Source organism: Ciconia boyciana, chromosome 13 (assembly GCF_034638445.1).
Source record: "Ciconia boyciana chromosome 13, ASM3463844v1, whole genome shotgun sequence".
NCBI classification, from domain to species: domain Eukaryota; kingdom Metazoa; phylum Chordata; class Aves; order Ciconiiformes; family Ciconiidae; genus Ciconia; species Ciconia boyciana.
The window spans coordinates 13,921,060-14,042,955 of NC_132946.1; the positions used below are offsets into that span (position 1 = coordinate 13,921,060).

At 40.5% G+C, this 121,896-nt stretch overlaps 2 protein-coding genes and 1 long non-coding RNA gene across 3 annotated transcripts; 2 read left to right on the plus strand and 1 right to left on the minus strand.

Moving 5' to 3' along the window:
- The first annotated feature begins 13,326 nt into the window (after positions 1-13,326).
- Positions 13,327-90,967, plus strand: USP7 (ubiquitin specific peptidase 7). Its single transcript, XM_072877731.1, has 31 exons — positions 13,327-14,054; positions 46,151-46,255; positions 52,153-52,351; positions 53,799-53,937; positions 54,654-54,742; positions 55,472-55,580; positions 61,656-61,786; positions 64,733-64,787; positions 65,327-65,407; positions 65,495-65,585; positions 66,397-66,479; positions 67,460-67,569; positions 68,411-68,567; positions 69,667-69,811; positions 70,411-70,541; positions 71,631-71,765; positions 71,961-72,062; positions 72,748-72,853; positions 73,243-73,335; positions 74,237-74,304; positions 75,588-75,688; positions 77,093-77,246; positions 78,562-78,629; positions 79,762-79,870; positions 79,965-80,042; positions 80,422-80,522; positions 81,139-81,238; positions 82,080-82,199; positions 83,528-83,599; positions 84,526-84,616; positions 87,437-90,967. Exons 1-31 carry the CDS (start codon positions 13,973-13,975, stop codon positions 87,541-87,543), a joined length of 3,312 nt encoding a protein of 1,103 aa, XP_072733832.1. The 5' UTR covers positions 13,327-13,972; the 3' UTR covers positions 87,544-90,967.
- Positions 90,968-92,981: 2,014 nt separating this feature from the next.
- LOC140659052 (uncharacterized) lies at positions 92,982-121,599 on the plus strand. The gene is made up of 3 exons (XR_012044971.1): positions 92,982-93,109; positions 94,035-94,111; positions 121,509-121,599. It is a non-coding gene; the product is annotated as an uncharacterized lncRNA (long non-coding RNA).
- LOC140658901 (lipopolysaccharide-induced tumor necrosis factor-alpha factor homolog) lies at positions 94,495-98,763 on the minus strand. The gene is made up of 4 exons (XM_072877945.1): positions 98,658-98,763; positions 96,372-96,437; positions 95,083-95,242; positions 94,495-94,603 (listed from the first exon to the last, which is right to left on the minus strand). Exons 1-4 carry the CDS (start codon positions 98,761-98,763, stop codon positions 94,495-94,497), a joined length of 441 nt encoding a protein of 146 aa, XP_072734046.1.
- Positions 121,600-121,896: the final 297 nt, after the last annotated feature.

Sequence of the window (121,896 nt, forward strand, 5' to 3'; positions counted from 1 at the left end):
GAGCATGTGTTTGCACGTCTCTGTGAAACGGCAGTTTCCTTGCAGTGCTTCAGACCACAGCGACTATCAGGCAGAAACCCATCAACCCGGTACACGCTGCCGTACTGCAAAGCGACGTGCACATCAAACGACTGCCTCCCTCTTCAGAGCTGCACCCTGTCAGAGGACGCAGGTACATGCCCCGGCCTCCGCGCTCTCAGGACCCCCATCTGTGCTGTGTCACCCCTCCCTGCCAGGACTTCCACCTACCCTTGGAATCTCCCTTCCCTTCAGGCAGTGGGTAAGCCTGGGCTTCCACTCCTGCCTCCTCCCACCACCGCACTCAGCTGTAGCTCCCTCCACTCAGCCACCGATTCCCAAAATCAGTGGCCATTCTTGCAACCCCTTAAAAGTCAACAGGGTCCCTCCCGCTGTGACTTCTCCATGTTTCCCTGCTGTCCTGCTGCTGTGTGTATAACTACTTCACCTTTCTGTCTCCTCCAGTGGGGCAGAAGAGGATTGAGGATGCCCCATGAATTTCTAGATAGCCAGTCCTCAAGCTTTTGCCTGGCAGGGTTCAAAAATGGCTTATCAGTATGTCCAAGCTCTCCACAGCCAGCAAAATCAGACCAACAATCCACCTGGCCTGTAGTACCTGTCACGTAGTCCAGCACCTCTCCATCACGGCCACTATCTGATGCTTAACCAAGGTCCAGCACGCTCGGGACTGTAGATTAAAACCAGCAGTCTGAGGTTACACTGCCTTTAGCCTTACTCCTCTCCAAGGCAGAGACGTCTGATCCTCTGGGGAATCAGGTCCTAGATTGCCGCTGTCGTCAGCCCAATATACTGAAGGAAAATAACTCCGGCCTGGGTTGGCCTTAATACAGAACTGCAGCAGTCCCAGGGCTAATTCACAAAAAGTTGTCCTTGCTTTTGAGGGCAGTGACACCCAGCAAGAGGATGGGAAAGGTGACTACCAGTAGTGACATCGTTAAGCATACTGACCTTTGCGACGTAGTATTTCTGGGACTGTGTGACATTGCTATAAATTATTGTTCAGGAGCATAGGAAATGAGGACACTGGACTGGAAAAAGTTTCCTACTTCCTTGAAACTAGTGCCTAGCTGTTGTATTGAGAGATGATCAGTAACATGTTGGAAGTATCCTTAAAAACCAACCTATTTAAACATAAAGTTACCCTCGCGCTTAAACAACACTCCCTCTACTACAAGGGATTTTCAGCTCTCAAATTACAGGATATAGAGAGGAAGAAATCAATTGCATTAGATTTGCAGGTCTGCAAATGTGTATGTGTAAAGTTATGCATAGGAATATCCTCACTGAAAACCTGTGCGTGAGCCTGAGGGTTTCACGACTCATCCTCTTCCAGTTGTAGCTGTGCTGGCTAAGGCAATTATTGTCTTCCTCAAGTCCTAAGTGTCTCTGTAACCAGTACTTCAGTCCATCCTACCTGCTAATGCAGGATTGCTTCCTACTATTTTAAACCCCTTAAGGGACAGGCTTCCACCTTTTTCCTTGAAAGATATGTCCATGATTTAGTAAGTAGCACTAATAAGACATTTTTCATATACTCAGCCTAAAATTTTTGAAAAATATTCTCTCTCCTCTCTTACCTTTACTCAAATTCCCAGAGTGAATAATGGCTCTTTTTTCTTTGTACCTGTGTAAGTCCAAAACATTTCATAGAATAATCCATTTCTGCATTGATGTATGTATGGTTTTGCCTAGTTGGTTTGTTCTCTAGTTTTGGTTAAGCTTTAATGCTGTGAATGCCTAATGAGATCTTATACTATACTAGCAACATCCCAAACAGTATTGATTGTGAAATATCAATTGCCTAAAAAAAGAAAGTTACAGACCTATGATTTTTGTTTGAAGAGAACATTCAGATTCTCATTTCAGTGAAGATTCTGAGTCCTACTTCTTGACTACTCAGAATGAGATAAACACAAGCCTTTACAACCCTGAGAGGTTTGGGTCCATGCAGCGGTGGCTTGGTACTAGTTCCAAGCACAAACTGGTGGTCTCCACGACTGGATCAGCTGCTCTGTGCAGCTCCCAGTTTGAGCAGGAGTTAATGCTTTACCAGAGAAATAAATCAGCCAAGGAGGGCAGAAAATAAAAGAGAATGGGAATGGGAAGAAAGTCTGACAGAACAATACAGAAGTTACAAAATCAGTATCTTATCAGAGACTCTCCAACAATAGGACAGAGGTGAACAGTCTCTTAAGAGAAGTCAATTCAAGTGCGTGGCTGGCCCTCTCCAGAGGTCTGTCTGTATTCTTACCCCTGGAGTGTCAGAAGGTGACAAAAAGGAGGCTTCAACAATGAGAAAAGCCATGTAAGGACGGAATTGGTAGGAGAAAGGGATGGGTATAAAAGAAAAGTCATATTTAAAACAAAAGATAAGGCAACTCAGCAATCTCCAGCATGGCATTGCTTACTCTGAAAGATGCATGCAAGACTACAGCAAAAGAAACTCAGAGCTAAGTAACGTTATCCTGCAACAGATGAAGGTTCTGCTGGGTTGAACAGCTTGATTCCTATAATATTGGAAACAATTTCCACAGCACAGGATGACTAAAATAGGATTTCTTGCTGTAGACCAAATCTAAATCATAGTGGTTTTGTAAATGCATGGAGAAAGTCCACATAGCTAGCTTGCAGTTGCCTTTGATGGAAATATCCCTGAGACAAACAGTGGAGGCTGCTTTGTTCAGATCAAATGCAGTTTGACATGATTTAAAACTTCATGCCAGATAGGTTATAAAACCAAAATATACTGGCGTAGCTTAGCTGTTAGACAAGGTATCAGTAACAGAGTTGCCTGTTGTGTTGATACCAAGTGAGACAATAAGTTAGATGGACCTTCCAAGGATATTAGTTTGCTCAAGTAGCACTTTACAACTGTTTATATCAAAAATATAGAACAGGCCTTCATTATAAGATACAAGGTGAAAATGGCAAAGTAGCTCAAGTCTTCCCTTCGCAGTGATTCTCAGATGAGTTGTCTGCAGCACTCTACCATGTTAAAATCTGAGAGAAGGTAAGTGACTGATGCATGAAACTCACTTGATGTCACCAAGAAAGTGTTTAAGAAACCAGACAATGAGTGGTTCCAAGGAAGTCAGCAGTGGCAGTCCCCATAAAGACCCTAGAACAGAGCTTTTTGCAGGAGGTTTAAAAAATACCCATTGCCATATGAACTTGTAACAAAGTCTTAAGAGCCCACCTTGGAGTAATTCAGTTTAGGTAAAACTTGTTGGCATTTTCACATCAAGGAGCCTGACTACTTGGATGTACCGCTTCCCATGTGTATTGGGGAAGGCCAGTGCTTTAAGCCTTGGGTTCTGACAGACCAAATCCCCAAAGGATCATCAAATAAAAGTGTCAGTCCTTCTTCACTTGCAGCTGTAGGTCTTCTCAGATTTGAAACCCAGCTGAACATCACTCAAAATCTTCTGCTTGTTCTGATCTGAGGCCAGAGGTAAAAGATTTGCCTGTGTTAGAAAGCTCCTGACAAGATCTTTAAATATTCCAACCTCTTGGCTTGGTCTGTGTTGAAAGATGGCTTTTGCTCCTTCAGCTTCTGCTGTGAAGGACTTCTGTGAGAGACTTCCTCGAAGCTACTCAGCAGCATGAAATCCTATTAATAAAGAAGAATCCCTCTCCCCTGCCGTGACAGAAGCATTCAGATGAGTCCACGAGCTAACCCTTGGCAGAAACCTTCAGTTTAATGGTGATAGTTTATTGGGCCTATGGATGGAAATATGAAAAAGCCATCCCGTTGAGCATGTAGAAGCACCAGATTAACACTTTTGTAGAAGATACTGTGTGTTAAGCTATTAAAGAAAAACTTCTTGAAAGTATCAAGGCACCTTGAGCATTGAGGCAAGACGTATAATGAGTACCAACAACAGCAGTCTGCCAAAACACTGAAGTAGCCTCCAGAGAAGCCAGGGAAATCAAGTGTCAAAGCAGGTTCCTACATGCATCATATCACTCCAGGCAACAGCCTTCAACATTGGCAAAGCAGCGATGATTCTGCAAGGACTTCCTTTGCCAGGTACAGTCAGGAAGAAATGATGGGGGTTATTAGATATACATATACATATGCTTGGTGGAAAGGGTAAGTGATGACCATAGGAATCCTGCTCTTTGCTTAATGCAGCAACTGCAGACATGAAGGATCAAACCAAAAAGTTATTGAAAATTATCTTATCCTAAGGATCCTAGACCAAGAAGTGAATTCTGACCAGAGGCTGTCTTTAAAAATGATCAATTCAAGGGTTTTCCATGCATAGCATATCTGAAAAATTAAACTGATAATTCTCTTTCCTCCCTATGTCCTGCTACTACTGAGCACACCATGCATCAGAAGTATTTCAGAGACAATATATCTAAAACTGCCCAAAAGATCTTTTTTCCCCCAGTTTTCTCAAACAAATTAAATGTTTTTTTCTTGCTAAAAAACAAGCTCAGCCAAAATGTACCCTGAGTGAAAGGCCATTTCCCTTCCACTACAGTGGACATAGGAGGGGTTGCCGGAAAGCAAGGCATGCTGAAATAATGGCAGCCTGCTTTAGGCTGTGATACTAGCACTAACTGAATATTCAATGTCATATTCAAATACCAAAATAGCTTGTATTAAATAAAATTAATATTCATTGCTAAATATTGAGAACAAATAAAGGTAGTCAGATGCCACATTTGGCTTTGACTTCACCGCTGTGGAAATGTTAATTCATGCTCTCATCTTGCCTCCCACACTCTATTGTCAGTTCTCCTTCTATGTTCTTTAAAAGTCCAGCTTCCTAAACTCTCCCAAATGTAAACCACTGCTGATAATAGGAAGAAGTGCAATTATGTGATTCCACCGGCCAACAACTCGACCAGTTTCAGTTCCATTTCAGGATCCCAGTTAAATTCATCCTTCCTATTTTTAAGTCTTCAAATGCACTTGCCCCAGGGAGCCTTCCAGATGTTTATCTCTGTGCTGCCAGCCCTGCTTTTTCTATTACTCTAATTGGTATCTTCCTCCTCTCTGCAACATAGCACAATTCTGGCATTGCCGTGGTGAGAAACTCCTCCTCCTCAGACCCCACATATAGGAGCAGTTTTCTAGCAATTAATTCTCAGTCTCTGCTCAAATATCTGTAGCAATCATTCCTGTTCACATATGCCTCTGCAAAGTATCTTAAAGAGGAGGAAAAAAAAAGGCATCTCATTTGTTTCTTACGGCTTTTATGAAGAAAGGCTGAAGATAGCATTTTTTATTCTGTCCTGGGTTTTTGGCTTGCTTGCACTTTGACTTCTCCAGCTTTGCTAGCTGGCAGATAGCATAGGAAAACCAGGAGGGTGACAATGACAATAGGGCTGACATCTGAACAATCAGAGGGCAGCGGTTTCTAATCCGACTTCTTCTTCTTCCCACTACTGAACTCAAATTCCTAATGATACTTAGGAGACAACTTACTCTGGGAAAAATTCAGCAGTCACATCTTTATCAAATGCCAAAGGGCTTTCACTTCAGCAGTTTTTTGCAGGATCAGTGAAGCTTCATAATTCTGATATTCCTTTCACACACACACACACAAAAAAAAAACCCCCACCAAACCAAAAAACTTGTGTTCATTTTACTGGGAATTTCTGACCTGAAATCAAAACTCAAGACACTGAAGGACACTGCATTGGTTCTTGGATTTGCCTGCCCAGAGCTCCCTGCTGGATCAGGGCTCTCATTTGAAAGTGATAGAAAGAGAGGCATGTCTTCTAGGACCTAGTTTTATTCACTTCAAAGCAAAAGGTGTATCTTCCCAAGCTTATCTTTAAAAAGTTTATTTCTTAGTTTCACTTCTTTTAATTTATTCCCTCTCTAGGATCTTTTCTCTGCCACTTAAATGGATTAATCCAGCCAATGCTGTAACCTTCGTTTGAAGGAAAAATGCCAACTGCAGATCTCAGTTGCCTTGTTTTATTTAGTCATTTTGTAACGAACGATTTTGGGAGGTTTGCTTGTTAAACAGTTTACAATAATAATCTCCAGTACTGGAATCTGATCCATCCGTGCAGACTCCACTGACTTCATTGGGTTTACCTGGGCTGATCAAATTGCAGGATCAGTTCCTACATTTGTACTGAACTCTGCCAGATTGTAAATAACACATTGAAAAGAAATCCAATCTGTCCCTTAATGTACGACAGATTATTCTAATATGGTAGATAAGACTCGATGTAGCTATACCATCACCTGTGCCTATGCTGCCCCTGCCCTGGTTGTTAAACTGTCAGGATAAAGTGAAGACCAGGGTGAAGAAGAATCAGTGGCAGAGAGGAGGTAATCATTCATGTGGACTCTTGAAAGAAGGAGAGGGTTTGTGGAGGCAGGTTTTTCTTCTAAGGAAGAAAGTAGAGGAAGGAGATAAGGAAATGGCAGTGCAGAGATGGCACTGTGGGTCTCAGGCTGATGCCTGGGCTGCCATCAGCTTCATGGTACACAAAAGCTAAACTCAGCATCCAGGTGGGGATTTGATGTGCGGCCAGGCAAAGGGAGGGGATCTCAGGAAGGAGAAACGGCTCAAATTTTGAAATATTCAGATTTTTCATGTTATATTCTATATTTATTTTCACTTGAACATAATTATTTGTTTGCTTAGCAGCACTAACACCTGGCAGACCTACTCAACATCAGAAGACATTTATTTAGCAGAGACAGTACCCGCCCATCTCTGTGACCCTTTCCTGTGACCAGACAAGCAGAGACCTACATTTGTGGATAGACACCTAACTCATCTAGTTAGCAAGATCCAACTTAAATGTGTGTTGCGGTCTTCTGGATCAGCCATCTGGTGCTTTGCAGAGGAGGTGCCACAGAGGAGGTCTGTGACAAAGCCAAGAACTGAAGTCCCATCTCCTAAGTCTCAGCCTGGTACCTTAACTGGAAAGTTCCTGTTCTTGTTGTCTTCAAGAACTCCCTGGGCAAAGGGCACAGAAATTCTTTGGTATCCTCCACAGTTGGATAGACAAGTGGCCAAATACCATTACAGGTGATACTTGCTTTTGATGTCAGAAGTCAAGAGACTTAAACAATAGAAAATTTGCAGTAGGGTGATCAATTGCTATGCCATGCCTGAAGAATTCACCTAATTTTCACCCCACTACTCTGTGCCACCTTTCCTTGGATGTGGGGTGGCCAGAACATAGAAACTATCATTTTTTCTAAAAAAGACTACATAACTCACTTCTTTAATATATACACAGCTCATGTTCTGGTGCTGACAGTGAGTTAGCTGCTGTATGACCTGTGCTGCACGACAAGTCACTTCATCTTTTGCTGCCCATTTGTAAATACGGTGATCTCAAACACCTCACCTCCCTTGCAGAGAGGGAGATGTCTAGATTATTCCAACACCACATTAGAAGCATTTTGAGAACGCTGCAGGTTGAGGCGCTTCGGCAGAACAATGTATGCCGCACGAGAGGCATCCGTTTTCTCACAGGCAATCCCTATCTTCCACTAATAATACATTTATTTTTAAAAGGGCTGTTGCAAGTATACCTAATTGCATAGATACTTTTCAGCTTCACCTTCCACCTTCTACTTGGAGTAAGACACCACCTTTACAACTACCCTTAGTTGATTAATTACAGTTGCAAAGAAAAAGATGGACCAGTAAAGCACCTTCCATTCCCTTTTTACTTTGGATGTACATCACTGTAACACTCGACTTCATAGTTTACTGCGTCCAACAAAATTTGATGAGAAAAAGGAATCATTGGACTCTTCAAAGATGGTAAACAGAGACCGAGTCACCACCTAGCAGCTTAGATGTAAACATACAACTTTTTAGCAAAACAGGCTTGGTTTTATTGTGAAAATTAAACTTCATCAATTTTTTTTTTAATAGCTATGACATTAGATGTCTTGACTCTCTGTGAAAGTCATATGAAAGATGTGGCTTTGGAAAACCTCTCAAAAATAGACTTTAAATCATGTAAAGTTTTGAACTATAGAATGCATTCAGTTGTAGTGGATTTACCACTTTTTATTATTGAGGAATAATGATTTATATCTCTCCTTAAAAGATAATGTTTGTTCAATTAAAGAGAAATCATCAAACCCAAGATCTCAGAATTGAAAACATCCCTGAAAATGTTGTAATTATGTATTTTACCCTAGTTTCCTGTGGAAACAGAGCTTAGGATAGTGCACTGTCTGCCTCTCTGTCACTCTCAACAAAAAATGATAAAGGGGTAGAAGACTGAACTAATCAATACCTGCAAACTTTGTGGAAATCACCGGCTAATTAAAGAACCATAGAATTATTTCAGTTGGGAGGGACTTTCAGAGGTCATTGGGTCCAGCCTCTGCTCAGAGAAAAACTGAGGTTATCTGGAACTATTTGTCACTTTGTGGAAAGAAAAGCCATGGAAGTCAAGGGTTATTGCAGGATTTTGAGGGTTAGAAAATGTGGAAAATACATTTATAGGACGTGAAACTCCATCCATCTCACTACTTGTGCAACAAGTTGCTATAGCTAAATACATACATTGCAGCCAAACAAATTACCTAGTTTTTCCATCTAATTTTATGCCTTTAACAACATTTGCTGCCTTTTGCCTGTTGCCTTCCTGTTTCATGTGCTGCAGGAGGCTCGTGATTATTTTCTTCCCCACGCTCAGCTTGAAGGTGTTCACAAGAGCAGCTGATCACCTGGTTCAACTGGAAGGTCTGTGATTTGCGATTGCATTAATCTAGAGCACCCGGGACATTGGATTTGATTCTTTGGCTCCCTAAATAAGGTGTCCTGGGACCCACCTTTCACTCTCTAGGTATAAAGCAAGCCAGGCAGCACTAGCAATGTGGCCAAGTATCAGAAGGACTGTGAACAAGGGAACATTTTAACTCCCTCTTATCACTGTAGTACCAAGCATCTCTGATCACGGATATGGGATGAAGAAGCAAAACAGTGAGAGACCAGAAGAGGCTGTCTGAGAGGGGAAGGCAGCCTCGTATAACTGTGGCTATGGTCCCACAAGTGCAAACTCAATGCCTTGAGGAAGCTCGGTGCTGGCACAGAGGCACGTTTGCATTAATGTATATTCATCTAGAAATGTAGAGTGAGTTGCAGAAGCAGCAACCCCAGTTTTGCTGGTTTACTGCATCTATATTAAGGGTGTGTGCTGGTGTAATTGCCCTTCTGTCATTACATGGCTATAAATTATCTTAATTATAGACACAGCCACCTGCACGCATTGTGGAGCACTGTAAGTGGTGCTGGAAGTTAAGTGTAGAGACTGGCCAGGAGAGGACATCTGTGCTGAAGCCAGGGCAGCAAAGGGAGTCAAGCGGGAAGCAAGATTTCCTGAAGCAGCTGAGGAGCAGGGAGGCAATAAGCAGACTGGCAGAAACACTCCTGGTCTAGCTAATTCTGCCACGGGCAGAGGATGGACTAAGTATCCTCCTCCTTTCCTTCAGCCTAGTTTTCTGTGGTTCCCTCCTAGAGTTTTCCCTGGGGTGGCCTTCAGCGCTGCTGAAGACGGGGGTATCCCAGCACAGAGGTCTCTGGGAGCAGCGGGGCAGCGGCAGGGCAGGGTGAGCCTCCCTGGCTCCGCCACGGTCAGGATCTCTCACCCGGAGCGCAGAAACACAGCAGAGACACGGGGCTCGCCCTGGTTCCTAAAGGCTCAGCCTGGCACGCAGGCAGATGAACACTGGCTTGCGAGTGTTTTAAAAATAAACAGCCTGAGTTGGATTTATTTTTAAATTTCAGGGAGGCTCGGGAGCCGATCAGCCTCACAAAACGAAGCCCATTTCTTCAATGGCATTTTAAAGATGATAGCACCTCTTTAACTTCATCTCTCATTTCGATGACTAATGTGGAGAGAATCCCGGGAGGCTGCAGCCGGTCCGACAGCCCTAGTGACCCCGAGAGCACACAGTAAGGGATCTCCTTTGCCTACTAATCTACCACCGCGACCTGGAGGATGAAATCCTTTGCTCAGGTGCAGCTTCACCAGATTCCCCAGTGCTTTGTGTGGGCACAAGGGCCAAGAGGGATGCATTAGTTGACAGGATAAGAGGCCTAAATTTAGACAAGATTCAGAAAGTGGGTGTAGGAAATGAAAGGAAGGAGTGGAAAAGGAAGGACAAGAATAAAAGTGATAGGAATGGAGACATAGACTGTATTCATCATGTTCCCGCTCGTGATCTTTATTTTTACTTTTTTAAAATATCAGTAACCCTTGTCGGGTTACTGATCTGTCCAACTCTTCTGCACAAGGAATTTGCCATCAGAACTACAGTCGACAGTAATCACTTGCAGAGGGAAGTGGCTGTCAAGGATGGGGTGTGCAGTGCAGAAATGGATTTATTAAGAAAATAGAAGGCTTTTATGAACAGCTGGATAAAAAAATGGTTGGGTATCAGTGCTGGAGTAGAGGCTGGGTGAAATGCCAGCAGCAATGGTATGGCCAGGTGGTTATACAAAAGGTGACGGTCCTTTCCTTCAAAGGACAGAGCTTTTGTGTCTTGTACCAGAGAAAGGTGAACGGCAGAAACTTTCAGGAGGGAGTGGCAATGGGCCAGAAATATGCTGCAGAAGTATTCTTCATGTAGTTGGGATAAAATGTTAGCATATGTTGAGATCTGGACTTCACCTTAGGCTTGGCAATTAATAAGATTTCTGTTTCCTGTCTAGAAACAATCAAATCACAGTGCTACAATCACTGGCTGATGATATAAAATGCCTACTATTTAATTATTTCAGAAATGCATTTGAGATTATTATATACACACTTAAAATTTATTCCCTCTTAAATATAAGTACCTGAATCAATTTTCAATAGATTTTTTTTACTCATAACTATTTTCACACAATATAAATGACACATTTTCACGTTTTTTCAAAACATTGTAAGATACTTCAGTTCGTGTTGTAGCTGGACTCTGAAAAGATGAAGTTCACTTAAGTTAGGAATACACAGAAAGGGGGGTGCTTGATTGCGATATGCCGACTTCACAAACTGGTGACATATTGTTCCTGTGTCCAGTTACCAACAGGAAAATTCCTGCCTCTCTCTTCCATGCTGCCCTTTCCACAGCAAAGGATTTGTACAGATGTATTTTGCATGACTTCTGCTCCTCTAAAACAGTAGGAGAATTCAACAGTTTTGGAAAAGTAGCTACCTTAAAATGAACTGAAGCTCAGAGAAGTTTTTGTATATAAAAGAATGTTTTTAACGCTTACGATAACATCAGCTTATGGTTAACCTTAGGGACTCGTTTGCAGTAGTGAAATTGTTTTCCTCAGTTGATCCTTACCCACAAACCCAGTGTCCGTGGCTGAAGAACCAGGTAATAACCCGTAGCCACCTTCTTGTTGTGACATACTGGTTCGTCCTGTATTGGGGATCACTTGTGGAGGGAGGATGGAGGGATGAGTTTAAACCCGTGTATGATTTAGGAGGTTGGAATGGAAGTCATTAGGAAAGAGCAATTGTTCTGGGAGGTAATTATAGGGAAAGACTGGCGGTGGGGAATTCAAAGTTTAGGACATTAAGAAACTAAATATATGTGCATCAATCTCTGTCTGAACCTCTGTCCTACTCCCCCCTTTTTGCTGCGATATTGTAAACCCAGGTTTAGCAGATTTGTCATGTTTTTGCCTGGGTCAATAGCAACAAACCTTTTCCAGGTTTGTAAATCATTTGTCTTTAAACAGCTTTTGAGAATTGAGAGGAACCACAGGGAAAGTCAGAATGTACTTTTTGGAAGGCAAACCATCAAATTGTTTTTAAAACCTGATCTTCCCACTAATATCCTCAGATTCCCTTCTTTTTCCTCTTTCTAGCCCTGGAGCTTTACTACTTAAGGCAGTACTTCAGACTTGGAAATTATTCTCCTCTCCCGCCCACCCCTGCGGACTCCCGTGTTGCTGAGAAGGGGCCAGCTGGAGCCCAGACAGGCTGGACTTGTCCCCCAGATTGGTTTTGATCTGCTCATTTTATAAACTAGAAAAATAAATAAAATAAATAAAATAAAACCTTTTAGTTCATTTATCCACTTGCAGTCAGACCAGCACTGTCTGCTCAGGTACATTTTCAGTCCCTTCAGGACGCCCGCTTTTGCACGTCCTGAGCCCTTCCCTTCGGAGATTACCCTGCCTGGGTTTCCCAGGACCGTGAAGTAAATGCTGTGCTGTTTAATGCAGCTCTCCACAGCCTTCCAACTACTCTTTCATCCCTAAGTGAAGTTGCTTCCTTCGTTGCTCTAACCCCAGACTGGACCGGCCAGGTGTTATTTATTGATCCGCACCCCTGCCTTCTCCTTCCATCAGAGGAAAACAGAGAGGTCTCTTCCCTGGGAGGGACTACGTCCTCCATACGAGGCTCATGAAAAACACTGGATCCAGGCGAGGAACACTCTTGTTTACAGCAGATTTCACTCCTTCCTCTTTCCACGCGTCACACAAACACGTCCTCCACCCGCCTGCCCATGCCCTGCAGGTGCGGCAGCCCAGGGACACGGGGCAGCGGGGTGCCCCGCGAGCAGGGCCCGCCTCAGACACGGCCAGCGCCAGTGCCCCCCGCCCGGCCGCGCCCCGGCTCCGAGGCCGGAGCACGGCGCTGGGAAGGGCCTGCCAGGCCCCGCGCCCGCCAAGAGCCCCGCACGCAGCCCCACGCGCGCGGGCCTGGACGCACGGGGGGGGGGGGAACGTGCCCGCAGCGGGCACGGGAGGCCCCGGGCCCAGGCTGAGCCCGGCGGGTCCCCCGCGCCTCCGCGGGGCCCGAGGCGCCGGGCCCGGCCCGCGGCCCCTCGGCAGGCCGCGGCCGGGCCCCGCTGCGGGGGGGCGCCGCCCTCGGCCGCGGGGGGGGGGCACGGGGGGCGTCGGGCGGCCCGGGCCGGCGCGGGGCTGCGTGGTGGGGCTGCCTGCGGGGGCGGGGGCGCGGCCGGCCCGGGCTCCCGCAAGGCCAGCGCAGGGCGCGGCCCCGGGCCTCCGTCGGCTGGAGCCGGAGCCGGAGCCTCCGCGCGGGCCAGCGGGCCTCCGCCGCAGCGGCCGGGAAGGGCCCGGCACTTCGGCCGGCGGGCAGCAGCGCCCGCGCGGGGTCCCTCGGCGGGGACCCTCGGCGGGGACCCTCGGCGGCGGCCCCGGCGCGCCCCGCTCTGCGCGCAGGTGGCGGCGGCCTGCGGGGAGGCCGCGACGGCGCCGGCGCCGGCGCCCGGGCCCGGCCTCTCCGGCCCCGCCCCTCCGGCCTCCTGTGGCGGCGGCGGCGGCGGCAGCGGCTGCTGTTCCCGGGGCGGCCGCGGCGCTGCCTCCCCCTCCCCGGCTCGCTGGGCTGCCCCTCATGCGGATGTGACATTTCACGGCGTTTACCGCAGCCGCCATTTTGAGACAGAGAGCGCTGGCGGCGGCGGAGCGGCACCAGCGCGCCGGGGCACAGGCAACGGGGGCGGCCCGCGGGCCGGGAGCAGCGAGCCGGGCGTCGGCCAGCGGCTGTGCCGGGGCGCTGGGGGGGGCGGGAGGGCAGAGGAGGGGCCCCGCGGCGCCTCCCCGACTTCGCAGCGCCGGGGACACCTCGCCGGGGGGGGGGGAAGCGCCGGGGACCGCCCCCGCCGGGCCCTGACTCCTGGTCTCCCGTCCCCCCCTCCCCTCCTCCCGGTCCCCTCCTCCGGCCCCCGGGGAAGCCGCCACCCCGGCCGGTCCCTCCTCCCCACCCCTTTCCCCGACCGGGTGCCGCCGCCGAGATTGGGCGAATAGCGAGCAAATACGTGCGCGTCTCGCTGCCTCCGCCGGCTGCCCGCTCCCTGCCCGCCGGAGCCCAGCCGCAGCCCCCCGAGGCGGGTGCCCAGTCCCGGCCGCTGCCCAGGCCCCGCCGCTCCTCCGCCCCTTCCCCTCCCGACACAGGCCTGCAGCCCCCAGCGGGAAAGGCCCAGGCCGCCGCCGCCGAGCCCCAGCCCCAGCCCGACATGAACCACCATCAGCAGCAGCAGCAGCACCAGAAGCCCGGGGAGCAGCAGCTGAGCGAGCCCGAGGACATGGAGATGGAAGGTAAAGCCGGGGCCGGGCAGGGCCCCGCGCCCTCAACTCTGAGGAGAGTTTCCCCCCTCGCCTCGCTGCCGGCTCCCGGGGCTCCCCCGGCGCCGCGTCCCCCTCGGGGAGCGCCCGTCCTCCCTCCGCGGTAAACACGCGCCCGGCCCTCTCCTCCGCTGCGAGCAGGGGCGGCCGCAGCTCGCCGTCCCGCGCCCGGCCGCGGCCAGCCCCGGCAGCCGCCGACCCCCCTCCCGGGGCGCGGGGAGCTCTGCCCGGCGGGGTTTCGGCGGGAGCCGGGGGACGCCGGGGAAAGTTGCGGCGGCGAGGAGCGGTGCGGGGCCGGGGGAGGCGGCCCGGGGGGGCTCTGCAGGAATTTGCATCGCGGGAGGGGGAGGGTGCGGGGGAAGCGCTGCTACAAAAGGAGACCCGCTCCCCCGGGGCGAGGCGTGCGGCCGTGAGCCCGGAGCTTCGGCCTGGCGGGGACCGAGAGCCTCTCGCCGGGGGTGGCCGTCGGGAGGTGAGCCGGGGCGGGGGGGGCGGCGGCGGCGGCGCAGCAGCCGCGCCCCGAGGGGGGCCCGTCCGGCCTTGTGGGGGGGGCACGGGCTCCGTCTCAAAGTAGTTGTGATTTCGGGGGAGGGTTTTGCCTTCCGCGGGGGAAGGGGACGCGGCCGTCCCGAGGGCTGCCCGGCCCCCGGGGCTGCCGGACGGTGAACGGTGGGGCAGCGGGGCCTAGCCGGGCCCGGCCCGCCGCCCGCGGCCCCCGCTCCCGCCGGCGGGGTGGGCGGTGGGCTTCAGCCCTGCCCTGCCCTGCCTGGGGCTGTGCGGGGCGGCGCGGCGGCTCGGCCCGGCCGCTCATTGTATGCAGGCAGCCACGCTGCTCGCCATTTTTAATTAACCCTTCTCTGAGGGTTATTTACAGAGACGGCGGCCGGCCGGGCCTAGCGCGGGGTCGGCGGGCTGCGCTGACCATGTGTAGCGCCTGCACAGCCCTCGGCCCGGATCCTGCACCGTCATGCAGTTGCGCTGGTTTCATAAAGGAGGCACTACATTTTCAGGCTTGTTCCCTGCTGCCGTCCGGTGTAGTCTCCAGCGGTGCCTTCGGCGTTTTTTTGCGTTGTGTTGTTATTTTTACACACCCTCCCCCCTTTGAACAGCATCTTTCGTCTGAATTCAGCGATGTAAAATTATTTTGGGCAAATGTGCGGCAGGATTTTGTTCCCTAAGGAGGGGCAGCCACAGTACGCTGCTCGTACCGATGGTATTTGACTTGGAGGTCAAAAACACCAACTGCCTAAATATCGTTTAGAATGCCTGGCTGAGAAGATGCCAATTCTGTTACCGCCGTTTTAATCAACAGTGACATAAATATTCGCCAACACAAGATATTCTGCGTGGAAGCATGGCAGTCGACTTAGGAAATGTACCTTTCTGCTAAATAAGAGCCATTGAAATCAGGAGGAGCAAAGGTGTTTTAGTGGAAGTTTGTCACACTGGCTGTGAGATTACATTTCAAGATGAGAAGGTCATTACATAAAGCCTTGCTTTCTTAAATATAAATCTCTTATTTCATAAAATAATAGCTAAAACGTATTTACTATTGGTGCGACTGTTGTTGGTTTTGTTTTAGAAAAATCTCCAAACTGGTGTTTATATACTGTGTGACAAATATGTAAAAGGAGGTGATTTAAAATATACCTCATGTTTGTTTATATGCATACAAATATTAGCATCTTGTGGGTTATGTTTTCCAGCAGATTGTTTGATAGCCTTTAGCAATCAGCTTTTTCTCAATATCCTTTTCAAGTCCTTTAGAATATTGACTGTATTTAATGTTTTTATTTTGATTTTTATGGGCTTGATGCTCTACCATGCTGGGCACACTGTGAAATGCTGAACATTTTAATGCGGTTTAAAAGTGTCCTGAACTTCTCTGGATTGCATCCCCTCTGTCAGTGGGGATACAGGAGTCCAAAATACATGCGGAAGTCCCTTTGATGGTTGTGGCAATCTTACACTGGTGGCCACCTCTATTGGAAGGGTGAGGAAAGAGTCTCTGCCTATATCAGCATAGTGACACTGAGAATACAGTGTTATCTCAGAAATCTATTTGAGATCTATTAGGCTGCACACAGCTGATTCCGGGTGATATTATGGACTTGCTGATTTGTCAGAGTTTACAGAACTGTCCATTTATGCAAAAACAAAACAAAACAAAGTTTAGCCTTTGGAGGTTTTTTGCAATACTTGATTTTTCTTGAGAAATGTGTTAAGTTTACAAGATTGCAGAGATCAGATTATTGCTAACTTATTAAAAGTTGGCGTCATGGGTATGTATTTATTTAGTGTATAAAACAGTGCTCATCATCTTAATGTATGGGTGTTTGTGCTTTCTTGAGAGAGATGCTTTCAAGCAGTGAGGAAAATACCTAATAACATGTAGCTAGCTTAATTTTAACATGCGCAGAACAGTGTCAGATGCCATTCTTCAGTGAGCGATCATGTTAGATTTAGGAGGTATGTGAAGAATGTGCAGTGGAAAATTGCACATCTTGATTTTTGAATTATGTGAAGGTTTGCTTATTCTGTGTACAGCTATACTAGATGAACAATTTTTGATGAGTGAAATAGCCATTTCAGGCGTAGTAATAAAAGCGTGGAATTAAACTCTTTAGGATTAAATCAGATGTGGTATTTTGAGTGTCTGCTCTCATGTCCCTGTTTTTCTCCCTTCTCTTTCCCTTATGACTAATTTCCTTGATGACCTTATGGACACTCTGTGTCAATGAAAGTAGAACTAGACAGGGCTTTCGGACTTCAGGAGGGAGGGAGACATTCCCTTTAGAAAGAAAAATTAATCTCTGCATCATGAAGGAAAGAAGCCATGAGAGCCTTGTTAAGGGGCAGGTACCTGCTCAGCGGGACCAGGTGTGATGCAGGCTCACCTACTTGCAATACTTAGCTAGAATGCTGTGGTGTTACAAATCACCTCTTTGTGTATTTAGTCTTCTGTTACCTGTGGATGTTGTCTGTAATCAGCTTTAGCCTTACTGAGGCTTGGCAGTAGTGATACGTGGACAGAGAAACTTTAAATTTATAAGAACTGTCAGAAGAGGTTGTGTCCCCTCGGCTGAAGGCAGCCACTTCCCTAGCTGAGGGTACAGTTGGACAAACACAGCGTTTGCTGCCGCTCGTTTTTATCTCGTGTGCCACGCCAGCATTTGGGCTAGTGCACCTCCCTGTGACTATGAAGTGCTCAAAATTAAAAACAAAAAATGGGGTTTTAAAATGTACTTTAGGTTTTTAATTTGGTTCACCCTGCAGCACCATTTAGTGTTGTATGAATGTGGTGAAGGTTTGGCATTGGGGCGGGAAGGAACAAGAAGGGCTGCTTGAGGTGGCACGGATCCTGGCAGTTATCTGGCCAAATTCTGTCACTAGTCATGGATTTTGTGTGCACCCCTCATCCATTGCTGCGTAAAAGCGTGTGATTCTGGCTGCCATGGCTGCCTTTGGGCCGAAACAGAGTGGGAATGTGCAGATGAGCTGTTGGTGCCTGAGTTTTAGGTAAATTAACAGTTTGGGGTGGTGATTAGTAAATTATCCTGTAGAAATTCTGAAGAGGTTATTTATATGCTAAATAGATTTAGTGGGGGGAAAAAAAAATAGTTTTTCTGTACTGGAAGTAGGGTATGTAGGTTGCTTTATCATGGAAAGAATTACAGCTGTTTAGTTGCTAGTGAGTTGCTTTATAAAGTGTAATTGAATCCAAGTCCCGATACTTTATATATGCTTCCTCTGTAACGTCTTTTCACAATTGTGTCTGAACTTCAAAGAACTTGACTTAATACAAATCTACAGTTAAGTATTTCATAAAGTTGTTTGATGGAAAGTCTCATTTGCAGCTTAATAACTGTAAGTTTCCCCTGTTGATAGTTTGAATCTGCTTTTTTATAGGTTCAGCCTCCGTCCATAGTTACGTATGTACATACGTGTGTTTCACGTTATGGAAGTTTCTTTTCCGAAGTAGCCAGCACAAGCTTATCAAGTCAGTGTCACAGTCCGTGAACACGCGGTGCCTGGTAGTTCAGGTTGCACGCATGTGTTCTCCTTGCGTCAGCTCTGCAGCCTCTCAGGCAATGCTGTCTTTTAAGTTTTTCCCTAGTTCGGGCAATTTAAAGTTGAGATTTGAATTCCAGGGGAAATGATGCAAGATCTTTACTAAGAACAAGGAAAAAAAATTGACATGTCTGTGTGTGTGCATGTATGTGAAAAGTTTAAAATTGCGCTTTCCTGCAGTTTCCATGCAATTGAAAGTTTGTCTTGCTTGCTGTTCATTCCTGTTTTGCTCGCTACTCGCAGAATTTGAGATTTCTGACCCACTGTGTGATAGTGGTCTCAAGTATGTAACTTATTTTTTTGCCTGTCTTCTGAATGCTTACTTCCCTCTCATATTTTGTCCTCATTAGTATTCTCAATTCCTGGCAATTTAATATCATTTGCATACATAACACAGGGTTCGTTTCTTTTTTTGTCTGCTTCCGTGCCTTTCTCTTGAAGGCCTGTATCCCTCTTTTTCCCTGAGCTCCTTCGCTGTCTTCTATATTGCTTCTAGCCAGTGTTGATAAAGTGAGGCTGTATGTTTGAGAGGAGAATATGCAGAGTAAATTCATCATACGACCGTGGATATCTGCTTGCTTATATGTTCTTCCTGCCCCTTCCCCTCTCCAGCCTTGACATTTTTCCATGAAATAGATGGTGCTCAAGTGAGGGGGAGATAAAAATGCTGATGCATCAGACAACAAGCAAAATTAAGTTAATTCTGAGGTTATACTTCGAGTGAAGAACCAGGCCCCTGGCCTCTTACTCCCAGTAATGGTAAAGTTTAGTACCTCTGGAAATAGCATGCTTGGCCTTGGGAAAAGATGTGCATTGCATCGTTCTCAGATAGCTGCTTCATGCCAACTGAGAAAGCGGCATTGGTGACTTTCGAAGAGTGCTAACTATGTCTAGAGTTTCTTCTGTGCGTTCTTCATGAACTGGGTGCTCAATAGGTCATCAGATTTAGTAAACTTTCTGTGAAGGAGAAGTGGAAATAGTGGAAAATGTGTGTAAAATTCAGAGGGAAGTATAGATAGCACGCTATTCAGGATGAACACTGTATATATATATATATATATATCAGACTTCCTTACTCCACTCCAGTTGTTCCATGCTATTGACTGAATTCAGAAGAGAAGTAAAATCTGCTCCCTATCATTAGTAGGTAGCTATACTAAGTAAAGTAGCAAGTTGTGTGTGTAAAAGTAATATAAGCCCAAACTTTAAAAAAGCAGATGGAGATAGTTGGTTGAGACTAACTGAATTGGTTTCACCGCTGCAGAATAATTTATCACAAGAAAATCTAAACAGTGCATCCAGCCTGTAGCAGTTAAACCAGTTTAGCCAGTACATCTTGCATGACATCATTTGATATTTGGGGTAAGGGTGAAAATGAACTGGTTTAGAGCTTGTGAAGCATCCAATTTTTCTTAAATGATAATGACTTTAAAATAGGGCATTGTTTGCTTTAGTTTGTGCTTTGAGGTGTCTCAGATCAGTTGCTTTCATTTAACTTTGTATCTTGTGGCTGTAAAACGTTGATTGTGAAGGACTAAAATATTGGGTGGCTTGCAATACAGGGCATTAGTAATCCATAGCAAGTGTGCTTTCTCCCCTCAAATGCATATGTATATTAATATATATAAAATCTGCTGTGTGCTAGTTTGACATTACTAGCAACAGGATTAACAGTTATTGTAAGTGTCTTGGCAAGCAGAATGGGGGCTGGCTGTCTTATTTGTCAAGTTATTAAATATGCAGTGTTGTTTTCTGAAGCTTTTTTTTATTGGTCACTTAAGAGAATGTATTTTGCTCTGATGGTTTTAGCATTTTAATTTGATACACTAGCAAAAAGAGTAAAAGTGCACCTAATCAGTGGCAACGGCTGTAGCATAATGTATCTGTGCATATTGTTGCAGGCTTAGACTTAACACATTTTAATATTTCTGCTAAACCATTTTTTTTTCAGCTTGGCTTACTGATTGTAGTAAAACAAGCTCTGTAGGTTTAGAAACACTGCATGGAGTTTGAATGACTTGCTAGCAAAATGAAGAATGGTCAGCTTGGAAATAATGTTTTCTTCTGACTTGTATTTGCCTAAGTTTCCCTAGAAGGCTGAGATTTTGTCAGCTAGAAATAATGAAGCTTCTGGAAATTAGTAGACGGATTTTGAAAATACTGAAACTGTACTGAATATTTGCAGTTTGGGGAAGACAGTGTTGGTCTTTTACCATAGTGCCTAGGAATCTTTGGGATTCTCTTCAGAATATAAAATGCATTTGAAGACTGTTTTATATTGGACTTAATATGCATCTAGAATAACACAGCTTGATTGTTCAGCATAACAGCGTGTGCATATTAAGCAAAATATCTTAAAAATATGAAGATTAAAACTAAATGGTAAATTTTGATAAAATTAAAATTCTGTGATGTAATCAGTATAGTATTTCTCAGTTTGTATTTTTAATTGCTGTTTGGTAGCTGTTTTAAACATTACCGAAATAAGTCATTCCTGACCCATTTAATAGTGAAGATCTAAACAAAACCGTCATGCTTTGTAGCATCAGACATCTTAGGAGAACAGGACGTTCAGTGTCTACAGACCTGGAGTTCTCCCTGACTGCAGGTGTAAAGCGAGCTCCGGAGCAATGCCACTCAGAGGAGATGTGCCAGGAGCATCCTATTTAAATTGGGGAGGAGAAGACACTAGTACCTCAGCTTATTCTGCATATATTCTGGTACGTGGAGATAGACAGTCTTCCAGGCGTCCTGAACATCTTGGGAGTTTTCCCCATTGAAACCAGCACCTCGACTTGCATTCCAAAGCAAGCCAGAGGAAGACAGTGTGGATAGTGAGCTGAAATGTCCTATGAGAAGAAAGTTCAAAATAGATTGTTGGGTTTTTTTAGTACTGCAGTGTTTTGCAGCCTAGGAGAGGTGATGAGTTTGTTGGTTTTTTTTTTAATACAGTCATACTTCTTTGATATGAAACATCATAAAAGTGCTGGAAAACAGCACTTGGAGCTTTATATTTTGTATGTTAAGGGATTGAATGCACTCTGGTAGAACCTGCTTTAAATGCAGAAATCTGTGAAAATTCTTAAGGTCATTTTTCATAATTTCCCTTTTCCTAGTGTAAATAAGAAAGGATGTGTAGGAGTGTCATTGGTGTTCACCGTAGCTCTAAGCTTGATCATCTGGTGATTTCACAAGGTGCAGCTATAAGGATGTTCTTAAAAAAAAAATAGGGCATCTCCAGCTCTGCATGTGTGTTCTTGCAAAGATCTAAGGAAAATTTTTTAGGGCTCTAAATGTGATGTTATAATAATACAACAATTGGATGAATTTCTGTTGAGCTGTGTTTAAAAAAAGTGAATGGTCATGTGTTTAAAAAACTGAATGGTCTGTCTCCACAACAGAGATTTTCCTTCCCATATGTTTTGGAGAGTTATTTTCTAACATCACTGATATTGTTCAGCAGAACTTTGATGGAGATTTTGATAAAAGTATGAGGGTGCAAATGCCTATTAAAACTTGGCGAAGGTTTTCAATTCCAAATCCATCTTAGTGGGTTAGTATTCTTACTGTTGAATAGATCAGGGATCAGTGGTGTAAATTTGTTTCATAAAATGGCTAATTCGTGAATTAAAAATATACAGACTTTAAATCTGTAGTAAATGTATTAGTAAATGAGTTGATATATATAAAGAGAAGGGAAGTTACCTTTTTAATAAGGTCAACTTAGATATGAAATTTTTGCTGTAAAAGTTGCTTCTGAGCCATGAAGGTACTGGATAAATTGTGGACTACACTTTCAAATCTAGGCCGTGCAGTGGTCTCTCTGCACTCTTAAGCATCTTGCGTGTGGTTGCCCATGCCCACAAGTCCCTTGGGACCCAGCAGTGGCTCGGGGATGCTCTGCAGGCTGGGGGAAACTCTGACCTCCAGCTGAGGAGGAAGCCGCCCTGCACGAGTACTGGGGCAGGCATGCCATCCCCTCTTCTTGCTCACCTCTGCAGTTAAGCCCTTATCTCTCGGTAGAGGATGAGGGCTTTTGGGTAGGCATTTTAAACTTGCACATATTCTGCAGTTCTCCCTCTGCACTGGACATGGTGGTGGCAGCGGTGGGTGGCTGTGGCTTGTAGTGATGTGAACATTGTGGTTTGCAGGTCTTAAGATCAGAAAGGTTGGCCACCCTGCTTCTGGGATCTGTATTTTCATGCATTGCTATTTTATCCATCAGCTGTGATAGCGACCATTACTGATCTGGTCCTACTAGGCTGCCCCAGTCCCTGTATGACTACAGGAGTGTCTGTGTTGAATTGCACTTATTTAGCACTGTACAGTTTTTGGACAGTAACCTGTTTTATTTTTTTGTCTTGATAGTCTCTGATTACTGGAAAAGAATGAAGAGATTAAAAAGTGTCTGGGGAGTCATCAGTTCCCCCCTTCCCCCCCCCCCTCCTCCCCATCTAAAAATGCATTTTGTTTTAGGTAGTCAAGGTGGAATTGGCAATCCTAGTACTGGGCCATGGTGGCTTCTGCATCATCTTTGTTTTTTTTCAAGAACAGACATCACTTCATTTGGAGGTGGGGAAGAACTTAAATTCTCCCTTCCTGCTTGTAAAGCCGGGCAGCTCTCCTCAGGCAGCCGACTCTTTGCTATTGCTGTTCAGTAGTTGTGAAATATGTTTGGGTTACATATCACCAGAATATTTCTGGTAACCATAATCAGGTATACATTTTTAGACACAATTTTGCCTTCACAGCATGCCTTAACTATTCCATTTAGATAAAAGGTTGGTTTGCTTCTGTTAACGGATGTTAGAGCTGACTAGACACTCAGATGCTGTTGCATGGGTTTACAGGCTTCAAGTCCTAAGACAATGTGAGACGTACTTTTTTTTTAAAAGGAAATCTGCTTAAGCAGAGGCTGCATGAACTCTCTTTTATTGTTCATTAAATCAAGCTGAGGATAGTGGGAGCAGCAAGGAACTGACCTCTTCTGAAGAATTTTTCACCTGGTTAAGTGTTAGTTGCTTAATAATATCAAGTGGTGAACCTAATTTCTGGAGAACAGTAGATACTATTAGAAGTTTGAACACAGAGAGAACTCAAACATGTCCATACATTGTATGAATTAAACAGTGGGTCACAAAACCTTCCTTGCTAGTAGCAATTACAGTAGCGATGTTTCACAATTTTCTTCTGCTTTCCTTTCCCTCTTCTCATTCTTCCTGTGTGGTTTTTATGTCCTGTTTCAGTCTGAGTGTTTCGGATACTTCTTGGACTTCAACCCTGCACCAAAAAACCAGTCCCCTTAAAAACTAGTATAACACTTTGCAATATTGCCATCGTGCCATGAACGTAGTAACCATAAGCATAAGTTTTGAGTTGTTGTCCATCCTCCCCCCCCCCCGCCAAGTGTCCTTACAGTTGAGGAATTAAAAATAAGCAGCAGTAAAATCAAAACAAAATATGCCAGAAATTGAAACTTACTAATAATTTTTTTAAAGTAGTTTATTCTAAAAGTTTAACCACAGGATTTGATAATAATTTTTTGTTTCTTCAAATGTATTGCTTCAGTTCCATATTGATTTTAAGACATTTTCTTGTTCTCAGCTTGTTCTCAGCAGATTTGTCTTGGTTTTTTAACCTGTTTTGTTCATTGGGCTCATGCTTTGCCTTACAACCTGTGCACTGAAGTGTATCATCCAAAGTAGGAGAGGGTTGGTGTGAGAGGGATAGGGTCCTTACTGGAAAGGATTCTTGGGGTTTCCCTCTGGAGGAGGGAAAGCTGTGCAGCTCCTTTGCTTACCAGTGGAGCTCTGCTGGGGAAACTCTCTTGATAATAGCACAAATTAAGGGGAAACATAATTAGAAAGTTCCACAAAAATGGATCTCGTTTCAGCTGTGTCAGTTGCCTGTTCATAAGCAGCCCCGTTCAGCCATGACTTTGTTCCGTCCCCTCTGCTTTGCAGTAGTGAAACTGGTGGGTTCTCCAGTCCCTGCAGCTGAACAAAGAGCTGAGCTGGCTCTGGCGAAGAGCAGGGTGTAGAGGTGTGAATGAGCCTGGGGACTGGGCACGTTGGCATTGCCACTGAAGAAATGTGTGTGGAACCACAGCATCTGTCTTCAGACTTTTAGACTTGGGATGAAAACACTTCAGCTTTATTGGTCAGTGACCTCTCTTGCTGGGTTAAGAGAACATTCTAACTAATTCTTTAAGACCTTTCAGCAGCCTTCAATATAATGAACTGAGAGGTGTTAACATTAATGCAGTGAGAGACGGTGCCTCGAGTGGTTCTCTTCAGTATGTTTATCTGTTGGTTGTCTTACAAATTATGTATGTGCCAGAAGCGTTTGTATAAATCCATATTGCAAACTAATAATGAAGATGAATTAAAATTTAGATACTTTGTGGCACCTTTGAAGAAAAAAACTGAAGTCAAATCCACGAAAAGTACTTGGTTGCTTGAAGTACAGCATAGTCAAGGTCTGAACATGAGCCATGGGAGCCTTCCTAACGCCTTATGTGTCCAAATGTGTAAACACGTGCTTTTGCTAGTAAAGTTATACTAGTAGCACTGAATTCAACACAGAGCACATCTTCAAGGACCATTTTATTCAAGATTATAGTTACCTAGCTTTTGCTTAAATTAGTACAGTGGAAGCCCACTCGCGGTTAGCAGGTGTGCATGCTAGACCTCTCCGAAGGCAGAGGCATCAAACATATCCCACATCCAAGGAGTTGTCTCAGCTGGTACGGTGTCACGTGGCTGTGCTGTGCAGCAGTCCAGCTGAGAATTGTGCCTGCAAGAAAGGGTAGTCTAACCCAAAATTGAGCACAAGCTGCAGGGAAGGTCCTGGATTTTGGTCTGGGCACTGGACTTCATAATATCAGATGACTTTTATATGCTACTGGGACCCAGGAAAAGAATTTGTGTCTAGTTCACTCTAACACTGCTACAGAGAAGTATCTTCTAGAGCAGGTTTTTTTGACCTCTGCATCTCCCTTTTGCCTCCTCACTTGCACTGACACAACTGTGTGGGAGCACATGGTAAATGAGATGAATGAAGAGATCTGAATTTAAAATAACTTCCTTAGTTTGGGTTTATTTTTAACCTAGCTCAGTTCACTGGTCTGCTTTATTGTTTGGCCCCACAAACAAGTGGCTCGGCTTGACTGAGGAGGCAGGAGGGAGAGAAAACTCTTAAGCCATTAATAACTTCTACAACATTTTTTTTTTTTTTTAAACTTTCCCAAGACCTTTTATTTGACACCTGGGCCTGTTTCCCCCAAGAAATGCATTAGGCGACAGGACTGTAGCAAAGTTCCAAGGGTGAGTATCAAATCTAAGCTTACAGAGCTCTTGGTGCAGACACATGGTTATACCATTATAAAAATTGAATGTTGTTCAGATGCAAACCACTTCTGGGCATGAAATTGTTCCCATTGCAGGTCTGCTTCTGAATGTCTTCACTTCTGTTACTTTTTTTTTTTTTGCACAAGGGTATTCATTGTAGCTAAAAATAGTCTCTTGCATTTTCCAACTTAAAGATACATCTGAAGGATCTTCAGCTTTCTCACCCATACTAAGTGGGTTACTATTTTCTGATTTAAGTACCTATTAAAATCTCAAACAGTTACCTCAAATCATAATCTAAATGTATTTGTGGGGGTTTTAACCTTGTGTCCAACTAGCTTTTCTTCTGATGTTTTCAGCACAGTGATAAAAATTTCCAGGTTGCATTCAGACCTGGAGTTGGTGCTTACTGCAGCTGTTCTATCGGCCAAGCTCTCTGGCCAGTGTAACAGTCCTAATTTAAACAGGATCCACTGGTCTCTGGAATGTGGTTGGATCATACGAGTTTTTAGCAGGTCTGTTAAAAGAAATTTCAGAGTTAACCTGCTTCCTAATCTGGAAAGTTTACAGGAGAAGATGCGTGAAATTTCAGTCATTTTAAATTCAACTTAAAAGTATACCTCTTGCGTATTAGCATCATGTTCACAGGTTAGTCTTAAGAATATAAAACTGGCTTAGTACCGACTGGCTTAATGCTAGACAGGGTCTGGTTATTGTAGCTGGAGCAAAATATTGGCAGAGATTAACTGGGCTAATTTTTGATCTCTCGTTTTTAATATACCTTGAAATGCACATTAACCACCTCAGATGCATGCTTTATTAAATCAAAGGATAGGAGTACAGTAAAAGTATTTGAAATTTTGGCAGGATACAACTTTGTAAACAGAGGTTTGTGTTTTCTGAAGTAAGAAATTTTAAGTGGAATTGTTGAGTAATTTATGGGTCATTTCTACCCTAAATATGGCAGCTGCATACTATGAAAAGCTAGTTAAACTCTTGGTGTTATAAATCTATTCTTGGTGGTAGTGTTGCACTTTTGTTTTCTACATCATGCTCAGAAATTTGGGGAGGGGTTGTTAATTTGGTAACTTGCTTCTCCAGCGGGGATGCATCGCACCCCCATGGCCATGTGGTGTGCCAGGCCAGTTAATCTGGCCACCAGCCTGTTACTGGCAGCACTCTTTCCTTGGGAGCGATCTCCTGTCTAGGTGACTTGTTGCGGGGATGGCAGAAGCCTACTTTATGCCCCTGTGTTTCCTAGGTGAGGGTGCACCAAAGGTAGAGGAACGGGTGCCTTGGGAGAACAAGCTTTGAAAATAGGTCACTACTTCAAAAATAATAATTTTGCCCTCCCTACTCGTCCTGTTCAGAAGAGCACCTGGAGAAGTGGGCAGCTGAGAAGCGTGCCTTGTTCTTGGTTGCAGCCTTGTCTGGATGCTCTTTGGACCTGAGCAGAGGAGAGGCTGGAGGGGAATCTGCTCCTTTTCCCTTGCTGCCACTGAGACAATGGTATGTTAACTGCCTGCCAGGCAAGGAGCGGCGCCAGTGCTCAGATGGATAACAGAATTTCTAGTGGCATATCTTAATTTCAGAAGTTCAGTTTATATTCAAAAGATAGCTGTATACTTGATTATATTGAGATGGGCATGAATTTTCTGGGAGCTGGGACGCTGTCCTCAACCTACCATATTTCTCTCCCGTGTAAATTCACTCACTGAGATCTGGAGCTGTAAGTCATCTGTCGTGGTTGAATGTATGCAGCTGCCTCCTGGATCTGCAGAGAAATTTGGTCTGTCCCTGTGATATTAATCAGCAGCAAAAGCTATTTTAAGATATTTTAATGGTAGTTCAGTACCTGGACATACCTGAATAATTTGGTTTATGGCCTACCCAGATTGTTTAACCACTTGCTGTGTTGTAAGATTTAGGAGAAAATACAAATTGCTGTAGCTATGCCACTTGTAGTGGTGGGAAATACTTTCCCCTTTCCACAGAGCCCTACTGGTTCTTTCAGATGTGTTTTTCAAGCAACAATAATCAAATATAAGGATTAGAGTTGTTGGAGCTGTATTGAAATGCATGTTACCATTGTAAAAAGTTTAAAAAGCACCCGTGCAGATAGCAGTACGCACCACTGGCAATAACAGCTCTTCTGTGTACATCGTGTACATGCCATGGTTTCCACTGATCCTCTCTGTACTTCTAAACAAAACTCAAAAATGCAATCTAGTCTTGAAAATCCTTAATGACCTAGAAGTCATGCTTTTTGTCTGCTGTTTTTCTTTTCTGTTTCTACCTTAAGAGAGAGCATCACAAGGGTTATGAACCTGCATAAGCAGAGATTCTGGTTTTGAGTGTTGAGAAACTGTATTGCTGGCACTTGGATTGCTGCTAGGTAGATCTTGGTCTGAGATCTGGCGAACTGAGTACGCTAGTATATGAATTAAAGTGTAGGGGTAGCTTCTTTGATCCCAGATAAAATATTCATGTAAACCAACTATTACAGTAATAGTATCAGTAATAATAAAATAATACTAAATACTGTAAATAATATCAATACTGTTGTTTCTGATTTTATCCCTCACTTGTAGAACAGAAGGTAAGAAAGCTATATCTTGTTTGATCCAGTCTTTTTCCTATTTGCATACTTATTCAAATTGATAACAGAAATCACATGGAAACTGTGCATGTCCAGCAGGCTTGTTTATGCTCAAAATGCTATATGTCTAAATAATATTTCATATTTGTACATTAAAAAAATTAAATGGGAAAATAAGGTATAAAACTATCCCTAGAACAGTAGTTGTAACATGCAATGAATGCAGCACAGGCAATGCTGTCATGTAACAGGAGTTTGTCACTTAATGCAGGTTCTTAACTTCATCTGTAGAGGGATGCCATAATTCTGCCAGAGTGCTTTGGACACCAGTGTCTTGAGTTCTAGTTTGCATGTGTGCAAATGGATGGGGGGGGAGGGTGTGCATTTGGTGGTGGATCTGGAATAACCTTTCCTTTTCCCCAGTAGCTGGAGCTCAACATTCAAGTGGATGTTCCCTGTACAGCTCAGCAGGGTGAGTTCAGAACCGCTGTGCCTGAGAAGGAAGGTTGCAGGGATTTGAAGTGTGCTCGGACTTCAAGAATGCTGGATTGTATTAAATTATAGGGAATAACCACTGTTGGCATTTAAATTCTTACATTTATAGCCTTTCTGTTTGCCTGTGAAATTCATGGAGTTGGTTGCTATAATAGCATTTGCAGAAAATAATGAAAAGAAAATATTTACCCGCCCCAAAACTTTAAAAACAAATTTGGCTGTGAACACAGCATCTATGATGTCAGAAGCAATAGTAAAAGCTAAAACCAGGTGCCTGTAAGATATATTGAAAGGTGTTTCTCTTTGTTCTGGGGTCATCTGTTCTGTGTCAACACTTTGCAGCAAATATTTTAATTTTCAGAGAAGAGAGGGTGGCATTTGCAGTGGTTTGTACAATAAAGGAGTGCTTTTTTTGTCTTGGATTGTGCAACCCAACAGTAGTGGGTGTGATGTTTCTCCTGTGCATGCAGGCTGGTCCTTGCGATGGACTTCCTCTCCTGCCATACAACTGCGCATGGGTTAGGTCCCAGGGCCTTGCCTTGAGAAGGGGAGTATGGGGAGATCCTGCAGCTTGACAGAAGTTCTTTAATAAAATCCCAGAGATCTCTAGCATCCCACAGATTATCATCTGGATGTTTAGTGAAGTCTCTTGTTTACCCAGACTGTCCAAGCCAAAGTGAGGCAGACATCTACTCACCCTATCCCTTGTCTGTCTCTCGTTTTGGTCTTGTGGGGTTTCTTTGATCTTAAAAAGTGTGCTGAAAATGCATCCATAGTAAAACATCCACAGGGACATTAAAATACCTGAATTTGGCCATATGAATTAGAGCAAATCAAAACATGTATATGTTTATTTCTTTATTTTAACATTTTCACTGTCAAAGGATGTAATGGGGGGAAAAAAGTATATCTGCTAGGTAAAAAATCTAGACAGTGTATTGTGTCTGATGGGGTTTGTGAACAAGCTTAAACAGGTGAAGACTCTCCTGTTACATGTGCGCAGATAAATTTCCTTTTGTGTAGCTTAGCTGTTAAAAGTATGCCAGTGTTGTGTTACCACCCTGATAAACACAACACATTGTCACTTACTTGTAGGCTCCTGGTTTTTGTAGGTGAAATAACTGAATATTGTATCAAAGGGTTGGTTTGGTTCTTATGCTGTGTCCCAGAGTGCAGCTTCTCCTCCTTGATAACCTCCAGCAAAATAACCATTCTCTTTTCAGTCCCAGTCTATTTTGTCTTTGTTTTTGTTGTCTTTTCTGTCTCTTCTTATTCTTTATTGCATGGCGTGTCTTCCTTTTTTTCTGAAAGAAAGTTTCCCCTTTCAGAAAGGGAAAGGTATTCCTGTATGGATAACAGTTGCAGTTAAATTATTACCATCTCTAGTAATTCTTAAATCCTGGTCTTATTCTGACTTTGACCAGTAACATCTGGAGCTCGTTTCAGGTTTGGGTCAGACCTGACTGTAATGGCATTTAAATTGGAGCTCTCTGCTTCAATTCTGTCTGTTCAAGGTATTAAAAAAACAGTGACTTTTAGATAAGAAACCTTCAAATAATGCACTCTAGTTGCAGATAATTTTTTTTTGTATGTACTTTTTATTTCTTAAGCAAGATCTCCTAAATTGTGTCCTCTCTGCTTCTGAAAGGAGAGACATCCTTATGGATTCTTAATTGATTTTTTTTTTTTTTGAAAAAGATCTGGAGCTGAGGAAGTGCCAGGAATTACATACTAGACTGTGGTGTACCTCTATGTTTGGATTTATTTCTCTCTTCTCCCCTGTGATCTGCTGCCATGCATTGTCCCATGCTCACTCCCCTCCACGGAAAATTGTTAGCAGTTTTAAAGTCATGGAAAAGTAGTCCTGGAAAAAGAGAGGAAATGAAATGAGGATCCAGTAGTGGGGAGGGCTGACAAAATCTGCTTTTGCATGCTCCAGGGGTATACTCAAAACCCTGAGAGCATTTGTGGGATAAAAGTTATAGCAGGAAATGTAAATGGACTAGCTAGAGCAAAAGAAGTGTGAGTAGTGAGGGTTTCTGTCCCAGCTGTGTGTGAGTTTTTAGTGGCTGATGATGACACAGGCCACAAATACTGCATTATTAGGGAGAAAAATAGAGTGTGGGGAAAAAACTTAAGGGACTTATGGTTTTCCTGAGACAAAGGAAGAATCATTCATTGTCAATAGAAGAAGGAATTTGAGATACAGCTTAATTTGGTGGTGATGTTTATACCAGCTTCTAGCCAGAGGCAAAGCAGGAAGGCAGTAATTAATTTTTGGAAGTCCTCAAAATTTGCTTCAGATGAGTGGTGCTAGCAATGGAGCAAAAATAGAAGTAGTTGGGAAGATTTGCCAGAAAGAATAGAGTATTGAGATTCGGCATGTATTTGTGGAATTAGGGTGTTTTGCAGAGCATAAGAAAGATGTAATTCACTGGGTGACATGCAGTAGTCAGCTGTTCTAAAACATTTTCAAGTCTGTTTTGTTGCCTTTATGCTCTAAGAATAGTTGACCAGAAAACTATTGAACTACTATCGGAGGATTTGGCTCATGAAACAACAAATAAAATGTAATATGTAATACATAAGAAAGTAAATACACAACAAACATGCGAGTGGTGAAGTACAACTTCCTCTTCAGAATGTATTTTTGCTCAAAAATGTGCTAGTTATAACTGCTGCCACATGTGAGGTGACTGGCTTTCCAAACAAAAAGGGTAAGAATTTTGACCAACTTGTTTTGTCTCCCTTTTCAAGGAAGAACTAATTTAGGAGGTTATTCGGGGTGGTGACACATCAGGGTATTAATGCGAGCGCTGAAATATGTGAGAGCGAGCGCCGAAATATGTGAGAGCCCCAGCATATAAAATAAACTCCATCCGAAGCATCGTCCCACCACCCTTCATCCACTTGGTTGCACTGCAAGACGAAATATAAATTACATGGGTGCAAGGTCTCATTTCTTGAATGTGTCTCTCAAATTTCTGTTTCTAAAATAGTTGTTTGTGTGATTTGCATAAACCACGTATTTTTGAAGTTTGCAGCTGCAAATGTTACTGTATGATGTACATGGTTCAAGAAGTCCTGTCTGTGATAAAGAATTGTTTTAAAAATGGTTGCTGCTTTACAGGTGTTCCAGTGTTTATCAGTAGATATTTTTTTGATTCTTGTTTGTATTCCAAGTAGCTTAATTTTGGAGACCTGAATTTAGCTGTTCTCAGCTAATGCAGGTATGGACGAGTACACTGGTTTCTTTGCCTCGCTGATTTCAGTGCAATTGTGTTAGGTTTTGAAAGAGAAAGCTAGCCTCAAAAGGTGCCTTTTTTTGTATGTATATTGTTTTCTCTAGAATACAAAGTATAACTTCTTTTCTGCTTGTGTTTGCTTAACTAATATGTGGACTTGGCTAGGTGGTCCCATGGCAGCCTTTTTGGCATGAGAACAACTGGTTGGCTATTTAACATTTGAATAGTTAAACAGGAAAAGCTTTTTTTATCACTTCTTAAAAGTTTTATTTTTTCATTTTAAAAAAAAAAAGTGACTTAAAATTGCTGACAAAAAAGTGATAAAATTGTCAGTGGAGTGCTTAACTGAGAATTATAAAATTCCTGTTCTGCATTCTTTTAAGAATTCCTTGGTAAATAATGGAAGCTAACACCCGAGATTCCATATGTTTTCTATATAAAACAGTTTTTCAGCTGTGTTATTTGTTTGAAGAAAGTTGTTCTTCAGTAGACAGTATTAAATAATTAACACAGTTTAGTGCTAATTTTGGTGTCTGCTAATGTTTGGATGTTTTTAGTACAGTAACTTACATCTTCAAAGCAGTAAAGAGAAGCTGATCTTCAGAACATTTTACAACAATAATCAGCTCTTTCTCAGAGCCTAAATAATTATTTCCCGGCATTAGTTCAATACTTGGGGGTAGAAAGGTTGCTGTCAGAATGGAAAGGGAAAATAAAGGTTAAATCATATTTAAAAGTGAATGCTGAGGAAAGCCTAAACTGCTTTGGGACCTAATGGTTCTGTTGTCAAGACTGAGGAAGACTCTTGGTTCAGTCCTCTGTTAAGGCTTATTAAATTATTTTAATGATTGCTAGTGTTTTTGCTACGAAGTAGAACGCAGAGTAGCCACCTGGCAGGTGATTCGGAAAATTAAGGCTGGCCAGAAATTTAATGGCAGTGGTTTCTTGGGAGTGTCCAGGCCCCAAAATCTTTGTGGAGACTCCGGTCAAAATGGGGACACTTCGGATGTAGGGTGGGGGATTTCTGTGCCAAATGGGGGTGGGATGGGGTAAACCAACCCACGGCTGCTGCTCCTCAGGGCACCAGCCCTGAGCCTCTCGCCTGTTCAAAGCCAGGGACATCACCAAGTCCCCTATCCCAGCTAGGCACTCCTTCCACGTACAGCCACTCTGCCTGTCCTCGTTGGCTCAGTGAGGTCTTTGTAGAACGTGGAACAGTGCTAACAGATGAGGTTGGAAAATTGAGCTCATTAAGTAACAACCTCAAAAACTCCTGGGAACTATGTCTTTCAGGAATTTGGGAAACTGGTGGAGAATAGAAAACTCTGAAATCTGTGTCTTAGAGAACAAAAAAGCAGTTTCTTGTCCAGCTCATTGTAAAGCATCCCATTTAAAAAAGGCATGGTTTTTGTTTTGCTCATTCCGCGGTTGTTAATTTTAGATGAGAGCATAATTACATCTTGTTAATTACAGTGAAAACAAATGGTAAAATTAATCCAAGGTGTATGGGGGGTTTTTTTGGTAGTAGGAATCTCTTAAAATCACAGTTTACTACTATGCTTGAAACGTATGTGTTAATAAACTTAAACATAGCAAAACCTGAATTTCAGTAGAAAATAATGATTTTGCCAGCAGTGCTCCTTATATCGCTGGGAGGAAACAGTAACTGTTCCTCTGTGACCAGGACGTGCACGTGTGCATGTGTATCGGTTCACATAAAGGACTTAACAAAAAAAAAACAACCCCAAACCTTGAATGGTTTAATTGTTGTTGTCGTTTTCCCCACAGTTAATCTAGACTTGTAAAAGCGACCCTGACGTGAGGTTGGGGTTTATCAGTACTGGGCAGACCCACGCGAGCGGGCTCAGCTCTGCACCTTGCTACTGCGGCTGCTCATCCGCAGCGCGGTTCCTTGTGCAGCGCACTCCAGCGAGGAGGAAGCCGGCCAAAGCTCCAGCACTGGGCTAGTGGGCAAAGCCATCGCCTGTGGGCGTAGGGCTGGGGGGGAGCCCGGGGCTGGTGCAGCTCCCTGCCCCACACCGCCTGCATGCTTCTCGGCAACGGGGATTGTTTTGCTTGAAGTGGAAGAGAAGTGTGACTTGGGTGTGCTCTTATTTTGAATGCAAAGTGTTAAACGCTTCTGTGCTAGGTATTTTTTTTCTACAGTAAAGTTTATAGGCAGTGCAAAACTGTTCTGAGTCAGGAATCTTGGACACGGACACACCCCCCCCCCCCCCCCCCCCTTCATTTTACCCCATTTTTACACAGTGTGAACTTCAGGCTGGTAACGGGTTTTTCGGTATGAATGTTCAAAAGCTTCTTACAGAAACCCTGCATATCTACATAAGATTAGCCACCCTGAATTGAACAAAAATTGTGTTTAACCTGGTGTCTTGAGGGCTGTCAGTAGCAGATGCTTACATTAAATGTTAGGGCAGGGGAGGTACAGCGAATTCCCTTCCCTGCTGGGCTCACCCCAAGGGTGTCTGCGCCTGGCCAGGCTGCCTCTCTGCCTTTTCACCTCTCCTGATGGAATCTTCTTCCATTCATTGCTTTGCCTTCAGATGTGAATGGGGAATAATGTATGCTTTGTGTAAGTTCACTGTGCTTCTGCATCTTGAACACTGAGTGCAGCCTGGTTAACAGCCTTGCTTTCCTCCTCCATCTTAAAAAGGTATAGGAGAAGTAAAGAAGTTACAACAAGGAAAATAAATATCATAAAAGGTATCAAATGGCTGCCGTAGCAGTAATGACTAAGTAGACTAGGAAGCCTCTGTCTGGCCCTAGTGTCATGGGTAACTGAGGAGAGAGATGCTAAAAGTCTGGAGAGCACAAGTAGCAGGAGAAGGTGAGACAGAAGCAATGTAAGACCTGGAGAACATCCAATGTAACTTCAGAGGGCAGGTTGAAAACAAAAAGAAAAAGAGTTATTTTGTATAACATAGTTAAACTGTGGCACTCCTTGCTGGGTGGTGTAAATACAAGTAATGTCTACTGGCTTGCAAAGTTGGGGTGCTGCTCATAGGGCATTTTGAAATGCAGAGACACTGTCAGGAAATCCCAGAGCCATGAGATGGGGGCCTGGGAGGGTGCCCTACAGCAGTGTCCCTCCCCGTTCCTGTTCCCTTCAGCCTGCCATGGCTTCCTTTGTTGGCCGGTGGCAAACCTGCGTACTGTGCTTTGTGGACCTCCTGTTTTGCACTAGTGCTACTGGCCTTGAACCAGAGGGAGCTGGGAAGGTGTCTTGGCCTCCACAGCATCTTCTGATAACGTTTCATAGCTTTCAGAAGTTTCATGTGCAGCATGAAAAAGGATTTTATTTGTTTCCTTTAAACTTGCATTCTGGTAATTTCATGTAAAGCCCCTTGTATGGTAAGTAGTAGAAAATAATTGTTCTCTGGTGGGTTGTTTGTTTTTCCCCTCCATGCTATTCAGGATATTTGTCTGGCATATCCCGTACCCCCCCTTTAGTCACCTTTTCTCTGAAGTGAATCTAGTCTGTTTTCTCTGTCCTCATTCTTAACCTGTTAATGTGTTATATGAAGAAGTCAAACCAGCACACATGGCAGGCTTTATTTACAGTTCTTCCTTATAAACAGCATCTTTCTGCTTCCATAATATAATTCAGATTGTTGTAATATTCAGTGCACTGTGCTAATTAGAGCCCATAGTAGTTCTTTATAGAAGCACCACTTCAAGAACAATATAGTGAGATACTGTGCTTAGGAAGTCCCAAGATCTTCCAGTTGTGCATCCCAAGTGAGCAGTGTATGCATTGTGTGGCATGGCATAGATCACCAGTCTGTGTATCCAAGGATGTTTTTGCTTTTTTCTAGATTTGCCATAGGACTACCAGGTCAAGCTTGTAGATGATTTGGCTTGTGATTTCATGCTGCTTTGCTATAACGGCCACCTTTAAAACAGGTTTAGTAGTTGCGTAGTTAGCCTAAGAGGAGTAATTTTTTGTGAGCATGTTTGATTCAGACTACTATTCAGCAAAGAAGCCTGGATTTAAGCTTGTTTGGTGTTGTCAAATGAGAAGAAAATGCCATTAACTCTGCCTGCGTTCTTTTTCACAATTGTACAATAGTTTTTATTCTCCTGAATCTGATTTGTTGGCCTTTTCCTCTTCTCCCAAAAGCCTAGTCTCAGAACTACTAGCTACCTGTAACCACTCAGTCAGATTCCTGTGAACCTACTTTACATATCTATCCACTTCTCTGCACAGCAGAAAGCATAAGGAAGAAGAGGTAAAACAAGATCAACACTAGCAAATCCAGTGATAAAGGAAGACCTTTAAAAGCATTACTGAAAATAACGGGAAGAAATGCTGAAGTTGTTAGATCCTAGGTATGAGGTCTCTGATGTGCACATTGCACAGTTTCTCTAGCTTGGAGTGATCTGTCCTGTTTAAAGGTAAATTAAGGTATGAGGCTAAAAGTTAATTTTTTTTTCCCCTCCTAGTGTCTGTAAAATTAATTGCAGTGCAAAATCTGTATTATTATCCATTGTTGCTCTTTGCTAGGAAATTATTTTTGCATTTAAACTCTAACATGGACAGATCAACAGTGTTTCAACAGTCTAAAAAATCATGTCAGTATTAGGAAAAAAAGATTTAATATATTCATGCTACCTTTCCATGCTACTGCTAGTGTGAGCAAAGCTCGGCATACTTCAAGACTGAGTTCAGGAGTGAGCAGTGCAGTTAGCATTTGCTGTAAGTATGAATCCATTCTCAAACAGGATTTCAGAATCTGAAATAATGGCGAATGACTTTGTAACAAAGTAGCTACACAGAATCAGTCTACCTTCAGAGCTAGTTTGGGCAAGTGGTAGATGTAATCATAGTAGCCCATTTTTCAGAAAGAGTAAGGCAACATTTTATATTACTGTTAAATGTGCAAAACCTTTTTGCTACTTAAGAATATAGCAAGTATTCAGTCACAGTATTTACTCTAATACATGTACCCCAAAACCTTCTGAAACTGTGGACTGTACTCATCCAAAATGATACTGAAGTGAGTCCTGAAAATGTATGTAGCTGCCTGACTACTAAAAATTATGCTGGTCCAGGTGGTGAAGGTGTATGCTTCTGTATACTTTCACAAGAAAAGAGGGAGGTGCTAATGGGAGCATAATCGCCAGTCCCATAAAGTGCTCATATTATTAGCCAAATAAACTCATTTTAATTGCTATTTAATTGTCTTTTTTAAAATGCCAAGAATGTGATCACAGCGCTATAGCACGCTGGGTATAGTGTCATGTGTAAAGATAAATGCTCTGTGATGCTTGGACTGCCCTGGCTCCAGCTGAGAGTGTATCCTTTTCTTCCTTGTGTCAGAAGTTCATTTTTCTTTGAGTAGTGTTTCAGCCTTTCTAGTGATGACTGCCGAAGAGCTTAGTGTTTGTTGTTGCAAGAGATAAGTCCATTACTCAGTAAAGCAGTAAAACATAAAGAGGGGTGTGATACTGGAAAAACACATTGTTTAGGGTGTGTTCAGTAGGTTGGGACCGAGTGCCTTGTCTTCAGCAAAGATGTAATCATACTACCATCTCTGGAATGTGCAGAGACAAGATGTGACGAGTTAGGGTAGTTGCTTCTATAGCCTTGCTGCTCTAGATACAGCAAAGAGAAGGTAGTGCAAGTCCAGTAGCTCTTGCCAATAGGCCATGACACTTGTGATGCTTCAGCCTTTCCTTATCGTGGAAGAAAATAATTTGTCTTGTCAACTGTTCTAGGTACTGGTTTTTGAGTATTACATGGGAGCCAGAAGCAGTCTTCCTTCCTTTCTTCCTGATCTGATAGTTTTCTAGAAGTGTAACCTAAGCTAACAAAGCTCATCAGACTAAGAAAAGGAACTATGAAAGATTTTTCAGCAGGCCTTCTCTTGCCCTGATGACTGCTAAGTGGTTGTGGCACTGGAGAATGGGTAAAGCCAGGTTAGTGAGACAAGCAGGTTGGTATCTGTCTGATAAGTAACATCACTGTACTGAAGAAAAACTCATGCTGGTGCTGCTGTCTACCCGAAGTTATTAAACACCTGGAGTTTAAAAAGTGTATGAAAAATGTCTTAAAATGAGGAGGCTGTCTATGCAGACTCCTTCAGGAGGATTATAAAGTTGTATATATGTTGGATAATTATGGGTGTGGTGTTAGTGTCCAAACTGAACTCTGGTTCATGCAATCTTTCATTTAACACTGAATTATTCATAAAGCAATGAGTTAAACAGCTGAAAGCAGGCAGTAACTTACTCACTGTTTGTTTTAGTAAATTTTTCAGGGTGACTTCTTAAATGGCAGCTTTTGGTCCACTGAGTAATTCCATTGATGATACCCTAAGTGCTTTATACATGCCTATGAGAAGTTAATCACATTTTTAAGACTTAAAATTTTGTTTTGTAAAGCACCATCAGACTGCTTGTCTTTGAAGGTAAGCAGGTAAGTGAGTTGCTGCAGCAAATTGCCTAGTTTATAGAGCAGGTTCTGTGTAGGCTATTTGTTCTCAGCTATTTTTCTATCCACAAAGTTATTGTACCTCCCTTTTATTTTCAAATAAAGATAACTTTCTCAGTAGGATGAAGTTTCAGATACTGTTTACTTTATAGACTGGTATCAACAAGTCAAATATTACTTGTTGTTTAGTGTTCAGGAGCTTCTTAGAGTAATAACTTTGTTTTTTCTAAGAATAGAATAGCCATGAAACCTATTAATATGATTTTTGGTTTTTTTTATTCATTAGGTACATTGGTGCAATTTAAAACCAGTCTTGCCATCCTATGTTTTGTCAATGTTCTCTTTGGACAGGCAGACATAATGATAGGAATACAAGGCAACAGCAATATAATGATTGATCAATGTAATAAGTGGTGGCTGCAATGTTATTGTCTGTCTAGTCATTGCTAAATATTTTGTAGGCATGGCAGAGATGATAAGTCTGCTTCCAGGAAGTTGTCCCATCCCAGTAAAGTTTTCATCTTCATTTACTGTCTTGTGTAGCATCCTCTGCTTCTGTGGGGGATTTGCAATTCACAGTCAATAATGCAATAATTAGTTGTTTCAGGTGACAAGTAGAGGGCAAGAGACTTCCATATAATACTGTTCCTATTTTTTATAAGTTCTAATGTTGGCTACTTGCTCTTTAGTAAATAAATGTCCTTTCCACTTTCTGTATTTCTTTCTAAATTTGCTAAGGCAACTTTTGAAAGCATTGAAGACCTTTAAACCTTGTCTCCCTAGCTACAAGTCATCTTGGTTCCTATGCTCATAACACCTTTCTCCCGTAATCTGTAAGCTTGCCTCCTGATACTTCTCTAGAAGCCTTTTCCCCTTAAGACTTAGTCATTGTCCTTCATAGCTTTCTTGTTTAGAGGTTTACATTGCTAGATACACCTTTTGACACTGGATCAAGCAATGAAGAAATAATGAACCATGAAGGAAGAAAAATAATAAACAAAAGCAAATTACCCACCATTTTGCTAATGTGAGAATTAACTTTTAGCTGTAAATGCAAATTATATGATTTTTACAAGTCAGGGAAACATCTGTAGCAGCAGTTACCTACACCTTGACATCTGTCCGTAGGATCTTACGGATTTATGTACTTCCCTTTCCCCTCCTCCCATTCTACTGGCCAAATTAATCTCAGTCTCTGTTACTGTTTCATCCTTTAAAAATGTTTTAGGTGGACCGCTTTGTTTTTGGATGCCTTTTGAAAGGCAGACACACTACAGAAATTGGTTGATGCTCTTCAGGTTTTCATTACAGCAACCTAGGACTGTCTGGAAAAAATGAAACTGTGTCGAACACTTTTTTCATTTAATTCCTTTTCTCCTGAGTCCCTTTGTGCGGTAAGTGGTGTTTGTATTCTAACTGCAGGTAGGGATTAGAGGCCAAACAGTTTCTCTCACTTCTGAAAGGCTGAGTTCTTCCAGAGCAAGTGAGGGGAAATTTTTGCTTTGAACGCTTCTAGTTGTTTAAAGATTGACTGCTGTAAGTTAATTTCATTCAGATCATGGAGTTGGGAACTCGTTTGGCTAATTTTGATGTGTGTGGTGTTTTGTGTGGTGTTTGGTGTTGTGTGTGGGTTTTTTGTTTTTTTTTGTTTTGTTTTGTTTTTGGGTTGGTTGGTTTGGTTTTTTTATCCAGACTTTTGGAGACTGAATGGTATCCAGACTTTTGGAGAAGCAAGTTGCTGGAGCCCACAGGTTTTCTTCTGAGCTGTTAGTATAGTCACATAAAAAACAGTTCCACTGGTTCAATAGACTACCTGCGGACTGCTTACAGGCATGGTTTGGGGAGTCTTTGCTACAGAGAGTTGTGGAGTAACCTGTTGACATTGTTTTTTCCGGTTAAAGGCAGGTATTTATTCTTCACATTGTTCTAAGTTTCCTGTTTGCTTTCAACAAGTAATATTCTCGCTTTAAGGTTTTCTGAATGAGTCTCATCACTGTCCTCTTTGCACCACCTCAGTTCGGTAACTGCTTCAGAAAGCACTGCATTTACTGCTTGCTTTAGGAATTTTTCAGGGATGTATCTTGATATGCTGCCCAATAGTTACAATAGCAAAGATCAATTTGGTGATAAAAGAGGTGATATTTAATATAGCACTTGAAATCACTGGATGTTTCTTCATGATAATTTCTAGCAATGGTCGTTATTTTTTTTATACTTTATACTTGTGTGGTATTATCCATGCGAAACTGACATTCCGCATTATGCACTGAAGAAGCAAACTTAGAGGTTTATTTGAAATACTGCCTGATACATTTTAAAATATTTACTTTTAAAACTCTTAAAAAGAGATTATAGTATGTTCCACAATTGAAGAGGGGTTACGCAGTAAGCGCTGAGGACCAGCGGCTCAGTGGGGCTGCCCTGGGGGGCTGTTACAGGTTCCTCCACTTTCAAGCGGTCCAGTGAGTTCTGACATGGAGGTGCAAAGCTGGACCTGGACTGTGTGTTCAGCATGTAATTGATATCCTTTGATGCTGATGTAATTTGACTGCTACAAGACTGACTTTGCTCATTTTTCAGTGAGATTTACATAGCCTGACTTCATTCTTATCTCCTTCCACCTTATATTTTTGCTCAGTAAGTCACTTTTCTCAGTGTTTATTGCAGCTTCACTCATCCATTGGATTTCACACCCCAGACACCCCCCCCCCCCCAATTTATCATATTTGTACATACAGCTCTGTTTACATTTTAAAAAAACCCAAAAAAGTATTAAAAGACCTTTTAAAAACTTTTATGAAGGCTTGGGTTCTGGAATATCCATTTAATCCAGTAGCAGGGGAGAAAGTCTTGTGTTTTCAGCTTTCCCCCCCTAAAGGCAGAACCATGGATATGAAGTTTGGAGTGTCGAAGTCTTCAAGCTGCTGCCAGCAGTGAATGACTGTCTGGCTTCTCTTGGCCTGCTAATGCTACCGTTAGTGCAACTCCCTTGTCATTTCTGGGATAGCTGTGGCAGTTCTGCATGGAGGTCTATGCAAACAGTCTGTAGTGACTTGTAAAAGTCCCTGTCAGTACCAGTGATTTCCATCGTGAGGGGGTTGTACGTGATAATTGTAAGCAAGTTTTTAGTATCGCTATTACTCCTCCATTGTGGTCTCTTTCACCTCAAAAGGAATCAGAAGTATTTCATAACCCGCTAGGGAGACTGCTTCAGTTTCTCCTCTGTGGCTGCCAGATCCAAAAGCTAATGACAAGCATTATAGATAATCTTTCAAAATTTGAATACTTGGTGTGATATGAGTCATGACTGAAACTATGAAGTTAGTAGCTCGCTGTCACCATTGTTAAAATAGTAGCAGTATTCTGCCGTAATTTAATTGCTGCAATAGTGGAGTCATTCTGTAGCTTTTGTCCACATGTGACTGCAAGCACGTGTATACTGCTGAGCAATGTATCCTACATCTTAGGGAGAGATGAAATCCTGCAGTACTCCTGTCTTATAACAAGACTTATGGTGTGCCAAAAGCCACATGATCTTGACAAAATCTTTTCTGCTTTCTCATTAATAGGAAAAAAATACAACAAACTTTGAGATTTCTTCCCTGTAGATTTGAATTATTGTGAACAGTGGAACAATAGAGCAATATATCTTTCAGTGACATTAAGTTCATCTTATTAAACCAGCTAAATCCATCTGAACAGCTTTTTTTTGAGTACAATCTTTTTTAATCATTGGTGCTGTTTTTGTTCTGATTACTTAACAGTGTGGGTATTTGAGCATGATAATGTTGAGGTCATAGTCCATAACAAGGAGATTTTTTTTAATACTTTCTGTAAGGTCTGGTATCCCATGGCAAGATGGTAGTTTCAGAGGATTTTGTCCTCCTCTCCTCTTTTTCTCCTCTCCTCTTTTTCTCCTCTCCTCTTTTTCTCCTCTCCTCTTTTTCTCCTCTCCTCTTTTTCTCCTCTCCTCTTTTCTTTTCCCTTAGCATCAATTGCAATAACCATTTTGGTTTCAGGCTTTCATCTCGACACTTCAGTGACAGACTTAGTTAATGAAGGATGAGAAGTGTGCACCTGCAGAGTCATTTATATATGATCCAGTAATTTGTCTGTGTAAGGTGACTGACACTTCTTACTAACTTCCCAAACTATATTGTCATGCTCCAGTTTCTTCCAGTTGCATACATCAATTTTTAGACTGGATTTCATTTCAGCATTCAGGATCTTTCAGTAAGTGAAAGCTCTTGTTTTGCTCAAACTGACTAATATCTGAAATGCCTCTTCTTGGAAGGTGTCTTAACCTCCAAACTGCAGAGACCCCCTTTAAACACTTCAAGCTGTACTGTTTGTTTGTAATGCAGTGGCATGGGTAGATAGAAAACTGAATATACTGAATATATAGATAGAAAACTGAATATACCTTAGATGTTAAATGTTTCGGAAGAAATGGTCATCAGTATTCTTCATGTTGCCTTGCATTCCTTTTTGTAATGAGAGAATAGCTACAAAATTATATGTGTTGCATTTTGGGGAGGTAGAAAACAACTTAAGTGTTTGTCACCAAACAGTCTGACAGTGTCTAAAATTCTGGTATTGAAAGCTGTATTTATTTTATATTTTGCAGTACTGTAAAGAGTTAAAAACATTCCTTATTCATAAGGTCACTTCATGCTTTGTTGTAATACTTCCTTAATTTATGTGGTTTATGTTAACTTTTGGTTGATTAATAGACTGCATCTTTAATTTATTCCAGGGATACAATTAAAACTGGGTATTCTGGTCTAGGAACTGACAGATGACATGACTGGGGTGATGTTGACACACTGTGGTTTAAGCTGGATTAAAGACAGCAGTGTATTAAGTGGTATGTTTGGTAGGAAGGTTTTCCTGGCCAGTGTGGACAGGTACTTTTTCTTAATCCTGTATTGTATAATTTGAATAAGTCTTTGGCATCGTTTTGCTTGAGGCGAAGGAAAACATGTTTCTTGTCAAATCATACCAAGATTTAATTAATTCTTTCCTACGAGCTCTTAAGGACAACAGAGGAAAACATAAATTACCGGTTTTCAGTGCTATCGTTGGAAATAAATGTTGTCATACTGCTTGCTAGTAAATCTGTTGACAAAGGACTGTGTTTTGTTTGTGCAAAGTATTTACTGTTAGCTGAATTTTATTAGAAGTTAAAAATTTCCTTTTTTCACAGAAGCCAAAAACATTCACTAGTGTTATCTGGGTTCCATATCTGAAAGCGGTGTTACAAAATGTGTGTCAATATATGTCAGAAAAAGCAGCAGTGGCATACATCATGATTCGGTTTATCTTATCACTAAATAGCATCTCTCAGAAGCTGCCTCTGTTTATCTTTTAAGTTGATTGCTTTTGCTATGATCTCTTCTGCATTTTCTCCCCCCTCTCTGCTAACTGTTCATACTTTTGAGGAATGTAGAGCAGTATCTCATAGAAAGGTCTTTATTTTCTTAGTTAAGGACAGTTTTTTCCCCATAAAATATGGTATCAACATTTAAATTCTCTGTTAAAAGAATATTGTGTGGGCTTTTAGTGAAGAACTGACTGTTCCTCAGGTGTTTGCTTCAGTTTTTTTCTAGATACTAAGTTGCCTTGATGATTTGAACTTTAATACTAGAATTTTTAATTATTTTTATTTTTAATTTAGCGTAAGCAATTTTTGCCTTGCTGTAGGCGTGCTGTATGCTTCCAGATACAAGTGATGCAGAGGACAGCTTCCTTGTCAGACTATCACCATGCTGTTAAAAGATTAAAAAGAAAAAAAAAAAAAAGGCAAGCTGTGGAAATAAACTTAGTGACTTTTCCTTCTTACTCTTCTCTTTGTTGCTTTTCCTGTTCCTGAGTTGCAGCAGTTCAAACCTGTTTCCCCCCACCCCCCTTAATTTTGTTGTAATTAAGTTCTGTTTATTTTAACTTGCTTTTCTACCGCGCTGCAGCGATGCCAGTGCTGATAGCTGCTAGTGAGGGCTTCTGCAGCTGTATTGCTCAGGAGCCAGTCTTCTGCAAACCTTTTTCTAATAAAATCAAAACTTTAAATCATACTTGATTTTGCTTTCATGCTAATGATAAGAAATGAGAAAGGTGCGCACTGTATCGTGGGTGCTGCATGCTGTATGTTTCAGCATATACATTTCCCTCATGCCTCGGTGAGATTTGCTGCCTCCTTGTAAGCTTCCGAAAGCCGTGTTTGAGCGTTAAGTTTATGTTCTTTTGTGGCTCTAATCCAGAAGTAAGTCTCTAACCTGATCTGTTTCTGTTCGTGCTCAGGGCAGGGGTTATTAGTTCTGCGGATTTACTAGCAGAGTAAGTAATCAGAGTAGGAATGCCGGGTGTAAAGTATCTTTTCTTGTGTACTGTGAATTGGAATGGGGACAAAAGCATGTTGTGCACACCTCAGCACGGCTGTGAGGAGAGGGAGGACTGCGGAGCAACTGGTGACTGACCCTCCTTCACTTCTCGCGGGGCGTACCGTGCCTTCGGCCTTCGTTCCCTGGCTTTTAACAGACGCCGGCGAGGATCCCGCAGCGATCGCCACAGCTCGTTGCGCTTCCTGTGGCATGCGTTTGTCCCCCTCGTACAGGCGGCGGTCGGCCGCGTTCAGACGGGGACGAGCGTCTCGGCCGGTTGTTCCCGCTCCGCCGCTCCCGCAGCCGGCCAGGCACCCTCTGCGGGGCACCCCGCGCCTGCGCCTGCGGGGCCCGGCCGCGCCGGCGGCTCTGTCCAGGGTGCTGACGGGGCGCGGCGGGCGCCGGCCGCCGGGGTGCTCCCTCGGGAGCAGCTTCCTTCCCGTGGGACAGGTTGCCCGCATCCCTAGCTGCCCACGCGGTCAGCAGCTTGCCCGTGGCTTTGGGGTATAAAACTGTTCCTAGTTACAGAAATAGGCGACTTTGGGGGTTTTGTGGTGTAGTAGAATGTACAAGTTAATAGCAGGACTGGTATATCAGAGCAGCTTATCAGAGACTTTAAAGAGTGTCTTTTAAGTAGTGCTTGTCCTTGAGATGGTTGCAAGGGGTTATAGGTTTTGCAGTTTGATGATAAAAACCAGTTTATTCAAGAATATATCTGCTTCCCCGTAATCATGCTGAAATGATCCATCAGCTTTTGATGCGCAAGCAATGGAAGGAGGCGTTGTTTGGTTGTTGGATAAATCAGGAAGATGCTTGTTCAATCAAAGCAATGCGTCTTTAAAACAATGGGGTTTTAGTTCATAGAGTTGTTTCATATCTCTTGTTTTAGTGGTGTCTACATATGTTTTAAACGGTTACTGTAGCAAAACTTAATAACAATGATGGCTAGAAACTGGAAAATGTTACCTCTGAAATGTTCCTGAGATGGTAAAGGATTGCCTTTCCAATTTTCCCAAGCAAGATTTGAATCGTACTGTTACATTTGATTAAATGTTTAGGAATTTTTTTTTTTAAAAAGCAGCAACGGTGAAGAAGTCTGAAAGTAAATTGTTAATTTAGAAAGCCTGCTATTAGAAACTTGTATGTGTATAAAAATGTGGAACACCAGAAAAAGTAATTTAAAAGTTCGTTTTTATTTAGTGAGACTTGATTATGAGATGCTGACTGTAAGGCCATTTGGAAACTTAAGAATCAATTTATGTTCTTCATATTTGTATTCCACATTAATGCACGCTTTTTGCTTCATCCATAAGTATTAATCTATTTGAGGAATTTTAGACACATACCAGTACAATTGTTGTGCAGTAATTTAAGTAGATACTGTTTTGCACAAAAGTGTGCCATTGTGTCTCATAAGCACTACCTGAGACAGAAATGTTAGTATAGCTAATTAATTTTTATATTTTTTTTCTGTGTTAGCTGGAGATACAGATGATCCTCCAAGAATTACTCAAAATCCTGTTATTAATGGGAATGTAGCAATGGCTGATGGACATAACAACACGGAAGAAGACATGGAAGATGGTGAGTAAATATTTGATAAAAACATGGGGTTTGTTGGCCTCTTTCTTTCTGTGGTTTTTGAGGGCAAAATGGTCCATGTCTTACCTGTGTCCTCTGAACTGCAGCTCATTAAAAAAAATGAAACCCTCAGTAGTTATGACTGCTGGTTTTCTGCATAGGTATCCTTTTAACATAGCTATACAATAGGATTAGGCATCCGAGGGCTTGGGATTTTTTTTTCTCTTATTCTTTCTAGGTACTCATTTAAAAATTGCTGAAAGTGATACTGTCTATTGTTATATTTTGTGATACGTCCCTTTAAACGTACTGCAGCTGGTGCTTTGCTGAATAGTAATTTTGTCAGTTATGCAGTTCCTTCGGGACGTTTAGAATCCTTATCTGTCCTACTCTGTTGTTGGGTGGCAGCTGTGATCAGTTTTTCTCTTTGTATGTAAGTCAGTGGTAACTTCTGTTGAGGAACATTTTTTTCACCCCCAACTCTGATGCCCTTTTACTTGCAAATGCAAAGGAAGAAGTATGTATTGATGCCCTGTTAATAAAAGGGGACATGTGTTTTTGAAATGTTTTTGTTGGTCTATTAAATGAAAATAAGGTGTACAGTTTTTTCTGTTACAGAAGATCAAATAATTTTTAAGTAGATGTGTCTGGGCTTATTTAAAGAAAGGTAATGAGTTTGTAATTCACTTAAGTCTGTTACATTTAGTGAGGAAAATGTACAATGATATTTCTTAGGAGAGGATATGGGAGGGTCTGCTCTTGTTTTGAAGAACTAAATAAAATTTAATTGGGAGAAGGGAGACAAAATATGAGTGGGATTTGTTCCCCTCTGATTCCTTATTTCATGCTGTTCTTGTGAGACTACATTCAGGACTAGGCTTAAACATTTATTTAGATTTGTGCAAAATATTGAGTGATTTTTGTTTGAGAAAAGTCAGAGTTTGAGGTTAAAGGTCAAAAAAGTGCTTACTTTCATGTATTCAAGGAACATAGAATAGAAAATAGTAATGTTCTATGAAGAGAATATGGTTTAAATTCAGGACAAAAGCATCTCATGGTTGAATTGCCTCTATCATTGGCAAAGGTAAAGTTTCCTATGATCAGATTCTCACAATAAAGTAAAAATGAGGTCTGCTTAGCCTATGAATTTTTTTTTGTCTGATTGCCTGATGGGCTTTGATTTCTTGCTCAGAGTAACTAGCTGAGACTGAAATAGGGAATTCTGTTTTTATCAAAATCAAGTTATCTGTTATAAAGATGTTAAATGTCTTTGTCGGGCTCTGGTATTTGGAGGGTGGCAAGAGAAGATCACGTGGGTTGACACCAACTGGCAAGGACAGCTCTGTTGAACTTCTGTTCTCAGTAATGGTGTTTATAGGTTTAAAGCCTGATAGTGTTTGCTATCAGTACAGCCAGTAGATAACACATTGGTCAATTAGTACAAAAATTTGTCCAGAATTTGGTCTGTATATACTTGCACGAATTAAGCAAAAGGGACTTAAGCTTCAGAAGCAGCTGATGAAACCCAGGCTATATCAAAGATGCCAGATAATCAGATGTACACCTCTTCATTCAGAATAACATTGACTTTTTAACCAAAAAGCTGCTGTAAAACAGTTTGTTGTGTACCAATATTTGACTCATCTCAGAGAACTGGATATGAAGGTGTTGCGATAGGGAGATAGGGAGAAGAAGTATCTGAAGGTATTCGGCAAAAGGCTTTTGAAAGCTTCTGTGTTTATGGCAGCACTCATGTCTTTTTGGACTTTCAGTATGGTTGGGAGCATTGACCCACTCTGCTGTTGGACATCTTTCAGGGTTAAAATGTGATTATTAAGCAATACTCTAATAGTTCCTTATTACTATATTTGGATAAAGAGTGTCTGGCTACATCTTGGTGGTGTTATAGCTCTGCTTTGACACAGATAGAAAATAGTGTTATTGCAAAATGTTGTAATTGCAAAAACATTCCTGAAGACTTGCATCACATAAGTGGGTGATGCCTCTTTTCCAAGTCTTGTAAATCAGATTAGTTGCTTGCTGTTGCATTATTTTTACACATCGGTGCAATTGCTCTCTTGCTGTTTGTTCTCTTGCTGTCCTGGTTTGCAGTATGATGTACATGTATAATGGACAGCTTGGAGATTCACAAGATAGGAAAAATGTAGGGAGACGTTGGCCTCTTTGATAAACATGCTCTGTTTTCCATTGCTGCTGTTCATAGCAAGTGGGATCAATCTGAGCTGATAAAGAATGCATGAAGAGAATTTAGATACCTCTTCACTGAAAATCTTAATGAGTTTAATGGTTCCTGCAAAAGAGGTGAAGAGTAGGATAAAAGGTTGGTGCTTCCAGCTGGATCATAGAAACCAGCTTTCTGGTGAATTTCTGAGTTCAAGAAACTTTTGAGGTGTTTTTGTTCTTACTGCTTAGCACAAAAAAAAAAAAAAGACTGATAAGATGGGGAAAAAAGTGCTACTCTCATCGCCTTTGCTAGGCAACTAACCACAGGCATTGTGAAGAACACGGAATGGGGGCAGCTGTGGACCACCAACAGGACTTTCAGATGAGGCTGTGTTCTCCCAAGCAGTTTGACTAGAACCTGTTGTTGCTGTGTATGATGTCTTAGCAATTAAAAAGAACCAGCTGAAGGAATGTGCTATGCTTTGTACAGAGAATGACTCAATGAAGCGAGCTTTGTGAGCTGGAATAGCAGCTTCTGCAAATAAAATAAAAAATAATGAAATCGAGGTTTTGATCAAGTTTTGTTTGCAAGTGCATCAGTACTCGAAACAGCACATAGAATAAATTCCCTTAGAAGTTAAAGTTCAAACAGAAGGTCCCTAGCTAAACATAAACTCACAGCTTTGCAATTACCTACTGAAGTCTAATTTCTGTGAAGAATTGCAGAGGCTAGGAGGCTTTCAGAAGCATCAGTCTTAGCCATATGCTAGTATTGCATGCTGTATTTGGATCATTATTAAAATATTCATAGAATATTCAGCCAGTTTCTCCATTAATAATTCAGGTTCAGAATATTTTAATAACCTCAGTGTACTTTAAAGGTAGCAACATTTATTAAGAGAATAAAGAAATCTGCTTTTCTCAAAGGTTTAAACACGTAAATATGTACTTCAGTCTTAAAATGGATCATGTTCTGTATTTGAACTTCTGATCTGGAGGATCTTTGTATCAACATGTTAAATGTGACATTCATCTCATCAGGGAAAAAGTCTTTTCCACATAGCAAATGTAATCTGTTGTATGTAATTTCACCAAGCATTGTCAGCTGGGTCTGTTCTTTTTACCTTGTGTTTCAGCATCATGTGCCATATTTGTAGTTCCGGGATATATAGTCTTACTTGCCAGTCTCTACTAAATTATCCTGCTGCCAGTTGCAGCCTTCTATTGGAAACTGGTGAACGTGTTTGTGATGGTGAAAAAAGGTTTTACTTATTTATGTGCTCAGAATACTTATCACACTTACTATTTAAACTTTGTTTTTAAATATAATTCATGTTTTAATTGATTACAGTTGCTAAAGATATGGGCTTTCTGGAAGGAAAGGAAGGTTGTTATTTTGGGGGGTTGTGTTTTGTATTTTTAAGGAAACGTCTGTTTTAGGGTTGACCTTTGTTAGGAGGCTGCATTTTTCTGGAGTAGTTACTAGTGGCTGCTCAAATGTTTTACTGAGAAGAGTACCCTTCCCTGGTGAGCTCTCACGCACAGGCTTTCCTGAAAAGAAATCAAGAAATACAGGCAAACTTTCTCTGAAGCATCTGCAGATGCTGCGTGGGCTGCCTTTTTTTAGCTGACGCCGTAGCAGCGCTGCTGCATCCTTGTGCTGAAGTGCTCTGAAAGCTGCATCAAAGGAGGCAGAAAGCAAACTTGGTCGGCTCATTTTTCGGAAGCTTAGACTAAGCCCAGAAGTACCGATCTTGATCATGAATAGGGAGGCGTTCTCGAGCTGGTTTGAGATACACGTGATGCAAGACTGATTTTTAAATTGTTAACTGTTACGGATTTTTTTGATTCTGCCTGTGAATCAAGTTTGAGAGCGTACAGCTCCTTTGGCTGCAGCCTATCTGGCTCTTGGTCATAGAAGACCGGCTCTCTACTCTGTCAACAGGCAGTGAGTAGGTAAAATGGGCAGGGAACAGTTTTTACATAGGTGATACACTATTGGTTAGCTACACTTACATGCAGGGAAAAAGAGGAGAAAATAATCCTTTGAACTCTTCCATTACCCTGTGCTGTCAGCTTCCTCAGTAATGTGAAGGTCATTGCAGGTGTAGAGGAGAGGGGAAGCTGGTTTCTGCTGTAGCACTGTTACTTTCGAGAGATACTTGGGAATGCTTAGGGCTGTCAGGCTATACACAAATAAGATCAACTGTGTTGCCAAGATCAGTATCAGAAGTAGGACAACTGCTTGAAAAGAAAACAGTTTTGCAAGGGAGAAGAATGAAATCTGTCAAAGCTCCCCAGCAGTTGTGGGCAAAACTTGTTATGCATTGAAGTGTATGATCTTTACAGTGTTGCATGTTGTAATCAAGAGACTTTAATTTTTTAAGTAAGGTAGCAACCAGGGCTCACCTGATTTAAAAAAATATCACTCAACACTCTCTCTGGTGCCATGCAAAGCTTTCTGAGTGAATGACTGCTTTGCATGTACAAAAGTAATACATTTGTTGTATACTGTGTGCCTTGTCACATAATTTCATGATCTGATTTCTGGCTTGGTGTTGTACCTCAGTGCTTTTGGTTTTGGGTGTCACTGCATGTGTGACATATCTGCTTCAGTTCTGCATCACCCATGGGTGGTGTGAGAATAGCGGTCTGACCATGGGTGCTGTCTGCTGCCTTGTACGCTGCTCAGGCCTCCTTATGCCCAGTAGCAAATCTTTCCGTGTTACACAGATGATAAGTTGGAACCACAGAAAAGGAGGGGAGCGTCTCGTGCATACTCTGTACTTCATCCCTGCCCTGTAAAATTGTTGGGATAAGTTGCAGGTTTTTCCTCCCTGTATGCAATATGAGGCATGTCACAATAAAGAGAGCCCAGTCTTGTGCCATCCTGAAGCTGTCGCAGTCTCCAGCACCCTGTTATAGCTGTGTACAACAGAAGCAGAACAGATTGTGGTATATGAAGAACTGGGGATGTGGGAAGAAGGCAAAATTAGTTTAATTGTGTGTGTCAAAATAAGCTATTTAAAAAAAAAAAACCCACCAGTGTCTCATTTAATTTTGTTTTAGACCACGAAAAATCCCTAAAATTTTCACATACCACAAAGAATACAGGACCCTACTCTTGAGCTATTCTTCAGCAAACTGGTATGAAATTTTAAAGAAACCCAACAACCAATCATGGAGTTAATCTGCTTTGAAAAGATACTGTTGCAAGCACAAAACAACTAAATGGTGACTGAGTATCAATAGGGCAGTTGAACAGATTGTGAAAATCCTTTGCACATCCTGGTGCATGCAAGCAGCTGACTTAAACTGGGCTGTGAAGATACTACACAACATAGAAGAGTTAGAGTGGGCTGTGATTTACGTTGTAAAGCATTTGATGTCTCTGTCTTGCTGTGCCTGCTGCTTTTAGAAGAAACTTGAGTGGCAGCAAATTCTAGCACTAAGGAATTATTTAAGAAAATAGTGTATAAAAGGAATGCGTCTTTCAGTGCTCTGTTTTCCTGAATGGTGTTGCAGTATCTTTCAAAATGAAAAAACTGAACCTTCAGTTGCTAAGGAGTTCAGTGCCTTCCAGGGGTTGGGGTTTTTTTAGTTGCTTCCAATATCCCACTACATAAAACATGCTCATGTTGCATGATTTTTGAAAATGACGTTTTGGGGTGAAGATCATCAGGTTTTTCAAACAATTTTGTGTGCGTGTGTTACAGATACAAGTTGGCGATCAGAAGCAACGTTTCAGTTTACAGTCGAACGCTTCAACAGATTGAGCGAGTCAGTTCTCAGTCCTCCCTGCTTTGTACGGAATTTGCCATGGAAGATTATGGTTATGCCACGACTCTACCCGGACAGACCACACCAAAAAAGCGTAGGATTCTTCCTTCAATGCAATGCTGAATCTGATTCCACGTAAGACCCTTTTAATTATTGTAGAAGTCTTCATTCGATACTAGTTAATCTGTATTGCAAGAAATACAAACATCTACAAAAATTATTTTACCTAGCTTTCTGCAAGAGGAAAGAATTCTTGCAAGGGTTTGAGTCCCCTTTTCCCCCCACCTTTCTAAATCCCAAAGCATAAAAGTAATCCTCTCTTTAGGAGGAGCTAAAAGTAGCTTGTGTAGCTACAAGTTTGTGGTAGAATTTAGATATATTTCTGTTTGATTGCCCGGGAGAAGTCTTTGACTAACAGTTTTCCTGGCATGGGAAAAGTTCTGGGTTTATTTCAAACTGAAGTTCTACTGAAGCTTGTCTAACCCTGCTGAGCTATAAATCCTGCCCTGTAAAGTGTGTGAGCAGGTAACTGCTAGCAACTGAGGCAGAGCGGTGTATGAGGTAGTCATTTCCTTAAATGGAGTTCATCGCTCATCAAGCGAGATACGAACATGTACATTTTAGTCCTGCGTGCAAATCAAAATTGGCAATCTTTGACCACTTTTGTAAATAATAGGGAAATTTAAAATGTTAAATACAAATTTCTGGGGCATTACTGCAGGTTATCCAGCTAGAGTGCAGACCCCTCATAGGTATGCTTTCTAGTAGGGTAACTCTGTTCTTGCACCAAATCTCACACAACTTAGAGTTCACTCTGAATAAGTAGTTGCTCTTTTCCATCATTTTTGAGATCTAAAAGGTGAGTGCTCGGTGCAGAAGGTAAAGGAGAAAGTTGTAAGTGGTATTAACTAGTCACAGGAGAATTGATTCACACACAAGTAGTCACAGAAAAAGGATAATGGGATCTTCAAAAGTATCAACCAAGGTGCAGCTGGTGGAGCTAAGCAAGCAGTAATACCACTGCATGAGAGAGTGACAAGACCTTGTCTGAACTGATATTCAGTCTGATCGTCTTGCACAAGTGGGATGAATTTGAAGAGGAATGGCCATAAAGAAGTGCTGCTGAGAAAATTAGAGTATTGGGGAGTTTATCTTGTGGGAGAGAGGGTAGAACCACTGCCTCCTTTTCTTAGCCAAAGGCTGACTTACCACACTCTGGAGACACCAAGACTGCCTTGAGTTGGCCTACCCATCTGCACTGAAGTAGATTAGAAATAGCTCACCTTAGAGAGCAGTTGGCTTCTTAAACCACTGTTACCTGTGATTGCCCCACAGTACTTTCTTAACAACACTGTTGCCCTAAGAAAATCTCCATTCCAGCTTCACATTCATAATGTGGCTTCAGAAAGCCCCAGGGATTCATGCCCTCAATAACAATTAACTAAATCTTAACATCTAATAAGGAAAAAAAATTCCTATATGTGAAAGTAATGTACCAAAAATCCCTAACAAAAAATTTATTTTAATGACTATAAAAAGCTTGGTTTTGAATGAGTTTCCAATGTTTCTTCTGTATTTATAGGTCATGGTCTTGTCATGCACAAGCAGTTCTCAAGATAATAAACTACAAGGATGATGAAAAATCATTCAGTCGTCGTATTAGTCACTTGTTCTTTCATAAGGAAAATGACTGGGGCTTTTCCAACTTCATGGCCTGGAGTGTAAGTAATTGGACATGTATTAGTCTATTACTAGATAGGAACAGTTTTGAACTTGTACTCCTGAATACTGAGATACCTATAGAAAAGGGTAAATTGTTTCTCTCCCCCCCCCATTTTTTTGTCCTTGCTGAAGATTCTTTTTTAATTTCTTATAAAGTCTTGTACTTAATTATTGTAGATTGCTTTTACTTACGTTGTGATTTAAATATTCCCTCATTATTATTTTCTGCATATCTGAATGCTTGTTTTTTGTTTTCACTATGTGATAGTCAATGTCATTCTGAAGCAACGTAGATTTTTTTGCATTTCCATGTGTTCTTTGTATATGTGTACAGATACTTAATGCCCTATTAATACTACTAAGGCTTATCTTGAATTGAGACAGCTTTTTAAGCATTTTCAAAGGTTAATTTTTCATCTGTCTGGAATATTGTCCAGAAGCAGCAAACCCTTTGATTACTGACTCTTATTAGCCACAGAAAATTGAAATAGTACTGCAAAACCGTAAAAGCCAGGAACAAGTTTCATGTATTGAGACATTAAAAAAGAATTAAAGCGTATTAAGTTGAAAAACAGCTTTGTTGGTGTCCTTCAGTTTTTCTTCCTCACTTTATTGTTACTGAGAGCTCGGGCTTGGAAATTAAGTGATGTCTAACTGGATACAGTTATGTTGCAAGGCCCAGTTTCCATGTTCCTGTATCATTCTTGTGTTACAGGAAGTTACTGATCCTGAAAAAGGCTTTATAGAAGAGGACAAAGTTACTTTTGAAGTCTATGTTCAAGCAGATGCTCCACATGGAGTGGCGTAAGTATCTTTGTTTAAAAATAAAATTCTTAATTCTAATATTTTTATGTTGCTTGAGATTGAGTATTTTGTGTTACTAATATTTGTAGCTCTCATTAGACATTCTCGCTTTGTCATCTTTAATTGATGAATCTCACATGGCAATATTTTTCATTAGTCACATAGATATTTTTGTATAGGTTAAATTTCCATTTGCATTAGTCAGCATAAAGTTGTGGAACTTTAATTTCTGTATGAATTGATTTGTGATTTATCACCTCTGCAAATCTAGCCTCAACATTTCTGATCTTACACCTGATAAGGGTTTCAGACACAGTCAGGTGGCTCTGCTATCTGAATTGCCTTGGTTTACAGTTGTTTTAAAACAACTGCCTCATCTGAGTAATTCTATTTCATGTCACTTTTAAACAAATTGGTTGTACTGAAATGCAGACTTGCCCTTAAAAGTACAGTTTGGGTTCCAGTACACTTTCATAGTAAATAATTTTTCTGCCATATAGAATATATTAAAAAAACAAAACAAACAAACATAAAAACCCAACAACAAAATCACAAAGCATTTAATCACAGAGACTGTTACTGGCAGGCAGTAGTGAAGTGTAAGCCTGTTATTTGAACCTTAATAATGAAGAGTAGCTGATATCTACCAGCAGTGCTACCTTAGAACAAATACTCTTTATTGTAGTTAATACAAAACTACTTTGTTTTTAACTACTAACTATTTTCTAGGTGGGATTCAAAGAAGCACACAGGATATGTTGGCTTAAAGAACCAGGGAGCAACTTGTTACATGAACAGTTTGTTACAGACTTTATTTTTCACAAATCAACTACGAAAGGTAATTAATATATGAAAGAAAATGAGAATGCTAATTGAAATATCCAATATTTTATATTTATAAATGCTTCAAAACAGAGCTGTCTGTTCCTTTTGCCTCCTTTGTCCTCTTAGAGAAGTTACCACTTACATGGTGATGCACATCTTACTTTGAGGCTGAGCGCAGGAAGCTTCCTTTTATAGTTTGTTGAACATAGGCTCTTGGTTTTTGTGAAAGTATACAGAGTACCTGGTGAAGATCTGAGCTTAAGATGTGTTTCTTAGACTGTCTTATGTGTTAATGTGCTATGAATTGTTGGAGTTTAAAAAAAAAAAAAAAAGAGACTACATCTTGCAGATGAGACAGAAGTAATTTTCCTTTCTTGAAATAGTTAAAATAGCGAAGTCAGTTATGACTTCTCAGCCCATAAACAGTGTAAAAAGATAAACATGTATGACCTTTGTAGTTCATTTGTTTTATCTTTTATGTTATGCAATTGAATTTTCTATTATTATGGTTAGCATCTTTGTAGTGAAAAGCATTATAATTTCAGTAGTTTAAACAATTTTATATTTGCTTCATTCATATGTTTTTTATTTACTGTAGATGTTATTTCTTTGCTGGAAGGAAGAGCTGCTTTAAATATCAGCTTAATAAATATCTCATCCAAACCCAGGATGAAATATACTAGATAATGTATCATTTTAAAATAGTGCAATAGGTTTAATGGGATGAAAACATAAATGCTAACTTGATACTGGAGGTGCTATCTGGAAGAGGGGATATACTTGGGAGAAAATGTAACTTCGCACCATTTAGTTTATTGGAGTGTCCTATTGATCCTAATTCACCTTTCTGCACATTCCTGTGCTTATTATGTATCTCTTAGTGAAAATGAACTGTTCTGACTTCTGCTTTCTCTTGTGTATACTAGTTGTTACATTTCCATTAAGCTTGCTTTTCTCCAAAATTTCCCTTTTTAATGTACCTACTTTTCACTGTCTTAGATTTTCCACCATCATCTTATTATTTATATCACTGTGGCCTATAAGTGTCCCAGTTGGGATTTCTTTTCTCTCTTTTGCAATGTGCTGCTTGCTTTGAAGTGTTGCAAAAAATAGCACATCGAACTCCAGTAGACTGTAACGGAGGTCTTACCAATGCCATGGACAAGAGATAAATACTTGACTTGTTTTACGTGATGCGCCTGTTCTTTTTGCTCAGCACTCGTAATGTTTATACATTTTATTTTTTTGGACAACTTCGTGTTGCTCTTGAAAGAAAAATGTGTTTTTATAATAGCTACATCTAATCCAATTGAGTAGTTCCTTTCAAGACTGTCTTGTAGTCAGTAAATCAATATGTGCCATGAAGTAATCTTGTTCTGTGAAGAAGAAATTCTTTTGGTGATAGAGATTTGTTTCAACTGAACTAATCTTTTCAGGCATTCCCCTGCACTTCTCCCCGAGCTCCCAAATAAATATCAGCTTTTAGGGAGTGTTAATATCTGGATAGTGACCATATGAGAGAGCTTGATTTACTAGCTGGTAGCTGCAGCTTCCTTTATGGAAATGTTACTGGACATCAGCAGAAATGCCCAATTTTCTGCTCATTCTTCAGGTTTTCAGAGCCCCTATAAACAGAACAGACTACAGCGGTACTTTTAGACAGTTTTAATACTCACTTGCCATTATTACAGATAAGGAAGAATCAGTAGTTGTCTCATCTGAAAAAATAAATTTCTACAACATTTTTGTTTTCACTGTGAGGAAACTTGTTTCTCTTAAAACTGAGTAAAATAAAATGTCTAGTATCCTCAGTCTGCTTATCACCAATTCCATTATTTCTGTTAATCCTCCTTACTTAGAAGAAATAATGATTTCTATTGCTGTTATTTAGAGCTTTGTTAACAGAGAAGTTGCTGTCAAGAGTAGAGCTGGGAAAGCAATGAACAATAGTAAAGGCAAGCACGTACCTAAGGAAAGTCAGACTCTGGTGAAGTGTGGGTGAGGATTGATGGAGAGATCCTTTATTCTTTGCTCTGTTTCCAGACAACAGATGGGAGGTTCTTGGGTATTTGAAATGAGACCTCTCTTTATTAGCAATCAGGTGGCTTCAGCGGTAGGGAATAAAGCAAAGGAACTTTCTCTTAAGAGTGTATCTTATTTGCCTGTTTGTGATAAATGCATACTTAAATGTCGTCCACCCAGTCAAGGGGTGGTGGTAACTTCCCAGGTAGGTCCAGGTTTGATCTTGGACCACATCACATGAGTCTTCCTGTGTCTGTCATCAGTGCCTCCAGCCAGTCAGTACTTGCGGCTGCATCCAGTCCATTTTAAAACTCTTTGCTGCTTCCCTTGAAAAATTCCCTGCAGTTCATGAGAACACTGCAGAATGTTTATATAACTATGCTAAAATCATAAATACTGGTCCAGTGCATTTCTCCCTGATCTGGCTCTCCTCATTTTATCTAATATATTTTACCTTACCTTGGAATTTCATACACAGTATTTTCTTCCCTTCTTGAAGTAATTGTCTTGACTTTAAGCAGTGTGTTCAAGCTTATCTGTAGCATTCTTTTACCATGCAAATATCTTAAATTTTTCTCATATCTCTTGTGTCTGTTTCTTACAGCCATTGCCTATACATGTCCCTGTCATTCTTTTGTGTCCATGTCCTGAGGGAACTTCTCAGGTGTTAAATTAGAGATTCTGCTTTTTTCAGATGGATCAAAATGTCTTGCTCCTTGATCTTGAGGTCAAGGTTTCAGAGTTTGGGAGGGTAAGGCATAAAAATAAAGGTTTGTAGAGGATTGTCTTTGAAAAGTGGTTTGTTTTAGCTTGGAGAAACACTTAAGCTTTGAGAAATGGGCTTCAATCATACATACACAAACAGAAGGAGAAAGGCTGTGTGTGAAATGTTTAGTTTGTAGTAACACATTTAGAATTTCCGAATAATTCAAATGTGCTTTTATTCAGCGGCAGCTGGAAAGTCATTATAAATAAATGGTAAATGTTTATTTTAATATTACTTGTGAGATATAAGAAAGGAGTTAATTGTCCAGATGGTATATGTGGAAACCAAATAGGAACTAAATACAAAGGATCTGCTTATTAATTATCAAGGTATCCTTGAACTCCCATTTATACCTTTTCAGTGGAGGTGGCTGTAGAGAAAAATAACTAGGTTGACTTCTAGCCTGCTGTAGTATCATCTTGGTTTCTTATGAAGAATATTTAGCATTTTAAAATTTATTATTTATAAGTCCATACAAAAATGTTTTATGAAAATGTATCAGTATTGACTATATTTGAATTTTTCATGATTTTTTCTTTTTTTCCTTGATTTTTCATATCTTATTTCTATTTGTATAAACATAGCAAGTAACTTACTATATTTTTGTTTTTTAAAAAAACGTTTACAAGATGCTAAAAACAATTAATAGGGGCTGATTATAAAGATTTAGAAGACTTGGGACTTGGTCATTCAAATATTTTTCCTGTTTCTACCTTTAGCCAGTGAAGACCAGCTCATAAAAAGGTTCATAAACCAGGGGCAGGGAGAGGTTAAGTTGACTCTGCGAGATGCTGACTCATTTTGATGTTCATATTTTAAAGCAAAAAATAACTTTTGCTTGTAAAATCAAAGGTATAATTTTAGTTATTCATATTTGAATTGGAGTTTGCCCAGATCAGCATGGTTAACTGTAACTCTGCATTTGGATACTAAAAATAGAGAAGCAATTGAAAATAATTTTGTTTATTAGCTTATTAGAATTGTTTTGAAACTGTGTATTCTGATCTTAGGAAAGAAATTTTCACAATCAGGGTGGTCCAACTTTACAGTGGGATGTGTGGAGAGCTTGTGGGTTCTCCATTCCTGGAGATGCTCTGAACTCAACTAGATATGACCCTGAGCAACTGGACCCAGCTTTGAACTGGGCACCTCTGTGAGCAGGACCAGAGTTCAAAACCTACAGAGTTCTCTTCCAGACTAAATCTCTATAAGCTCTAAACTCTGAAAGCAGTGCTTAACTTGTTAAAAAAGTTGCTGATGAAGCTGCATATGAAAATACTATTTTTTTGTTCTCTTAATTTTTCCAGGTTAACCAGGTAGTTAGCCTAACGGATTGGCAAAAATAATGGCATGAAGGATTATTGAGTTTCAACAGTTAAAACTTGTTGCCGATGATAAAATTGAAGATGTTATTTTCTTCAATTTATGAAATTTGAAAAAGAAGTTCAAGCAAACTTTAAGAATAAAGCAGAGCAAAGGAAGCAATTTTTTTTGCCATGAGGGTGGGGCTGGGCTGTTGTTCTTAAAATTATGCTAACATAGTAAGGGTTCTGCTGGCTGTCCTTCAACAAAAAGTTGATGATAAATATCAGCTAATTTCTATTCATGTTTTCCCTTTTATGTGCATAAATACTGCTATTAATGATGTAGCTCACAACTAAGTAGAAACATAAAATTTGGAGGCTATTAGTGTTCAGTCATGATTCTGCTTTATATAATCTCTGTTTACTGTTAAATTTTGGAAATTAAATTTAAAAGTTAAAAGATAAAGTCATGTGAACTATCATATTGCTTTACAGTTTCATAATTAACCAGTGTTTTTCTGTCTGAATATAAGGGATTTGCTTTCTTATGAAACTGTTCAATATTTCAGTAAAACTTCTTATTTCATCTTACTGCTGTAGCTATTCTGCTGATAGTTTCTTATTATATTATTCTTCTAAGTGTTTATGTTTCTGTACTTTTGAAAAATCATTTTGTGGCTGTTCAAAATTGGAATAGGAAACCAGCCTGCCAATGTCTTAAGAAGTTTTTTTGCCTTTTTTTCTTCCTTTCTTTTTTGCCATTCCCTTCTGTTCTTTTTGTATCAACCTTGTCTGTATCTAATGTGCATCTCATGAGGTTCCCATCACCTCTGTATTGAGCATTCATACAATGATGAATGTGTTTCCCCAACAATTCAGCTACGTAGTAGAAGTACTAACCTTGCTCTGTATATAGGGAACTGAAGTACACGATAAGTTAGAGGTGCTGGACACCTCTGAAATCTAGGCTGATGCAGAAACCGGCTGAGAACTACTGAGATCAAATTCAGTGCTTCACTCACAGAAGTGTATCATTCCCTGTTGTTTCACAGGCAAAAATTCAGCTGGCAATTTTTCTGGTTCTTAACAGGTTATTTTCTCATATGCTACTTAATATTGGAGTCTTACTTTTTCATGTGTTATTACCTAATCTCCTTCCAGAGTTGTCTAGGTTTTCTTTTTACATTCATGCTTTCTAAATGAGCATCTCCCCATAAATACCTTTTCTTTGCTGTTACTTTTCCCTAGATATATTGGTGTACGCTTTTAAAAAAGTAAATCTCGTTTCAGTGCCTATTGAACTCTCCTAATCCCTGTTTGCTCTATTTGTGTAAATTCTTTGTTCTCAGTCCTTCCCAGATCAGTATAATCAGTGAATTGAATTGTTGAGCTGTTTATTTGCTGGACAGCGATGACATTAAGTAGGAATGAATGTATCGGGGAATCTCAAAGCTTCCTCTGACATCCTTCTCCTCCATGTGGACCACTTCTGGTTTTGTTCACTTGTTGCCCTTTATGGTTTCATGTGGTTGGGTTTTTTTGTGGTTTCCTCCCCCCTGCCCCATAGGTGACAATATTCACAGATAGCCAAGCTACAGCACAAAACTGAAGTTATTTTCAAAAGCCTATAGTATTGATCAGTATATCTGGTCCTACTGTGGTGATTGCACAGACATACCAAGTGTGATAAGTTGTTTGAAGGTGTTGAATGCTTTAGAGCACTTACTTTTCTAGGGTGGAATAAGGGAACTATTTAGATAAAATAACCATGAATGGAGTCTGTTGTTCACATCTTTCTAACCACTGTGCTCTAAAGAGAGCAATTCCAGACAATTAATGTTTTTACACTACAGTATGAGATTTTTTTTTTAGACTTTTTTGGAGTGATGATTAAATGGAGTTATATGAAGGAAGTCACTGAAGAGGAAAGAATGCATTAAACAATAGGAGCAATAAACTTATCCTTAGATACTAATTGAACTACATGCTTTTTCAGGCTGTGTACATGATGCCCACAGAAGGAGATGATTCATCCAAAAGTGTTCCTTTAGCATTGCAAAGAGTGTTCTATGAGCTGCAACATAGTGACAAACCAGTTGGAACTAAAAAGTTAACAAAATCTTTTGGGTAAGTTTCAGAAATTTGGACTATTTATTGGGCTATTAGAGGCTTCGTAAAGCTTTTCTTTAAAAAGGTTTTATTTAAATCAGGCTATTTTTAGAGAGGTGCAGAGAAGTGTTAATATAACATTATGTTAATTGCTAACTTAGTTTACTTGGATAGGCTTTTATTTATAGTCAGTACTAAAGACAGCTGATCCAAAAGTCAGATTTTTGGGGGGAGGGGAGCGGTACACAGTCCAACACAACTGTTAGTAGCAGGGTTATAATTTACCTGTTACCTGAAAATTGTTTGATGTTACTTAAGTAAAATTCAGGACAAAATATGTTGAAACATTGCAGTTCGTGTATTGTTAATGTCTCTTTAAAATTCTAAATCTCTTAAATTCTGAGAAATAGCAGTGATTTGCATTTCCATATTGTTAGTTGTACATTGATGACTGTTGTAACATTTGCTTATGACATATCAAAGATGCACATATTTTTGCCTATGCACAATTTAGAAGCATTTAATGCTGTATTCTGTTTCATGATTTAAAGCTTAAGAGGAGTATCTGTTGCATGAAGTAAAGGTGTCAAGCACACACACAAAGTAATTATTTGCATTTTCCTCATTCTAGCACCTTCTTTTCCTCCATAAAACATCTACAAAAAGGCCTGCTTTTTATTTTTCTTTTTACCCAGTATCCAGTTCGCTGCCTGGTATATTTTCCAGTCTGGTGTTACTTCTTGTGAGATGGTGTTACAGAGTGTAATTTTAAATCTGGAGTATCTAGACACAGAATTATACAATATAGCTGCATTGAGCATGTTGTGGGTTTCTTTTTGTTTGTTTTGGGGGTTTTGGGGGGTTTTGTTTTGGGGTGTTTTGGTGGTTTGTTTTTTTTTTACTAGCTTGATTTTTCGGTTGAGCACAAGTTGGGACAGAAGCTTAAGATTAGCGTAACCTTTACAAGCCTTCTCTTTGCATGTCGTGTAAGCATGGAGTAGGATTTTATCAAGAATTGTTCTAAAAGATTGTATTTCACATTACTTTGTCCCACTGTATTTGTAGACTAGTCTTTGGTAGTAATGTTGACGAACATTTTTTATTTAAAAACAGTCTAGGAAGTTTGTCTCATCTTTTTCACATAGCTGTCCTAGTGTCCATCACACTTGTGAGCTCTCTGATCCTGCATCTTCTGCTAAAGCTTGTAGTAGTGCTCAGTCCTGATAAGACTCTTTGTAACCTTGCGTCTTTCTAACCTTTCCTTTTCACCTTTTGGGGGAATTTTAAAATGAGATCGGTAACATCAGTGATGTATGTTTGTCTGGTGGTATCCTCTTCCTGCTAGCACACTGTATGTTCCGTTTATCAGCACTGCTGCTGTCCTGTTACACTGGAAAGACTTGCTGATATCGTAAATATTTCATCTTGAGTTAAGATCCCAACTGTGTCATCTTTAGTAGCATGAAGAGATCTTTCCTCAGGGTGTTGCAGATGCTTAGTTTTGTATCCGAGAGCAAGGTTTTAAAAATGTGTTCATGCCTGCCTTCATTCTTGGGAAGGAATTTTTGAACATGTTTGAAGATCTGGTCTTTTCCCCTCCATTAAATCAGAGAAGAGTTTCTGACCTTGTGAGGCCTACCTGTCTGCTGTATGCTGTGAGGCCTACCTGTATGAATTTAAAAAGCATAACTTTTTACTGGGTATTGTGAGTTTCTAAGTTTGGCTGCTTTCAGTAGAAAGTGATGCCATTGTCTGAAGGAGCCCTTTTTTATCCTATTATTAGTATGTAACCTTTTTCTTTGATTTTGTCCGTTAAGCTGGCTAGTGTTTAAAGCCTAGGGAGTCAGGAGGTTATTTTTCATTCTTAATTACCCAACAGGTCACTTAATTCAGCTTGTTTAAGTGTGGACCCCCCACAGTTGTTTGGCACGCTTTTGGCAGTAGTATGCTGCCATGTGACAGTGGTGGTGAGTCACTGAGAGGAGAGTGGGAGGGGAAGATAAAGTTAGTATTGCTCTGGTCGCCCCTGCGCTTGTGGCTTCAAGGGCCGGGGTTGAACATCCTGCTGAAGCTAAACCCTACAGTAAACGTAGCTTATTTCATATCGTTGGGAATTACGCCTGTTGCAAAAAGACTTGTCAGAGACTTAAAATTTAAGGAGCATTCTTGAGTTTAAGTTGAAGAGTTTATAGGAGAAAGTATTTCATCTGAAACTAAGAACACTTTATGCTTCTTTTTAATTTAAGGCAGTAGGGCTGAATACCCTTGTTGCAGTGTGTCACCTTGGCTGTGAGGTGTTTAGAGACTTGCTCTCACCACTCCTTTCACGTGAGTGTGTTTGCACGTGCACAGTTCAGGAAGCCGGATGCCTCCTTGCATCCTTGGAGTTACTGTGCATCCAGGATTAACTGTTTAGATGAGCACAAAGGAGCCAGTATTTCCTATAAATACATTTACTTCCTTTCATGTGCCGAAATAATCCCTGAACGCTACTTGACTGCACCTGAAGGGCCCTCGGAAGAGAGGCAGCTAGAAGCATGCTGCGGAAACTATTCTGACAGCATTGAATTGCTCCCAGGCCTTTTCTTAAAGAGTTTTTTTTGACGTGAACTGAGTCTAGGTTGTAGACTGGAAGAATTCTTCTGCTTAGCCACAGCCTGGCCCTGGCCTCTTTGGCTGGCTCCAGCTGCTTTCCTGGTCCCCATCCCCAGATCCACAGAGAGAAGGCAGGTGGGCGCAGAACGGCTGCCAAAATGTCCCACAAGTTCACTGCCCGTTCTCAACTGCCAAGTAAATGCTATAGAACTAAAAAAACCTGTGCGTCAGCCAGTACTAAATCTCAGCGTCTTTACGTCTTGTTATGTATTAAATTCTTGATCTGCAAAGAAATCACAAAAATGTTTTTTTTTGAGCTGTATGTTTTCTTCATAATATGGTAATTTTGTATTAATTTGCCTTGCAAAGGTGGGAAACTTTAGACAGCTTCATGCAACATGATGTCCAGGAATTATGTCGAGTGGTATGTTTTTCCTGTTTCTTACTGATCTGTGGTGCATAATGTTGTCTCTTGATATTGTGTGTATATAATATAATTTAGTAATACTCCTAGTAATAGTGGCACTGGTTGATTTAAATTAGGTCTCTAAGACATAGAGTTTTTGCCTTGGTTTATTTCTCTTTTTTTTAAAGAATGGATTGATTATGGCCTTTTGTGGGTAAGGAATTTGTAAAGGATAGAGAAGGCTGAAAATAAATGGAATGTATGCCAGCGGTCCTTGTATAGCCATGGAGAGAAATGCAGTTTTGAAGATGCAGATGCATTGTTACATTGTGAGGTTTTCCAAACTCAAAGGAATGTAGCTGGGGTAGTCCTCAGTGCAGTTTTTAGAGGGAAGAGGAGAATTTAAAAGACTAGAAAGGAGATGCCAGTACAAATAGACCAACATTTCCATTTTATGCAAGTGACTTAGAGTTTAATCAGTGAAGTAGTCATCTGTGTGTGATGAATAAATTCAAAACTGCAAGTTTATCCTATGTAAAAACTAATTTTTCTTTCAGCTGCTTGATAACGTGGAAAATAAAATGAAAGGCACGTGTGTAGAAGGCACTATTCCTAAATTGTTCAGAGGGAAGATGGTGGTATGTATTTAATTTTTTTTTTTTTAATTTAAATGAACTGTTACTTGTATACATTGAAATTCTGTGTGTTTTGTTTTTTGTTTACAGTCTTATATCCAATGCAAACACGTAGACTATCGATCTGAACGAATAGAAGATTATTATGACATCCAGCTAAGTATAAAGGGAAAGAAAAATAGTAAGTGATACACTGTGATATGCACCAATCAGATACTTAAACATGTAGAACATCTTTAGTGCCTGTTGATTTCAAATGGGTTTATTGGTGCTCAGCACTTTGAAATATCCTTGCTTTAATTTCAGAGGAAAGAGTCTTTGACACCTCATTTAAAACATTTTCAGCAGAAAACGTTTTTTACGTTTTTTTCCCTTCTCCTATTTCCCTTCCCTGCTCCTTCCTCCCTAATTCTCTCACTGATATCTTTTCATAAATCTCTATGAATTTTAGGAGTTTTCCTGGTGTTGTAGAAGTGCATACTGTGCCATGGTGTTAACAGTAGTATTGTCACAGTAGGTTATAATTTATATATGAAGATGAACTTGAAGGAACTAGATGCTTATTTAGACCTGACCAAAGTAATAAGCAAATGAAAAGAGTTAACTAACCGCAGCAGCATAACAGTGGTCCCCTATCATCACTTTACCAAGTACTTGGCACACAAGACATGAAAAAAGACATGTAAGAGTCCAGCAAACAGAATCATCTAGCTTGATACTCAACAGTTGCAAAGTGAGAATAGGAGATTTGGCAGACAGTTGTAACTATGTGATTTTAAAATCTGTTGATATTCTTATGTATGCCCCTATAATTTGGTGCATTTCTTAAGCAATATAAAGCTTTTTTTTTTAAATAAAGACAGAAATATCCAAACACAAGCTCTCATGTCTTAGTATATTACTTTATTAATCCATTGTTAAGCCTCAGGCTAGAGTAAACTTACATTTTTCTTCCTCCTTCCCTACAATTCCCCAATCTTTTTTTCATTTAGTTTTTGAGTCCTTCATTGACTACGTTGCAGTGGAACAGTTGGATGGTGATAACAAATACGATGCAGGAGAACATGGCTTGCAGGTATTTTGCTTTTTTAAATTTGGTTTTACATTTTATTTCTCTGTCCCTGATAAAATAACTTAACAAAGCTATGGTAGCCAAAAAATGTTGCAAAACCTAGGTTGTATCAACTGATTTTGGTGATTTTTCTCCTTAGACAAGCTTTTACATAGCTCCTCTTAATTGCTGTTAAGTTTCTTAAAATGGAGCTTGGATTTTAAAACAGTCTATCAGCACTGAGTTTTGCATTTATACCTGTAAGTTTTTTAGTGACTTAGAATGGTTAACTTCTCTACTAATGTCAAGACTGAGAAGTTCTTCGTCTAAGAGTAGTCTGTTTTTCTATGTGTCTAGAAAAAAAGTGGCATAACTCTAAAAGAGAGGTCACTTTCATATCATCAACAGGAAAGCCAAATGAACCAGTGGAATTTTAAACATTTATGTGTGCGCACATGCTTTTGAGCTTTTCGGCTGCACTTTACTGCACCCACTGCAGGAAGCTGAAGTCCTTTTTAAAAACCCTTGTTTTACTAAAGCTTATTTTTGCAGCTTCCATATACCAGTTTTTGTGAGTAATGTTCTATATATTTTTTAGCTGTTCTTAGGAAGGTACAGCATGGTAGCCAAATATTTGTTGGCAGAATACAGTGAGCATGAACTTCTTAATTGATAAAAAATGGGTTTTCTCCTCTGTATTCTCTTTTAATTTTATTTATACAGGTAGCTTGCTCTTAATGCAGTGAGACGTTCACATGTGCTTGTATGAACGGCCTAAATTTAAATGAACTGAGTTCTTGTGAGTGTTATTGGAGTAGTTCATGGGAAGGTTGGTGCAGCACTAAGACAGTTAACTTCCACCCCAGTTCTGAACATTCTTTGGTGCACATTGTTGTCAAGCCTATAAAATAAAAGTCCATAGGAAGAGTGTCTGCAGCAAACAAGTATTTTGAGTTGCTACAAATCTTGCAATTTCAACCCTCTATTTCCTTTAAAATGTCTAGGAGGCAGAGAAAGGTGTGAAGTTCCTAACATTGCCACCAGTATTACACTTACAGCTCATGAGATTTATGTATGATCCTCAGACTGACCAAAACATCAAGATAAATGATAGGTAAGTTTTTTTTTCATTATAGGATTTGGCCTGTTAATGTATTTTTATCAAAAATAATTTGCCGAAATCCTATTTTTGAATCAACTCCAAGAGGAAGGTGTGTGCACTGGTACATGTTAGAGGTCCCCAAAAGGTGCACTGATTGAACATTAAGGATCTGAATGACAAATTGAATACTACGAGTCATTTGTAGCTGCCGTTTTGGATATGAAACAAGTGAATGTGTCTTTTAAGACTTTGTGGAACGTTCTTTGTGCCATGTGTGGAAAGTTGGTACATTCCCATATGCTGCCACAAGAGTGAGTAGGATGAATAAGTAGTCCTCTGCTTTCCCTCCATCTATTTCCATGCCCACTCACTGTAAGTAGAGGCTGATAATTTCTCAAGGAGATACTTCGTTGGTTGTAAACTAAATCTGTATTGCAGCGATTTCAGTCTCGCCAAGAAGGTGAGACAGCAGCAGTTGAAAGACATTTCAGAATAATGTTCCAGTCCAGTGGTACCTGTGCTAGAAAAGCTGTGTTTGTGTACTAGAAAATTAACAGGTTTTGAGCTTTTCCTTTTGACACAGTGAATCCAAAGCAGCACTATTTCAGTAAAGTGCTGAAGTGCTCTTACCCTTGTTAGTGAGGGCATGTTTTCTCAGACGCTTATGAAGATTATTTTTATTCCATATTAAACCAGTATAAAATCTGCCACTGTATGCAATATATCCTGGCATTGTAACAACAACTTGTTCAGGTTTTGTAACTTGCTTTAGGAGTAAGTACTGATGTCCTGCGTAATAGCATGTGTCTTTCTTAACTACAAATACAACTGTCTTAATTCTTTTCAAAACTAGGTTTGAGTTTCCTGAACAGCTGCCACTAGATGAATTTTTGCAAAAAACAGATCCTAAAGATCCTGCCAATTACATTCTTCATGCAGTTCTAGTACACAGTGGAGATAACCATGGCGGACATTATGTTGTTTACTTAAATCCAAAGGGGGATGGCAAAGTGAGTATTTAAAAGCACCTAAACATATTTGTGTTTTGCAAATATACTTGCAGTTTTAGTAATGAGCAAATATTTGGAATTTTTGTTCCCTAACAGAAGAGCGTGCTGGCACACTAACTTCATCACACAGGAATTTTACTTCTCTGTGTAGTTCTTAGCTTGATACTTTTTCATTTGACGCCTATTCTAACGTATTTGGGAAACTTACTTTGTATTTATAAAAAGAAAAACCAGCAGCCCTTGTGTCTAGTTTTTGCTCTTTAGGGAGGAGCCTGCATTTTGGAGGCATTAAAGAATCACTTGCCTTGTTAAGAGGGGAAGCTTCATCTTTGCTACTGGCTTTTGGCAAAAGACCTTTAACTAAGGGAGTCCCTTCAGTTGTGTGTGTGTGTTGAAGTTCTACTGCAATCAAATTTTATCTAGCTTTTTTTTAGGCTGACTTTATGCTGAAGCAAATATGAATGTTTCAAATGTTTCTGTGACTCAGAAGTTCAATATCTTTGCATGTCCCGCTGTTACAGGTTTAGGTGACTTGATTGGATTGGACGTTTATAGGTCAGGTGCCTCTTCTCTTGAGTTGACTGGTTTTGTGTGTACGTGACTGTTCACAGTAAAAGTACAAATCAGATTTTGCTGTGAATTTGTTGCTATTTGTCTTTCATTCTCAATTGGCTTTATGGTTTTAATTTAAAATCTGCTGTGAATTACTTTAAAATGTACAAATAATTACTAGCTATCTTGTGCATCACTGCTTTTTATTTTATTTTACAACAAATAAGGTCAATTTTCTGAAATTTATATATAAATGTTAGATATTTGAATAACAGTTAATCGAACTTTTATTGGGCTTTTGATATTCAGTGTAAAATGTTCAAATACTTCAGTAAAGGTTTGGTATTTATGGCCTTCCTTATGCTGAGTGCAAGTAGCAGGTAGCACAAATTATACTGAACTAGATTTTGTTTTAAACGCATGCTGCTTGAAGAGCAATTTTAGTTACTTCAAAGAGCTGAAAGACATGCCAGAAATAGGATTAATTTACCATTCAAGAACATGTTTTTGTGTGTAAAATTATATTTGTATAAAATTTTCTCTCTAGTGGTGTAAATTTGATGACGATGTTGTATCAAGATGTACAAAGGAAGAAGCGATTGAACACAACTATGGAGGTCATGACGATGACTTATCTGTACGGCACTGTACAAATGCGTACATGTTGGTTTACATCAGGGAATCAAAATTAAGTATGTATACTCTGCATGTGTTCCAAGTTAGATTTACATACAGGGATTTACGGCTATATTTTACTTCTGAATTGTTGACAGTCTTCCTATGCAAAGGGGCTTTGTTAGTTATAGTTGGAATTTATAGATTCTCTGGGATCAACCAGCCTTTCTCTCACTTTAGGAAAGTATGTGCTAATCTAGTGTCGTCTTGTCTTAGCACAGTAAGACAAGACTGTATCTGCAGGGTGCTTTAGCCTTGATTGTTTTATAGGATGGAAAAATTGGTGAACTAACTTCAGTGATGGAAACTAGTTCCAATTGATTATAAATATGTAGATATATGTATACAAAAAAAATTGAGTGGTGATAAATATTTTTTTAATCCTGAAAACGAATATTTAATTCAGAAGTCTGATACGTATTTCATGGAAGTAGTGCATTTTGGCTCAGGATAGAAAATGCTTCTTTTGCCAAAACATGATGATATCAAACCATGTTTTTAATTAAAAGATGAAAAAAGCTGGTTTTGACTTCAAATCAGAGGAAAGTCGAGTGTATATGAAGAAAATCCTGTTTGATGTAAATCTTGAAATGACATTGCAAAATCTGCTTTGTAGGTGAAGTTTTGCAGCCTGTCACGGACCATGATATTCCTCAACAACTTGTAGAAAGGCTACAAGAAGAGAAAAGGATAGAAGCTCAGAAAAGGAAGGAGAGGCAGGAAGCACACCTCTATATGCAAGTGCAGGTCAGCTTTTGAAACAGACCAAGTTGCAACTACCTTACCATTAAAATTCAGAATATTGAGCCACCCAAGACAAACCTTGCTTTTCAGTGTTTTGAATTTGTGTTTGGAAGTAGTGTTAGAAGTGAAATTGTGATTTTAGTGCTTGTAAGTATATTTACACATGCAACGAATCCTAATGAAACAAACAGTACTGTATGTTATAGACATTTCTGTTTTCTCTAGAAGTTATGTGCTTGCAAGCAAAAATAGTAAGTTCAGGTGAAAGGAAAAGGACCAGGTTATTTTAAATGGCTGCCCTGCCACCGCGCTTTTATCTCCTTCAGGAATTATTTTCTAAAATTAGAATGTATCTAGCCATAGGCTGCAAGCCTGGACTACTGCCAAACTGAGCTCATCAAGCAGAAGCAGAAGGAGAGGGTGCTTATATTTGCAATTATCTTTTTGGAAAAGCCAGATGGACTAGATTGTTATGAATTGCCTTAAGGAACCCTGTTTATGGCTCTTTCCAGAGCCCATCTGGCAGAAGAAAATAGAACCCATTTTCCATTTGCCTCCATGTTTCCTTGCATCTTCTTTCTGGTGTTCATAAGTAGATATCGGTGAAGTTCAGCTTGCTTCACACTGCATTTACACGAGAGCTGTTTTCAGTGGAGAGACTGGCGGAGTTGCACTGTTTGTCTTCCTATTAACAAAGAATGCATGGGAGCTGTGGGAGACAGAGGAAACGTTTTAGGCCAGCCTCCTTGCATTACACCAGTAAAATAATTATGTAGCCTTTTTTTAAGTGCCAAGGTTGTTAGAGCACATGTTTCCAAGATTGGGATCTAAGCGCAACTGGTTTTTAATTGTTTGGGTTTTGTAAGAATTAGTGTATTTTAATTACTTACACTGATTTGACTATCAATCACAATTTTTAAATTTCATTATAATCTGTATACTTGCAAATTTTCTTCATGAGAACACGAATAGTGTTAGCAGTGTGCCACTATCCAGAGAGCCAGTGACGCTGCATAGTAAAGCATCATGAGAAGGTATTACATTGTGCAGCTGAGTTAATATGAATAGTAACCTTTAAATGTAATTTTTCAGATAGTGGCGGAGGATCAGTTTTGTGGTCACCAAGGCAATGATATGTATGATGAAGAAAAAGTGAAATACACTGTTTTCAAAGTATTAAAAAACTCCACGCTTACAGAATTTGTTCAAAATCTCTCTCAAACGATGGTAAGTTTTCTGTAGCTGAATATCTGTATGTATTTATGAAGGAACCATAATGTAATAAAATAGTTTTTATCTTCTCCAAGTATTGGCAGCAGTCATAATTTAGGCCTTTTAAAACAGATGATCTGTTTGGGTTTAATAAAGGTATCTTTAGCCTTTTATTTGTTTGTTTGGTGTCACAATTTTTATTTATTTTAGGGATTTCCCCAGGATCAAATCAGATTATGGCCAATGCAAGCTAGAAGTAATGGAACAAAAAGACCTGCAATGTTAGATAATGAAGCAGATGGCAATAAAACGGTAAATATTCATTGATAGAGGACATTATTTCTGTACATCACCCATGACTTTCAGTTCTCTTTAAGAATCTGTAAGTTTATGACATCAGATTTTTCAGGGTTTTCATTTAACCTGTATCTGGTAAAGTTTGATACGTGAGAAGGCTTGAGATGTAGTGGATTGATTTGGACAGGAGGGAGGAGTGTGGTGCATGATTTTTCTTCCATGAAAAAAAGCATGATCATGATTTTTATGTTAGATTTCAAACAGAAATGTCTTTTTGAGCCCTCCCATTATTTGGGCGAAAACTCTGGATTTAATGAAATGGGTTGCTTAAAATGTAAAACATTGTGTCTAAATACAGCAAAAAACAGTGATTGGTCTTACTGTCCTGTCACTTTTAAAGTGAAGTAATTTTCTTGCCGTAATAAAGATAGCTGTAGGTATATTTTTAAATGAGAAAGAAATAGGTCCATTTTAAATAAAACCTATCATTTGTGCTTCATTAAAACTTTTTTGGTGTTTTTATATCTGTCATTGTTTCTCTTAATAAACGTCATAAACTTCCTGTCATTAACGCAACTAAAAAAAAAAAGTTCTCCTCATAGAATGTCATAAAGTTCTTGTACCTGATGAAAATGCAGATATCAGGTTATATTATATTCTCCAGAGACTTTTTTTTCTTCTTCCACATCTTTCTACATAGATGATTGAGCTCAGTGACAATGAAAATCCATGGACAATATTTTTGGAAACAGTAGATCCAGAGATGGCTGCTACTGGAGCAACATTACCCAAGTTTGATAAAGATCGTAAGCATATATGCTAAAACTTGAGTAAATACAAAATATTTTTATTTTGGATGTATCTCAGAAAACATTGTGCGCTCCTTTTTTCAATGATGACATTGATATACCCATCAAACTGCAATGCTGAAATTAGTTTTTCTCATGCAGTGTTTCCCTCACTTATCTTCAAGTGTAAGACGTTTCACATGTTTTTAGAATCAATGAATAAATGTGTGTGTATGTATACATAAAGTTGATTTATAAAAATTCAGTATTTAAGAATTATTTTAAGGGCATTAATCAAATTAATAAATCAGACACATCTTTGTTACTGTCTGAAGAAAAATATCTAGGTGATCATCATCCCCCCCATAAGCCTTACTTAAAATTAAATCTTGTTTCTTAATTTGTAGATGATGTAATGTTGTTTCTGAAGATGTATGATCCGAAGACTCGGAGTTTGAATTATTGTGGACATATCTACACACCTATATCCTGTAAAATACGTGAGTTCTAAAATTCAGTTTAATTGTTATGATTGAAATATTTTAAAGACAATAGATTGCATATCTTTTTTTCTTTTCTTTTAATATTAGTTTTATCACTGAAATCAAAGGTAGGCCACAGAAAGAAATTTTGATTTCTCCCAACACCTCATCGTTTTCTTCCCCATGTTGTGTCAGTGAAACTTTCTGCAAGGCTGAGAGTGTTGCCTTAATACACCGTTGGCTGTCAGTTAATTTTTTTGTTACAGGTTTGCTGTATTCACCAACTGTTCCTGAACATGAACAGCTGTTTCAGACTTGCTGTAAAGCTTTGTGATTTGATATTGGTCCCCAGTGCAGTTTTTTTTTTCCTTCTATTTCAAGTTTTTTTTGTGGAATGTACTTCTGCAATTGCTTTTAAAATAACTTTGTACAACTTTTCACTATGCTAGCCTGAGAGCAGCAACTCAGGCTGAATTGGGCGTGAGCCTTGGTTTTCATATGGGTCCATTTAAAGAATCCAGCGAATGTCCACTGACTAAAAATACTCCGATTTGTCATTTTGAATGTCTCATATTTGTTAACTTGTACATGCTTTCTAATTTTGTATTTTAGCTGTCTTAAATTTTTTTTTTTAAGAGATTAAAATTTTTCTCTGGGGAAGGAACAGTGTTATTTCATCTCTTTGATCTTGGATGGCGTTGCACATGTTTTTGTTGTTGTTCAGATGAAGTAGAAGGAAACCTCAAAGTCTATCTCTGGGTTGAATGTCAATAAGGGAAGCTTTAACCTGGAAAGCTCTCTTTCTTAGGCATTTTAAACTATTTATCCAGGGTAGAAAAATAGGTTATCTCCTTTTTGCAGGAGGTCTCACTAGCAGTTAAAGTGCAATGCATTTCACGTTCCTTTTCTTTTCCAATAGGTGACTTGCTTCCAGTTATGTGTGAGAGAGCAGGATTTCCACAAGAAACTAACCTTATCCTCTATGAGGTTTGGATTGATAGACTTTGTAACATTTTTGTCTTTTACATTCTATAACTAGAGAAAAAGAAGCTTTATCGGTTAAAAGAAGGTTGCTCATAACAATGGTAATTTATAAACCGTAAGCACTCTGTAACCTGTAGCTTTGAAGTCTACAGTGCTGCAAGAGAGTATCAGCAGATAGTTAACTTCAAAAGAGATTTAAAATTAAACAACTAGAAGTGTGAGGCTTTAAAACCAAAAAATCTCTGCATGAAGTCCTACATGAGCAGCTTTGCTGTGCTAAATCTGTGCATATCCTCTGAGTCGCAGTGTTAAAGGAGCTAATGCTGCTAACATTATTGGCCATTGTATTTTCAGTGCCCCCCTTAAGACAGCAGAGTTGAGAAAATGTTGCTCCTTCCTTCCTTCCTTCCCTAAGTTAGAAGTCAACAAACAAAATACTTAGTCTGCGAAGACGTTTCTGCCCAAATACAGAAATGGTGAATCTTTATAACTGCTGTATTTATTGAGTGCTGAAGATGCAGATCTTGCCAAGGCAAAGTCCTTGCTACAGTAAGAACGAGGGATTGGTTTTTTAATTGTGATGTTTGTTAGCAGTCATGCTGCTCTCTCTGGTGGTTCCAGGCGAGCATGCACACTTCCATGCTAAAAAGCAGAACTGTCAGGTACTTCTACTCTGTGCAGGTCAGGGTTGCAGCTTGATTCCAGTTTGTTTAGACAGGTGCTTTTATGCCAGGAGGTCAACCTACAAGTATAAATATGTAATATGCATATAGATGTTTTATAATATGGGCTTTGGTGTTTTTGTTGTTTTTTTGTTGTGGTTTGGTTTTTTTTTTTTTTTTTGTTTTTTGTTGTTGTTGTTGTGTTTTTTTTGTTTGTTTGTTTTTAAAGACAAGCAAATTGCTCTACAAAAGTTCTGCACTATTAAAATTGGTGAGCGTAATCAGTCATCTCCAAGCTTCCTGGAAGCTGCATCAATAGAAAATTAATCTCTGAATTTTGGAAACTTTTCAGTCCTAACAAGATAATGCTGAATGATAAAATACTTTTCAAAAGTAAGATAACTTGAGTGAGACTCCAAAGGTAAAAATGAGCAGCCAGCTTTATCAATAGCAATTAGATGTATCTGGACCTTAGCTAAGACTACCTTTAATTTACACATATATCCATTTGTTTCAATTGAAAGAAGATAAAAGTTACCTTATCTGATGATTTCTTTACTGTTGTGACCTTTATTTTTGTCTTTTGTTTATTCTGTGATCAACAATTTTTGTTCTTTATTGCAGGAAGTTAAACCCAATTTAACAGAAAGGATTCAAGACTATGATGTATCTCTTGATAAAGCTCTTGATGAACTCATGGATGGCGACATCATAGTGTTTCAGAAGTATGTATTTTAAGGGGCCAGCTTATCATTGCAATTAAATCACCTGGTTCACTTTGAAAGCAGAACTTCCTTTACCTTAGCATTTTTAACAAGAGCAAAGTGTAATTTTCCAACAGTAGACATGTTCTCAGCAGTTCTCATTTGTTTATTCAAAGGGGAAATGAAAAATGAAAAAATATTGGTAGTATTTTAATTATCACATGCCACATTATTTAAGTGAAAAAAGGTTTCATCCTAGTTTAGAAAACTAATAACCTAAAATAGGGCTTAATATTACCAAAGAGTGTGGTTCAGCAATGCGTCTGAGTTCTGCAGCTTTTTACTTGGAGCCACTGTAACTCAGACACTGAAGAGCCTACCAGCATTTCAGATCTCGGGCTCTGTACCATTACCACTGTACAAGGCTCTTGGCTTGGAGCTCCATTCAGCCTAGAACTGAACTAAACTGCTTTCCCTTTTTTTCTTTTTACTCATGTTCACAATAAGTTTCATAGTGGTCCACGGTGATGAGATGTTCCTGATTTGCCTGAGCGTATGCAACTCATAGGTGTACTGGTGCTTCAACTGGAGTTTTCTCCAAGGCAAAAGGAGAACTCCTGCATCTTGTATCCGTTAAAGGGATCTTTCATAAGCTTGTCAGGGCTATAAATCAGCACTTCTATGCTCTCACTCCTGATGGTCACACCCAACTGTGTTGCTGTGTTTCTCTCCATGGGCTGACAGTGGGTGGAAGCCAGCTAGGCTATCTTCAGCACTCTTACCCCAGATTATGTGAGATGAATGTATTTCTCATGTCATGCCTTGGAACTCGCATTCCCTGTTGACCCAGTTGGTGTTATGCACCTTTGGCTGGCTGCTGACTCCTGGGTAAGTGCACAGCTTGTACCCTGGTGCTATTTCTCTGCTGAGAAGATAGGGGTACCAGTCAGTAGTGACCCAAACCAGCGTCTGCGCTGACTGTTTTGTTTCTGTGGTATCAAGGAGTGCGATTGTACATCTGGCTTCTGTGCAAAACGGTTAATACAGGAGTATATGGAAAGCTGTGGCAGCGTTAATACAGACATGCAGTAATGTGCCAGGGTGGGAGGGGAGGGAAGACTACTGTTAGAATGCCGCTGTGAAACAACTGGAATCAGAGTATTGCCAGATTGCCAAATGAGCGAGCACAGCGTGCAAGCGCGTTTGCCCTTGCACCGCACAGAAATACTCAGGGGTGTGGGTCACTACTGACTGTATTGGTTCTACTGTGTACGAGTGGTGGCTCTTTAAAAAGGTTTCTAAACTTTATTTCTGTATCTCTCAACTGTCGCTGACTTACTGTAGAACATGTTTTTAAAAGCCCTAACTGCTTGTATGCGTAACAGTGGGATATGTAACGGTATTATCATTTGTTTGCTCTTGTAGGGATGACCCAGAAAATGATAACAGTGAACTACCAACAGCTAAAGAATACTTCCGAGACCTCTATCATCGCGTGGATGTCATTTTCTGTGATAAAACCATCCCCAATGACCCAGGCTTTGTTGTTACTTTATCCAATAGGATGAATTACTTTCAGGCATGTGTCCTATTTATTTCTCTGCTTTTGTTTCCTTGCTCTGAAAGTAACTTTTGCATTAGTTCTCAAGTACATTATACATATTTTTAGAAAAGAGTAGATCTGTTCTTGTACACTTTTTGCATTGTACTAATGAAAAATTTAAGGAAGCCACTAATGCTTGTGAGAAGCAAATACTCTAAAAAATCCCAGTTTTATTAATAATGAGTTACTTGACAATAGGGTTCTTTCTTGATATGCCATTCTGCTCTGTCAGGGAAATTATATTCTAATGAAATGAAGTGTTTGCTTTCTAAGTGACAGGTAAAACTTGCTCAACTTATTTAGCTGTTAAAGGAAAAATACCTTGGGAATCTAGTGATACCTATTTTCTGCTTGTAGTATCACCAACAATATTCATTTAGTAAACCAAGCTGTATTGCTTTCTTCACACAATGCTGTTTAATGTTCAGTGGCACTAGCAGGTCAAACCTGTTGTGTTCATAAAGGCTGACCAGGGGGTGTTTAGAAGAGGAAAACTGGACAATGCAACTTTAAAAAAAATGAAAATAAAGTTGGTCTGATATATTAAGAGCCTGGCTAGATTTGGCTCCCTACAGTTCTCCTGCAGTTGCTTTTGTCAGTGTCAAAAAGATCACTTAAAAACAGACAAGTTTATTTTATGTCACCAAAGGCAGGAGCTTTGAGCACCTGCTTATACAGGGGAGGTCAGGGAAGACTTTTGCTACGCTGTTCTCATTGCCTGCTTTTTGCAACTCACTTTCTCTTTTTTCATTTTTACTTGAAGTGTAAGTTCTTTATAGCTTCTTCTGGTAAGGGAAAAATAGGCAGAGGATCCCTATGCTTTTTGTGAGGCAGTGACATGAAATATACTGATGGGAATAATGTGTTGATATTACCCAGCAAGCTAACTTCCTTGGAGTGAATTAAAGAACAGTGGGAATTTTCAAAGAGCACATCTTACTTATTTCCCCAGTAATACTATAATTTTTTAAAAAACCAATAAAAACAAAACCCAAAAGAGGAGTAGAGCTATTGTTGTGGATTTCGTGGCCTATTGGTGACAGTGATTTAGTGTAATAAAACACGCAGTTCCCACCCCCCCACCCCACCCCCATGTATCTTATTCTGTGTCAGCTGTTCAAAAGCTAAATATACTAGTTTATTTTGCCTTGGCGAAGTAGACATAGTGAGTATCTCTCAGAATTTCAGTAACATAATGTTCTTGACATGTAATGAATGACTGTGTGATTGTAGAGCAATGTCATAACTGTCTGAAATAATTCAGAACTTACAAAAAAAATTTTATTTGCAGGTTGCAAAGACAGTTGCGCAAAGACTTAATACGGATCCAATGCTATTACAGTTTTTCAAGTCCCAAGGGTAAGATGAATTTCCTTAGTGTTCTGTGTCTAAACTATTCTTCAAAATGCTTAGCCCAAATAGAGGTAGGTAGCAGTTACTTTGCAGCTTTTTCCAGGTTGTAAAGTAATTCTTTACCAGTAAAATGTTAGCATTCTGGCATGCACAGCAAGTTGCATAGACAGTTTTAAGTATTGCAATGGCTGGCTCTACAGCCTCAAAGAATTGCACATTTCAGAAGAGTTCTAGTAAATGTCATTGAAAAAAGATGCATTTTAAAGGATCACAGTTTAAATTTCTAAAATCTTTAATTACTTCAAAGCCTTACTGTATGGGACAAATTATTAAGCTAATGGAAGTGCTGTTTCAGTGAATGCAGATTTCTAGAATGGAGGAGAGCAGAAACAAGTGTACATAAAAGCAGGATTTTTGCTGATTTTACAGGTTTAAATGCAGGAGTTACTTCACTGATTTTCCCCCTCCTCCCCCAGAGTCTGCAAATGAGGTTTTATGAAGATGACAATGATCTAACAAGTTCACAGCTGCTAAAAGGGGCATTTCTGCTTAAAGTGGTGTTCTCAGGCACAGTTGTGTAAAACTTGATTTGAATCTCTATAAAACTATAGCAGAAAACAGCATATTAGTAGTTATATATGTGTGCTGCAGGAATAATGCACACACAAAAATTACATCATCTTTTTATATTCATGTAAATGTAGATTGTTATTTATTAACCTGCAGGTATCTCCCTTCATCATCAGTGAGCCTGTTGTAATTTGAGTAGCTCTTTATAGTTTACAGTGCTGTGGTCACTCTGGAATTTGCTGTGTCATGTGGCTCCACAAATTAACCTTTCACAATCTAAAGCATGTGCTGCTATATTAGTAGTTTCAGAGGAATGTAGGTCTGCCACCCTGCAGCATTAAAGGCGAGCTTATAAACATTCAAGAGAGTTAACATGCACAGTGAATGGTATTTCTGTTCCCATACGCTCACTTGTTTTTAAAAATCGCTAAAGCTCTGAATATAATGCTGCTTAGGCTGTGCTAGCAATTAAATGAAACTGGGAGCCAGGAATAAAAATGTACTTGGTACTTCGATTTACTGAGCAGTGATGGATTGTAAAGAGATATTTATGTTTTTCCTTCTGTAGTTATAGGGATGGCCCTGGTAATCCTCTTAGACATAATTATGAAGGTACTTTAAGAGATCTTCTGCAGTTCTTCAAGCCTAGGCAACCTAAAAAACTTTACTATCAACAGGTAAGAGTCTTTTGTTTTTATTGGTGTGAATTAAAAAAAAATAATTCTGCCCTATACAAAGTATGCCTAAAGTGTTTTTCTTTTCTTCCTTAAGCTCAAAATGAAAATAACTGATTTTGAAAACAGAAGAAGTTTTAAATGCATATGGCTAAATAGCCAGTTTAGGGAAGAGGTGAGTGAGGCTGGCTGTTAAACACTTGCTATCATTTCTCTGTCAAAGCTGGTATGGCTGTGATTAAGATGCAGTTCACATGTTCTGTTGTCCCTGAAGAACACAAAATTAGAACAAAGTTGTACCTTATGTAAAAAAACAACCAACCAAACAAAAAAAAACAACCCCCAAACACCAAAAAACCATAAAAAATAAATTTAGAAAAATTGTGCCAGTTCTTAACAAAAGCTTTGAAGATAACATAGCTGTTCACTTTAGTAATTGTTATCTTTTAAAGATGAATTTTTGATGAAGAGAAGAATCCAGTGTATTCTGTGCTTTAATATGGTTGTTTACATTTTCAGGTTTTCTAATTATTTTTGTGTTTCAAATTCTGTAGGAAATAACAGTATATCCAGATAAACATGGGTGTGTGCGGGACCTGTTAGAAGAATGTAAAAAAGTTGTAGAACTCTCTGAAAAAGGTTCAGGGAAATTAAGGTAAAGCTAGAAGATTTTGATTTCTTTTATGTGATCATGTGGATTTTATGCAGAAAAGTATCCATAGAATTTAAAATACTGTGGAAACCATTATTATCAAATGAAATCTGCTACTATGTTAAAAATAAAAAGCTTCCAGATTCACATTGTTAAGAGAGTTCTTACTAACTACGGATATAAATATTATATAATTATTTATTTTGTATTTAATAAGCATCTCAAGGATGTAACTTTAAGTTTCATCCATTGCATTTGTTAACTCACAATTTAATAATTGTTTCCAGTTCAAGCAATTCATGCTGTTCACTTCTTAGGACTTAAAAGTGAGGTCTTGAAAAGAGTTTAAAAAAATAATTTAAATTAAAAAAACCTTTGTCTTGTAGTTGCATATACTGGCTTTTTTTGCCATGAGCCAGAAGTAATTTAACCTCTTGTAACTTTACAGCTTAATTTTTACTAAAGACTGAATTTTAAGTTTTACAAATAAAGTAGTAGTATCTGTTTACAACCTGACTACACTAATCCTTCTGAAGGCTTGAGAAAGAAACGTTGCATTGATTTATTTTTTTATTTTTATTTTTTTAATGCTTTTCCTGTTTGTTTGTTTATTTTTAAGGCTGCTAGAAATTGTAAGTTACAAAATAATTGGTGTCCATCAGGAAGATGAGCTGTTAGAGTGTTTGTCACCTGCAACAAGTCGAACGTTTCGAATAGAGGTAAATATTACTTTCTTAAAGAAGCTTTTAAAACTTTGAGAGAAGAAACTCTCTCAAGTGGTAATTCTCTATTTCTGGATTCTGATTTTCAAATACTGTGATACTTGCAGCAAGCTAGATTATGTGATAATATATATGTATTTTTAAAGATAATCCTTCTAAAATTTTTCCTTTGTTCCATCTGCTTCCCCATAATGATTTCATTCTTTAAATTTCTATGTATGTTTATTATAACAATACATGAAGACTTGGCAAGGGCTTGTCCATAGGACATTTGCTGCCCTAGCAATAATTGCAAGGTTTGTTTGAGGACTCATGATGTAAATGTTTATGCTTAGAACCCACTTTCATACTCTAAACTTAAGTATTTTAGAAGACTTTGTTTCCTTTTCTGTTAAGTTTGAGCTTCTTGAGCCAAATTTTGATACTTGTCGTGATTTTTTTTTTCCTAAACACTTCATCATGCAAATCTCTTAACTTGCCTCAAAGATCAGAAATTTAAAAAAAAAAATCCAATGTAAACTGTTATGAGGAGACGACAAGTAGTCTGTGATATTCCTATCAGCTACTACTACAGCTGATAGAAGATTTCATGTCAAAAAAGGCATTCAGGGAAGTCAGGAGAGTATTTCCTGAGTAGAGGAAGCTGAAATGCTGTCATGCCAGCGATGAATGACTCTTGTAAAAAGACTCTGTCAAACAGTATGGTTCTTTTAATTGTTTTTAAATAGACTTGTTTTACATCAGTAACAGCACATCAGTTATGCTTTTAGTTACTTAATAAGTTACTTTTGGGGGAAGTTTTAGCTGATTGCAGCCATAATTTTATGTCTGGATCTAGGAAATTCCTCTGGACCAGGTAGATATAGATAAAGAAAACGAGATGCTAATCACAGTGGCACATTTCCACAAAGAGGTTTTTGGGACATTTGGAATTCCATTCTTGCTGAGGATACACCAGGTACAGCATGCCTCCCTTTTTCTCCCCATGGGATTACACTGATGATGTTTTCTTAAAGTACTGTCAAAGAAATTGATGAGTATAAAAAGTGTATAGGAAAATATTGCTCCTGTATAAAATGTTCTGCCCTATGTATGCCTTCTTATGGTTAAATCATTTACTATCTCGGTTCTCTTTTGCATATATGGATTGTTTAGTGTTTCAGTGAGCCTGTGAAATATCTAGAAAGTAGGCATTCAGCATCAGCCAGGGACTTGACATACTATCAAAGCAATACTAACTGTGCCGCAGAATCCCCCCCAACAAACCTAGAATCCTATTTCTAATACCACTTTAGTAATTGCGATGCACACTTGTTGGCAAAAGTGGCTAGGCCGTGGTTGCTTGGCTTCTTACTGAGACACGTGATTAGGAAAAGTGAGTTTGCTTTCTTGAACATTTTCTAAGATGACTTTGCATTTCATAACTTCTCTAATTTGACATGCTTTATCTTCTAGGGCTGGAAGATAATACAAGAGTGAAAGCTAATTTTGAAAGCTTAATTTAAATCCTTAAGTTTTTATGTGGTGCTGCTCCAACTGAATGTCGCACTAATTTTTTTAATATCAAAGTGTATTTCTGGGGGCAGTTAGCAATTTGCTTCTAAACATTTTCTGCTTCATGTATGTTAGTTTGTATGAAAATTACCTACTTTTCTAAAAGCTTTGGAATGAGAAATATGTCCACATCTCTGCATTCCATAGAATTTTACTATATTTCCATATTTTTGATCGATGTAGAGTAAAACCTGTGTGTTGATTTCTGGTGGAAACGATTTGCACTGCCTTTTCCTGGTCTGTGATCATATTATTGATCTTTTAAGTCGATGGTATCCATCACTTTTTTTCGGCAGTTTACATACACAGCATGCAGAAACATATTACAAAAAGCTACTAATTGAGGGGGAGCATCACAGGTGTAGAGGTTTTAAAAAGTAATATGCTTAGAAAGATATGTAATTTTTTTTTCTAAATTCCTATTTTGCTGCTAATTTTTTAACTTTGTTTCTTAACTTTATCCTGACTTGCACATATCACTAGCAGTGCTTGGTTGATTTATGGGACAGTTTGCATAATGATAAATCAATGAGACTTACATTTGCTGAATTTATAGCAAGTTGTATGTTGTTATTCTGTATTGTAGTGGATGTTGTTGACACTTGGGTAATTTTGTAAATAACTGAGAGACTAAGGCAATGTATTTCAATGAAGCTTGAAGCAGGAAATATTAACAGCATCCCTTTTTTTCCTAGATTTTTTTGACATTAAAAATCTTGTTGTAATTGTTAGGGTGAACATTTCAGAGAGGTTATGAAGCGGATTCAGACAATGCTGGACATACAAGAAAAAGAATTTGAAAAGGTAATGGCAAGTTGAGAGAGTTTTTATTGCTGACTGTAGACTCTAAATGAGTTTATTTTAAGAATTTGGAACACCACAGATTTGGGCTGAGTGTAGATTTTGATCAGTGGAACAGTTGCTTGACTTAAATAATGCTTTTTCTGAGAATAATTAGGTAGGGTGTGTAGGAGCAGTATTTGTGTCCTGCATCAAAAGAAATACTTGGCAAAACATTAAAGTAACCTAGAAAAGTTTAGATGGTGCAGGACCTCTAGAGGCCACCCACTTCAGGTTCCTGCTCAGAGCAGAACTAGTGTGAAGTTAAGTCAGGTTGCTCAGTGTCTTACCTAGTTGCAATTTAAAAACTCCCAAGGATGGGAATTCTGTCACATTCTGGACAGTGTATTTTAGAGCATCACTGATATCATTGTGAAGACACTTGTTTTCCTTACGTGTAATCAGAACTTTTCATTTTGCAACTGGTGATGGTTGCCTCTTGTCCTTTTGCTGTGCAGCTCTTGAAGAGTCTGCTTCTGTGTAACAGTCTTCAGTAGATGCCACCGTTAGCCTTTTCTTCTCTGGGCTAAAGAAACCCATTTCCCTTAGCTTCTTGTATGCCATGGACTCCAGCCCCCTGTCTTACTGGACACTTTCAGTGTACTGTACTGTGCACGTACTATTTCTGTACTTGCTGCAGTTTGTTGCCATCTCTTTTTCCCTGGAGGGCCCGGACCTGGACACGGTATTCCAGATGCAGTCTCATGATTTCCTGAGCATTCATTTTATCCCATTGTTGAGGTCATTGATGAAGATTTTAAACAGGATTGGCCTTTACCAACCCCTGAAGAATACCACTTATAACCAGCTGCGAGTTAGGCTATGAAATTAGACTTGAAGGCTTTATTTTAATGTGGTTTCTTACCATTTTTTTTCTTTCCTTTCCATAGTTTAAATTTGCAATTGTAATGATGGGCCGACACCAATATCTCAATGAAGATGAGTATGAAGTGAACTTGAAAGATTTTGAGCCCCAACCTGGTGAGTTGTTAGACAACCTGACTATTCTTTTGACCTGCTGAAGTTGCTCTGCCAGTTGTTATAACGTGATTATCCTTAACTCAGAATGCAGAAAGTGATCTTTCTACATGAAATACATTATTTGTAGTAACTAAGCAAGTATTTATATACACTTGTGTGCACACTTAACAGTGTTAAGTGTATATGTTAGTCTGCAAATATGTATTTTCTAGGCATATAAATAACTAGTTAGTTTCCTTGTGAGTTAAAAGTTTGCATTTGAGTGACCAAATGGGTAAAATATCAGTATAACATACCTAGGAAGAGAGTTACAATGTCAGTTGCACCTTATCTGTATTGACTATGTGCTCCCTTCTACGTTTGATTCTCATGCTGTTATTGGAGTACACGCTCATGATATTACTAAAAAATATTAAGGTGCATTCTCATAAGATTCTTCTTTTAAGTGTGCTGCAAAGAGGTATTTGAATCCTCATATTCATTGAAGACGCTTCTTGTTCTTTCTTGAATGAGTCTGAAGAATCTAACAAGAATATTACATATGTGAATAGGATGCTGTTTAGATTTTCTTTTCCGAAGAGGTGATTCACCAAGCTACAAATGCAGCTCTGTTCTGAATTTGCCTGTGGATGGTCTACCGTCTTGTTTACTTGACTGATATTTAAAGCTCTATTCTCTGAGGAATTTACACATAGGAGAAACCAGGTTAATCCTTCAGCAGTTCCACCACAGTCATCTTTTGAGAGCTTCAGCTGGGAATGGCACCTTTGAATCTGCAGTCAGGGCTCTGTTGAAAGCCTTGAATTCATTGGGTTTTTTTCCCCTAGCTTAGCTGAGTGTTCCTTTTTGTGAGCTGCTCTGTCTGGTAGAAACGAATGTGAGGACAACTTGCTCTCTGCAGTTCTATTTTTCTGACAATTATGAGCTCTGTTTTTTGTTGGCAGGTTGTGCTGGGGCCAAACGTTTTCTGATTTTTTTCAAGCTGCATTCTAGATTTATGTAACAGTTGTAAAAGAAATCCTGTAACTGTCCATTTATTTCAAAACCCACTGAGAGTTAGACCAATACCATTAATGAGTACTTTGCAGGAACCTAGCAAAAAGCCCTCTTGTTGTGGTATGTTTCACAGCCAGGTTTATGGCTCACGGTTGTGAGTATGAGGGGACCTGCCAAAACTTTGAATGCCTGCATCTTCACAAGTCATCCATGAGCAGAGGAGTGCATCACTGGAGGGGCCTCTTTTTTGGCACTAGCTATGAGGGGTCTCTGGATGATGAACTCAGAGGTGGACATTTCTCCATGGACAGATAAACTCTGTCTTGTGTGCTCAGAGCAGGCAGGGTCCTGATTTTATTCTGAGAGTCATCTTTCTGGGGGCAGGAAGGGGAAGGCAATAGTCTGAAACGAACTGTCGGACTTTCTGAGCAAAGCGGAGCCAAAACAGCGCGAAAGACTAACCAGGTAACTAGGTCAAAAGTATGGAACATGGCAGAAATTGGAAAAAGAACAACTTGAACTGTTTGTAGGAGTTGTAGGGAATGTGAGATTAAAGGGTTTTAATTTGAGAGTTCACGGGAAGTTGCCACTTTGATAGAATTCATTCCCCCCTGAAATTTTCCTATGGGGTGATAGTATGATGCTCTAATGCCTTCTTATCTTAAGTAGTATTTCAAGGTGTGAGGCTCATGTGTTTCTACAAATACCAAATTTTAACGCGTGCTGGACTGATTGAACCAAAGCTTTGGCATTCTCTAATTTGGTTGACGTAGCTGATGTCAATAGTGTCCCTCTGCTTTTACAAAGATGCACTCTAGCAATGATTGTGCTGGTGCTAACGGTGTAGGACTTCATTTCTTTCTTTAAAAGAAATTCACATGATCTCAGCAAGATTGGCAGTTCTCTTCTATATTTGACATTGACCATTATGTCAAACAAAAAGACAAATAATTTTGATTGAAGAAAATATATCAAAAAAATGCAGATGCAGGCAACCAAAAAGGTCAAGTGTTTTATGCTTTAGTGGTTGCAGTTGATGGCTTTGAATGTAAGAGTGTGCTTTTCTTGCTGGGGGGCTATTTAGTTTCTGCCTTTATCATTTCACTTCAAATAACATTTGCTCTGCATTGAGGACATCTTAAAAGAGAGTTTCTCCCATTTACAAGAAGTATGTGGACTGTGGTTTTTCATGAAAACTAGCAGTAGATAAAACCATATTGGGTTGAACAAGTGAAAAAAATCTGTATGGTTTCTTCACAATCTAAATATGACTAAATTTTTTTCCTCAGAAAATAAGGAAGAGGTCAGTTACATGATTTCTTAATTAACTGATTATTTGTGTTTTACATGTATTTAACATATATTCCCACTTAAACCAGGTGATAAGAATAGCTTAATAGAGCAGAGGTAACTTATAATATGGCAAATACTATAGGTTGTCAGATGATGGACGCCTTCCTGTTTCAAACAGGCTCAGCACTTGGGTGAAAGCTGGCACTTTGATATGCCTGTGGCCATAAATTACAACAGTAGTTTTCTTACTTTAGTACACACTTCACTGCTGTAAACTCCTGTAAGTGACTGAAGAGGAGAAAAACCAGCTCCTGATCCAGAAACAGCTATAAAATGTATTATTGGAAGGAAAGCAGCGGTCAGGAAAGCCGCCGGTTGGCTGTGGACTGTCGGACTGTTCTGCAGTCCTCTTCTGTACCCTGTGATTCCTAGCAAACTGTGACCAGGGCACACAGGAGTAGTTTGTGTAAAGGAAACTTTCCAATTTAGTCTTAAAACTTCATTATTTTTTTTTCTCTTTTTCTTTTCTAGGCAACATGTCTCATCCAAGGCCATGGCTAGGGCTTGACCATTTCAATAAAGCCCCAAAGAGAAGTCGCTACACTTACCTTGAAAAAGCTATTAAAATCCATAACTGACTTACTTAACCAGATTGTCAAGGCAAGGGACAAAAATAAGTGTGTGTGTGCACCTTTTTAACAACTGTAGAACTTTGGTACACGTGCACTATATCTGAAGTCTTCAGCAAGAGGATTTGCTGCTGATGTTAATTTTATTTTGTTGAGGCTGTTCAGTTTGGCTTCTCTGTATCTATTGACTGCCCTTTTTGAGCAAAATGAAGGTGTTTTTATAAAGCTTGGATGCCAATGAGAGTTATTTTATGGTAAACGTAATGCAAGGCAATTGTCAGCATAACGAGGGAAGAGTTTAGTAGAACAGTTGACATTGGCAAAATATTTGTCTGTAGTACGTTTATAGATGGCATAAGCTGGCTGGCTGCCCTTCCCGGTATGGTGTTCACCATCACTGCAGCTAGTAAGTCTTATGTTTAGACTCACATCAGATTTATTTCCTTCAGTTATACTTTAAATGACATTTTTGTGCATTTGTAAATGCAAAAAACTCACATCATCAATAAATAGCAATCTCTACTTCATTGTGTACATTGTTGGCACTTATTCGGGATTTTTGTCTCCTCCAGCTGCATAGAATCTTTTTAATAAACTAGTTTTCATTTAATTTAGTCACTACTTTGCATCCCGTTTTGCCAAATGGATGCCCTGAGTCCTAAAAAGAGATAATTTGGGTCTTTTTATTAAATTTTCAGCCATTGATAAATACTGTTGCGATTTATTATGCCATCTCCTGGCAAATAGAATGACACTCAAAAGTTGGCAAAAGCAGGTGAAAGGATTATAAATATCATTAATTTAGTTAATATGGGAAGAGATGGGGGAAACACAAGAAATAGCCTTTTAGCACAGAGGGCATGCTCACTAGTGTTTAGTAAGCTGTTGACTTTGTATAAAAAAGGAGGAAAAAAAAACAGAAAAAAGAAAAAAAGAAAAAATGAAATTGTATATTTAATGAATGAACATGTACAATTTAACACTTGGAGGTTAATTTTGTTGGGTGAGTCTGCAAGTGAATTTCACTGATGTTGATATTCATTGTGTGTAGTTTTATTTCAGTCCCCAGACTGCTTCCTTTTATTTTGGAGCTAATGCCAGCCGCGTGTCTAGTTTTGAGTGCAGTAAAGATAGAATCAGCAATTCACACTTAATTTTACATTCTTTTCCAGTATTTTATTTTGTTTCTGTAGCCGCAGTGTACAACAACTCTTCCTGTATATTGCCTTTTTTTGCTGGAAAATGTTGTATGTTGAATAAAATTTTCTATAAAATTTTTCTTCGGTGAGTGATGACATGGACATTGAAGAAGATTTCTCCTCTCCTTGGAAATAGAGTTTTGGGAAATGTTTTAATTTGTGAGGTTTTGCTAAAGGTGTGGGCTTTTTTTTAAGTGTTGACAATTGTATAACCCTCATATTGGTCGTTTTGGGGAAAATTTGTGGGGTTTTCTGTTCAATTGTTTGGGGTTTTGGACTTTTTTGGTTTTTGGTTTTGTTTTTGTTTTTCACCTCCTAACTAGTCACACTTGAGCTTAACAAATAAAAGGTTTTCCAGGAAGGAGCCATGTACATTTAAGACAAATGGAAAAATTATTTTACTAGTTTGTTTGTAAAGCTTGTAGTAGAGTCTTTGTGGTAGACTTGACTCTGTCTGCCTGTACAAAATTTTGTGGTCCAGATTCTCAAGTCTAATATTATAAATGGTGTAAAGTGAAATCTGGAGTCTCTAAAGGTAAGGTCTCCTAATAGAGTAATAGGTTCCCACCGTAATGTGTTCCCTGTATTCATAATCAAAACAAAGTGCTTAGAAGCTTCCCTTTCTCAGACCTATGAATAAACATTTAGTAGGGGTTGTGCACATGTGACGGCCTTTATACTTTTTTCTGAGATGGATGCTGGTGGTTACTGAAAACACCAGCAAGTATTTTAAAATTAAATTTTAAGATCTATTTCATTCTTTTAGCTTTAAAATGAATTAATCGCTCGAGTTTTAGGTATGTTTGGATTTCTTTTTAATTTATATCTTGCAGGGCTTTTAACTGTCTCTTACTTCCAATCAAGGCAAACCAGTTGTTTACTTTTTCTTTTTTTTTTTTTTTTTAAATCATCTGAGTGCGTAGGTTTCGGGTAGAGGGAAGTGCTTAAATGGCATGCCTTAAGTGGATGAAGTTTTCCTTTGATTTGTATTTGCATCGAACTGGTGAGAATTACAGCACCATCCAAGTGGTGTTTTTACTAGTACGTGGATTGTCTCTACAGGCTTTCAGTAAATGTCAGGATTTGTATTCAAAATATTTCTGTAAAATCAGAGACTCTGGTCAGCAGTAGTAAGCCCTGATTATATTTTGTGAATTTAATGTTATGGTAGACTGATACAAAATTGAGCTTGTATCTGAATGTTACTAAGTTTTCACATTAATTTATGGGATGTTGGCAGCTTTTAGAGAATATCTTAAGAAATCACAATACTTCCTATTTCAGAAGAAAATATCGCTAACAAAGTACATTTTGGGTGCCTTTTGATTTTTAGATGACTAGTCTTTACATGCTTCAGTATTTGTGCTATTCCCACACTAGTTTTGAAAAGACGATACTTTAAGGCATTCCGTATGCACTGTTTTCAGTAACTGAAGTTTTTTATGAATTGTTTTTGTGGAGCACAATGAACTTGTTATTCAAATGTGGAAACACACACCTATGAAGAGGAAGACAGGAGGTTTTCTCAGGTGCAGTATCTTTGTTTAGTTCATTCTAAAAATTTACAAGAATACAGTCTTCAAAATTACTGTGCTTTCCATTCCTTGCTCTGATTTTGGAATTATCTGGATAATAGACAGTGAATGCATTAAATTAAGCTAATGACAATATAAGTGTTAAGCAATAAGGCTGTAATTTCTTGGTACACAGGATCAGAGCAACATGATGTTAATGGCCCATCTGAATTCTCCCTACAAAAATAGCAAGTGGTGTTCCTGTAGATTTACATAGTGCCTTTTATCCTAAAGGAGTCCAAAGCATTCTGTGAAATCTAGGCAAATCACACCAGTGAAATAGTTGCCGACCAGAGAGTGACAGCCAACAAAAACACCCTTTATAGAAGAAGGCTTGCTTAGCAACACCAGGACAAATCTGTGGTGCCGCAAGACGTGTCGGAGGGATCGGGCCGATGTCATACCGCAGGATGTGCAGAGCGTGCAGTGCCTCCCGCGTACTGGATCTACCTCAGCTGCTGCCCCTCCGGAGCTGGCACGCCAGCATCCCGCCCCGGCCTCCCGCTCGAGCTTGGACCAGCCTGTCCTGCGGGCTCTCTGCTGGCTGCAGGCGTCCGTGCCCAGATCGAAGCTACGTCGTGTTTTTGCTATTTAATATCCTTTGTGAGAAATCGTTTTCTGTAGGAACTGTATATAATGTAAATAAAACAGACTAGGATAAACGCTGGATTGGTGTCCTGTCCCTTCATTTTAGAACAGGTTGGGAGCGAAAGCTAATGGGTTGCTCAGAAGTCAGGGTGATTTTGGTTAGATGGAAGAGATAAATTTTGCAAAATTCAGCCAAATCGTGTGTCAAGAATGACATTCATAAGGTAGGGCGAGCTGGCCAGAAGGTAAAGCCTGACTTCTGTGGCAACTTCCAGGCTTTTAACTCTTCTTGTTTTTTCTCAGAGGAACTAAACCAGCATTTGGATTTTGAGGCGGGGAGCATCAGTGTTTGGTGCATGGGCGGTGCGGCATCATTTATTGTGGGCTTTTAAACCAGCCTGGTCTTTAGGGTCAGAAAAAGGGGAAAATGTTCACGTGTGATATGCCTGAATCTGGCTTCAAATCTGAGCTCAACTTAATTTCTGTCCCAGGTGACGTTGAAGTTAGCTGCCTACCAAGCAGGGCAGGAAATTAAATTTGCGAACCACCAGGCTGTAGCTGGAAGCCTTTATTTTTTTTTATTGAATACTTGTGTGAACTATTGTGCCTCCAAATATTGGTGTGAAAATGTTCTAACTACTTCTGTTGAATGTCTTCTGCACATCTTAAGTCATATATATAATTTCTTTGTTAGGTATATATTCATGTGGTTTTGCTTGTGCACCTTTCCTCCTGAATGTTATCCAGCTTGATGTGTTATTTACCACTACTTCAAAGCAAAGCTTGCTGTTTCACGGCCAGATTTTAAAATGGAGAAAAATCATAACATTTTAAGAAATGTGCAAAACGGTACAAAACCTGTTGGGCTGACATCAACTTGGCTGCTTGTGGATTCAGTCGTGGTGGTGTTATTTCCCATTAGGTCAACGTAGGTTGGGTCGCCAGAGGATGGAGAGTTACTGACCTTGTTACCGCGTGAAAGCTGGGGCAGCTGCTCGGGGAATTGCCTGCCTTGCACCACGGGGTTGAGAAGGCTGGGAGGTGTTGGCTCTGGGCTTCACGCAGGGCCACGGAGTCATCGTAAAAGCTCCTTTACAGAAATACCTCACTCGAGATTGCACTAAGCCTGTACTCTTAGAGTGTCTAAATATGTAAAATATAAAAATAATTCCAACACAGACGATGGACAGTTTGTGTCCAAGTGGCTTGCTTTGACCACCTGCTGGGCATAGGTCCTGAGGAAGGCCAGTGAGAGGGTTTGTTACCTGGGATCCTTCTGGCACTGGGTCCCAGTTCAGGCGCGGGGGTGCTCGTCCGCATCCGTTTGGGCGTTATAGCTGAAGGTCTGTGGAAGGCTGCATCACACTGTGCTTGCTCTAAAACCAGTTTCTGCTTTGCTACTAGCACGGGTTTCTTCAGCAGTATCTCTCGGTTTTGCTGTTCCCATCTTCCGCAGGGCAAGGTGTCTTTTTCAGTTTGTGGTGTCTACCGGGCTGGAAGGTCGGCCTGCTGCTCCAGCGCAGACATGATCTAGCTCTGTGCATTGGTTTGATTTGCCTGGAAAATAGTTGCTTTTAACGGTTTTTACTGACATGCATGCAAGTGTACTTTTTTGCACATCTTGCCGTCGAAAGACTGCATTTCTTGTAATTCTTGAAGCAAAAGACCATGCACGCGTCCAGCCTCGTTTAGCTAAGCCCTTTTAAAATGTGCTACTAGCTAAACTGACGCATCTGTACCACGGACGAGCTCGGCGTAGTTTAAGATGACTGGGCAGCGGGGAATGCCGTTCCTGGAGCTCCGGCCCACGGGAGCTCCGTCCCTCTCGGGAGCCGCGGCCGCGCTGCCCCAGTGCCACCCGCCGGAGGCCGCGGGCCCTGCGGGGCGGCGGGAAGGGCGCGTGCTGGCTCCCTCAGCCGCCTGGCCCGGCCCCGCTGAGGAGAAGGTGCCGCGGCCGGGAGGGGCTCGGTCCGTTTCACTACTGAACGTTCCGACTGGCGGCGGTTTTGTGTAAAAACTGTAGGAAAGGGGACAGGCGACCGGTGTGTTGCGTCAGCGGGAGGGCTAGTAGCGGCTCCGGGCCCCGTGCCGCTGGCTGCGGTTGGCCCCTTGCTAGAGCGGCTCGGGCCGGATCCGGCAGCGCGGACGGTCCCCGGCCCCCTCGTGCAACCGGCAGAGTCCGCCCGGTTTTCTGGTGTCTTCCCGTGGCGTTCGGTGAGGAAGTCCCTTGTGCGTGCCCGGGGCAGCAAGGCGGGGTACGCGGAACCGGGGAGCCCTCCTGCGGCAAATGCTGGCCTCGGGAGGCTCTCCAGGATTCTGGAGTCGCTATTGCTAAATAGCTATTTAGGGACACGCTCTTCTTTTCGTGGCTTAAATTGACTAAACAGCTACAACAAAGAGTTCGGTCAAACTTCATGCCAGGCTAAGTGGGAACTTTTAAAAGTTCTTTTAACTGCGGGGTATCTACAGATGCTGCAGAGCATGGGCAGGTACCTCAGGCACAATAACACGCAATGGTAGGGGAGCAGCCCGAGTGCTGCGTGCCACGCATCCCACTTGCCCGCAATACTTATGGATGAAAATATTTATGATGCTAAAACATTGAAATACAAGGTTTTCTTCTGTTCTTCTGTTTAACTTTCCAGCCAGCAATAAACAGCAGCAGCTGCTGCTGCTGTCAGTGTTGAGCAGGGTGTAGGCACCTTCTGGGCAATAATTACGGAGATTTGATTTTACAAGATAAGTGACTTTGGATGAGAACTGTAAAAGTTCTCTTTAAAGTGTAAAGCCTAGTAAGACCTTGTTTGGGAGATGATGCGCTGCAGTGGGAAGGCAGAGAGGTAAAATAAGGGCCTTGTGTTGTGGTTTTGGTGACTTTTTTTCAAGCTGTGCTTGCTGAGTTTTCTTCTTTATGTGTTTACCTTTTGGTTTTTGGTTTGTTAATGTAAACGGGGTGTCCCAGTCTGACCTGCAATTCTGCTCTGGGTGCAACGGGTCATGGAAGTAATGCAGACAGGAGATGTTTTGCCAGTATTGTTAACAAGAACAGGTTTATTTTCTTACCTCATATATAAGTAAAGACAGTCTCATATATTAGTGTTTGATTAATAAATAATCAGCTACACTGTACCACCCACAGCCCTGCAGGGGTAGGTCCCATATGAAGAAAAGCAGAGAGAAATGAAATCCCGACCAGTCAGTTCCAGTGCATAGAAGGTAAGTGCTTCTCTAAAATGTACATGTCCAAACCTCTCGGTTACTGCTGGGTTGAAAAGTCCAGAAGAGTCTGTGTCCCAGCTGGGTTGGAGATTTGAGAGGAGGAGGAGTAGTGCTGAAGTACTCACTAGCTGGTCACTTCACGGCTCAGGACAAAGATTCAAATGGAGCATAAATTCAAGTGATGCTGTAAATTAGTCTTCAAGGCTTTTTGTTGTAAAGTCAGTCCAACCACGTGATGGTAAACTCCAGATGGATTCACCAGCAAGGGAGCTGCAGAACCGAAGCCTACTCCTACGTGTTTCCTAGCAGTAGTTTTATGTGTAAAATCTTATGCCATTAGGAAACAGAGACTTGACATCATCTGGTTGCATAAACTGTTTCTATAGTCTTTTGTATCTATAAATATGAAATTGGCAGCATGGGCAGTAGTGGTCAGCGTCCTTGAAGATCCTCATGAATAAAGGTATGAAGCAGCATCCAAAACAGCACCTACAGCCAAAGAGGAGATGGACATGCATGGAATGATTTACTGACGTTTTGTGCTGCTGGCTACATCTGTGCTTTTGCTCTGCCTTATTCTGTCTGCCTTTTCACTGCAGGAATCCACTTTCTTTCCAAAGTCTCTTAACGTTTAAAGTATCCTCCAAAAAAACGAATCGTCTTCACTGCTAACATCTTATGCATTAGTCTGATTCTGAGCCTGATTCTAAATTACAGTAGGGAAGTAGACAATGTTGTACTACTTTTTGCTTGTCTTATGAAAAGTAATAACGTACTTGGTTAAATTTAGCAAGTTTGCATCCCCTGTAGCCATGATGACTGGATCTAGAATGGACAGAATGATGTCTTACCAAGTAGAGAAGCGCAGACTGTCTATATAAGTACTAGCTAGAACTTTTATTTTTTAATGACTTTTTTTTTTTAACCTTCTGCTATGAAGAATCTTCAGAGTATACATGAAAGCTTACCCAACCATACACAAGCTGGTGCACAGAAGGTAAGACAGTCTGCCCAGTCTGTAGGTGACCTGTGTGGTGATGTGCTGGCGGCAGGAAGGGCATATTGTGGATGTTGGTTTGCTTGAGAAGATTCCTGCTACGATGATCGGAGGCTGAGAGACCAAGTAAACTGAGTTCAAGAGGAAATGAGAAGCAGCAAAATTAGAAGCACAGGAAATCCTTTACAAGTTACAAAGTCTTAATTGGAGAATGCAGGTTCTTAACACGGCTGATCTAGAGGCACATATGTTACTATTATTGATTTCAAGTATATTCATAAGAACCACTATACTGCTTGTTCTGTGTATCCCAATATGTTGCTCCTACCAGCAGGCAGTATTTACTCTGATAAGGACGCATAGAGGGAGTTGCCTATGGGATAATCCCCATAGTCAAGCAGTCTCCACCACCCACTGGTGGATGTACTCTGATATTGAGAATTTATCTTCTGATATTTAAAATAATATTAAAATGCATGTTCTCCCTCAAGAAGAGATTTGAAGGGTATAGAGGAGCTTTCTGGATCAACTTTTCAGTAGTCATAAGAAATTCATCAAAGTAGATGAATCGGTCAGATGCTGGTGCTGTCCCCAGTTAGTAAAGTCTGTAGCTTCCCTCATGTTTTTTCAGTCTGGACCTGGCTCCATCATACTCCTTGAGGGGCATGCCCCTTGTAGGTACATGAAGGGTATTTTTTCAGAAATGTTTTTGGTGAAAAATACCATTTTAAGCATCCTAAAACAAGTTTAGGGTACATTCACACTGTAGCCTGAAGCAAAACTTCAGGAGTGGGAAGGTACTGTCTGTTAGATAGGATGTAGCATATTTAATTGCCTTGTGGTCTTAAGGATTTTTAAAAATGTATGTGCGTCCTTCCCTCCTGTAAGAGATGTTATTTGACTGTTCTCTGAAGCCTTTCTTCAGTGTCTCCTCTGAGCTTCTCCACTTCCATAAAGGTGACTAGAACAGGAACAAAGAACTACACTGGACTTAAAAGGATTTGTTCTGGAAGTCCTAGCTCCTAGCTGGTTTTAAAAAAAATGGGTGCTTCTGTAGATTGGCTAATGCTGCGATAATGAGCCTGAGTCTCTCATCTTAGTTTATCTTCCAACATTTCTAGGGAAATTTTCCAGCCTCTTAGATTGTGATTGGGTCAGAAAACTCCATCTTCTCTGCTGGTGTTAAAACTAAAAACATTTCACTTCTGTTAGCAGGTAGAACCACGAACATTGTCAGAAACACAGTCCCCGGGCACTTACCTGGTTGCTCAACGGTGGCTGTTTCTCGACAGGAGTAAGGTGGGGGAGAAGGATACTCATAACCCCCTATGCAAAGAAAAACAGGGCAAAATGTAAAAATGCATACAGCTTATGCCTTCTGAAAGCCCCGTTTGGAGTCTGACGAGAAGCTGCATGAGGAGGTGCCTTGCAGGGGAGGCCTGACGTGGCTCAGTGAAGTACAGGACAGGGAAAAAATGCTACTGAATTGATTCATGGATTTTTAAAGCCAAAAGGGCCCGCAGTGACTAGCTAGTCTCACTTTCTATGTAACGTAAGCCGAGAAACCAAATTGTTTTTTCAACACAAAGGCAGTAACTGCATCTATTCCAGCATAACACTGGAATGATACTTGGTCTTAATTTAAGGACTCTATTGGATAAAGGATGCACAGTACCTCTTAACTAGTTTCAGTGATTACTACCCTTACTATTAGTATTTAGAGCCTTTTTTTCTAGTTTGAATTTTATCTGCCCTCAGCTTCCAGCCAAGTAATTTCATCATACCCTTTGTTCTAGAAAAAAGTTAAAGATCTTTTTCTTCTTGTTGTGGGTAAAGGGAGAAAGGAAGCTGGTGACTAAGACACCTCATGATTTTTTAGTTCTTTTACTAATCTTACAAATTAAGAATGCAATCAGCCTACCTGAGCATGAAATAAATGAATGTATAAAAAAATACATTCATGAGTACATTCAAAATAAATTCATGTGTCAAACTTTACAGCCAGCTAGCATGGATGTGGTATCAAACTACCAGACTGGTCTGCAGCAGGAGGATAGTCCTTATGAGAAGTCTTGCTTGGTCAAGCCCGCACAGCATCAGAGAAGCCCTCACCCCCAAGCAGAGCAGATGTGGGAGTCCAGCCTGTGCTGTTGAGCCTTTCAGAAACAATGTGAGTCCAGCCAGGGAATAAGCCCACAGGGATACAAAATAGGGTACAAAACTGGAATTTTCCAGAGTGAGACACAATACAGTGGCAAAGTTGAAAAAATGTTAGCAATGTTTCCTTGAATGACTTGCCAGAAGTGGTAGAGATTTGCAATGGCATTTGGGTTTAATGGTGGTGGTGGGGTGTTTAGGGTTTGGTGGGGGTTTTTTGGAGGGGGGTTATTTGTGGAAAAATAAATTTGTAAAAAGTAAAGAATTTCCTTCTGATCTAGAAAAGGAATGTACTTAGTACAAGTGAGTTATCACTCAATGTGCTTTTGTGAAGGACCTGCTTCCTGCGCAAGGACAAGACACTACAATTCAGTGTTAGATGTGTTGAGTGCCTATCCCTTGGCTGAGTAAGCTCACAAGTGAGACTTTTTCTCCCCAACCTCTTGCAAGCTCTTCTGAGTTTAGAAAGAGGCCAGAGAGGTCTTTGAAGACAAAAATATTTACAGAGCGAGCTGATCAGAGTAAAATGCTGTGAAAATGAGTCAAGTTTAGAGGCCTAGTATTGACACATCTAGCCTTATTAGTCACCTTCCAACGTCCCCTTCTGGTTTGTTGCTCCAGTCCTGTGTGGTGAATGCAATTTCCTCAATAGCAGGAAGGTAACAAAGGTAAAATCACTGATATCTCAGTGTGTCTTTCAATGAGCGTGGGCTCAAACAGGCAGAAGACAAAGGAGTGTTGTGAGATATACTTGTGTAGGTGTGCGAGCAATGCCTAGTTTCAGAGCGAAAAGCCAACCCAGCAGAGCAGCAGCTGTTGGTGCCCACTTGCAGTTGTTGAGCTGAGTTGTCAGCACTTCAGTCATGATGTTTCCCCATGAGACAGCAATGGGGAGGGGTTGTTCATCCCTATAGAACCTGGCTGCAGCACTGACTCATCTAGGGAGGGCAGCTCTGGGCAGCAGGAGCATTTGGGAAAAGGCCAGTTCTCTGGAAAACTAGATTACAATTTAAGCAAGACATAGCCCGTCCATGTACAAAGTTTGCTGGCTGAAGATTTGCTCGTTAGGAATATGAAATTATTGTAGAGATACAACTGCAATTCCTTTTCCAATAAAGCATGTGTTGTTTGAAAAATTATTAACTAACCCAACAAAAATATTTTTTGCCATTTTAAGTGATGTTTCTGTTAGGAGATCCTACCAGCTTGCCTACCCCAACCCTGGATTTTGTATGCTGGCACAGGCGCTTTCTAAACCCATCATGTCCTGGCAAAGCTGGGCCCTTTATGAGCTGGCTTGGTTACGCTCTGGAAACCAGCTATGAATGTTTGCCGCACAACCACCAAGAGGGTGCTCTTCCCAAACCCCTCCCAGGAAAGCCTGCTTACCCTCCTGGCTGCAGTACTCTGGTGCAGAGGGTTCTTGCATGTAGGGTTCACGATGTGGTTCATACATAATCATGGGAATTTCCACACATCTCTTCTCACTAGCCATTGCCGCAGTTCACCTGCCAAAAGTAGCGCAAAATAAAACCTACTGTAAGTGACTGTCAGTGCCCTGTATTTGTCAATGCTTGCTTCTGTAATTCCTAGTTCTCACACTCAGATTTTACTTAGAGGAAAAGTAGCAGTTCTCATATTCTGGCTTTTTTTATAGACTGAAGTGCGGTCAGTTCCTGTTACACTTCATGATGAGGAAGATGGGAAGGGAGAGCAGAAAATACTATATTTACATATATCTTTGTGCTGGAAAGCTAAAAATGTTCCCCCAGAAAACACGCTCTTCTAAGTGTGTAAACTCGTGACTGAAAGTGTTACCTTCGCAGAAAAGTTAACCTAATTTTTTTCTATGGATTGTCAAAATAATTAAGGAGGGGAAGAGCACACTTTGGAGCACCTGTGAAAAACCTTCATGTGTCATTAAGTCAGAGTCTGCAACAGTGCAACCAGTGGCAATTCGGATCTGTCTTTCGTCTGGTTATTGTGCAACCTTATCATCATCGTTACTGTGACCAGTTTTGTACTGTGAAACTATTGTCTCATCACTAGTGTGACAGGCTTTTGTTGGGCAAGATCATGATTAAATATGACTGCACTGCCTGAGGCTCTGAACAAGATCAGGCCACAAAATATGTGTGTTTTGCAGGTGTTAGCAGGAACTGTTCCTCGCAATAAAGGAGAGTGGGAGGAAGAGGACACAGCTGGAGATGTGTGTTTGTATTACTGTAAATGGAATGGTGTTAATTATTCCTAGCTGTCCCTTGAACCAGTATTAACTGGTTGATTTCCTACTAACATTAACCATAGGAGTCCTTTGCAGAAGAAAGTTACAGCCTTTCATGGGGGTCAGCAAGGATAAGCAAATAGAAACTGAGAAATATAACGTTTGGCAAGTCGGCAGAAGCTGCCTGAATATGTGACGTCAAGCTGGAGTAGGATAGAAATTGCTGAACAAGGCAAGATGGTCTCAACAGATCTGTCTTCAAGGTGTGTTGGAGAGCAATATGTACGGGGGAGGCCAAAAGAGGGGGGATTAGTAGTGCTGAGATAAAGCATCAGTCCTTTTAGGGAGGAAGAAAACGAGGAATTTGAAAATATCACTAGGGAAGAAATGATGTAATTTTCACAAATCTGGATGAACGGGAAGTGATATGGAAAATGGTAGCAGAATGAATAATAAAGGGAATAGGTAGGATGGTGTGGAGAAAAAAATCAGAAATACAGCATTGGCCATGTTAAGGCCAAAGATGCTGGAGAAAATTGCTAATATATGGATTGGAGAGGAGGGATGGGGAAAGGTATGTCTCCGTATACTTGTTATAAAGAAGCTAAAACAGGTGACTGGGAATGTCAGAGGTATTAATAGGCCATTGTCAAACCTTCATAAGGATCCTACTGAGAAGAAAAAAGAAAAGCTGAGAATCAAGAGAACTTGGATAAGATGAAGCTATGAGAGCTAAGGGAGAGTAATGATCTACAGAGAAGAAAGACAGTCTGTCAGTAGTAATTGTGGGTTCAGGAGTGTGATGATAGACAATATTGCATTAGCCAGTGTTGACCAAGGGCTGTTTCCTTGGGACAAGGATCAGTGGGCAAAATTATAGGGAGTCTCTTCAAGTTTTTGGCTTATTGCTGTCTTGATACTTAAACACCGTACACTAAACACTGGGTGGTGTCAGTTTGGGTGACATTTCTGCTGAATTCATCTCACTGTGAAACAGGAAAAAGAGGAAAGGGCTTTTGAATTTCATCCAGTGACTATAGACCCAGGCAAAAGGCCTGTCATGAGGCACAGAGTAGGAGGGAATAATAATGGTTAGCATAGTGAGAGCGTTGCAAGTTAACAGCTGAACGCAAGCAAACACTGACTAATAATTGCTCCACCCGGTGAGGTATTAGTATAATATCACCAGTTAAATGCATAGGACAAGAGATGCAGAAGTGAATCAGCAGCAGAGCCAGGAATAGTGTGGGAGTCCCACTGGATGCCAGGTTTGTGTTTGATCTACTAGAGCTGTCGAGCACAGAAGCTGTGGGCTGTAGGCTGTTGATAAAGTTGGTGCCCTGAATTTGCTCACTTTCAGTGTCTTGCTATGTGCTTCTAATACTGCTGCCACTAGCTCCTGTGTGTTGTGACGGAGGACCTGCCCCAGAGCAGATGACCTGGGAGAACTGGATAGGCACCTGGGCCTCAGCTTCTGCAGGAGCTTCTTCAGCCTGCCTGGGAGAAAGTACCAGGGGGTTAGATGCCCTCTGGGCCTGAATGCTGCAAGTCCAGAGGTCCAGGAAAGGCATTCTCTAGGGTGTTTTATGCAACTCAGTAGACCCTTTCATTTGGCATATAAGTGGTTACTCTCAGTTCTTGGTTGCAACCATGCCTGTGATGCCTGAGAACTCTTTGGGGCTGTGACCCCCAAGCCTGTAAGTGTTATTGCCATAGATTAGAGCTAGAGACTTTCCTCTCCTCTCTCAGATGCGATCATCTGCTGGAGAGGAAGGTATGGGAGAGCACAGACAGTGTTAGTAGTCCTCTAGGAAGAAGTCATAAGGAGAAATATCAGGCAGCAGTTCCTGAAGAGCAGAAAAATGTCCTATAAACTTCCATCCAGAAACCAGTAACATGTAGGAGGCCCACGCTTAATAGCGAGGGAAGTGATTTAAGTTGTCTTCTCTGCAGTCACACTGAGCAAATGGAGCTCTCTGCAAAGGCAGAGCAGACCCTTGTGCACTGCTGAAGTGGGCGCTTGGTTTATCTGAAGTACTCAAGATTGACTCAAGCAACTGCAAACTGCTTGATCTGCAGGCAGAAATGTATAGTCCCAGGGACCACTGAAACAAATCTGTGCCTTCTCTCCTCTGAAGTCTTGGTCTCTTCTACATATGGGAATAATTGGTTTGCGCTGGAAAATAAAGCTCATTTTAAGTCCTGTGGAAATTAGTATTATAAAAAAAAAAAAAAGCAAATCACATCCTGAGGCATATACACAAAGAGCCAATTCAAGGAAAGGAAGATGGAAATGATAAAGCCTTTATGTTCCCAGAAGGGCATATCCTAGGGGAGAATGGGCAACGGCAGTTTCCAGCATCTTCCTCTGGATTTGCTCCAGGCACTTGTGTTCTGGTGTGAAGAGCAGTCGTCATGCAGCCAAGCAAAGCTGCTGAACTGCGAAATTCAACGGCAGGGCCCTGCTCTCTGGCTCTCGCCCACACCTCTGCACTTTCCCTCCTAAATGTCCCTGACGGCTAAATAATCGTACAGGTGAGAATAGTCTGAGGTGTGCCTGCAACGAGGCACAGGCACTGTCATTTGTGCTTTGTAAAGGGGAAACTGAGACACACGGAGGACAATCTTTTCAGGAGTCCTGACAGAGTTGTCATTTGGCCTCCCATGTACAGTTCAAATAGTCGCAAAGAGAATGATGACTTTCCTCCTCTCTTGGTGATATTTTTCGGAAAGGTTTTTTGGGTGCTGCATGTTTGCAGTGGTGGCAGAGGACAGTCCCATCTATGCAAATCATTTTTTACCTTTCAGAAATACTTTTTCCAGTTTGATTTCAAGTTCATTGGAAATGTGCTTTTCCCACAAACACTTCTTCAAAGGTGACATTGTGGTATTTGAAATGGAAGCATTCATGAGCCTGGAGAGTCCCATGGGATTCCTGTCTGTTTCGACCTAGGTATAGCTCAGCAGAACACAAACTGGGAGCTAGTCGACAGTCATTTCAGAAGTCTCATTACTTGAGTGCTGATGCATCTTTGTTTTAGTCTTATGAGCCTGTGCCAATTAAGTATTTACAATTTCATTTGAAAATTGAAGTTCACTGCAGTCCTAATTCTTCTCCATTCAGATTCAGAAATTATAGTCTGAAAAGGAGAGGAGGCAGATGGGATTTGGCAGGTGCATGTGTATCGGAGTCCAGGTAACATTTCCCTTACCTTGGTATTCTGTTCTGTCGCAGTTCCTCCTCAGAAGTAGCTTGACCTAGTTAAAAAAATGATGTGGTACTTCTGTGAAAGCTGATCAAGATTCACTAATCTTTTTTTTACTTAACTGAGGCTTTTTTTAGCAAGAAGGTTAATTGTTGGTCTTGTACTGCAGACTCCAAATGAAGTTTCTAAAAAGTTTTCAGAAGTGCTTGGCACTGGCCTATCTCTATTCTAGTCGAAGCAGTGGCACTGCTCCCAAGACCCAGACATGGATGTAACAGCACAAAATACCTAGCACTTCTGGGAGCGGAGGAGAAAATGTAGGGACAACCTGGATATGTGAGAGAGGGGCTAAAGTTGCAAAGGGCTGTCTCTGTGCCCTGTCTGTACCACAGCTGGCAATAAGGGCTGGATCAGTATCATGTCATCTGGCAGGAGGTTATCATATTTGGCTATCACATCATGTACCAGGATGGCATCCAGAATCTTAGGCTGGACAGAAAGCAGTGACTTTATAAGAGAAGTGTTCAATCTCCATTTCAGCTCCAGCTGATGTCAGTGTGGGATTTGCCATTGACTTCAATAAGAGCGGGTTCAGAGATGGAAAAAAGGGAACATGGAATTTGGGAGGAAACATTAAGTGATTCAGGTATTTGAAGAAGATAGGGTAATGCATTCAAAAGTTTTGTATTTTGGAAGATTAATGTTAAAACATTATGGTAAATGATCTTCAGATTTCATGGACATGTGGAGGTATAGCAGTTTTCACCAGTGATCTGTTGGCTTGTAGGATACTAGTCCAAAGGCTTTCAGTTTGCTGTAGTGTGTTCTTGTTCTCCTGTCATCACTAGTTTAATGTTTTCTTGGGCATTTAGCCCTTCCAGCTGTGTTTATGAGACAATTTCAATTTCTGCTATTTTAAAGGGTGACCATAAAATGCCACTGCTGCCATGCAATTGCATCTGTGGCTTGAACAATATTGAGTGCTTCTGTTTTACTTTATTGAAGCAGTTAATTCTAGTTTTCGGCTAGCAATGAAACACTGAATTCCTCAGTGGAGAGATATTTTCCCTTTAGCCCTAAGTTGGTCGTTTATGGTAACATTCACAATGTGCTGAGGCTTTTCAGATGTTCAGGAGGGAATAGTTCCAGCTCTAATACAGATAAACAAAGGGTTGGGGAGCAGCATTCAGGTATTTGTTTATTCTTATTCTTAAAATAGAAGCTAAAAGAGATGATTGCTGGCAGCAAGTTAAAAGTTGGACATTAAAAAGTATCCAGGATGTCTGAAGTAGACAACCTTTTCAGTGAGATGAAGGATGCTCTGCCAATTCCCTGGTCTTACTCCCGAATTTCATTTTTTAATCCTACAGTTATTCTGGCTTTTAAGCCTGTATCAGGCTACCAGCTTCCTTTCTGAAATGGAGAGGATGTAGCTATGGGGGATTCAACTGAATATGAACTGTATTTCTTGTTGCAAACTCTTCACCTGGTTCCATTGGCTTGTCTGTTGACTGCATTGACTCACTAGCCAATATGTAAGGTCACTGCTTGGAGTGGTCAGTGGAAGAAGTTGGTGGTTCATCTGTTGAAGTCATCAGGATGTTTTGTCACTGAGCCAGGGAGCTGGGCAGAACTCAGAAGGTCACTGTGTAGATACTGCTTCTCCTCCGCTTGTGTGGAAAGGGAGATATTTATGTGTAATCCAAGTCCCCGTGGCTTACATGGAAGTTTAGACTAAAATGAGCAGAATCATTGTTCACAAAATCAGGAGGAAGCATATACTGAAGAGTGAAACATTGGTGAACTGAGCTCTACTGAGAAAGAGCAAGCTCTTTGCTCTTCCCATTTTGGAGAAAACCTTTTCTCCTTCATGGTATTGTAAATGGTGACACAGATGCAAGGAGATTTGGAAGGTTTGGGGATTTGTTTTTGCTTTGTTTTGTTTTAAAAAGTGCAACCCAGTGTTTGCTGTGATGTGCGTCCGGAGGGCTGGTCACCTGGTGGCTGGGCTCGCCCAGGCAGCTGCAGCACTTGCTCATGCTGACGGGCAGCCTGGCCCTGCCTACGTGGACTCACAAGGCTGCTGGATAGGCAGGGACTCCCTGGATTTTCCAGTCCTGTCCCACGTCAGACGTTTATGTTAGGTTATTCCTTCATGAAGGGAGCTCCGGTCTATAATTTAGTACATTTACTGCTCCTGTTGCTCTCACCTCTAAAGCAGTTCAAAATACTCTAAACTTTCACAAACCTTCTAGCCTAAAATTATTCGTGGTAGTTTATCCCTGTTTGTTATTGTGCCAGCATCATGCTTTTATAGAAAAAACCTTCTGCTCTTGAGACAGCCCAGAGAACATTCCTGTCTCTTTGCAGCCTTCCCTTCACAGGGCTAAGCAAGCTTGCTGAGTCCTTCTCATTTCTGTACAGTGAATTCATCCTTCTTGGCCGTGAGTGGCCAATGAGCTCTGTCCTCAGCCTGTATAATGGTATGAATGTTATCTTATACTTAATGGAAATGCTGTGTTTCGAATAATCCAGTGGCACTTTTTCCTTTTCCACAGCCACACCGTGCTGATGGTTTGTATTTATGCTGCCATTAACCAGCAGTAGGTCTTTCTCCTCCAATATCATTTTGTACAAATGAACTCCCAGCTTGTAGCTGAAATTCCTGATATAATTTTCTAAATGCACTGCTTTGTAGCATTATAATACATCCAAATTCTCACAGCAGTTCTCTGGGTTTTCTCATTCTGTGTAATAGATTTTCTGCTTCCATAATTTGTTTCTTCATTCATAAATTTTTATTAGCCACTCCTACATTTCTGTCAAGGTTATTAATTAAAATACTGAATAAGCTCCATCACTGATTTCTGTGTTAACCTTTGATGCAAACCAGATATATCTCTTAAATATTGTTCCTTAATTTACTGTTTGAGGTATAATCCCTTGCTTCCTTCAGATGACCAACTTCACTCACGTTTAAAGGGCCCTTATTCTGAAGGATGAGCACAGCTGGGCCCTGGGATTGTATTAGAACTTGTCCCTCCCTAATTACCATTCCAAAAATAGAGTACTAACCACTAAAAGGAAGTATTGTCCCGTGGTTTGTGCATTAACCTGCACTGGGGGGAAGATAGATGGGCTCGGTTCCTGTTCTGCAACAGTGACGATGAGCAAATTAATTAGTCTTGGTTTTGCTCAGCTCTGTTGTATACGGAAACACTGTATGAGGGAGACACTGTGACCATTCTGCAGTGACATGGTCCACATTTGGTTATGCCTTGTCTTAAAACTTGAGCAAACCACAGAAGATAGGAAATGCCGAGTTTAGATTCAGCCTTTGTCCTCTATTGACACAAATTTGTCTTTCATGTTCCATTCTAGCTGTCAGAATTGAGGGCAGCCTTACACAATTGTTTCCAGCACTTCATCATTACCTTAAAATTTGATGTTTCCCATCTTTTAATTTAACTCTTTTATGGATTAACATTCCCTTACCAACAGCATTGAATCATGGGTAGCCAGCATTTCATTTATACCCATGTAAAAATAATGTCCATAACTTGTCCTTCAATTGAAAACTGATAGAACAGCTTAAGCAACACTTCATGTAACATCTGGACCTGGTTTAGCAACCCTTAAAAAGTTATTATAAATAAGCATTCATTTGAAGAAAGCAGGTGTGAGCCCTGCTTTTACGCGTGAGCTAAGCCCCTTCCTGTGGTGCATTAGTTTGACTTTCCATTCTTATTACTCTTCTCATCTTCACCTTATCAGAAAGCTAGTTTTCCTATTTTCTCTCTCTGATCTGTTCTAGAAGAAAGTTAAAATATCCCAAGAAAAATCTTTGCCTCCAGATTTTAAGGACATGAGAGAGAGCTTGCAGATTTTGAAAGCCTGACAATTTAATCATAAAGAATTAACATTTACAACCGAGAGCCACAGCTGTCATACTCCTTGAGCTCACTGTCTGTTTTAGTCCTTGCTACCTCCCTTTCCTTATTTCCTAAGGAGTAAACAGTATTGATCCCAAGTAATTTGAAAGCTCTTACCTTTAGGTAGCTCTGGCAAATCCGGGGAGTAAAAATGCTTCAAAAGTTGATCACTTCATTCATGTCTTTGCAGTGTGGCTGTGTCTAGGAAAGAAAGCAGCACACATGACCAGTGACATGTCCTGCCGGCATGCCTCAGTAGTGTATCCAGTTGAAGATGTGAGCAAGTCAGGTTGGTAGACAGTGTATAATTACCCCTGTTCGCCCACAGTCCCAGCCTACTGCTCATACTTGCTCTGCAGCAAAAGGAATGTTGTGTGACAGGCTTGCACCAGAATTTTTTCACAGATAGTTTTCTAATATCCCAGAAATTTTACTTTGTGCTAACCTGAAAGCTAGATGAAGACAATTAGAAGCAGCACAGGAATAACTTGAGGACAACAGAGAGAAAAGTGTATATCCTAACCCATTGTGCTTCTATACAAGCCATCACAGAGAATGATAAAAAGCCATAGGTACAATTGTGTATGGGGCTCTGATATTTTATTATTGAAGTCAATGATCACTTTAACTTTCTGACCAATTAAGTGTTTGTGCTTAGATCAGCAAAGATATCTGTGCAGGGTGATAACCATTGACATTACAGCTGGGACCTTCTTGGTAACTAGGTTTGTGGCTGAACTGGACTTTTTGTTAAATAGCTGCTTTGTCTCTGTGGTGGGTTGACCTTGGCCAGCTGCCAGACACCTACCCAGATGCTCTTACTCTCCTGCTCAACAGGACAGGGGGTTGAAAATAAGATGAAAGTGTTCTTCGGTCGAGCTAAAGACAGGGAGATCACTTACCAATTACCATCACAGGCAAAACAGACTCAACTTGGGGAAAATTAATTTAATTTATTGCCAATTAAAATACATTTGGATGGTGAGAAACAAAGACAAAAACTAAAACACTGTTGTGGTTTAACCCCAGCTGGCAACTAAGCCCCACCCAGCCGCTCGTTCACTCCCCCCAGTGGGATGGGGGAGAAAATCGGAAGGGGAAAAATGAGAAAACTCGTGGGTTGAGATAAAGACAGTTTCACAGGTAAAGCAAAAGCTGCGCACAGAAGCAAAGCAAAACAAGGAATTCCTTCACTCCTTCCCATGGGCAGGCAGGTGTTCAGCCATCTCCAGGAAAGCAGGGCTCCAGCACGCCTAACGGTGACTTGGGAAGACAAACGCCATCACTCCGAACGTCCCCCCCTTCCTCCTTCTTCCCCAGCACTATATGCTGAGCATGAGGCCATAGGGGGTGGGATATCCCTTTGGGCAGTTGGGGTCAGCTGTCCCAGCCGTGTCCCCTCCCAGCTTCTTGTGCCCCCCAGCCCACTTGCTGGTGGGGTGGGGTGAGAGGCAGAAAAGGCCTTGACTCGGTGTCAGCACTGCTCAGCAGGAACGAAAACATCCCTGGGTTATCAACACTGTTTCCAGCACAAATCCAAACCATGGCCCCATACTAGTCACTATGGAAAAAATTAACTCTATCCCAGTCAAAACCAGCATAAACACCTCCCCCATATACCACAGATTTGGCATCTCCAGGTGTAATGGTGGCCACGTGAAACTTCTAAGTAAGGATTGTTCTAGCTTCATCCAAAACCGCTGCAAAACTGTTTCGTGCAAAGACTGGTCTCCACAACAGGAGCTCATCTGCAGTGCTCCCAACAAGGAGAGAGCATGATGCATCAGGTTTGCCTGTGGGACTTGCATTGCCAGTCCAAAACATGCTGTTTGCTTGGCTCCTGGACAAACAAAGTCTTACCCAAGAAATAGCTGCAGCAATGGAGGAAGCCCCTGACCTTGAGTGGTCAGGATTGCACAATAATTAGCAAAATAGTTTTTGAACTAAGGTATGGCTGAGAAACTGCCAATGGGTAAAGGAAGAAGAGAGTGAACAGTTGAGCAGTCCAAGTTTTCATGCTCCTTTTGTCACCATAACTTGGAAAGTCTTGGAAACTGAGATTTTTGTTGTTAATGGATGATTTGTTGTTAATGGATGGTGTTAATGGTGAAAGCACATCACCTGCCTCTCTCATCCAGACTTGAAGGACCAGGTACAGAGTACTTGCTCAAATTTGCCTCACTGGCAAGAATTAAGGTTCAGCACTTTGTACAGTACTTACATACTATGATTTACATTTGACCACCGTCAAAATAGTTGCAGACTCCCCTGACAAGAGCCACATCTCTAGGCTAAAGTAAAAATATGAAAAGATGGCTGACAGTAACTGTGGCTGATCCTATTTCTTTTCGTTTCAAGTTTTCACTCTTTCACAGGTTTCCTGTGTGATACTGGGCAAGTTATTCACTCCTCTACGTTCTCTCTGTGCAAAGGGGTTAATAGACCCATCATGATATTATTGCACAACTTAATTTTAATAGAGATGTTAAAATGCTGCTTTATTTAAACTGAAATGCTTTGGGAAGATATATTATTTTGACGACATTTCTTGGGAAAGGTTTTATTTCTCAGGGTTCACTGGTCATTTCTGATGAGGGAGAAAGATCACTCCCGTGTGTGGCTAAATATGGTAGGGGATGGAGGATATTTGGATTTAATGTGAAGACATAGATGAGGTTAAAAGTCAAGAGGTATAGCTATAATGTATAAATACAACAGGTAGTAAGAGGGTGTTGAAGAGGCTGAAATTTGGGATAACTAAAAAGAATGGGACTGTATTGGAGGAGACCACGGTGGAGAAGGGGAAAATTGTGAGGAGGAAGGAGCGGCAGAGAGGAACTGCTGTGTCCTGACCGTAACCCCTCACTCCCCTGCACCACTCGGGTGTTCAGACGAGTCAGGAGTGAAGCAAAGCCTGGGAGAGGGGGCAGGAAAGGTGGTGTTTTAATGTTTGTCGTCTTGGTTCCCACTACCTGAAATCATTTATTTTAATTGGCAATAAATTAAGTTAATTTTCCCCATGTTGAGTCTGTTTTGCCCGTGATGGTAATCAGTAAGTGATCCCCCTGTCTTTATCTTGACCCATGAGCTTTCTCATTCCTGTTACTCCTATTTTCTCTCCCCACCCCACAGTGAGCAAGTGGCTGAGACAGACTTTGGCTTTTAGGGAAGGTTAACCCACCACAAACTCTCGCTCTATGTGTGTCTTTACTCATTCTGTTCTTGCAGATGCAGTCATTAACAACTCATGGTTCCTGTGAGATACAAACATCAGCCCAAGTTTTTCAGTCAACAGTTGCCTCAAATTCTTCAACAACAAATCCATCTGTAAAAATCTGACCCTTTGCTAGCACATTAGAGACGTTTGTAACTTTTTCTTGGAAACATCTTATCTGTGTTCATTCATGACATGCTTTGCACTGGTGAAAATCAAGAATTAAGTAATGATGTCGATGAACGGAATAATAAAATGAATGAAAATGGAAAAGGTAGTGAGCCTTCTGAGACTCTAACTGACGTATTGTGAATGAATCTGGAACTCAGAGAAAACCACAGAACATTACAGAATATAGACAATATATGTCAGAATATATCTCTGGGTATTCTTGTCTGTGCTGGTAAATGTCCTGCTGGTACTAGAGAAGCACATAATGTTCTCTTAACTTTTTAGGGGTTCCATAGTAGAACTTACCTGTCAGTATAGGCAGAGGCTGGATCAGGTTTAGTCAAGGCACGTTCATACTGCAACATACCATTGCTTGACGAGGTGTTTTAGGGTCTAGTGAAAACGCTCTGTATTGAAGAAAGACAAGAGAGAAGTGTCAAAACAGTAACACCTGTAGAACAAAACGGAGTCACAGATAGTCCCTTTATATTTCTATTGTTTTTATATATATATGGTAGCTAAATATCTGTGAAATGATGCTTGTGAGATGGTCCCCTGTGATCTGAACTCAGCAGTAGGTTTGTGAGCATGTATGTGTGTGTGGGGAAAAAAGCCATGGATACCAAAAAGTGTGTGTGTTTCTCTCTGTTTTCAAGTTAAGTGTCCATAGTGTGTGAGACTGGGGAAGAGGAATGGCTACCAAGATGTGTGCTGCAGGGGCTGTCTGCGCCGGATTGCCTCCCTCCCCTTCCTGCCCCTGCCCAGCTCGGTGGGGAACCAGGAGGATACTTGACACCAGCTGGATTTTCTTTTTTTCATGGAAACATTTGATAAGGTAGATTAAAGATAGATTTTAGGATGGTTGTGGTTGCATAACAAATTAATATTTCTTTGTGTCAGGATATTGTAAGACTATATTTTTTATGAAATATTTTTTCTCTGAACATATATGGGGTGTTCTGGAGGGCACAGAGTTTAGATTCAGCCACAGCTCACCTTTTCTATGTTGACATATAAAAATATTAATTTAGTAATTATGTATATTCTTCTTGTTTATGTTGTGAAGATGGTAATCACTAGTGACTTTTCAGTGACTGTAACATTGCAATCAGAGACACTACCATTAAGCAGGAAATGAATCTGTGGGAGAAAGGGCCCATTTCTTTGGGGAGGGGCATCTTTTTTTTCCCTGAAGAGTAGAGGGAAAAAAAGCGATGAAACCATGAGTGCATCCAAAAGTGCTCATGCACAAGAAATTCTTACTGTGGTGTAGGGTGGCTTAAGCGCTTAAATATTTAGAATAGCTTTAATATGCTTAACATACTGCCAAGTTGACGCTCATGAAAGAACCTGAAGCTGTTTAAGCTCTTAGGGCTGTTTATGGGTGTATAGGAGGCAGGCACTCACTTGAGAGCCAGATCTGTTTCGCCTGTTCCAAGTGGCACAGGACATGCACATGTTCTCACATCTTCAGCCTTTATTATAGGTGAGATGAGAGGACACAGAGATCCTCTCGTGTCCTGCCATTTATGCTTCCCTCCCTGCGGTGGTCACCCACCAACTCCACTGTGATTCTTCAGCCTATGGGAGAAGTGAGTGATTTTAAACTTCTCTTTACATGTGCATCACTGGCTTTCTTTTGTAATCTTAATCATGCTGTTTGCTCTAAGAGGGACAGTGTGATAATTAGCAAAGAGAAAGATTATATCAGTCCCCTTGAACAATTATGTCAATCCCCTGAATATCATGTATGCTATCAGAGACAAACAAGGGTGTAATAATCATTATAAATGAGTCCATAAGAGCTGATTGCTTTTCCTAGCATCACAAAAGATAGCCTCTTGTTGCATGTAGGAGCTACACTGACAATTATTTGGGGGCTTCTATCATCTCATATGATGGGACCACTGGATTAAAGATATTTTTTTTTTTTCCCCCCTGTGTGTAGTTGATTGCCCTAGTTCTGGCTGTGGATTTTGTAACCATGGAGTTAAGATCAGAAGGATCATTGTGTATGATACAGGCTGTAAAACCTTACCCGGGGATTCCTGCATAGCTGCTGGTGGAGCCAGAGCAGCTGTGGAGCCCTACACAGGCCCATATGTAAGGCAGTATCCTGGGGAAGCTGCCCCAGTGAAAGCTCTGGGAGGTTTGGAGCCTGGCCCAGGACTAAGAGCATCCGGAGAATGCACACAGGACAGAGCACACAGCAGCGCAGCAAGCCCCTGCTAGGGCAGGGCAGCTCTCCTCCTTGGCCAGGCCTTCTTCATGCCACGTATGAGGGTGGAATGGAGCACAGTGGAGTTTTCTGTATCTCTCCGTTGACTTTAGGGGGGCCTCACCCAACTGGCTCACGCTGTGCTCTGAACTTGTAGGTGGATGAAATTGTGAGATATGTTCCTCCCATTGCTCCCTTTTAAATAGTTCGTATGTTCTTTGAAGCACTATTGTCTCTTTCTTGCTGTTTTGTGTTCAGGGTCTAGCCCAGCTGACCAAAACCTTTGTTAAAGCATGACAAAAATAAAGTTGAATTGCGATCTTATTACAGATAATCCATATTTTGATATAGCTTCTCTGCTACTGGAAAATTAACAATGAATAAACGTCCTTTCCTAATAAAGCTTGGAGAAAAATCTGAACCAGTTATAAAGACCAGAGACCTTGTGCACACAATTCCCCTCCTGTTTACACCAGCAGGTATTTGTTTGCAGTGTGCAAACTGCAGTTTTGGAAGTGCAGACTGTTGCAGACTCTGTGGAATTGCAACACTTCCACAGAGCTGGACGTCTTTTGTAATTCAAGAAATCTCAATGTCTGTGAATATCCCTGCTATTGTCTACCATAAATATAGTGCCCTATATAAAAATAATATTTTTTTTTTTAGAAATAAAATTCCTCTCCCAATTAAAATGCTGGTTTACTATTGCTGAGCGTACATCCTATTGACTGGGAACTTGCCTGTCCTGTTTGGTATCTGAATGCAACATATTTCTTAGAACACTGATTACACAAGAAGGATAAGAGTGACTCAAATATGAAACATCATTCTTTTCAGATAAGATCTAGAGATGAGTTGCTTTAATGTGCAAAGTAAATATTTGGGTGACATGTGGCACATAGCTTAAAACGAAGCAGAAACCACTTATATGCGATGGTTTCCAAATGAAAAATGATCTCTAATATGAAAAATTATACATAGGCTTTTTCTAGTAATTTGCCTATTAAAGTAAAATGTAGAAAAGAGAACCAGCCACATGCCATGCAGGAATCTGAAAAAACACTGCATGTTCTGCATGTGCATGTTCTTCAGTGCAATCTGATCTGAAACCCCAGCCTGCTACAGCTGGACTGTGTGCCTAGCCATAGTGGGGACCATCACTTAGTTTTGTTAGTAGCACAAAAGTAATGATTTTCCTTTCTTTTTTTTTTTTCCTTTTAATATAACAGTTCTAAAAGCTCTGAGCCTGGTGTTAGAAAGATGGTTGTAGCATTCACACAGTCTTACTCATTTACAATGTGAGGAAGAAAAAGCTTAGCAGTTTAATTCAAAGTTACTCACTGAATCATAGGAAAATTAGTGAACATTTGCCTTGGATTGCAAGGAATACCTTTATGAAAAATGTTTTATTGTTTTCTTTTTTATTTTGGATGTTGAAAATCATATTTTTGAAACAGTATATGGAAAAAGTCAGTGAGAATGTTTCAAGATTGATGGAGAAGTTAAAGTATGGTGTTAATTTTTGCTCTTTTTGACCAATTTGGCTGTTATTGGTTTTTAAGGGGAGACTGCCCTGTTAGCTGAGAAGTCAAGTCCTCACATTCACAACGAATTCTACTTTCGTGCTAATACATCCCTGCTACCAACAGTAATATTTGTGCTTCCAACCTGGCACCACACAGTTTGGCTTGGACAAGGCAGGCAAGGCTCCAGGAAGTCAGCTGGGACCTGCAAGATTACTGCTGAGCTCTTCATGCTTTGGAGTAATGGACCGCAGCATGAAACACTACAACAGAGAAATCCTGCTATAAGAATGAAATTGCATCTACTGGTTATTATCACACCTTAACAACTGCTAGAGCCAGAACCACGAAGCAGGAGACTCAGACTGAAAAAAATACAGAATTGAGAAATTTCGTGCAGAGAGGACAAAGCCCATTGTGCTGGCATGACCGTGGTGCTACACCAGTGATTATACAATTGGGCGGTGTTTGGCATGTCCAAGAGTTTTAAAATTTTCTGCTTGAATTAATGGGCTTTCTGACCTTTCTAGACAATGGGAATCAACAGGATTTCCATCTACGTGATGCATATGACAAAACCACCTTATAGATCATCATATTGATCTCAGAAGGAAGAGGACTGGACCATTAGCCCTCGGGGTCATTTTGGAAAGTTTGTTATCAACAGCCAAGTAATTAACTTCAATGGTAAGGGCTGAGATGCTAGAAGGAGCTGATCACTAGAGCTGGCTTGCAAGCCAGAGATGTTTCTGATGTAAGAGAGAGTGTGTGCTCAGATGACTGAATTATTGTCTAATTACAAACTTTGGTGCAGTCAGAAGAATAATTTCAGTATTTCAGTTGTCCCTAGAACTCTACTTTGTTTTAATTATAAAAGTGGGCTATATGGAAAGGAGATTGAACATAGTTTAAATAGGCCAAAAAGATCTGTTCCTTTGCAAAGGAACAGATATTGCCTGTGCTGACTTTGCAAAGACGAGTTGCGAGTGCAATCAAAATATTTTAGAGGTCGCTTCCCCCCCAGGGGACCCTGCCATACACAAAAAGGTCAATGCACACCTCTCTGCTACCACAAGGGAAAAGGACATGAAAGGCACAAAGACGCAGAATCCCATTGCCTCCTACCTCTCATGAAGAGGGGCTGGAGGTCCCTGCAGCCAGGAGGAGTCTGAGGGTAAGGGAGGTGCTGCAGGGTCCAGTGCCTGCCTGGGGGAGGCTCCCAGAGGCTCTTGAGGCCCCTATCAACTGGGACAGTCATTAACCTTAGGCCCAGTGTGGGGCGCTGCACTAACAAATGCACCCTTCTGTTAATTTTGAGCATACATATCTTATAAGCATATGAGGATTTCTTTTTTCTTTTTCTTTTTTTTTTTTAGGACCTGTGTTTCATAAGTTTAGTTTTAGGTAGTCCTGTGAGGAGCAGGGCATTGGATTTGGTGATCCTTATGGGTCCCTTCCAACTTGAGGTATTTTATGATTCTATGACACTAACGGTTTCAGCTTCTGGAAGCAAACAAAATGATCTGAAACTGATTTTTTTTTTTTCTTTCCAAGAGAAGACTATAACTTTAAATCTTGAACTCCTGGATCTTCCTTCAATTTCTTCACTTGAAAGAAGCGGTATGTTAGAGCATTGTATCTAAAAGAGAAAAGATGGAGAGAGCGCAGCATAGCTGCTATTAGTTGTGGTTGGTTTATGGCTGAACTACTAACATCAAAGGTACAAATCCTGATCAGTTAACTCGTGGAAATGCTAAGCATTCTTGAAATTCCTATGCTGAGATTTTCTTGGAAGATTACTTCAACTGCTCAGTAAGTAGAGAATGACATCGTATAAGAGAACATATATTCCCTTTTTACGCTAGATGATCGCACCTTTTTTTAGCCCTTTCTCTTGATTGAACTTCCAGAGCACTTAAAAATCTGCCAGAAAAGAGGTTCCACTTAGGGAGAACAGCATTCCCTGTACCTCTGTACTTGGCAGGAAGGACAAAACAGCTTTTCTGTGTGGCTGGTGTGTTGATGAAGATGATGTTGGTCAAAGAGTAATTTATGCAAGTTACCTGTGAAGTATGCGACTGTAGTTATATGAGAATGTGACAATAATATGTAGAAAACGAAGTCATAAAGGTCAAAAACTAAAATACGGATTAATGATACATTAATTAGTAGAATCAGTATTGTATTAAAATGGAAAAGTCAGAGTGAAATCGTACAGATACCAAAGCACTTGCAGTATAGGACATGGATTCAAAACCAGCAAAACCCCGTATTGACTTTCATCGGGGCTCAGCTCACCCTGCAGCTGGGCTACTGGATGCTGCCACCTGCAGTCTGCGTTGGTCCAGATCTGATTCAGTGACTGACAAAACAAATACAAATCTGTCAGGTCTCTCTCACTTTTAGAAGCCTCAGCTTTAAATGTATTCATATTTGCTGTCCTTAAATATCTGCTTCTAAGTTATTTTACAGAATAATTTAAAAAATTACAGAATTACAAAACCAAACAAACAAAACTAAAAAACCAAAATAAAACACAAAAACCCAGAGCCATCTACTCAGATCTTTTACCATCCATTCCATCAAAAATGTAAGAAGAAACAGTATTGCCTATTAATGGTCACTCACAAATAGTATTTAATCCAGTATCTCGTCTTGCTATGTGTTACATGAGGACTGCCATTTAAAAGCTATGAATCCTTTCCATTGCTGACTTCAAAATAGGCCATTCAAAGATCTGTGTAGGGACAGGATGAGGGATTTTTTTTCTGTAGCTGAAGTTGGGACTAGGACCTACAGTCCTCCATAATCCTGTTCCTTATAATTTAGGTACCTTTAACGTTATTTTTGGACTTGTTCCCAGAGCCCTCTCACATCTGAATGACCCTATTGTTGAGCCTTGAGCAGCAGCTGAGGTATCAAGTCCTTACTAATTAAAATGATCCCATCTACTTTATATGCAGTGCTTTTCTTGATGGAAACAAAAGGCGCGATAGGTCACTGTAGAGGAAGTTCGAGTCCTCTGCCTGAAACAATTCCCTGAAACTGTTGTCCAGCAACGTTCAAACGTTTATCAGTCTGTATCTGGAACTATGCCAAGAGGGACTTGCAGAGAGTTAAAGGTGTGCAAAAGTAGTACAGGAGATCAGAGAGGGAATTATCCTGAAACAAGCTGTAAGTAGGATGGTTGTTAAGGTACTTACTGCACTGTAGAACTTGCTTCATGCTCTCCTGTCAGGCGGTGAAAACATGTCCTTACGTTGGTGTGTGTCCCTTCTGAGTTTACAAGTCATTTGTGCTTAGTGGAGTAGTTTTAAAGACGTTTTCTGCTATTTTGGGTTTTAATCCTATTTAACTGCTGAAATTCTACCCTTTTTAATGCCGTCCTTATTCTGCAGGCACTGTGACATGAAAAAGCAGTCACATACCCTGGAGAGGTTGCTAGTTGTGATCACTGTGGTCAAGTGAAAACCAGACTGTTCCACTTTCTTTTTTGGTATGAAGAGACAAGTATTCTGCCCGTGCATAGTGTACCATCATTGGTACCTAGCTGGCTGGGCTACCATGTCATTCACTTGGACAGTAAACTGTTCTGGCTTACTGAGAGAGCCATTAAACATCCCTTTCTTTGGTGATAGTAAAATAATTGAAAACCACCACTCAAAGACCAGAAATTATACACCCTTAAGAACTGACCAGGCTAGTTAGTCCAATAAGTGCAGGAACTGGGAATTGTCCTGGCTGTCTCTGTGTGTGTGTGCATTCATATAGAAAGAAAAAGAGAAGACAAAAAATAAGCCAAAGAAAGAGTCATTGTGCTCTGAACTCCTTGTTTTTTTCCTGGAAGATCCTTCAAATGTTGACCCCAGCAGAGGGAGATAATGCCAGCATAGCACAACCAAAACTAATTGGTTTGCATGAGTGTTGTTAGGAGGCAGTACCAGAGAGATGAAGATGTCTTTGTGCCAGCATAGGGTATCTCGAGCACAGGCTGAGTATTCCAGCTATGCAGTTTAGCTTAGTTTTGAAGTCTCTGAAGCTCTGTAATGCCATTTTTAATTTTTAAGTGTTTTCAGTTATGTTAGGCTGAAAAAAGAAGATACAGGGAACTGCTTCAGCGTGAAACTCTGACGTGAGTCAGCTGCAGCAAGTTGTGCTATGCCGGAGGTTGAAGCTGTTACTCAGTTAGGAGTGATTTGCATTGAAGCAGAGTCCTGAGAAGGGCTCCTTGGCTTTGAGTCACCGCTGAGCAGCCCAGTCCCACTCCCAACACCTGTCTTCGGTCCTCTTCTCATCCCTCGTCAGGAAAAAAGGAAATGCTATGTGATGGTCCCAGTATGCACACACCTGCCTCCTACTTTAACTGGGAAGTAGGTACTAAATCATCACTTCAATGTATTTTTACTTAAAGATCATTCCAGAGAGCAGTGTTTTCTATGCAGAAAATTAATTAAGAATGTTTCTGCTGCCTTGCGTCTCTGGGCAAATAACCATTGTGAGCAGAGAGAAGTGGCAAAATCTGTCCCTGGTAAAAGAGGTTTGTAATTTGTTTGCCTTTCATCAAAGACAACATGCTACTGACATGAGCAGTCCTTCCTTCAAGGACTGAAATCATGAGCACTCAGTCACAGTGCTGTTGCTGTGACACGGTAGCACCAGGCACGTCATTATTACCACAGCACAGCCAGCCTCGTTCATTCCCAGATCTTTCCTGTCTTTTACTAGGCACTGTTTTTAGGAGGATTTCACTGCTGTACATGAGGTGCTCTATTTACTTCTCGGATATTTCTGACAGACAAGACGCCCAGTGATTATGTACTGGAGCATCAAAAGACACACTGGTGCTCCTAACCAAATGGTCTCACTTTTGGAGCATAAGGAATTCGCACAAGTGACAGATCAGAGAGCAGGTTAATTTGAACACAGCATGCTTCTCTCAAGTAGCCCTGCTTGGAGAGGGAGTGTTTCTTCTCAAAAAATAATAATTAAGCAAGAGTAAGGTAGATTATGTACCTCTGGAAATGCTTTGCACTGCTCTGTCTCTCATTAACTCTTGCAAAAATACTGGTCAGAGCAATGTATTATAACGCATCTGTTTCCTGGTGCCTCTATCAATTAGGAACGTAACAAAGACATTATGCAAGAAATTAAAAGATAGTAAAATCTTTCATTGCTGAACCTAGTCTTTTTCCTTGACCCATTTGTCCCTGGCATCCAATTCATTTTATTTCTCAGGAAACAATCAAATTAATGATTAATAGAACAGCCAGTGGCATTGTTGTGAAATACATAGTTTTTTCTGCAGAGCAAATAAAAGTATTTCTCTTGCTCCACTGTTGAGTGCAGCTCTCACTGGCTTATGGTAAAATGGCTAATAGTTTCCTGTAGCAGTCAGACAGGCCAGGGAGTTGAGAAGCTCAGAAATACTACTTTTTTTTCTCCCCCCCTCCCCCCCATCTGTTAGCTGTGACACTTTCCCATCAGCCCTTGCAACCTGTCTCTGGATTTTGTAACAGCATTAATCAGCAGAATCGACAAAAACCAAATTACATGACTGACAGCAGAGAAAGACCCAGATGTTACCTCATCAATGCTTTTGCATGGGCTGATCAGCCACATTCTGCCTGATCTTGTCAGCTTGCTGCTCTGCTCTTAAACAGTGTTCTTGCATTGGGGCAGAATGTGGGGCTTTGCTAGGGTAAAGCATAGTGGGAGGGCAGGAAGGGAGAAGGAGACTGAGAAAATGAAGAGTAGCTTTACAGATCCAAAGAACCTACTGCCAGACCTCCCTTTTTACAGTTTAGGAAGGTACTTCTGGGTGTTTCAATAGTTCTGTGAGGGAGGAGACACCCGAGCGATCCAGAGTTGGAGAGTTCAGATTTGGATCTTCCGTCTCATTCTCTCATAAGACGAGACTGTAATGAGGTCTGTTGGAAGGAGGTGTGTTCGTAGCATATGTCTATCTCTGGAACATGCCTTTTGGAGAGGAAGTAGTGAAACTAAACCAGCACATACTCAAACGCACTCACAAGTGTGAAAAATTATATCCTTCCCAGTTAATCTGGAAGGATAGTTTATCAGTACCCTGTCCTGCTGGCATCTGAGAGCAAAAGTCACTTTCAGGACAAAGCCAGGAAATGTTGATTTAGGCCTTCTACATGTACTCCTGACAAAGTCACTCACCATGACCGTAAAAACAAGGCTGATGCAGAAGGAAAATGCAAAGGTGGGTTTCTACATTTCTGGGAACCCTGTACCACCACCCTGTCCCCCTTCTGAGCCAGCTTGGTGTGCCAGCTAGTAGTAGTACAGCCTTTCCAGCTTAAATTTGGAACATAATTTAAAATCTTTTCAAGTATTTTTGAGTAATGTCATTGTACTGTGATTTAGAGTCTGCAGCATCTAATCCTGTCCATTGCTTAAACTTAAAAAGGGTTTTAAGGTGTAGAGGTGCAGCATCCTAATCACTGAGGATTGGCTTGTGTCTAGAACAGACTACACCCAAAGACAAAGCTAAAAGCAAAAGGCAATTTCTAACGATGATATGCAGTAGATAATGTGTTTAGCCTTAATTGTGTTTACTGTAAGTGAAGCCCTTGAGGGAAAGCCAATATAAGCAGTTTCTCAGTCAAGAATGGAGCCACAAGATAGGCGTGTTGTTTAAACAAAATTCACTGTCTGCTAGTGAGCTTTTAAATCTTTTAGAAGGCAGGAGCATGGTGTGTGATAGTTGCAGAATAAACGTTACGGTGGTGCTGACTACAAAAGGCCTGACAATAGGGCACAGCATAGGCAGAAATGGAGAAATCCTGGCCTGGCAGCTTCACAGTTCTTGTGACTGGGAGATCACTGAGGTCTTGGCCCTCAGACAGTGAATTTGCACTAACTGACAATATCTTAATTTTCTGGGTTACCTTAAGAAATAGTCCATAGTATCCCAAATATTCCATACTCCAATATCCCAAATTAAGAAATAGTCCATAGTATCTCTGCAGACCACAGACTGAAGAACACTGGTATAGACTAGACTTACATAGCAACATGAGAAGCCCAAAAATAATACCAAGGTTGCTCCAGTGCAAGACTAGCCATGTAGTTAATTAAAAAGAGAAAAGGAGAGAGAGGAAACATCAAAGCTGTGAAGCTGCCTTGTCAAAGGGACATTACTCCTGTGCTCTCTCCTTTTGCTCCACAGAAAACACACTGATTCTTTTACTCTCTGTGCCAGACAACTGGCTGCCCTCAGATCTTCTGCTCGAGAGACAGCACAGTACTTAAAGAGCAGAGAAATGTGTGTAGTTTGAGAAGACGGAAAAACTGCATCAGTCTGTGGCCTGGGACACGAGGAGAGGGAGTCTTGTATGTTCAGCATGGCTGTTCCTCAGATAATGAGCTGTGAGCTGGCCGATTCAAACCCTTCTGCTATTTAAGCTGAAAGATCTTCCTTCTGGGTTCTCCCACGTGATGGTCTGAAAACCTGGGATACAGACTGAATATCTTTACCAAATTAAGGAAAATTAGGAGAGTGAATGCTGCAGCCCACAACCATGCCGTGTTTCTGTTGATTCCTAGTTTTAAAGAACAGGTGTTGCTGGGGTATCTAAACGTTGTCAAGTTTAAATATCTTTATTTGCAAGTCAGTTTTGTCAGCACATTTTCCTTTGTTACGAAAGCACCTGAGTAAATAATTGTGACCTTGAAAATGTAATTAATATCTGGTTTGTTTGTTTTTTTTCTTTTTGACATGAATAGATTGTGAATAACTTCAAACAAGAGTGAGATCTGAGACTGGACAATTTCTTCAAAAGAATAACTGAGTCTGTAAGTCATCACTGAACAATCTGGTACCTGGCAACAGAGTGGTAAGGCCGAAGGACTGTTTTTTCAATTGCATGGCCAAAGTGAAAAACTGAAAACAATTTCACTCTGAGTCAGCTCAAAACAAAACATGAACTGAATTGAAAAATATAGATTGCACCAAATGGAACATTGTATTTGGCATAAAGCATCTGTGCCATGATGCAGGATTTAAGACATTCACAAACTAATAATAATAATTAAACTAAGCTGTCTAAACCTATTACTGAGGTGGTATTGCCAGAGGCTGTTGAGTGACAGCGTTGGTGGAATTGCAGCAGAT

Coding starts and splice junctions, on each gene's coding strand:
- USP7 (XM_072877731.1), top strand. CDS start 13,973: ATGAACCACCATCAGCAGCAGCAGCAGCACCAGAAGCCCGGGGAGCAG. Junction 54,743..55,471: donor GATGCTCCACATGGAGTGGC/GTAAGTATCTTT, acceptor ACTATTTTCTAG/GTGGGATTCAAAGAAGCACA. Junction 64,788..65,326: donor TCCAGGAATTATGTCGAGTG/GTATGTTTTTCC, acceptor TTTTTCTTTCAG/CTGCTTGATAACGTGGAAAA.
- LOC140658901 (XM_072877945.1), bottom strand. CDS start 98,763: ATGGCTAGTGAGAAGAGATGTGTGGAAATTCCCATGATTATGTATGAA. Junction 96,438..98,657: donor AGAGTACTGCAGCCAGGAGG/GTAAGCAGGCTT, acceptor TTCTTTGCATAG/GGGGTTATGAGTATCCTTCT. Junction 94,604..95,082: donor ACCAGCTTGTGTATGGTTGG/GTAAGCTTTCAT, acceptor CTTTGGCTGTAG/GTGCTGTTTTGGATGCTGCT.